This window comes from Macaca thibetana, chromosome 1 (genome assembly GCF_024542745.1).
Source record: "Macaca thibetana thibetana isolate TM-01 chromosome 1, ASM2454274v1, whole genome shotgun sequence".
Classification (NCBI taxonomy): Eukaryota; Metazoa; Chordata; class Mammalia; order Primates; family Cercopithecidae; genus Macaca; species Macaca thibetana.
The window spans coordinates 54,011,318-54,154,014 of NC_065578.1; the positions used below are offsets into that span (position 1 = coordinate 54,011,318).

General features: G+C 47.4%; 3 protein-coding genes across 4 annotated transcripts; 1 reads left to right on the forward strand and 2 right to left on the reverse strand.

The window, feature by feature from the left end:
• Nucleotides 1-2,456: 2,456 nt before the first annotated feature.
• On the reverse strand, nt 2,457-26,019 carry TTC22 (tetratricopeptide repeat domain 22). 2 transcript variants are annotated; one of them, XM_050803128.1, is made up of 7 exons: nt 24,883-26,019; nt 10,842-10,897; nt 10,512-10,627; nt 9,755-9,873; nt 8,782-8,943; nt 5,079-5,231; nt 2,457-4,546 (listed from the first exon to the last, which is right to left on the reverse strand). In XM_050803128.1, the coding sequence occupies exons 1-7, from the start codon at nt 25,447-25,449 to the stop codon at nt 4,010-4,012; spliced, it is 1,710 nt and encodes a 569-aa protein (XP_050659085.1). In that variant the 5' UTR covers nt 25,450-26,019; the 3' UTR covers nt 2,457-4,009. The 2 variants fall into 2 exon arrangements, with proteins under 2 accessions (XP_050659085.1, XP_050659082.1); XM_050803125.1 differs by having other exon boundaries at nt 9,755-9,900.
• A 4,523-nt stretch (nt 26,020-30,542) lies between these two features.
• Nucleotides 30,543-62,438, forward strand: LEXM (lymphocyte expansion molecule). Its single transcript, XM_050779571.1, has 10 exons — nt 30,543-30,790; nt 31,538-31,625; nt 32,064-32,228; nt 32,427-32,549; nt 36,378-36,515; nt 36,630-36,773; nt 38,421-38,582; nt 39,549-39,674; nt 41,623-41,756; nt 61,975-62,438. The coding sequence occupies exons 1-10, from the start codon at nt 30,543-30,545 to the stop codon at nt 62,045-62,047; spliced, it is 1,401 nt and encodes a 466-aa protein (XP_050635528.1). The 3' UTR covers nt 62,048-62,438.
• A 7,303-nt stretch (nt 62,439-69,741) lies between these two features.
• On the reverse strand, nt 69,742-107,727 carry DHCR24 (24-dehydrocholesterol reductase). The gene is made up of 9 exons (XM_050803158.1): nt 107,351-107,727; nt 104,064-104,219; nt 95,461-95,566; nt 94,302-94,420; nt 90,616-90,879; nt 85,105-85,248; nt 74,472-74,669; nt 73,870-74,048; nt 69,742-72,513 (listed from the first exon to the last, which is right to left on the reverse strand). Exons 1-9 carry the CDS (start codon nt 107,582-107,584, stop codon nt 72,360-72,362), a joined length of 1,554 nt encoding a protein of 517 aa, XP_050659115.1. The 5' UTR covers nt 107,585-107,727; the 3' UTR covers nt 69,742-72,359.
• Nucleotides 107,728-142,697: the final 34,970 nt, after the last annotated feature.

Sequence of the window (142,697 nt, forward strand, 5' to 3'; positions counted from 1 at the left end):
AGGGCTCAAAGCTGTACTTAAACATCACTCATCCATTGAAGCTGCAGTTCCTGGGGACTGCAAGGCCTGGCCTTAGCAGTGACTTGTTGAAGGCGGCAGCCATAGGCCAAATCCCAAGGTCTGGGAACAGCCATGCCCTCTTCTCCATTGGGCTGTGGAAAGGCCACTAACCCAGGATGAGTATGGCCAGTGTGGAGAGGGACTGGGGTTGCCAGCTAAAACCCTCAGTAGCTTCTCTTAGGCTTCCCACTGGTCCCTAGAGCCTAGCATAACTTGCTCACTGTGGCCTACACTGTGAGCTCCTGAAGGCAAGGACAGGGTCTGTTTTGTTCCCCACTGTGGCTCCAGAGCTTGGCAGTATGCTTGGCACTTGATCAGCACTTGGTAAACATCTGTTGAGTAAGCAAATGGAAAACCTGTAGTCTTTCTGAATGTGACAAAAGTGAACTTGGGAAGCAGGCACCCCTAAAAGGGCGGACAGCGCTGTACCATGAGTGATATGGTTTGGCTCTGTGTCCTCACCCAAATCTCATGTGGAATTGTAACCCCCAATGTTGGAGGTGGGGCCTGGTGGGAGGTGATTGAATCGTGGGGGAGATTTCTCATGAATGGTTTAGCACCATCCCCCTTGTGCTGTTGATATGATAGAGTTCTTACCAGATTTAGTTGTTTAAAAGTAGGTAGCATCCCCGCCCCTCTCTCTTGCTCCTGCTCTGGCCATGTAAGACGTGCCTGCTTCCCCTTCACCTTCTGCCATGATTTGAAAGTTTCCTAAGGACCCCCATGAAACTGAGCAGACGCCAGCATCATGCTTCCTGTACAGCCTGAGGAAAATGAGTCAATTAAGCCTCTTTTCTTTATAAATTACCCAGTCTCAAATGTTAGTAGCCATGCAAGAAGGCACTAATGCAATGAGTCTGGCGGTTTGGACAAGTCCCTGCTCTTTGGGCCTCAGTTTCCCAATCACAGAATTGGGGAACTGGCGTGAGGCTGGATAGGAGGTAGGAAGTAAGGTCATGTTCCTTGGCTGAGCTCCAGACTGCAAGGGTCCTTGGGCTGCAGAGCTGGCCCCAGCCTTGGTCATGTGGACCTGGTAACGGAACCACATCTTTGGGACTGACGTGCCACATCACTGCTGGGTGTTTACTCAGTTCAACATCCAAAACTAAACCTGTTTTATATGCCAAGTGCACTGTGGGCCATGGGGCCAAATGGGTTGTGGTTCCTGCTATGAAGAACCCAGAGTCGAGTGGGGGCAATGGACATGCAAAGAGAAGGAAAGAAATGCAACACGGTGGGACAAAATGCCCAAGAGGTCTCCATGCGTGAAAGGGAGTGATTAATGAGAGCTGGAAGGATGTGCGAGACTTCCTGGAGGAGGTGCCTTTGAGCTGACCATTTGGGGTAGAAATGACAGGAAAAAAGCCAGTCGAGTAAAAGGGTGGACAAAGGCACCAAGATAAGGCAGTGTGGGAGCAGTAATCAAGGGTAAAGTAACAGGTAGGGTTGGTGCTCACAGGGCATGGAAAAGGCCCAACTCCACACCGAAGATGACACAGCTCCTGCACAGGGCCGTGTTCCAGGAGGGAGCACTGAACGAGGCTGGTCTGGTTCAAATCTTGGCCCTTCACATACTTACCCGTGACCTTGTTCTGTGTCTCAATTTTCTCATCTGTAAAATGAGGATTCTAATACCTAACCTTCAGAGCTGTTGAGAGCATTAAGTGAGATTACAACATGAGATTACATTAAGTGAGATTACATGAGATTAGCACAGAGTAGGCAGTCTGGGAAATGGGGTTTCCTATCTCTCTTTGGCTTTTTGTTAATATGCAGATACTCCTGAGATAAGCTATAGTGGGCGTGTGTTAACCATTTATATAATTAGGATGAATGAAATGATCAGAAAGTTTACTGAAAAAGTTATGAAAGGACAGGGAGGCAATGGAGGGAGAAATACATACCTTTGGGGACAGGAAAGACAAGAAAGGAAACAAACAAACTGGGGACCTGGGGAAAAAGACAAACTTCATCAGCCTCTAAGTTTTGCTAGCAGACTGCCTTAAATTCAGTTTGTTTGTTTAAGGAAGGAGAAGAAAGAAATGGGATCCCATCCTAGGGACAGTCATGGTTCACAGTCTTGGGCAGAAGAGGGATGGGGGTGGTTGGGGGGCAGAAGTAGACAGGGGTGTGTGTGGTCTGCTGTGGAGTCACCTTCTGGCCTCTGCTGCCATGGTGGTGAGAGGAGAAAGAGGGTGAGAGAGAATGTCACCATTCAAAGTGGTGAGCCATGGTGAGACATGAGGTAGAATTCAGGAGCCTTAGGGTGGCCTCACTGCCAGATTTCACAGGTACCTGGAATGCCACCATTAGTGTTGAAACACTGTCCCAGTGGATATCAGAGTGACCCATGTAACAAGTGACACACAAACCTTTAACATATAAACACTGAATACTTTAGAGTTGATTAGTTTATTAGTATTTTTCCAAACCTGAAGAATGGTGAAAGTAAGTTTGTGGTAAAAAGTGTGAAAGTAAGTGTGGGGAAAACAGTAAGTATGGCTTTGGGCAAGCTGTTTCCCTTCTATGGCTCTCAGTTTTCCCATCTGCACAATGAGGGGGGTGCACTGTGCAATCTCTAAGACACTGAATTTCAGTCTGTTCTCTACCCATCAGTGGATATATGAGATGCAATGCAGGGGTGCTGGTCTGTCCCTGGTAATGAGTGAGGATATGAGCAAAGCAGTGAGTACAGCCTGGAATTTCAGCTACTCGGGGGGCCGAGGTATGAGAATCGCTTGAACTTAGGAGGCTGAGGTTTCAGTGAGCTGAGATCTGGCCACTGCACTCCAGCCTGGGCGACAGAGTGAGACTCTGTCTCAAAAAAAAAAAAAAAAAAAAAATCTATGACTATGATTCTAAGAGTGTAAAATTCCAAGATTTTCTTTAGAATTAGTAGAATAGTCAAGATTGGGGGCAGGGCAAGGCGTGGTGGCTCACACTGTAATCCCACCACTTTGGGAGGCTGAGGCAAGTGGATCCCTTGAGGTCAGGAGTTTGAGACTAGCCTGACCAACATGGTGAAACCCCGTCTCTACTAAAAATACAAAATTAGCCAGGCGTGGTGGTGCACGCCTGTAATCCCAGTTACTTGGGAGGCTGAGGCAGGAGAATCGCTTGAACCCAGGAGGCGGAGGTTGCAGTAAGCAGAGATCGTGCCATTGCACTCCAGCCTGGGCAACAAGAGCAAAACTCTGTCTCAAAAAAAAAAAAAAAAAAAAAGACTGGGGGCAGGTTGTACCTCCTAAAGGGTGGGGCCCCTAGTTCCCCCAAGAGCAGGGAAGTCAAGTGAATGTTCTGTTGATGGGCTCTATTCAGAGCGTTTGGGAGGCCTTTCAGGCCAAGTTGACCAAGGAGGAGGCCTGCTGGAAAAGTGGCAGAGAGGTAGGAATGAGCCTGGAGGACCAGGCTTAGGCTAGGGCGCTGTTCCGTAACTCACTAGCGGTGCAGTCTTGACCTCTGCTTTAGCCAGGGCTTTTCTGGCTGCAGGAGCTCAGACCCCACTCCAGTCAACTAAAGTAAAGGGGACTTTCACATAAGGATAGAGTGAAGCCCACGGGAGTCCAAAGACAGGCTCGCAGGCCTGAGGGACTGAGTCCCTGGACTAGAAAACAGACACACTGAGGTAACTGTCTTCTGTTTCTCTCAGGAGCCTCACAACCATCTTATTTTACCTGTATGTCTAGAAAATTCTGTCCCTCAATTGGCAGCTTCCCAGTGTTTTCTCACCTCTGCTCCCAGCCTCTTCTGCTCTCAGGCCCTCCAGTCTGGGTGGGCATTTCAAACCGCCCGGGTGTCGCAACATCCCCATTCACAATTCCTGACAGAGAATCGAACTGGCTCCGCTCCCAGGCCAGCCTAAGGCAGGGGGTCCGTCCAGACCTGGTCCCACCAGCTGGGCGGGGCCTGGGCGGGGTCCCCGGGAGCCTCCGGCCTGGGCACCCGCATCCTAGAAGGAGACCGCCCGGCGGTCCCGCGGCGCACTGGCGCCCTCGCCCTCGCGCTCCATAGTCTCAAAGAGCAGCCGCACCAGCGCCAGCCGTCCCTGGGCCACCAGGGCCCGGGCCAGACCCAGCACCTCGTCCGTGTGCCCGCGCCACACGCGCTGCAGTTCCTGGCGCAGGCGCGCCGCAGGGTACTTGTCCTGGGCGCGGCGTAGCCAGGCGTCCACCTCGCGGCCCAGCTCGCAGTCGCTCATCTGTGCCTGGCTCCACTGCGCCAGCAGCGCCTCGAGCAGGCAGCCGAAGCCCTCGGTGTGGCTGGAGCCCGCGTCGTCCAGCTCCACCGCGCGCTTGAAGCAGGCCGCCGCGTTGGCGTCCTCGCCCTTGATGCGCAGGCACTTGCCGCGCAGCAGCTGCAGCTCGGGCAGCGTGGCACCCAGCTCCGACTCGCCCGCCTTGGCCAGGAACACCAGCGCCTGGTTCAGCGCCGCCTCGTCCACCGCCAGCAGCTCCTGCACTGCGTCCACGCCCATGTAGTAGTAGACCTGGGGTGGGGGACACGCCCTTCACTGCAGGCCCGGCTCCATGCTCATTCCCGCCCCACGCTTGCTTAAAAAAAAATTCCATTCCTTCACTCATTCCCACCCTCTCTCCATCGACAATTATTAATCACACGTTTTATTCCTGCTCCTCTAGGAAAAGAGTACTCCGATTCCAGTTCCAGCCCCTTCACACCTAGCCATGTAACCTTGAGTGAGTCAATCTCTGGATCTCGGTTTTCTTGTATCTAAAATTATGATATTGTCACTTCTTGGTAAACATTCCCTGAACACAAAGAATAGATATCTTCAAGATCAAGAATAATGCCCACACTTCCTGAGTGCTTAGGAAGAGCCAGGCCTTGTTCTAAATGCTGTACACACATCTTATTCAATCCTCACCATGGCTGGAGGAGATGGGTACTGTTATGAGGGAGTGCAACTTTTTCCTCTGCATCCTGGCCTAGCCCTGGCCTAGCCTGGCAAGGAGTAAACAGATTCTTGCTCAGCTATTGGCTAAGCCAAGAGACTGCCTTACCTGGCCGATGTCCAGGTACGCCTTGAAGCCTGGGCACACCCTGACCACTTCCTCTAGGTCAGCCTTGGCACAGGCCAGGTGGTTCCTGTCAGGCATGCCCCCGAGACCCATCTTGGCCCGCTCCAGGTCGTGCAGGTAGGCTCTGATGTGGATCTGCCAACAGAGAGCCAGCTTAGGAAAGATGATCCAGGCAAGGGCCTCTGCCCTCCTCTCTGTTCTAAATGAACCCAGTCTTTTTTTCTAATAGCGGCCAGGGAGGTTCTGTGCTGCAGTAGAAAGACCCTGAGGCTGGGACCCAGGAGTCCTAGGTTCTAGCCTTGGACCAACTTGGGCTAGCCACACCCTCTTTCTGGTCCTTAGTTTCCCTGTCTGTGCAATGAGTGATGAAGTAAGAGTCCCTTACTCATTCAACAGATATGTATTGAGAGCCCACCATGTGCCAGTTCCTATGTTGGGTACAGGAGGTACCATGGTAACAAGATAGATGAGGTTCCCGCTCTGGCGGAACTTAACATTCCAGTAGGGGAGGCTGTCAATAGGAAACAGTACTATTTCAAGTGGCAAGTGCTATGACAAAATAAACATGACAATGGGATAGAGATGATTGGGGAGGATTATTTTAGGTAGGATGGCAGCACCAATTTTGGGAGAGTTTATGTCAACAAGCAGTTTGGGAAGAATGGCAGGTAGCCCCAACTGACAAGCATCACATTACAAATGATCTCAGACCCTTGCTTTCCTTAATTCCTCCATTTTCCTCACACTTAAGAGCATTTACAAAGTTTGGAGGTTTAGGAGTGGTGGGTTTGGGTTGGGTAGGAGGAAGTGAGGGAAAGGGGGCTATTGTTGTTGAAGGTATTAATGCTTTATAGTCATCAGAAGGGCTTTGATTATAAGACAGCATCATGGAGGCAGGGGGAGATGAATCTCTGGCTTTCGGGTCAGTTGGACTAGGGTTTGAATTTCAGTCCTTCCCTCAACCCCTAGCTATTAGCCATGTCATCTGGAGGGAGTTCCACAACTCTATGAACCTGAACCTCATTTCTATATCTGAAAAATTAGTTCATGAATATCTTCCTGGGGGAATTACCATGATGTCTGAAAGAACATATTCTAGTCAGGAGCTAGCATATGGAAGGTGCTCAGTTCATTCATTCGTTCAGCAAATATTCATTAAGAGCCTCCTCTGTGCCAGCCACTGTTCCAGGCATTGAGAATGCAGTAGACAACAAAACCACAAAAATCCCTGCCCTCAAGTAGCTTATATGTTTTGGGGGAGAGAGAAAATAAACATGATAAAGATGTAAATAGTGTGTAGGGGAGTGATTAATGCTAAGAAAACTAAACGAGGAAAGGAAAACATAAAACGTTGGCGGTGGCGAGGTGTGGTGGCTCACACCTATGATCCCAGCACTTTGGGAGGCTGTGACTGGAGGATGGCTTGAGCCCAGGAATTTGAAACCAGCTTGGGCAACATAGGCAGAACCCTGTGTCTACAACAAATAGTTTTTAAAAAATTAGCTGGGCGGGTGTGGTGGTGCACACCTGTGGTCCCAGCTACTTGGGAGGCTGAGGTGGGAGGATCACTTGATCCCAGGAGTTCAAGGCTGCAGTGAGCCATGATCACGCCACTGCACTCCAGCCTGGGTGACAGAGTGAGACCCTATCTCTAGAAGAATTTTAAAAATAAATAAATTAATATATTTATATAAATATATATAAATAATATAAATATATATATATATAATTAAATGTTGCATGGCTTTGATATTTTCAATTAGATGGCCACTAGAAGACCTGTAGGAAGTGAGGGAGGAAGCCAATCAGATACCTGGGAGAAGAGCATTCCAGGCAGAGGCCCTGGCCAGTAGGGTTGGAAGACTGAGACAGGCATGAACAGAGGGAGGTGGGGTAGAGAGCTCATGGGGCCAGGGCCATGCTTATGGGCCGCAGCATGGACTGAGGCTTTTACACAGATAATGTGAGTTCCCTCCTCCTCACCGTCTCTTCTCCACCATCCTGTGCTCCTCTGGTCATCTGAGTGACCTTTGGCACCACAGAGAGGCCAGGATCATAAGACACCAGATGGTGATGGAGGGAGGAGAGTAAAATTGGAGTTTCTGATTATTGAATGCAGTTCTTTGGGGAAGTTCCCTGCCTCCCTGGTTATATGTGGCCTCATATGTAGGATGGCACATGTCTGGCCTCTCTCACAGGATTCTTGTGAACATTAAATCAGATCACGAATATGAAAGTGCTTGATGAAATGCAGAATTTTATAGAAATATTTTATTATTTACTATTATGGTTAATATTATTATCTATAATAATAACCACATCCATGACAGTGAAGGAATTTCACTCCTGCCTCATACCTGCTGGCAAAGTAATTAAGCCACTGAGACCAAGACTGGGAGAGGATTTGCCACTAGGTCATGTGGATGGTAGTGGAGAAGATGAGGGGATGGGGGGACTCTTCGGCTTGCAGTGAAGTAAACTTGGAGCTCCGAGTCTGCTTCCTCAAGCACATGGGCTCTGTGTGGGCTCTAGGGGGTGGGTCTGGGACCAGTGCAGGAAGCTAGTGGGAGACAGCACTCAACTAAGTGTGTAACTTGCAGACCTAAATGACTATGCAGTGGACTGCCTCAAGAGACAGTGAGATAATTCAAAAATATGCCTAATATTAAATTAGTAGCAGTCAGTCTCTTATGAAATCTTACTGTGTGCTTGATGCTGAGTTTTACATACAAAATCTAATGTAATTCTCATAACAACTCTATGAGACATATTATCATCTACAGATAAAGAAACTGAGACTCAGAATCTGGGCAAGAGTATTTTGCCAAAGGTCCCATAGCACGTGGTGTTGTGCGATTTGAACCAAGGCTGTCTGTGTTCAGAGCCAGAGCTCTGATCCACTATATTAAATGACCTCTACTGGCTTTCAGAGAAGCACCTCCTATGTCCAAGGCACTGTGCTTTAGATGCTACCTCACTGCGTCTGTTGACAACATTTTAAGGAAAGTGTTCTTATTTATATCTTACAGATTTGGGAACTGAGGTTTGCAGGGGGGTGGGTAAGTGGCTTGCCACAAGTTCCACAAGGTAGAGAAGCCAGATTTCAACTCTGGTCAGTCTGATTCCACCTGTGCCAATCCAGAAGAGGCTGGGGGCTCACTGACCCGGCATTGTAGAAGGGATTCCTGCAGTGAGTGGAGGCTTATGCATTCTTTCACTCAAAAACCTTACAGGGCTGGGTGTAGTGGCTCACACCTGGAATCCCAGCACTTTGGGAGGTCAAGGTGGGAGGACTGCTTGAGCCCAGGAGTTTGAGATCAGCCTGGGCAACATATGAGACCTCATCTCTACTAAACAAAACAAAAATTAGCTGGGTGCGGTGATGTGCCCCTGTAGTCCCAGCTACTTGGGAGGCTGAGGTGGGAGGATTGCTTGAGCTTAGGAGGTCTAGGCTGCAGTGAGCCATGGTGGCACCACCATACTCCAGTTGGGTGACAGAGTGAGACCCTGTCTCAAAACAAACAAAAAGCTGTATAGAACCCAACTGTGTTTTTTGATGGCTCCTAAGCTCCCTTCCACCATGAGGACTCCCTGACCCTTGGGCCCTGGCAACAGGGTCTTGGCCTATGGCCCTTGTTCTCTGATTCCCAGTGGCGGGGTGAGGTGGTGCAGGAAGCTGACCCACCTTGGCCCTTGTGCAGTACGCCTGCCAGTTGAGCTCTGGATCTTGTAGGACATCCAGGGCCATGTTACAGGTTCCAATGGCCATATCCTGCTTTCCTAGGAAGTAGAAGATTTTGGCCAGGCGATTCAGGATGGGAGGCTGGTTCTTGGCGATCTCGATGGCCTAGGTAAGGGAGGAGTGCAAAAGCAAACCACTTGCTTGGTCGTTAGCCAGAGCTGGCTAAACGGTGCTGAACCACCGGAACCCCATTTCTGGATACATCCATATCAACACAGTGCCCTTTACCCATATCCACCCTTATCCACCTGCCAGTAAGTTGTCATATCATAGAACCCAACACCTTGGGGCACAACCCATTGGCACTCAACTCCTGAGAGCCCGGCCCATGACCACATCACCTGTCACATCCAATAAAGCCTTCTAGACCCCAGTCAGACCCCTCCTTCCCAGTGTATGCTCCCCCATCTTCCCGGGGCAGGTGAGAGGAAGGGCCAGAGGCAACCCTCATCCCCCAACCTTACAAAGTATAGGGTTTTTACCTGGGTGATAGCACTTACCCCCACTATTGTCATTGACTGCTTCCTGTTGTAAGTGACTTACCTTAGGGTCACACAGCCTATGGGCAGGACTGGCAAGGAGACCCCAGCTAAACTCGTCATTCTACTATGCCACTGGGGGTGGGGAGGTAGGGAACTCCTGGCAGAGGGAGTACTGTGAATGGAGGCCTCAAGGGAAAAAGTCTAAGGGTCTGTTTCAAGGCTGGAGAAATGGGCTGGGGCCAGATTTGGTATGGGGAGGGTCTCTTTTGTTTTGAATGAAGAGAGGATGGAGAGCAAGGTCTGGAGTAAGTGTACTTCCTGGGTGGACCACGCGGTGGGGACTGATACCCAGAGAAGCCTGGGTTCTGGGTGGAGAGGCTGGGGTGCCAGGCTCCTTCTCAGTTTAGAGGGTAGGTGTGGCTGGGGGCACGTACCTTGCCGAAGCAGTCCAGAGGGTCGGTCCCCGAGTACCCGCAGTCATGGACGCCCATGGGGGTGGTGGAGAAGGTGTCATTCCGCTCCAGCAGCATCCCGAGGTAGCACCAGGCCAGGGCTGGGGGTGAAGGGTGGGAGAGGGTCTCTAGGAAGCAGCAGGGTGGAGAGAGGGAAGGGGCCATCTCCATCTTAGGTGTTGCCCGTGAAGACAAAGCAATGGACAGTAGTGTGAGATCACTGAGGGCAACTTGCCAGGGACAGAGAGAAGCAAAGGTGGAGAGAGGGGCCGTGTGAGGGGTTAGTGAACCCGTTTTAGTGCTTATTCTGTGTTCAATGTGTCATCCGGGGGAACTCATTTCAGGTATGTAGGTCTCTTCTGACTTCAGCTCTCACCAGCTCTGGTGGTTCTAGTCCCTGTTCTTGCTCTCTGGCCCTGCAAAAAAATGACTCAACTCCTCTTCAACGGAGGCTTCAATCTTCTGACAATAAATAATTGGAAACAGGGGAAACTACCTCTCACCCTCCAGGTCACGAGCTGCAGACGGGAAGCCTGCAGTCACAGTGACTTGTAGTTGGCATGTTCACTTGGGCAAGGTATGTGGGCTCCTTGAGGTGCCCAGATGAGTGTAGGGGACAGAGAGAAGGAGGAAGAAACAGGAGCCAAGAGAGGGAGGTAGTGCCAGAGGTGGGTGCAATGCCAGCAGGCTGGTGGCGGGGGACAGAGGCTGCTGTCCCACCCATCCCCTGGGCCCCTACCTTGGTGGCGGGGGTCCTCAGACTTGAGCACTTGCCGGAGCAGAGCCAACGTGCGGTTGAAGGCGGGCAGCCTCTTCTGCTCCTCACTGCCCAGCTCCAGGAAGATACCATCTAGCCTGTGGCCAAGAAGGAGATGTGGTTGGGTGGCACCCCCTCCCAGCTGTCCTGTGTGCTGCCAGCCCTGCCCAGGCCCGTGGTGGTGGTGGTGGGGTTTGGGGAGCCCTTTCCAGCAGGATGGACCCAGCCACCTTTGCCCTTACCCTGCTGGCTGGGTACCAGGCCACACCTCTCCCTCCACCATCCCGTACCCCTGCCACCTTCTTGCCTGACCTGATGTAGAGTGTTGCCATGGTGAAATACCAGCCCCTTTTCTCCTCCATCGGGATCTAGGAAAACAGAGAACAGCCCTCGCTGCCATTACTGAGGTACTCTGGCCATTGTTCATAAACTCCCACACTTGCTGAACCCCAAGAAGCAGCAGGCACAGTGGGAAGGGCTTTGACCTTAAACACCCTTGATTACAGTCCTGGCTCTGCCCATGACTGGCTGGGTGGCCTTGGGCAAGTCACTTCACTTCTCTGACTACAGAGGCTTTGTGAGGGCCCCCAGTGAGGTGCCTATCCTAGAGCAGGTGTGGTAAGCATTTCCTCCCACACCCTCCACAGGCTCCCCAACCCCAGGGCGCATACCCCACTGCTCACCCTCTCCTCCATGCCCACCTGCCTCTCCCTTTGGTGCCATCCCTGCAGGCTTTACCTTCCTGAGAAAGCCCCTTTGGGCATGTTAAGTGAGCCCAGCTCAGCTGAAGCCCAAGACCCCCTTGAACTGTTTTGCCATTATTATTCCTGCCAACCTTGCTGTGCGACTTGGGCACCAGATAAAATATTTATGCTGTTATTTATGGGAGTAGCTGCTCCGGCTTCGGGAAGGAATTTTAATGAAAACCAATAAAACCCCCAGTGCATATCAGCAGCTCTCCCTCAGGCTCCAGCCCCTCCCTCCACATTCATCTCCCGTCCCTGATCTGGAGGCTTCACTCTGCACTCGCCACCCCCACTGTGGCCTCCTCAGCTGTGGGGGAGGGGGGTCCATCTTCTCTCTACCCCCATCCCCAGCAGCTGGGGTGAATGCATTTGTCAGCACCTATGGCATAAGGCCCTGCGTTGGGTGCTCTGGGAATGTGGCACTGAATGGGACCTGCACCCTCACCCGAACGCACTCACAACCTGGCAGCGGAAGCAGACCCAGGCTTCAATAATAGGATGCGGCTCAGTGCCTGCATGTGCCAGGATCCTGACACCCATCTTCTCCATCTCACAACAAACCTATCAAGTAGCTGTTATCCCCATTTTATAGAGGAACATATTGAAGCTCAGAGAGATAAAGTGATTTGCCTGAGGTCACACAGCTTTTGAGTGCCAGAGCTGGGATCCGGTCCCCGTTTATCAGCTTCCAAAGCCCATGCTTGCTTCCCCACACCGGGTTGCCAGTAGCTGTGGTATGAAGCCAGGTCTGATCGAGGCCATGAGACTGGTACAGAGGGAGTGCGGGGATGGGCGGGCCACTCCCAGTTGGGGGATGAGGGCTTAAGGAGGGTCTTGGGTCACATTGGCACTTCAGAGAGTGGGCTCCAGATGGAGAGCTCCCATGAGCAGAGGCCTGGAGACGTTAGGGATGGGGAGCTGATGGGTGTGCAGCACAGAGTGTGTGAATGGGGACCCGGGGGGGCCAATGCTAGCAGGTTAGGCTGTGGCTGCTCCGGGGACACCTTGGATGAATTTGGAGGGAGGAAGAAAGCGAGGGGTCCTTATGAGTCAGATCTCACCAACTGGTATGACTGCCCTTCAGGACAGGATCTGGAACCCAGGTCCCAGTCAGACCACCCAGAAGCGGTCCCACTAATTGCATTTCTCAGTCAATATTCCCTGAGTAGCTTCTCGTGTGGCTCTCGGCTGGGCAATAAAGACAGGAGACAGAGGCAGGTCCCACATTTAGGGACTCTGGGTCCTGCAGGAAAGCCAGACCCAAAGACACAATTAGAGTAGAAGGAACACGGGGGCTATGGGAGCTCGGGGAGGTATCCTATACAATCCAAGGACTTCCCCATGGTTTTCCAGAGGAGGAGGTACTAGGGCAGGGTCCTCAAGGACAAGTAGGAATCACTCAGGTGGATACAGTGAGAAAAGGCAATCTAGGAGGATGGGACATTAAGTGCAAAAGCTCAGAGAAGAGCGAGCAAGGTATGCTGGGGTCTGCCTGCAGCCCAAGGACTGGAACCCTGATAGTAAGGGGTGAAGGGAAGAGCCAGCAGGGGCATAATCAGGAGGGGCTTCTGAGTGCCAGGGTCAGGACTTGGAGCTCATCTACAGGGTACTGGGGAGCTATAGAAGGAGAGAGAGCTGGGGAGTTGGGCACAGTAGCTCATGCCTATAATCCCAGCACTTTGGGAAGCTGAGGCAGGAGGATCTCTGGAGCCCAGCAGCAGTTCAAGACCAGCCTGTGCAACATAGTGAGACCCTGTCTCCTCAAAAATCAAAATCAAAATAGCCAGGCACAGCGGTGCACATTTATAGTCACAGCTGCTCTAAAGCCTGAGATGGGAGGATTACTTGAGCCCAGGAGTTTAAGGCTGCAGTGAGCTATGATAGCACCTCTGCACTCCAGTCTGGGCAAAAAAGTGAGACCTTGTCTCAAAAAAAAAAAAAAAAAAAAAAAAAAAAAAAAAAAAAAAAAAAAAAAGAGGCTAGAGCTCAGGAATGCCAAAATCTGATTGATGTGTGCTTTTACATTTGTATCACCTTGAAAGGTAATCCTGTTACTTAGGTGGGAATAAGCAAAAAGGCAGGGACGGGACTCTGGATACCCTTATCTGCTTTACTTACACTGGACCTGGGAAGGAAGAAGGAGACTGGGATTTATGGAGCACCTAGTGTGGGCCAAATTGGCATGATGTGTCAAAACCTGACCATGCGAAGGATCAGGGGCACGTGGTGCCTCAGGCTTCCTGGCTTCTTCTGCTTCTGCTGCTTCTGCTTTTCCTTCTGCTTCTGCTGCTTCTTCTGCTTCTTCTGCTTTTCCTTCTGCTTCTGCTGCTGCTTCTGCTTCTGCTGCTGCTGCTTCTTCTCCTTCTCCTTCTCCTTCTCCTTCTCCTTCTCCTTCTTCTTCTCCTCCTCCTCCTTCTTCTTCTTCTTTTGAGATGGAGTCTTGTTCTGTCACCCAGGCTGGAGTGCAGTGACGTAATCTCGGCTCACTGCAACATCTGCCTCCTGAGTTCAAGCTATTCTGCCTCAGCCTCCCGAGTAGCTGGGATTACAGGTGCCTGCCACCACACCCGACTAGTTTTTGTATTTTTAGTAGAGATGGGGTTTCGCTATGTTGGCCAGGCTGGTCTCGAATTCCTGACCTCAAGTGATCTGCCCGCCTTGGCCTCCCAAAGTGCTGGGATTACAGGCGTGAACCACTGTGCCCGGCCCCCTGGCTGCTTCTATGTGAGTGATCCCATGACCTCTGGTCCCTCACCTGCTTTGTGGTTGGCTCAACTGAGTCATGGTGGGGAGAAAGAGAACCCACTCTCCCTTCCTTGCTCCTGGCGAGGGAGCCTAGCATCCAGCAAGAACAGGTGTAGTAGACTTGGGGGGTGGGAATGTGAAGAGCTGAGGCTTGTGTGCCTGGCAGGCCTGGTCATATGAGATGGGCGACCTTGGGGGATGAGTTACCCCTGGCAGGTTATGTCCTTATCTGCAAAGGAGGATAATCATATGGGCTTCTCAGGAGTTGTGAGGGCAGTGCCTGGCCCAGAGTAGATGTCTGTTCCCTTCCTCCTGGTCTGGGTAGAGCTGAGAGCTGAGTGGGGTTAGGGTTCTCTAGGAGGTTGCTTTGTCTGCTGTGGCATGTTTCAGTGCCTGATGAAGCAACATGGTCTTTGGCCCTGGAATCTGGAGCCATCCTGGGGCACCCTGCTGTCCTCTCCCACTATGCTCCCAGGACCTCAGGATCTCCAGTCCCCTATTGGGTCCCAGGCACCTTTCTTGCCTCCACAGGTCCCCAGTGTTGGAGACTAATGTGTTGTCCTCAGGGCTTTCCCAGCCACTCTCTTGCTTGGTATTCAAGTGGCAAGAAATTAAATTATGTGTCCAAACCACACTTAGTACATGATAGAGCTGGGGCTTAGACTCATGCCTCCATGATTCTATTCCTAAGCCTTGTCCACAACACTCAGTTATCCTGATCAATCTCCTTACTAGATATCCAAGGACACCGAGAAGAGAGAGGCGAGGTGGCTTACCTAAGGTTCCACACTAGTTAGCATCAGAGCTTACAATCCAGTGGTTTCACCACCACTCTGCACGCTGTTGAGTATTACTGATTAATTCAAGAGACTGGTTACGGTTTTCACTAAGCAAGCAATACCACCACCTGGTGGCAGTATGCCTGAATTGCAGGGGCAACTCCTAAGGGTCAACTCTCCTCCCCTTCAACTTGATGACTAAAATTGATTTTCAAAAAAGTAGCTAGTTGGGTGACATCTGTGTGACAAATCGCTAAAGTAGTCCCTCATCAGATCCGGCTTAAGAGCCGCATTTGCAGGAGGGCTTGTGGGGTTGCAGATGGGGTCAGTGGATATGGAACAGAGTTAATACAATACACAGATCTAGTCAGAAGCCTCACTGTGCCCAGGCTTTACTCCTCTATCCCTGTGGTGAAGCTGGTGTTGGATGTTCACTCTGTGCTGCAATTCTGGCTCTAAAATAGACTGTCTGTCTCCCTCTCTTTTTTTTTTTTTAGACGGAGTTTCGCTCTTGTTGCGCAGGCTAGAGGCCAATGGCGCAATCTTGGCTCACCGCAACCTCCACCTCCAGGTTTAAGCCATTCTCCTGCCTCAGCCTCCCAAGTAGCTGGGATTACAGGCATGTGCCACCATGCCCAGCTAATTTTGTATTTTTAGTAGAGACGGGGTTTCTCCATGTTGGTAAGGCCAGTCTTGAACCCCCAACCTCAGGTGATCTGCCCGCCTCGGCCTCCCAAACTGCTGGATTACAGGCTTGAGCCACTGTGTTCGGCCTTGGACTGTCTCTTTAAAAATCCTTCTGGTTGTAACTTAAGCAGTAACTGAAGCAGCCGCTGAAGCTGTTACCAGGGGCAACCTGGCAAGCCATAGTGCGTTAAATTAAATTAAGCAGGCTTGTGACTGCCCCCTCCCCTCTTGGAGAAGGGAGGGGGCATTCCACCTCTATCCTGGAGAATAAAGTTGCTGTGAAACCTCTTATGGCTGCAAGGAATTCAGTTACAGAGTTTATGACTCCCAGAGGCAAGGTGTTTGGAGGCAGCCTGGGAGGGGGCTCACAGGACTTCTGCCAAAAGAGGAGTATTTACGGTGAACCTGCCTGGGGTAGGTGGCCTCCGGTCAGGACACCCCCCCCGCCTTTCTTTCATTTGGTCCTTATCACAATCCCATGGGCTGGGGATTCCGTGGTCTATGAGAGAGGCTGGCCAGCGTGTGAGTCCAGGCTTTGTGCTGGAGGAGCTTACATTAGGCTGCTGTTCTGTGGCAGATTCATGGGAGGGAACTAGGCGAGGCCCATGCTGACCCTAAAATGAAATTTGTAGACCCTGGTACAAGCTGAAGGTGAGAGAGACAGATCTCAGGTGAGGTGTTCTCAGCACACTTCCTAGCTCTTCTGAGGCCCTCGCTATTACTTTCCTTATATTAGGGATGGGGAAACCAAAGCAGAGACCTGCCTGTTTGACCTGGTACTTCAGGCCAGGTCTCTCTGACTTCAGTGCTCTTCCCACAAGATCCAGCTGCAAGGAGCTACTGTTTGTACGGGGTTTACCATTTACAAAGGGCTTTCACACAGATTCCATGTGATCCTCAGAACAGCCTCATGGAATGTAAAGGGAGTATCATTACCCTCTTCATACAGCTGGGAAGACTGAGGCAAGATGCTATGTTCAGAGTCACATGTCCAGTGTGACAGCCTTGACTGAAACCTGGAGATGATGCTCTTTTGCTATACTAATAATAGCAACTTTTGAACACTTACTATGCACCAGGCACTTCATTTACATGTGTTACCCCATTAGGCTTTCTCAAGGGTTACCTATGGGGTAAGGATTGTTATTCTCCCAAGTTTACAGATGAGGCAACTGTGGAACAGAGTGGTTAAGGCATGCACCCAGAGTGACACAGCTAGCAGGTAGTAGGGCTGAGAACTCTGCGACTTAGCTCCAGAGTCTTTGCCTCCAACTACCTTAGACAAGTGGTTCTCAAAGTGTGGCCCTCGGTCCAGCAACATCAGCAGCATCACCTGGGAATTTGATAGAAATGCAAATTCTTGACCCACTGAATCTAAAACCCTGGGGGTGGGAGCCCAGCAATCTGTGTTTTAACAGGCCCCCTACTGCATGCTGAAGTTTGAGAACCATTGCATGAGGCTCTCACTGTGCTACCCTAAGGTGGAGCAAAAATGGGCTAGAAAATTTCTCTCTTTTTTAGTGAGTAAAAGGTCAGAAATTGTGATCCTCAGGGAAGCCTGAAGATCGAAGCTCCTGTGGGCTGGGTGAGTAAGCAACAAAGGTTAGTGACCTGGCAGAAACTGCAGGAAATGGTAGGATTAGGATAAGCCATTACCAGAGCAGGTATGTCTTAACTCGGGTCGGGTACAAGGTTCAGCGTCCCATTTACGTCAAAAGACAGCCCCGAAAGAAGGAAATGTTGGGGAGCTTGGCTATTTTAAGTTATTCCAATAGAAGATCTTTCACTACACCAACAACTGACAATATATATGGATTTGAATAGGCTATACAGAGACCTTGCTGGTTCTTAAAGAAAATATTTGCCTTGTATTTTGAACTTTGCCCCTGATGATGGGCTGTCCTCTGGATTCAGAGTCAGTTCCTGAAAGCTGACTAATTTTCTTTCTGGGGAGGAGGAATGACAAACAGGAAAGAACATTTCTCTAGTGTCACTGGGCTCCTCAGTGCATCATGGCACTGGGTTCTCACAGCAGCCTTAGAAGGTGTGATGTATCTTCCTCCTTTTACAGATCAGGAAACAGAGACTACAGAAAAAGCCACCAGCCCAGCCCCATAGCCCAGGGCAGAAGTGCCAGGATTCAAGTTCAGATCTGCCTTCCTCCAATGCCCCTGTTGTTTCCACCTCATCCTGCTGACTCCGTGAAGGCTGACACTGCAGGAATAAAAGTCACAAGGTGGCAGGCCTGTGGATATGTCCTTCCTGCACAACTGGAATGTCCTCTGTGATGACACAGAACAGCCTTTCTGCTCCTGCACACGGAGCCCCGCCCCACCTGGCCCCAGCCTGCCGCCTGTGGGCCATGTACAAGACAGGCAGGGAAGAGGGTTGCTGTTCCCCACACCCAGCTGCAGGTGGTGATGCTCTTGTGCTCCTGCCTTGTCAGGTGTGGGGAGGAAACAGAGGTTGAGATTGGAGTCCCACCCCTGCCTCTCACTCCTCTAGGGGTCCTGGAGAGCCCACTGGCATGGCTCAGCTTCTACATCTGCAAACAGGGGTGACCCCACGTGGCCTGCCTGCATCAACAGGCATGTTGGCTGGGGTGATAATGTGCACAGGTGGAGGGAATTTGGGATTTGAGTGTTATGCCATGGAAGCAAATATTTGGCCCTGTCTTGGGCTCCCTGGATAATTCCCTGTGGATTTTAAGCTTTGAGCAGCTCCCTGTTGGTCAAAGCTCCTTTCTGGTCCTAGGTCTGTCATGCAAACACAGGCCCTGTCAGTTTTGCTCTGTGCTGGATCCCAGACTTGCGGGACTGTGTTGAGCCACTTCTCTGTTTCACTATCCCTAGTGAGAGGGCAATTCCCTGTCTGGTCCAGCGTCCAAATCCAACTCTAGCACCGGCAGTAGCTGAGTGGGTCTGCAGGAGTCTCTTACCCTCTGCAGTAACAACAGTGATGCCTGAATTTTCTCAGCTCCTCCCGTGGGTCTGTGCGGTGCTGCACTCTAACATACATCATCTTTTCTCCTGCAAAAGAGGTGGTTGGGCCAGATGATGCTTAAAGCAGTTTTGGCTCTGGGCTTCTGTATCTGTGAGGAGGAGGACACCCAGTTCTTAAACTTCCCAGCCAAGTGGGGAGAGAAGCCAGTAGCAAACTTAGAGGGCATTGACATGCAAACGCGAGCACCCCAAGGCCACAGAAGGTTGAAGCCAGACCCTTAGGAAAGCTGTCCGTCTTCCTGGGCTTTGATGTCCCATAGTCCTGAGTTTAGTTCCTGCCAGCCACATGTGCCCCTGGGCAAGTCACAACACCTCTCTGAGCCTTAGTTTGCTGTCTGTAGAATGGGGTTAATAACAATGTGGATTTGCCAGCATTTCTGTGAGGATCAAATGAGATAATCGATGAAAAGCACTTGTGTGCACAGTGCCTGGGATATCATCCAGCTTCATCTACCTCTTCTTGTAGCTGAACCAAATGAAACCACTCAGAATTGTGGAGTCGCGTGTGTGTGTATGTGTGTGTGTGTGCGCGGGTGTGCGTCTGTGAACACGCATGCATGCCAGAGATCCTAGGCTTGCTGACCTCTGACACTCTCTTGGGCCTTCCTGCCAGGTCCCCACCCCGCTGGGCGCAGTGATGGATTGGAATGCCCACACCTTTGTTTGTGAGGCTGGCCGCCTCCCTCCCCAGCTGCCTCAGCTGGCTGGTGAAGTGTGGACAGCCCCGCAGGCACTGGGTCAACCTGGGCAAGTCCCTTCCCCTCCCTGAGCCTGTTATGCCTGGGGTGTGAGGGGGAATCACAGCACCTGGCAGTGTGTCTGTGAGGTTTGAATAAAATTAAAATGCGCGAAGGCAGGTAAGATCCTGAGCTCAGTGCCCGGTGCACAGACACCATTGCAGGTGTGGTTCCTGTCATCACTCAGGGCCTGCCTTGGTGTGTGTGACTGCATGTGTGTGTTAAGGCACCAGTGTTTTGGGAAAAGGAGAAGAAAATAACATAACTGAGTTGGCTTGGGACAGGGATTTTTTTTTTCTCTTAGACAGTAAGTTCAAGTTACCTTATTTTAAAAAATAGGGATTTTAAAGACAAAATCCAGATATTCGACTAAATTAAACAATGGCTGCAAACTCCCCTTGGTGTTCAGCTCTATGTCAGACATTGAGGAGGGTGGATGGGGAAGAGAGAGAAAAGCCCAAGACAGAATGCCCACACTCTAGGGGCAAGACAGAAACCGCATGGGGGTAAACCAGAGGCTGGAAGGCTCTGTTGAAAAGCAGTGGCGAAGTGCTGTGGGCCAGAGCAGGCAGGGAGAAGCCCCAGGCAGGACCTCACGTGCTTCTGCCTGGTGGTCTTCATGTTCTCTCAATCCTCACAGCAACCATGTGAGGTTCATGTTAGAACCCCATTTTACGGAGAAGGAAACTGAGGCTCAGAGGAATAAAGAATTGCCTGTAGCCAGCTAGTGATGGAGGCAGAATTCTCACCTGGTCTAACTCCAAAGCTTGTGCTCTTAATAGCTACTCAATCTAGAGATTTGCCACTGACGGTCCATCTGTGAGTGTGTGAGAGATGGCGTGTGCAGACTTCCCAGTCTCTGGACATGTGTGTATATTTACAGGGGTGATGGGAGGAGGAGGGGAGTGATCAAAGCCATCTGTCTTCTCATATTTTTTTGTAATTTAAGAAAGAGAAATGTGGCTGGGTGCAGTGGCTCACGCCTATAATCCCAGCACTTTGGGAGGCGGAGCCAGGCGGATCACCTGAGATCAGGAGTTCAAGACCAGCCTGGCCAACATGGTGAAAACCAGTCTCTACAAAAATACAAAAATTAGCTGGGCATGATGACAGGTGCCTGCAATCCCAGCTACTTGGGAGGCTGAGGCGGGAGAATTGCTTGAACCCGGGAGGTGGAGGTTGCACTGAGCTGAGATCATGCCATTGTACTCCAGACTCAGTCTGAAAGAAAGAAAGAAAGAAAGAAAGAAAGAAAGAAAGAAAGAAAGAAAGAAAGAAAGAAAGAAAGAAAGGAAGGAAGGAAGGAAGGAAGGAAGGAAGGAAGGAAGGAAGGAAGGAAGGAAGGAAGGAAGGAAGGAAGGAAGGAAGGAAGGGAAGGAAGGAAGGAAGGAAGGAAGGAAGGAAGGAAGGGGTAGGGAATGAAGAGCAAAGAAGGGAAGTCACAGAAACAAACCCCCTCCTATACAAACACTGATTATTTTTAGATTATGGGCTGAATGATTAACTTTTATAACGTTTTCTTGTATAATTTGTTCTTATTATTTTGTAGTTTAGGTTAGCAGATGAGCAGCTGTTCACAGTTCTTCAGCAGCTCTTTGTCCTTTGAGCTCCAGAGGCTCTTCCCCACCTGGGAGAGTCCCAGCCCCACAAAGATGGAAAATCTCTCACTGCAGGGGGTCCCTCCTCCTCCTCCTCCTCTTCTGGTCTGACTTTGACTTCACCTTCTACCTCATCCTTCCCAGTCTCTGGACACATGGCAACCCACCCACCTCCTCTCTCTCCATACTCCTCTGCCTTAGATTTCCAGGAGTACACCTGTGAGGGGTCTCCCCTCACCATCCTGCTAGCCATCTGCATTATACCCCACTTCTCTGAATTCTCCAGAAAGAGCAAAGACTTTGCAGTCAACCAGGGTGGCATGGATTTAACTGCCATTTACTAGCTCTGTGACCCTGGGCAAGCTTCATTCCTTGCCCCAGTTCAGCCAGCACTCAAGCCCCCATGCTTTGCAGGCCCCACCACAGGGCCTTTGCACGCACCATGCCCCTGCTGGGTGTGTCCCCACTCATTCCCGCCTGGGAACTCCTGCTGAAGGGGCGTGTTCCCTCTCTGACTCAGTCACTCCCACTCTATCCACAGGGCCCAGACTTTCCAGGTCCCTGTTGATACCAAGCTTCGGACCCCATATCCCCAGAGTGTACTTTCATTGTCAGCCCCTGGGGCCCTGTTTTGGGTTCAGAAAGTGTGACCTCTGGGTGTACAGTACTTAGAGATAATTGCCAATGACACAGGCCTGTGATGAATGCCTGTGTTCTCAGCCAGCAGTAGACATGTCTCTGATTTGTCCCTTTGGCTCCCACTCCCAGAAGAGGGGCTCAGGTAAGCATAGTTAATGAAGAAGCAAATGTTTGCTTCTCCTTTTGTTCAAGGGCCTCTTAAAGGCAGGAACTTCTTAAAAACAGAGTCTGGCACACACTAGGTATTCAATAAATGTTAAAATGCTCAATAAATACCTCTCAGACATGCACAGAATTTTCCAGTTTATGGGCATTTTTACTCCCATCATTTGTTGCATAATACCAATAAAACTGGAGCTGATCAATGTTTATGAAGCGGGAACTCAGGCAAGTGACAAGAGATGACAAGGGACTTGTCCACAGCCACACAGCAAAATAATAACAGAACTAGGTGCTCAGAACCAAACCTCTGGACTCTAAAATGATGCAACCATCATTAGTGTCATCCTGTCTGTAACTATTTCTTGAGCACCTACTCTGTGCCAGGTGCTTCAGAAGCATGTCATCTAATCCTCAGATGATAAATGGGGTCTCCAAATCCCAAACTCTCTCTGGAGGTTTGTGTAGGGGGCTGACCACAGCTGCTCTATGCAGAACTGTGGGGCAGCTGCTGGGCCACGCCCCAGGACACAGCACAGAGCTGGCAGCCACACCCCCGTGGAGCAATAGGCTCCCTCCCTGGAGTGCTGGGCATCCTGCTTAGCACTTTCTCATCTGGATGTTCACTCACTGGGGAGTCCCCACTGTAGCCGTGTTCCCAGAGAGGGAAGAGCCAGCCTCTGTTTGATAGCTACCCCGCAATCACTGCTTTCCTGCTCACCTCCTCCAGGAAGACTTCCCCCAGTGAATGGCCTCCTAAGAGCAGGAAAGTGCCTCAGAGACCATGTAGCCCCTGCTTCCTGCACCCATTTTACAGATGAAGAAACCAAAGCCCGGGGAGGAGAAGGCCCCACTGTGGGTAGTGTTGCAGCTGAGACAAGAACCTAGGCCTGCTGGCTCCTAGCCCAGGGCTCTTCAGGCCCCTCTCTGCTGCCATGACCTGCTGCCATGACCACACTCAACACATCAATGTTGGCTATGCCTTCCACTGAGGGTAGCCTGGCATTCAGGGCCACAGGCTCAGGATTGAAACAAGAGACCTGGGTTCTTGTTGACCTCATGCAATCAGTGGTCATGTCTACACTCAGCTTAAGAGCAGAGGAAGCTCTCCCAGCCAGGGAGAGGGAGGGGTCATCTGTGACCCTGCTCATCCCTGTGCAGGCTCTTTCTAGGTGCTTTACAAATATTAACTGTTAATTATGACATCAACCAAGTGAAGGATGTCCCTATTTTACAGATGACAAAGCCTATGACATATGTAACATTACTATCTCCATCTTACAGAGAAGGAAAAGGAGATTGGTGGTGCTAAGCACTGATTTGAAGTGAGTGAGCATGGGGGAGCTGGAATTTGGACCCAGACCATCTGACTCAGAGTCAACTCTCTTAACCCCTACCCTGCATGCTGTCCTTAAGTCAGGTCCATGCCCTCCAACCTGTACCTTCTGAGGTCTTGACTCTCACATCTTCTCTTACAGAAGCCATGAACATTCATGGAAAAGGCACTGAGGGGGGTGTGCAGAGCCTTTGTGAAGGGAGTTGTGCTACCCATGTGTGAAGGCTTGTTATTTACATATCACAAATCTAAAATATTATAAAACATAATTGTTAGCAGCTCAACCCTGTCTGTGCTGTGCCTTCATGGAACCCCTCTGAACTGTGGTTTCCTATTCTGTAAAAGAGAATAATGCTCTACCACATCATTTGTCTGTCATTCAGTACAGGCTGCCTCCGAGATAGCCCCAGTGATCCCCACTTCCAGGTATTCATGTCTTTGTGTAATCCTCCCCTTTGAGTGTGGGCTGAACCTGTGACTTGCTTCTAATGAGCAGAAAATAGCAAAAGTGGTGAAATGTCCATGTGGCAAGGAAAAGAGGGAAGCCATTGGCAGGAGCCAGTGAGGAACTGAATCCTGCCAACAGCATGTGAGTGAGCTTGGAAGAAGATCCCCCTAGTCAGGCAAGCCTTCAGATGAGACCACAGCCCGAGGGCACTGAGTGAAGCCATGCCTGGATTCCTGACTCACAAAAACTGGGCCATAATATATACTTAATATTTTAAGTTGCTAAATTTTGGGGGTATTTGTTATGCAGCAGTAGATAATATACCTAGTATTTGCCTATTGAGTGCTAGGCCCTATGCTGCACATATATCCATTCATTTATTAGATACATTTGTTGAGTGCCACTGTGTGCCAGGTGCTGTGCCGGTGTGTATTGGGTTTACAGTGGTAAACCAGACAGACATTGTCCTCACTCTCAGAGACCTCACGGTTGAGCTGGAGGCTGGGAAACGGACAGTGTGAGCAGTGCTATGGGAGCCCAGAGGAAGCGCTGACCCAGCCTGAGGAGTTAGTGGAGGCTTCCTAGAGGAGGGGATGTCTGAGACCAACCCGAGACTAAAGACAACCTTCTAGGCAAAGGTGGAGCCAAAGGGCACCCCAGGAAGAGGCTGAGAAAGGGACAAGGTGAGCTGTAAGGAGATCTGGCCCATGGAGGAACAAGGGGAAGTAGAGTGTGGCAAAGTGACACACAGTGGCTTGGAAGGGGGAACGTGGCAGAGGAAGGACAGACAGGTAGATCATGGAGGATGTTAAATACCCATCAAAGAGCTTAGGAATTATCTACCAGGCAGTGGGGACATGGCCCGCGAGATGGAGCACCACCACACTGGCAGCAGATGGGAAGATGAGGCAGAAGGGTCAAGCTGGAGGGCAGGACGCCAAGGATGGGTGACAGCTGCTACACTGGTGCATGCAGGAAGGTATGGAAGCTGGGCTGGCAGAGGAAGGCTGGAGAAGTGTGGAGAGACCTCAGAGATAACAGGAGGTTGAAGGGACAAGATTTGGGGACTGAATGGATGGGGATGGAAGTGAGCGGGAGAGAAGAGGTGGGAATGTGCCCAAGTTTCTGGCAGGATGCGTGATTGTGCCTTTTACTTAGGTGGATGTGCACAGGCGCAGGAACAGGCACTTGCTGGGAGGAGCAAGGTAAGAAGGATGAATTGCCCAGGTTGGGCTTGTGCTGTTTCCAAAAGAGAGGCTTGGGCAGGCAGTCCTACTAGGAAGCGGTTCCACTCCCTAGACCAGGAGAGGGCTACAGGAGTGGCTGGGGCAGGCCGGGGATGCACATTGGACAGGCATTTGGGAGACCGAAGAACCGGGGTTGAGGGAGAGTCAGGGGTACCGGAGCATCTCTGCAGACAGAAGGGACCATGGTCACAGTCCTCCCAGCGGGAGGTAGGGAGACAGGGGTCACCCACCTGCTGCCCGTAGCCCAGCGCCTTGTCGTAGAGCGCGATGCCTGCCGCCAGCCCCCGCGCACGCTCCTCTGGGCTGGCGCAGCCCACGTCGAAGCCGTGCGCGTAGCCCTGCTCCGCCAGGCAGCGAGCGGCGCGGAGCTGGGGGTCCCCGGCGGCTTCGGGCTCCTCCGCCAGGCCCATGAGGCCGGCCAGCCGCGCGGCGCACGCCTCCTCCTCTTCCTCCTGGCCCAGCCGCCCGTACACGTGTGCCAGATTGGCCCAGGCGTTGAGGTTGCCCGGGTGCTCGCGGGTCACCTCGAGGAAGCACTCGCGGGCCTCGTCCAGCTCCTCCAGGTAGAATGCGAAAGCGCCCAGGAGGTGACGCACGGCGGGGCGCTGCGGGGCGGCCGCCAGCTCGAGCTCCTGCCGCAGACCCTCCCGCTGCAGCTTCATGTCCCGGGCGCGCTGCGGGGCCGGCGAGTGCGGCTCGAAGTTCAACTGCATCTCCAGGTGAAAGTGGCCCGGCAGGTAGTCCAGGTCGTCGATGAGGGCGTCTAGGTCATCGGCCACAGCCTCCGGCTCCGCCATGGCTGCCCCCTGTGCTTCCCTGGCCTTGCCCTTGTGCCTGAGGCTGCGGAGGGCAGTGGATGGGGGCGTCCCCCGAGCGAGCGCCGTGCGGGAGGCGAAGGGCAGCCGGCAGAGGCCCCGGGCCCGGCAGCCTCTCGGTCTCAGGGCGCCTCCCGCAGGTGGGTGGGCCCGAGGAGTGCCCTGTGGGTGTTTCCGCTTTCGCTGCTCAGCTGCTTCTAGACGCTGACATTGCACAACCAGGTGTGCCAGAAAAACAAGCGCATTGTCAAATACGAGGCGTGCAAACTTCGGTGCAAAGCAAAAGGCGTGTTTTTACTCTGCTAAGCAGGGAGGAAACTGAGGCTCAGAGGAGAAAACTGAGACTCAGAGGAGGAACAGAACTTGCCCAGATCACAGAACTGGGCGTACCCAAGTAGGTAGGCCTGGAACCCCAGGTTGCTGAAGGCCGGGCTCTTCCTCCAGGGGCGCTCCTCCGCCCTGTCTGCTTGAGCTGAGTCAGGACTGGCCAGTCTAGCTGCGGCAGCCACCCTCACTCCTGCCGCTGTCGCATCCTGTCCGCAGGTCCTCAGTGCTCTTCCTCTGAATGGAACCTGCCACCTCCCTCCTCTCTTTTTTGACCATTATTTATGAGGCTTCCTACGTGGAATTTCTCTGCGCCCCCTCTGCTCCACAGTGAGCTCCTGTGCAAAGACTATGGGCTGCATGTGCTGGTTCTAATCCTGCTTCTCCAACCCTAATAAAGTATGACCTGCCACACTTTCATCACCTGTGATATGAGGATGACAATCCTTCCCCATTTATCAGGTAAGCCTGATAAATGGCCACTCTGGATAAATGTTAGCTCCCACTCCTCCAGCTTGGTTCCCATCCCATCCTGCACCCCACCTGTGGTCCCAGTTTTCTTGCTTTGGCCAGTGTTCCTCCCAGGTCTAGAGTGGTCCCCTAACCCCTAGCCTGGAGGCTGGCTGGCAGTGCTCCCTGCTGCAGGGGCCAGTTCCTCCCGCTCTTCCTTCCACCTGGGCCTGGCTCCTGCCATCCCTGTTGTTTCAACTTGATAGACAGATGAAAAATATATACAGGTGAAATATAGTTGGAGTATCTCTAAAGATATAGATGTAAATATTTACATTTCATGTAGATGAAATATCTATATATTTCAAGATGAAGCAACAGAGACCAGCATTTCAAAACAGGAAATAGAGCCAATTAGGAAACTTGAAAAAAATTTGACATTAGCAAAAAAAAAAAAAAAAAAAAAAAGTTAAATTAAAACAACATCCTGGTGCTATGTTTCACCTGTTGATTTTTAAATATAAAATTAATTTTAATAATTTTTAATTGAAAATTTTGCTATAAATTGCTGGTGATCCTGTGATGAAACTTGTTCTCTTACCCGCTTGAGAGTATCAGGGATGGATTGACAGAGGGTTTGGCTTTGAAAAAAAAATTGCAGGCCGGGCGCAGTGGCTCACGCCTGTAATCCCAGGACTTTGGGAGGTCGAGGCAGGTGGATCACCTGAGGTCGGGAGTTTGCGACCAGCCTGACTAACATGGAGAAACCCCGTCTCTACTAAAAATACAAAATTTGCCAGGCGTGGTGGCGTGTGCCTGTAATCCCAGCTACTCGGGAGGCTGAAGCAGGAGAATCGCTTGAAGCCGGGAAGTGGAGGTTGCAGTGAGTCGAGATTGTGCCACTGCACTCCAGCCTGGGCAACAAGAGCAAAAAGCATTGTCTCAAAGAAAAAAAAAATTGCAACAACGTATACTTCACAAAAAATTTATGGTGTTAACCATTTTCAAGTGTACAGTTCAGTGGCATTAAGAGTATGAATGCTCCCTTGGCCTTGTCCTTGTCCCTGAGGGCACTGTTGTACCACTGTTTCCACCTTCCATCTCCAGAACTTCTTCATCTTCCCAAATGGAAACTCCATACCCATTAAACAATAACTCCTCATTCTGTCTCCACCCAGCACCTGGTACCCACCATTCTATTTCTGTTTCAGTGAATTCAACTACTCTAGTTACCTTACATAAGTGGAATCATATAGTATTTGTTCTTTTGTGACTGGCTTATTTCCCTTAGCATAATGTCTTCAAGATTCATCCATGTAGTAGCACGTGTTAGAATTTCCTTCCTTTTAGAGGCTGAAAATATTCCATTGTATGAATATATCACATTTTGTTTATCCATGTATCTGTTGATGCACACGTGTGTTGCTTCTACCTTTTGATTGTTGTGAACAATGCTGCTATGAACATGGGCATACAAATACACGTTTGAGTTCCTGCCTTTAATTCTTCTGAGTATATGCCCAGGAAAGAAATGGCTGGATCATATGGTAATTCTATGTTTAATTCTTTGAGAAACTGCCATACTGTTTTCCATAGCAGCTGGACTATTTTACTTTCCCACCAGCGATGACCAAAGCTTCCAATTTCTCTATAGCCTCTCCAACATATGTTATTTTCTATTTTTTAAAGATAATAACCATCATAATGGGTGGGTTTGGCTTTTGATTGGACTCTGAAGAAGATAAGTAAGAATTGGGTGGGAAGGGTAGGTTGGTGGGGGGTGCATATCATCAGCAGCAAAGGTATGAAAAGGCCAGAGGCTCTCCAGGGGAGGGTGTGTCCTAGGGATAGAGTAGCCTCGTGGCTGGAGGTTTCAGACCATGGGGCAAAGATGGCTTGACTTGATTCCACTGACATACGAGGTGGCTCTGGAGTCTGGACGGGTTAGACAGTCTTGCAGCTAGGGAGCTCTCAAATGTCCTTATGAGTCCCATATTCATGGTGTGACCCTATGCCTGATGAGATGTGACCAGGGCAAGTTATTCTCCCCATCTGAGCCTTAGTTTCCTCTTGTGTACAATTAGGGTGCAATGGTGCCTATAAAAGAAAATGGGTGAGGTGCTAGACAAGGAAGCTGCTGTGATGGGAAACTTTGGGCTGACCAGAGCAGACGGCCTTGCTGCAGAGCTGACTCACTTGGCCCGTTCTGGCCTTCCTGGCAGCCAGGACTCCCAGCCCAGTGGACCTTGGCTTATAGCCTTTCGTCATTCCTCCATGGGTCCTGGAGCCATGGGGCTCAGGCCGGAAGAGAAGCAGCAATGTAGCTGCAGGCATGTCTGGACCACCCTGAGAATACCGGAGCAGACCCAGGGCTGGCTGAAGTGCACAGGACTGGAGAGTGTGCACATCCACACCTCACCGACACCTCAAAACAGCCTTTCCAGGAAGCTACAGTCATAGGTCCATGTCACAGAAGAGGAAATTGAAGTTGGCAAGGGTAACTTGCCCAAGGTCAGAACCCAGGAAGTGGCAGAGCCAGATTTAAATGTGTCTTTGAGGATTTATGTGTTATTGGGTAGCTGGACTAGATGCATGTATTCATTCCCTTGTCATTCAGCAAATATTTCCTGAACATTTACTATGTGCTAGATGCTGCACCAGGAGGAAATGAGACAAGTGTCTGTCCTCAGGCATCTGTAAAGGTCCCTAACCAAGGGCTGGGAATGACCTCCAATTGAGCGCCTGCTGTGTGCCAAGAGTATTGCCTAAATCAGGTCATTTCATCCTCACAGCAGCCTGGGAGATAGAGATGATTACTTTCATTTTATAGAATGAAACCGATAATGCTGTGACTCAGAGAAAGAAGTGACTTGCTCAAGTTCCCACAGCTGGGAAGGGCAGAGTCTGCTTAGATGACCCAGGCTCTCCGTTCTGTGCATGTTCCTGAGGCCTGCCACCTCTGACCCTCAGCTCAGTGGTGCAGTGCAGACGCTCTGCCAGCAGTGGCCATGTGCCCGCCAGGCCTGGAGCCCAAGAGTCCAGCTCTCAGCTGTGCTGGGGAGCCGCACTTCTTATTTAAATACTAGCTTGGGATGTCAGAAGGGCATTGGGTGGGGCCTGGCAGAAGACCCACTGTGCCTCTGGTTCAGCTTCACCATGGGCTGGAAGCAGGACCTCTGGTACAACCTACACCTCTCTGGCTTCAATCCTGTCACCATGGAATGGGATATGAATCTCTGCCCCACCTTTGGGCCTAAGACCCTTGGGAAGATCACAGGCCATCGTGGGAGAAATTAGACAATCTCAGAGCATGGCTGTGGAGCACTGGTTGGGGGGTAAGGCAGGAGGGAAGAGAGAACTGACTATGCCCTGGGTGGGGTCCATACCCTCAATTCCTTTCTTTACTTAGAAAGTCATCCACATGGGCCGGGCGCGGTGGCTCACGCCTGTAATTCCAGCACTTTGGGAGGCCGAGGCGGGCGGATCACGAGGTCAGGAGATCGAGACCATCCTGACGAACGCTGTGAAACCCCGTCTCTACTAAAAATACAAAAAAATTAGCCGGACGTGTGGCAGGCGCCTGTAGTCCCAGCTGCTCGGGAGGCTGAGGCAGGAGAATGGCCTGAACCTGGGAGGTGGAGTTTGCAGTGAGCCGAGATCGCACCACTGCACTCCAGCCTGGGAGACAGAGCCAGACTCTGTCTCAAAAAAACCAAACAAACAAACAAAAAGAAAGTCATCCATATGCTTCAATGTTGAGTTTGGAATTCTCCTCCTCCAGGAAGTCTTCCCTGACCTACCTACCCACGGGCTGGGTCAGAGGCCTCCCTCTCTCATGGACCTGACCATAGTATGTGGTCATTGCTTCCCCCATTATTTTCAGGGCAAGGACCACATCTGGGTCCCAGGCATTCTGCATGGTGTTTGCCCAGAGTGGGTGCCAGGGACGTCTAGGGGCCGATTGAATCCTGACTGCCCCTGCAGCCTTGCCCAGCCCTCCACCCTCTGGCTTTCCTTGCCCTTTCCCCCTTACTTCGGCTCCCCTGACTCCCGAAATGGAGAAGGAGCTGGGATGTCATTTGCCCAAGTCTGCCCTCTCTGTGGGCCTGTTTCCCATCAGCACAAGGTGAACATTAAAAGGTTCTTTCTGAGCCTAGGCAGGCTCCATGCAGGGCTCTGGGATAAAGCCAAAAATCAGAAATACTTGCTCAACAAATGGCTGTAAGACCCCACCCACTGGCATCCATAGTAAATACAAGAAGGGCCATTATATCTGCAGGGGCCAGGGAAGGACCCTGAAAATGTGCATGGACAAGGGAAAAATCAGCCCGCTACGTGCGCACGCCGGTGGGGGCGCCACGTGGGCGAGGGCGCGGCCTACGGGGCGCATCACAAGGCCCACGTTGCCGTGGCAGCAGCGGAGGCGGTCGGAGCGCAGGCCTGCCTTGAGGGAAGGCCAGGATGCCGCCGGAGCTCGTGGCTGGAACCGCGCCGGCTCCATGGCCACTAAATGGTTCACCGGGGCGCCCTTTGGGGTGCAGAGCCACAGGTGGGGCCCATTTGCGTCCTGGGCTCATGCCCATGGTCCAAGGCAGCTGCTGCCCACCCCGAAGCCACCCTTGGCCTCGGGAGAGAGGGTGTCCACCTACACACACGGCTGAGCCTGGCAGGGGCGGCAATGAGGAGGGGCTGGGCTTTCTCTCCCCCTCATACTTACTGCTCTTTCCTGCCCAGGGTTCTTTTAGCTTCTAAGTGAGTTCTTTAAAACCATTCAAGAGCACCTACTATGTGCCAGGTTTAGAGAGGTAACATGGCCTGGTCCATAGTAGGCCACTCAGCTCAGAAGTGGTAAGTGAGATTTCAGCCCAGGTGTCTGTCTTCCATTCATTCATATTCCACTCTGTCTCTTTCTCTCTCTAACCTACTATGTTCCAGGCACAGTTCTAGGATCTGGGGCTACAGCAGTGAACACAACAGCAAACCCCTGTACTCACAGAGTTTGCTCTTTTCTGTGAGGGGTGTGGGTGAATAATAAACAAAAGTATGTATATCTGTAAAACGTTGGGTATTGATAAGGACTGTGGAGAAAAATGAAGCTGGGAGGAGGAGCTGACAGGTGGGGTGGGGCCAGAGCAGCCTGGAACATTCGAAGCCACTGCAACTCCACTGCTTTTCTTTCATGAGCTTGCTCCAAAGTCACCTTCCTGGGCAGCCAACTCCCCCATGCTCCAGAACTGCCCACGCCAAGGCCGGGTGCCAGGCACGGGGCTCTCACTGGGCCACCGTCCCTCCCTAGGTTTGACATCTCTGCTGTTTATCCCAACCGGAAGAAGTTCAGCACCTTCACTGAGGCCCCATACTCCATGCGTTATTCTACCCAAGTGGTGAGTTTGCACAGCTTCCCTGACTCCTCCCACAAGGCCTGAGCGCCGCCCCTTAGAGCTGCCTACTGTGGTGGATGAGCTGAGCTGTAGAAGGGGCGTACCTTCTACCGTCTTCCGGCAGGGAGCTGGGCCCACCGTGGGGGCTTCCAGTGTTTGATAAACGAGGGACTGCACCACTTCCAGCTTGTGCACTGACTACTGCTGGGCTCTTGAAGGCGCTATTATACCTCCCTGCAGTGAGGGGCAGTGATAGAGGATGTCGTGATTGCACCTTGAGTGCCAAGCCTGTTGATGCCAGCCTTGGTGCTGAGGGTGGGAGCCACAGGGGGGATTGCCTACTCCCTTCCTCCGGGTCAGGGTGGTGGCTTGGTGAGGGCCTGCTCTGTGGGTGGACGGGGCGGGCGTGGCTGTCACAGCTCTGACCACACTCTGACTCAGTCCCACATAGGCCCGGGGACTTACAGCTCAAAGGAGACCTGCTTCAGCAAGAATAAGCTGATGAAGGAGGTGGACACAGGCTGGGCCAAGGCCCAGGAAGCCACGCAGCTGACCCAGCTACCCCACTTCCAGTACCAGGCCATCATGAAAGAGAAGCGGCTGCAGGTGAGGCCTCTGGGGCCATGCCTCTCCCTCTCTGGTGCCGGGTCTTCCTGTCCACTGCGGCTGCTCCGTGTGGCCTTCAGTGTCCTTCCAAGGCCAGATGGAGATTACCCTTTAAGGAATATCATCATGCCTTGGGCTTTTTCCTGTGTGGACTTTCCCAGGTTTAAGGCTTTCATTTTCTCTCTTCTCTTGGCATAGGAGCAAAAGCTGGGGCCCGGCTCCTACAATGTCAAAGACTTCTTAGAACAGCTGCAGGAGAAACCGTGTAGCACCCGGGGGCTGCTCAGCTCTGGGGAGGTTCGCTTCCGAGGACTCATTGGGGTAGGTGTTCTCATCTCTGGAGTCCCGAGCCTGGCATACATTGGGTGCTCAACAAATTCATTCACTTATGTATCCATCCGACCAGCCAGGAATAAGGATTAAGCACCTCCTAAGTGGCATACACTGTCCTAGGCCTTGGGGATCTAGCAGTGATAAAGACAAGGTCCCTGCTCTCATGAAGTAGATGTCCTAGCAGTAGAAACAGTAGTACAAAAAAGGAAGTGTAATACATATATAAGCAGGGCTATGAGCACAAATTAGACAGGGAAGGGACAGGCAGTGATGGGGGTGCAATTGATAGAGCATAGTCGTGCTCTGGGAGGAGTGACATTTGAGCAAACCTACAGGTCATGAGCAATGGAGACTTGCAATGTCTGGTAGAGCATTCCAGGCATTGGGAGCAGCAGAGGCTAAGGCCTAGAGTGGGAACATGCTTGTCGAATCAGACCGGCAGGCCGGAGGCCAGTGTGGCCAGAGGGCACTGGCTGAGGGAGAGAGGAGGCAAGCAAGAGGGCAGAGGGCTGGGTCATGAGGACCCTACAGCCAAGGTGGGGCCTTGGTGTTATTCCAGGTGCTGCCAGAGGGCAGTGGAGGGCTTTGACAGGAGGAGGACCTGATTTACCTTTTTAGAGGAATACCCTCGTGAGGGCCAGGATTTGGAGGAGGCGATGGTGCTGAGAGGTGGGGGTGGCAGCGCCAGGGGATGATGATCCCATCAGGAGGACACTGAGTGAGGCTGACACTCAGTAAGGGCATGAGGGAGAAGGCAGGAGTCACCCCCTACTGAGGGAGTCAGGGCTGCAGTTTGTTGGCCTCGACCTCTCTGTGCTGGACACTCTGTTATCCTTCTCCCAGCCCCTCACATGGGCCATGCTCTTTCACATGGTTTGCCCCTGCTGTTCCCTCTGCTAGGAATGCCCTTCCTCCCTTGGCAGCCTCTTCTCCTTGGGCACACCTACTCATCCCGCGACTCTCAGCTTCCAGAAGCCTCCCTCGGCCCCACTAGGTGGTGTCTCCCTTCCTAGGAGTCTCCACTGTGGTTGTGTGTTTAGCGTCCCTTCCCCACTGGACAGCAGCCCCTGAGGGCAGACCACGTCGGCCTGGTTCCTTCACTGCAGCATTCTGAGGTTCTAGCAGTGCCTGGCACACACAGGCACACAATAAGTATTTGTGGACTGAATAAGTGCATGCATCCTGAGTATCAGGTGCTCCAAAACATTCTCTCTTAATTGTTTGCAACCACTCCAGATGAGGCCCTGGAGGCTCAGAGAAGATAAGCAAATTTGCCCCAGGATGCACAGCTGCCAAGTGGGCAAGCTGGGATGCAGACATGGGAATGTCCAACCCCAGAGCCAGGCTCTTTCTCCTACACCTCGCCACTGGGAATGCTTCTATGAAGGCTGGAAATTACTCCTGACACGGTCTGGGGATGAGCAGATGCATCTTCAGGTGCAGAAGCTGTAACTGTAACTTAGGGAGAGGGAATACCTGGAGCATTTGAAAATGTCATTACCATCCAATCTAAAGTAATAATAGTGGACATGTAGCATAGCACTTACCACATACTAATTAATTTCATATTTATGACAACCCTATGATTATGTCCATTCTACAGATGAGAAAAATGGAGTACAGATTGGTTAAGTAACCTACTGCCCAAGGTCATGAAGCTATCAACTGGCAGAAGCAGGCTTTTGAATCCCAGGTGTCCAACATCTACCTTGCATTTCATCCACAGGCTTGGCCCCTATAGTTCTTGGACTTTGCTCCCTGCGTCTCTTTGGAGGCCAGGGCCTGGGTGTGGGAACTCAGCCGAGCTGATGGCAGGGGAGCTAGGGGGACAAGCATGACTCTATTTCCTTCCTGCCTTTGCTCTTTTTGAGTGGGGGACCTTCCCACCTTCCCTTATACCTATCTTTTGGGGATCCTTCTCATTTTTCAAAGTCCAGCCTGAAAAAAAAAACAAAACAAAACTTAAAAGTGATGATTCATTCATTTCCACACTCCCCCTCTTCAATTAATCATTCCTGTTTGAATCCCCAAAGCTCAGACAACATAACATTCTAGTTAAAACTATAGACTTTCCCATCAGCCCAAGTGTGATGCTGAACCTCTGAACCTGAAGGTTTTAAGGAAGAAATGGGATTATCTTGACAAAGTGCCCAGTGCTGGGCTTGCCTCTGGGCTCCAGGAGCAGGGCCATTTTCACCCTTGGTATAACCCTCATCTTCAAAGTCTCCCAGGTCCTGTGGTGCTCACTGCCCACCTACCCCAGTGCTTTCCACAGAGCCCGGCAAACAGTAGAGGCTCAGAAAGGTTATGGATTTTGGAGCTGAAACTCTCATGCTGTCTCTTTCTGGAGGTGGGACCTGACACATACAGTTTGCCTCTCTGAGACTCAGTTTCCCCATCTGTTAATTGTGGATGGTGCTGACTTGGTCTCCCCCAGTCACTGCCAGGACCAAGATGTTAAGGCTTGTGAAGCACCTAACACACCATTCCGGGATCCAGCTATCCTCGGGGGCTTTCTCCAGAGCATACATGGGAACCCGGGAAGGAGACATGTAGTCCCGTTCCTCTGGGAGCAAACAAATCTGATGCCCTCAGTGACCTGACTCCCCATGCAGAGGTCCCTGCCCTCCCCGCCCCATCCTGTTTCCCCAGGGCCAGGTTCCAGGCTCAGAGGTAGGGCACAGCCGAGCCATCGATGGAGCAGCAGTGACCCCGCGTGGCTAAAAGGTGCAGAGCAGCAGAAAGCATTCTGCCAGGTGGACTGCTCTCTTCACTCGGCCTACAAAATCACCCTTCTGACCCTGGCAGCCCAGGTCCCAGACGGTCATTCCAACCAGTTCCTAACCTCTCCTCCTGCCCCTCAAGACATTCAGCCACCCCACACTATCGTGTGTCAGTGTCCACTCTGTGCCAGACACTGTTGCCCGTGAGCCTCCACTACTGCTCATACCTTCACTTCCAAGTTCAGCCTCTTCTCCAGGGCCCTACTGGCCCGTCCATGCTATGTCTCACTGCCTCTTCCCTGCGTCCCACACTCTGATATGGTGGGCCCCTCGCTGCTCTCCAAGCACATGCCATTCCGCCCAACCTCCTTCCCTTGCTTGCAGACAGTATGTAACTTCATCGCCATTACCTGGAAGAAAGTATTCCTATCCTATGGTACCAGTATGGACCATGAGACTCAGAAGGCCCAGGGTCACTCAGCTAGGAGGCAGCAGAGCCAGGATCTGAACCCAGAATGGGAGTCCTTCCCTGTCACAGCGCTGTTCACAGCACATTGAGAAAGCCCTCATGTCACGCAGGGCACCTCTGTGTGAAGGTTGGAATTGCCGAATCCACTGAAGCAGGCAACTATCTCAGGTGGTAGTGGGAGGAAGCCTTCATTCCCAGGAGAGATGACATTTGAGCTGGCTTTGCAGAAGCAGTAGAACTGTCCAAGGCAAAGAGGGCAGGAAGGGCATTCCGGGTGGTGGTTACAGCATGAGCCAATGAGGGAAGAAGGTTGGGCAGAATGGCATGTGCTTGAGAAGCAGCAAGAAGTCCGCTATGTTGGCCAAAATGTGCAATGTAAGGAGGAAGCAGTGAGATATAACTTGGTCAGGCCAGTGGAGCCCTGGGGAAGAGGCTGAACTTGGAGGTGAAGGTGTGAGCAGTGGTGGACGCTCACGGGAAACAATGCTGTGTGTCGGAGGGCGGGTAGCAAGCGGGCACCCTGAAAATCCCATTCCCTTCTTGGGGATGGCAGTCTCAGGTGTTTGTTCCTCAGGCACAAGGAGTGGTTCTGACAGCCTCTATGCCCCCACCCCTGCCCCACAGAACTACTATCCAGGCCCTGGAAATTATGGGGAGAAGGGCAACCCATACACCAAGCTGGAGGAGAATGCCTGGAACCGGTCCCATTCCGAGGGCCTCATGTGCAGGATGAGCAACAAGCCGGACCCCCGGCCTCATCAGGTACCCCCTTGGCTGGCCAGGCCTTGCCTGCCTTCCCGTCCTGCAGGGGCACTCCCAGGGCAGAGGGGGCAGCTGAGCTCTCCTGCAGGCCTCATCACCTCTGCTGTGCTCTAGGGGAGTGGTCTGGGACCCGGCACCTACTCCTTCAAAAGTGACCTTGAGACATACGTGGCACGATCCGTCGGCACCCGCGGCCCCTATGACACTTTTTCTGGTGATCGGAGCAAGCCACTGCCTTATGGGCACTACTCCATGCAGGTGTGTACCTGGGATGGTGGAGGGTGTTAGTCCATGCCCCTGCAGGATGACAGGCCTCACTACTCAGCACCAGGAACACCAGCTTGTGCGCCAGGCTCTACATCAGGCCGTCCCTACACCCCCTCACTTCACTCTCACAGCCAGGGCCAGATCTGGCTTACCATGTTAGGCAGGGAAAACTGAGGCTGGTCACCCAGCTGGAAGGAACAGAGCTGGGATTTGAACCCAAGGACATCTGTCTGACTTCACTGCCAGCTCTCTCCTCTGCACTGGCATGAAGTGCCCAGGAAGTGAAGATGGCCCACAGTGCCAGGGGAGCTTGGTCATGAGGAACCTTGATGGCACAAGCGGGGGACGTCCTCCTATTTTGGAAACGGCAGGCATTATAGACCAAGCTGGCTGGATTAGTGCCAGTGCTATTAACAAAGCAGAGAACAGGAGGCCCAGGAGGGGAAATTGAGGTAGAATTTTATCTTGATGGCTTCCTTTCCCACCCCCGTCAAGTCCCTGTGATGTGATCTCACAGTGCTCTTGCTTTGTGCTCGTGGCCACTGGAATTAAGTTTTGTCTAATTCCCTGTTTATCTTGTCTCCATTGCGCATTCTCGCAGTGGGTATAATTAAGTCAGGTAGTAGGCGAGGTGCAGGGGAAAGCAGCCCTTGCGGAACTTACATTCTAGTGGGGAAAGAAACTCAGTCATCAATGAGTAAGAAAAAAATTCTCGAGTGTGAGCAGCCATGAGTGCTATGGCAGAGCTCAGGAGCGCTTAGGAGGGTGGAGGTTAACGTAGAAGGACCTCAGGACCAGCTGGCAGGTAGCCACTGAGCTCTCAGCCTTCGACCTGGCTGCTCCCTGGAGCCCCCCAGACCTCCCCATGACCAGCTATGGCAGGGGTCAAGGGACCCTCCTCAGGCACTGTGGCCAGTGCCCATTCTGACTGGCCAGTGCCCAGGCCACGCTGTTAGCTTTTGTTTGTTAGAATTTTTTTTTTTTAAGATCAGTTTCAGGTTCACAGCAAAATTGAGTGGAAAGTATAAGGAGTTCCCATGTACCCACTGCCCTCCCCATACCACGCACAGCCTCCCCCACGATCAACATCCCACAGCAGCCTGGTCCGTTTGCTGCAGTTGAAGAACCTACACTGATACATCATTATCGCTGCAAGTCCGTGGCATACCTTAGGATTCACTCACGTGGTGGACATCCTGTGGGTTTCGCCAAATGCGTGACACGCAGCTACCATTTTAGTATCATACAGAATAGTTTCACTGCCCCCCAAATCCTCTGTGCTCCTCCAGTCACTGTGGTTTTAAATATTTAAGACATCGTTCCTGCTTAGAATGGTGCCAGACTCAATACATGTCCAACAAATGAAAGAAAGAAGAAATGGATGAAAAGGAGCTGGGCAGTAGGGTGTGGCAGGTGCATGGTGCAAGAGACTAACACCGTCCCAACCTGCTGGTTGGGGGAAGACTATGTCCACCAGCCCAGGTCAGGGTGGCCTCGAGGCTGGCCTGACCTCCGGGATGTCTGCACAGCAGGATAGTAAGTGATGCCCCAATGCTTTTCTCTGGTTGCGGGGGAGGGTTGAGAAAGGAGCTCTGATTTTCCTGGCGTAACAGATTGCTTTTACTCTCCTTTTCTCAGAAAAAAAAGCCCAGGGAACTGATGAATTTCAAGAGCTTCGTAGAAGAACTTAACTCACGTCACAACAAGAAGCATGGGGTTTTTTCTAAACTTCCCCGCAACCCAAAAACCCCTACAGAGAGGATTTACTGGGCCAGCCTCAGCCAGTGCCCCCGCACGCTGGTGAGTTCGCTCCTGTGGCTGGCCTTCCTCTCTCGGAGGGCAGCTCTCCTTCCGGGGCTGGGCATGGGGTAGTGTGCCTTATTTCATGGGGAATAACTCAGTCTTGGGATCAGACTGACTTGGTTTCCAGTCCCGGTCTTGCACGTTGGGACATTTTAGGTGAGACCTTGTTTGGGCCTCGGTTTACACCCCTGTCCTATGAAGATGGAGAAGTGGTTGTGAGAATTAGCTGGGGCCCTGTACTCGGAGCCTACAGCATGGTGCCTGGTACCCAGGAAGCCCCCAGCCAATGCCAACCTTCCCCCTGTGCCTCCCTCCTCTGGCCTCAGAGCGTTGGAGGATGGGCAGGGGAAACTGGAGCAGGGCAGAGTACAGTCTACCCACTGGAGGGCCTGCCCACCTGCTCCATCCAAGGGAGTGGTGTGCTGGGCCCTGGTGTTAAAGCAGTTCTCTGGGAGTCTGAGCAGGCCCCCAAAGCAGGGTCTGCCCCTGCTAGGCATTTTACAGCCCGTCTGAGGTAGGAATTATCATTTGCATTTCACTAAAGGAAACTGAAGCCCAGACCTGGAAAGGGATTGGCCAAGTTCCCCCAGCAAGGGTGAGAAGGGGCTGGGATTGGAACCCAGCTCATCTGGCTCCAAGTCTGCTTGGAACTTGGAGTGGTGTGGTGTGGTGTGGTCTCCTTCCTCAGAAATAGGGTCTTCAGCTCTCCGGGCCTCACCAGACAATGAAGACCCTTGGGCACCTAAAAAGAGGCATCAGGCTGTGACGGGTGTTTGTTAGATGGGTGGCATGGGTCATGAGAGCCCTTTTGCTCAGAGGTAGCTGGGTACCTCCACCATCCTTGGCTCAAGACCCAGGCTGCTGGATGGATGGAGTCAGCTGGCCAGAGTCCTCACCTGCCCTGAGCCCAGGCTGACACTGCCAGAGCCTCTTCAGATTTCAGCCTTCCTTCCTTACTTGTAGGCCACATCTGGCCCCAGTTTCTGGCTTCCACAAGAGAAGAAATGCAAATCCGTCAACCAGCCCCCGTTCCTGTTGACCTCCAAGGGGTCAGGCGCAAAGTCCTCTCAGATGATTATGGGAAGCTGGGTGAGTGGGTCTGGGGTGAGGGATACATGGGAACTGTCTCCTGCCTCTATAGCCAACACCAAAGCCTCTTTGTGCCCAGGTAACCGATGCTTTGAGTGAGCCATATGCCTCCCCTTTCTTTTCCCCAAGGGACCTGAGGTCCACTCCCACTGTCTTATTTTCCTAAGGCATTGGTTCTCAAACTTGAACTGATAGTAGCCTCACCTACAGAACTTGTTAAAACACAGATGGCTGGGCCCCATGCCAGAGCTTCTGGTACAGTAGGCCTGGGATGGGACATGGGAATTTGCATTTCCAACAAGTTCAGGTGATGGGGATGATGCTATTGCAGGGACCACACTTTGAGAACCAATGAGCTAAGAAACATCCCACTGCAGCCATGCCATTCTAGAGAAACGCTCCTTCCATTCTCTGTGTTTTTCTTGGGCCTCAGGGGCAGCTGGTGAAGCTGGTGCATTTCCTGTCCCTCGCTGAGCAAGGCCCCCTTCTGTCCCCTTCCCTTTCCCACTCTCTTCCTCATCTCCAGAGGCAGCCATCCCCAAGTGTGCAATGTAATCTTTAGTTAGTGTTCTTGTAAACCAGCTAAATTCTTGGCCTTGGGCTTTGACCTCATTCTGTTTCTTACTCCACCCCTCTTCAGTTTGTAAATGCACCTTTTATTGGAGTCTAATAATCATAGAGAAAGGCGCTGAGTCCTAAGCGCACAGCTCCATGAATTACCACATGATGGCCGTAACTACCTCCCAGAACATTTAACAGCTCTTATTTCCAGCACCCCAAGAATCCCTGCCATTCCCACCCCCACCCCCACCCCCAATTAGATAGCCTGTTATCCTGACTGACTTCCAGTAGCACAGGTCAGCCACCTCACCTCCTTACCTTCCCACACGGTGGCAAGGTCCTCAGCGTGCCCAGACCCCAGTGACCAATTCTTGTGAGGACCGGCTGGTTGTCCCTGAATCCTTCCTTTTTCCACCTCTAGCCTGCACCCCCTGCAGGGGAGAAAGTCTTTACCTGAGAGCCCCCAAGTGAAATGTTTAGACCAGAGCCAGATGACCCTGCTGCTACCACAGAGCCAGCCACTGTGAAGTGGGAAGGGCTGATGTGAGGTCTGGGTTCTGGCGGCTCAGTTGGCCACACCCCACAGGGTGGGAGAGCCCCTCTACTTGTACCCCCGAAACCTGGGCGCCTCATGAAACAGGCTTCTCCCTTGTAGGAGGCAACTTGTGTTTAGCACGGGACTAGCTCCTGGGTTCTAACATCTCCCCAGCCCACCCCTCAGGACTGCTCCGCAGATGGCTGGGTTCTTGTCCTGCCTTTATTCTGCCCTTGCCATGTTACCTTGGGCAAGTTACATCTCCTTTCCCAACCTCTCTATTGGTGCTTCTAAGATCTGTGACCCCGATATCTGGGTGGGATGCTGTATTCCCTTCCTAGAGCTGCCACAAACTAGGTGGCTTAAAGCAACAGAAATATTCTCTGACAGTTCTAGAGGCGAAAAGTCTGAAATCAAGGCGTCTGCAGGTCTGCGCTCCCTCTGAAACCTATTGAGAAGAATCCTTCCTTGCTTCTTTGTAGCTTCTGGTGGTGGCCAGCAATCCTTGATGTTCCTTGGCTTGTAGTCATCACTCCAATCTGTATCCTGGCATGGCTGTCTTCCTGTGTGTCTCTTCTTAAAAGGACACCAGTCACATTGGATGAAGGGCCTACCTTACTGCAGTATGACTTAATCTCAACTAATTATGTCTGTAGCAACCTTATTTCCAAATAAGGTCACATTCTGAGGTACTGTGGTTGCTCGGGGTTAGGACCTCAACATATCTTTTTGGGGGACACAATTCAGTTCATAACAGATGGAGTAGGGAAGCATCCAAGAGGAGGAGAGGAAGCCGAGACGCAGTCTCCAAGCCAGGCTTGCTAATGTCCTGCCATCCTCTCCCTGTTGTAGAACCCAGTAGGTGTGGGCCGCTACCTCAACACCTGGCTGATGGAGACAAAGGACAGGCGGCAGCGATACCGGTCCCTATTCCTGGGTGGATCCAAACGCTACCTCTCAGACCTGGCCCGGGACATGCTTATGCAGTGAGTGCAGCTGGAGCTGCAGGCGAAGGGGTGAGGGTGGTGGTGGGTTCTTACTCTGGGGTGGGTTGGTAGCTCCCCATGTTTGGTTCCCATGGGAACACAGCTTCTGCCCCTAATGCCAGCCAAATAGCAGAGGCAGTGGAGGGATGTTCACGTTCAGATCCTGGCTCTGCCACTTACTGGACATGGGAGGTTGGGCATGCTGTATCACTTCGCTGAGCCTCATTTCCTTCAGCTGTCAAAAGAGCAGATATTTGAGGAGACCCAAATGAAATGATCTGCTGAAAACCCTTGGTAAGGAAAAGGTACTCAATCGACCCTAAATCCGCCACTTGGAGCCCACACAGTCCAGTCTCAGCTCTCAGTGGCTTCACCACGTAGAATCTGTTTCTTGGTGTTCATAATGGGGGTTGCTAAAACTCATTTCAGGAGGTTGCAAAGCCTAAGAAGGGAAAAGTACATTAAATACTGTGGCAAACTATACAACAGCTTGTAAATGTTAGCTGCTGCCATATTTTATTGACCTAAGAGGCCATCAATTGCAATATAATAACAATTTCAGAAATGTTACAATGTTGACAAACATGCGCGTTAGAATCCAGTTTTTTTTTTTTTTTTTTTTTTTTTTTGTTGTTTTTGTTTTGAAATTATGGTGAGGACATGAGGACTAGATTCTGAGGACCAGATTTCTCAGGAGAAATCAGCTTTTAAATGTAATTTCAAAAAATATTTTATTTTTTATCAAAGTTGTGCTGTGTCTTCCTCCTTTTCAACTTACCCCCTTGTTTTGGTGGGTTCCTGAGAAAGGGCCAAGGAAGGTAAGATTTTTGATAGAATGTATGCCTGAAAAAGTTTATTTTTCCTTTCTGCATATCTGATCAATAGTTTGGTTGGAAATAAAATTCTAGGTTGGATATAATTTTCCCTCTGAATTTTGCAGGCCTTTCGTAGCCTCCTAGCTTCAAATATGGTTGTTGAGAAGTCTTATGCCATTCTGGTTTTCCGTGCTGTGTATGTGACCTGCATTTTCCTTCCTGGAAGCTTTCAGGATCTTCTCTTTGTACTTCCTGTTCGGATGCGTCTTGGCATGGGTCTGTTTCATCCTTTGTGCTGGGTACTTAGTGGGTTCCCTCCATCTGGAGACTCAGCACCTTCTATTCTGAGAGAATCTTTTGAGTTTTGTCTTTGACGATTTCCTATCCTCTGTGTTATCTCTGCTGCTTTTCACGTATCTCTTTTAGATGAATGTTAGATGCCCTGGTTTGGCACCCTAGTTTTCTTACCTTTTTTTTCCTCTCCTTTCTTATTTTCCATCTTACCTTTTTGTTCTACTTTCTGGTAAAATTTTCTTGCCCTTATCTACCCTACTATTACTTTTAAAATTTTGGCTATCATATTTTTTCATTTCCAAGAGTTCTTTTGTTGTGGATTGCTCTTTTCTTTCTTCTTTTAATAGCACCCAGTTCTGTGTCATGTATGCGGTGTGCAGTATGTTCTTTTTTTTTCTTTTAAGATGAGGTCTCACTCTGACTCCCAGCCTGGAGCACAGTGATGCAATCTTGGCTCACTGCAACCTCTGCCTCGCAGGCTCAAGCGATTCTCCTGCCTCAGCCTCCCAAGTAGCTGGGATTACAGGCATGCACCATCACGCCCGGCTAATTTTTGTATTTTTTGTAGAGGCCAGGCTTCGTCATGTTGCCCAGGCTGGTCTGGAACTCCTGAGCTCAAGCAGTCTGCCCGTCTCAGCCTCCCAAAGTGCTGGGATTACGAGTGTGAGCCACTGTGCCTGGCTGCAGTATGTTCTTTTATCTAAGGATGTTAATTAAGTTTTCCTGAAGTTCTTTTGCCCTCCTGTGTTGTCTCCAGTTCTTTCAAGTTCCTTTTTTTCTTTTGCTTTTTTGTTCATATTGAAGAGGAAAGCACTAAATAATACTATGAGTCTGGGTGGGGCCTGTCAGTTGCTGTGAGTGATTGGCAGTGGATCTGGTCTTTCTGTTGAGACCCTCAAATGCCAGTGTCTCTAGGTATTTTCTGTGGGACTATTCAGCTTCTCTAGAAAATAATCTTCTGTACTGGGTGGGGGTAACTGTGGTTGTTGGTGATTAGAGGAAGGAGACAGGGCTGTCTCATTCAGCGTATGGACTGCCTCCTACGCCCTCTCTTCTCATTGTGGGACCTGTCTGCCTACATTCCACTGTGCACCTCCTCCTAGCCCCCTGGAATCTATCCACAAACCAAACCTCCAGTCTACTGCTGACTGGGTGAGGAGTCAGCGGGAGGTCGTGTCTAGATGGGATCTTATTCTGTTACCCAGGGGGGAGTGTAGTAGCACAATCATAGCTCACAGCAGCCTAGAACTTCTGAGCCAAAGCAATCCTCACCTTGGTCTCCCATGTAGCTGCAACTATAGGTGTGTGCCACCATGCCTGGCTACTTTTTTATTTTTATTTTTGTAGAGACAGAGTCTTACTATGTTGCCCAGGCTTGTCTTGGGCTCAGGGTATCCTACCACTGTGACCTACCAAAGTACTGAGATTATTGACATGATCCTCTATGTCTGGCCTCACCTGTTTTTTAAGATACCTGTGCGTCCCATTCCTAGATCTTTCTGAGGTTTTGTGGCAGGAGTTGGCAAGTGTCTCCCCAGTTTTCCTTACCCTTCCTTCCTTCCTTCCTTCCTTCCTTCCTTCCTTCCTTCCTTCCTTCCTTCCTTCCCTCCCTCCCTCCTTTCTTTCTTTCTTTCTTTCTTTTTCTTTCTTGCCTTCTTTCTTTCCTTTCTTTCCTCCTTCCTTCCTTCCTCTTTCTCTCCTTTCTTTCTTCTTTTCTTCCTTTCTTTCTTCCTTTTCTTTCTCCTTCTTTCCTTCCTCTCTTTCTCTTTCCTTCCTTCTTTCCTTCCTTCCCCCCCATTTCTTTCTTTCTTTCTTTCTCTTTCTTTCTGTCTTTCTTTCTCTTCCTTCCTTCTCTTCTCTTTTCTTTTCTTTCTTTTTCTTTTCTTCTTTCTTTCTTTCTTTCTCCCTCTCCCTTCCTTCCTTCCCTCCCTCCTTTCTTTCTCTCTTTCTTTCTTGCCTTCTTTCTTTCCTTTCTTTCCTCCTTCCTTCCTTCCTCTCTCTTTTCTTCTTTTCTTCCTTTTCTTTCTCCTTCTTTCCTTCCTCTCTTCTTCCTTCCTTCCTTCCTTCCCCCTCCCTCCCTCTTTTTCCTTCCTTCCTTCCTTCCTTCCTTCCTTCCTTTCTTTCTTTTTTCTTTCTTTCTTTCTTTCTTTCTTTCTTTCTTTCTTTCTTTCTTTCTTTCTTTCTTCTTTCTTTCTGTCTTTCTCTTCCTTCCTTCTCTTCTCTTTTTCTTTTCTTCTTTCTTTCTTTCTCCCTCTCCCTTCCTTCCTTCCTCCTTCCCTCCCTCCCTCCCTTCCTTCCTTCCTTCCCTCCTTCTGCCTTTCTTCCTCTTTCTTTGTCTCTCTTTCTCCCTTTCCCTTCCCTTCCCCCCCTCCCTCCCTCCCTCCCTCCCTCCCTCCCTCCTTCCTTCCTTCCTTCCTTCCTTCCTTCCTTCCTTCCTTCCTTCCTTCCTTCCTTCCTTCCTTCCTTCCCTTTTCTCCTTTCTTTCTCTCTCTTCTTTTCCTTTTTTACAGTGCAGTGGTATGAACACAGCTCACTGCAACCTTGACTTCTCAGGCTCAAGCGATTCCCCAGCCTCACTCTCCCTAGTAGCTGGAACCACAGGTGTGCACCGGCACGCCTGGCTAATTTAAAAAGTTGTTTTTTTTTTTTTTTTTTTTTTTTTTGTAGAGACAGGGTCTCACTATGTTGCTAAGGTTGGTCTCAAACTCCTGGCTTCAAGTGGTCCTCCCACCTTGGCCTCTCAAAGTGCTGGGATTACAGATGTGAGCCACCAAGCCTGGCCTATTTTTAGTTTTTAAAAGAAACTTCCATACTGTTTTCCATAATGGCTGTTATAATTTACATTCCCACCAAAAGCATGTAAGAGCTCCCTTTTCTCCACATCCTTGCCAGCATTTGTTACTTTTTGTCTTTTGATAGTAGCCATCTTAACTGGGGTGAGATGATATCCCTCAATTGGGGTTTTGATTTGCATTTCCCTGATGATTTGTGATGTCAAGTATTTTTTCATATACCTGTTGAGCATTTGTATGTTTTCTTTTGAGAAATGCCTACTCATGTCCTTTGCCTACTTTTTTTGTTTGTTTGAGATGGAGTCTCGCTCTGGCTGAAGTGCAGTGGCATGATCTTGGCTCACTGCAACCTCCACCTTCTGGGTTCAAGTGATTCTCTTGCCTCTGCCTCCTGAGTAGCTGGGATTACAGGTGTACACCATCACTCCTGGCTAATTTTTGTATCTTTAGTAGAGACGGGGTTTCACCATGTTGGTCACGCTGGTCTTGAACTCCTGACCTCAGGTGATCCGCCCGCGTTGGCCTCCCAAAGTGCTCGGATTATAGGCATGAGCCACTGCACCCACCCTGCCCACTTTTTAAACAGGATTATTATTATTATTGCTGTTGAGTTCCTTGAACATTCTGGATATAAGTTTCTTGTCTGATGAATAGTTTGCAAACATTTTCTCCTATTCTACATGTTGTCTCTTCACGCTATTGTTTCTTTTGCTGTGCAGAAGCTTTTTAGTTTAATATAGTCCCATTTGTGTATTTTTGTTTTTGTTGCTTGTGCTTTTGAAGTCTTAGTCATAAAGTTGTTGCCTAGAACAATGTCCTAAAGTTTTTCCCTTATGTTTTATTCTAGTAGTTTTACAATTTTGGGTCTGACATTTAAGTCTTTAATCAATTTTGAGTTGATTTTTGTATATAGTAAGGGGTCTAGTTTCATTCCTATGGATATTCAGTTTTTCTAACATCATTTATTGAATGGTGTCAGAATAATACCATTCTATGTAAGGTCATTTTAACAATATTAATTCTTCCAGTTCATGAACATTGGATATCTTTCCATTTGTTTGTGTTCTCTTCAATTTCTTTCATCAGTGTTTTGCAGATTCCATTATAGAGGTCTTTCACCTCCTTAGTACATTTATTTCTAGGTATATTTTTTGGCAGCTATTGTAAATGGGATTGTTTTCTTGATTTCTTTTTCAGCTAGTTACTGGTGTATAGAAATGCTACTAATTATTGTATGTTGATTTTGTATTCTGACAACTTTACTGAATTCATTTCTCAGTTCTAAGAGTTTTTTGGTGGAGTCTTTAGGTTTTTCTCTATATAAGATCATGTTGCCTGCAAGGAGGGACAATTTATAATAACTTCCTCATTTCTAATTTAGATGCCTCTTATTTCTTTCTTTTGTCTGAGCTCTGGCTAGGACTTCCAGTACTGTGTTAAATAGGAATGGTGATAGTGGGCATCCTTGTCTTGTTCCACTCTTATTTAATATAGTATTAGAAGTCTTAAATGTTTATTGATTTTATGTTGTCAAAAAATCAACTTTTCGTTTTGTTGATCCTTTGTATTTTTTTTTAAGTCTCTATTTTGTTTAGTTCTGCTCTAATCTTTATTTCTTTCCTTCAGCTAATTTTGGGTTTGATTTGTTCTTGACCTTCTAGTTCCCTGAGGTTCATTGTTGTTTATTTGAAATCTTTCTACTTTTTTTTTAATGTAAGCATTTATTGCTATAATCTTCTTCCCTCTTAGCACTGCTTTTGCTGTATGTTATGTTTCCATGGCTCACTACAGCCTCAACTTCCTGGGCTCAGGTGATTCTCCCACCTCAGTCTTCTGAGTAGCTGGAACTACAGGTGCACATCACCATGCCCAAGTAATTTTTTGTATTTTTAGTAGAGACAGGATTTCATCATGTTTCCCAGGCTGATCTTGAACTCCTGGGCTCAAGTGATCCATCCACTTCAGTCTTCCAAGGTGCTGGGATTCCAGGTATGAGACACTATGCCTGGCCTCTTTCTTAATTTATTCCTTGACCAAGTGGTCTTTCAGGAACATGTTGTTTAATTCCCATTTATTTGTACAATTTCTAAAGTTCCTCTTGTTATTGATTTCTAGTTTTATTTTATTGTGGTCTGAGGAGATACTTGGTATGATTTTGATTTTTAAAAATTTGTGTGACTTGTTTCATGGCCTAACATATGGTCTATCCTGGAGAATGTTCCGTGTGTTGATGAGAAGACTGTGTATTCTGTAGCTGTTGGATGAAATGTTCTGCAAATGTCTGTTAGGTCCATTTGGTCTATAGTGTAGATTAAGTCTCATATTTTTTGGTTGACTGTCTGTCGGATAATCTTTCCAGTGCTGAAAGTGGGGTCTTGTCTACAGCTATTATTGTATTGAGGTCTATCTCTCTCTTTAGTTCTAATATTATTTGCCTTATATATCTAAGTGCTTTGGTGTTGGTACATATATATTTACTATTGTTATATTCTTTTGATAAATTGATCACTTTATCATTATATAATGACTTTCTTTGTCTCTTTTTATTTATTTATTTTTTACTTAAGGTCTATTTTGCCTGATATAAGTACAGCTACTCCTGCACTATTTTGGTTTCCATTTTTGTGGAATATTTTTTTCCATCCCTCCACTTCCAACAATCTATGTGTGTCTTATCAGGTGAAGTGAATTTCTTGTAGGCAGCAGGTAGTTGTCTTCTAGACAGCAGCCAGTCTATATCTTTTAATTGGGAAATCTAAACCACTTACATTCAAAGTTGTTATTGATAAGCGAGAACTTACTCCTGTCATTTTGTTGTTTTCTGATTGTTTTATATATCTTTTGTTCCTTTCTTCCTCTTTTACTGTTTACTTTTACAGTTTGGTGGGTTTTTGTAGTGATAACGTTAGACTACTTTCTTTTTCTCATTTGTGTATTTGCTGTACCAGAGAGTTTCAATCTTTTGTATGTTTTCATGATTGTAGATGTTGTTCTTTCCCTTCCAGATGTGGGACTCGCTTAACCTTTTCTTGTAGGACTGGTCTAGTGGTGAATAATTCCCTGTTTTTGCTTGTGCTGCAAATATGTATTTTGCCTTCATTTTTGAATGATAGCTTTGCTGGGTATAGTGTTTGTGGTTGACAGATTTTTTTATTTGTTTCTTTTGTTTTTTTCCTTTCAGTACTTTGAATAATCATTCTGTGCTCTCCTGGCTTGTAAGAGTTCTGCTGTTTTGGATTTTTTTTTTTTTTTTTAAGACAAGGTCTCACTCTGTCACTTAGGCTGGAGTGTAGTCATGCAATCATGGCTTAGTGCAGCCTCGACCTCCCAGGCTCAAGCAATCCTCCCACCTCAGCCTCCCAAGTAGCTGGGAGCATAGGCATGTGCCACTATGCCTAGATATATATTTTTTTACTTTTTAGTTTTTGTAGAGATGGGGTCTGACTGTGTTGCCTAGGCAGGTCTTGAACTCCTGAGCTCGAGCAATCCTTCCTGCCTCGGCCTCCCAAAGTGCTGGGATTACAGGCGTGAGCCAACATGCCTGACCAGTCTTTAACTTTTGACAGTTGGACTGTAATGTATCTTGGAGAAGGCCCCTTTGATTGTATCTATTTGGGGTTCTGTGGGCTTCCTGTATCTGGATGTCTATATCTTTTGCAAGACTTGGGATGTTTTCAGCTGTTATTTCATTACATAGGTTTTCTATGTCTTTTCCAATCTTTTCCTTCTGGAACTCTCAAAATTAGAATATTTTATTCCATTGTGGTGTTCTGTTACGTATACTTTCTTTATCTTGTAAATTTTTTTCTTCTTTTTTCTGTCTGACTAGATTATTTCAAGATGCCTGTCTTCAAGTTCAAAAATTCTTTCTTCTGCTTGATGTAGTATATTGTTGAAGTTCTTGATTGTATTTTTAATTTCCTGTATTGAATTGTTCAGTTCTAGGATTTCTGTTTGGTTCCTTTTTAGTGATATCTTTTTGTTGAATCTCATTCAGATCATCAATTATTTTCCTCACTTCTTTGTATTTTTTATCTGTTTTCTCTTATATCTCATTGATTTTTAAAATATCATTATTTTGAATTATTTTTCAGGCATTTCATAGATTTCCTTTTGTTTGGGATCTGTTACTGGAGAAATATTGTATTCCTTGGAGATATGATGTTTCCTTGCTTGTTCATGTTTCTTGTGTCCCTGTGTTCATATGTGTGCATCTAGTATAACAGTCACTTTTTCCAATTTTATGACTGTCTTTCATAGGGAATTACTTTTACCTGTAGATGTATATATAGTGTTGGTTGGGTACAGTACCTTGGCTTTGATTCTGTGTGGATGCAGTAATGTAGTTTCTGTATGATTTCTTCAGCTATAATCAGCATCAGTGGTGTCTTTGGGTTTCTTAGTGGCTTAGGCTGTGGTTGTTAGGAGAGGCTATGCCAAGGCTTTGCTGGGGGTGGGGGTGCCAGGTGGGCTAGTCCTCAGTGACCAGTGGTGGCACAGTGGGCTGGGTATATCAGTCCTTGGGCCCCTATTTAACATATGTGAGTGCTGACAGAGACAGGTTTGGGTGGGCTGGTCCTCAGGCCTCCAGGTGGTGTGTTTGGGTGCTGGTGTTGGCAGTGGTGGCCTGAGCCAGTGGGTCCTTAGGCCCCTGGGTGATATGCATGGCATCGGTGGTGACAGTAGTGGCAATGGGCCACACTTCTACTCTAGCCCCTGAGTGGTTCATGTGGGTGTCAGCAGTGGCAGTGGTGGGCAAGAGGGGCCAGTCCCAGGCTCCTGGGTGGTGTGTGTGTGCCAGCAGTGGTGATGGCAGGCTGAGTAGGCAGGTCCCTGGGCCCCTGGGAGATGCATGCATGGGCAGTGGGTAGGTGCATTAGTCTACCCCAAGGTCCCTGGACAACATGCACAAGCCCTGGTTGCAGTGGCTACAGGCAGAGTGGGCCTGTCTAAGGGCTCCCTGACAATGTACATGGGCTCTGGCAGTGGCAAGTGGGGTGGGTGGATCCTTAGGCCCCAAGATGCCACATTTGGGCACCAGAGTTCAGGTAGGGTGGGCCTGTCCTCAGGCCTGGAACAGTGTGCAGGTGTGCAGCAGCTCTGCCACTGGAAGAGGTAGGGTTGCTGTTAGTGGCAGTGGTTCCAGGCAGCTAGCTGTCAGGCTCTGGGGAGCACAAACTTCAGCTTTCTTTGCCCCAGGTCAGCTTATTTAGTGCACTGCCCTGCCCATTCCCCAGGGTGTAGGATACTGCATGGGCTAGAATGCTGGGGACCTGTCCACACTGCTGGGTCCAGCTGGCATTGGAACACTGCAGCTCTCTGAGTGGACATGAGGGGATGTCAGCAGGGCCCCAGGGATTTGGAGACACAGGATCTGTAGGGCTCCAGAGCAGGATGTAGACTGGTGGGGACTGGGCTTTCAAAATGGTGCTGTGTTGCAACTGCTTGGGTATCAGGGGATAGGTGGGACCAGTGCAAACTCCCTCTTGGGAACAATGCTGTCACATGGACCCCCAGAAGTCCCCTGTATTAGTCTCAGGGCCTGCAAGGCCTGAGGGCTCTCCTGTGGGTAGGATTGCAGGAGCCTGTGGGGGGAATGTGGACCACGGGGGATCTCTTGCTCACCCTTTCTCCACACTGGGGACTTTTTCCTGGCTCTGAGCTGATCCCGGCCAGGCCAGCTGCTCCGCTTCCTTCTCCTTCCATGCCTCGGAAGTTCTATGCTGAATTCCATGTTCTCTCATTTGCTATATGCAACGTGTGGTTATCTGCTTGCTCTTTTGGTCCTTCTTTGTGGAGGAGGCAAGTGCTCGGCACCTCTAGTCAGCCATCTTGAAGCCCCCTCCTGTTGGTCTATGTTTAAAAAATTCCTTTATACTTTTAATGGGTTGCAGGAGGAAGTAGAGATAAATGCATATATTCATCTGCCTTGTTCAATGGTAAATCATATGAAATGAAACACTTTTGGGGTGCAAAAGCATTTTCTTCCCCTTTCTAGTCAAGGTAGTTAGCCTTATTTTAGGGGTGTTAAAACCAGGACCAGAGAGGGGAAAATAGGAGGACAACTTGCCTAAAGTCACACAGTTGGTGAGTGACAGAGCTGGCACTAGAATCTGGTCCTTCCCCTTCATGGGCAATGTCCTTTTATCAACACCCATGTGAGGATTTGGGGGTGCTAGGGCAAGTACCATGCCCAGACTCCTGCAGGGCCACTCCTCCCAACTGCTCTTTTGCAAAGTCCAGTCTATATGCTGTTTGCTTAGCAAAAGACTCTAAGGAAGGGAAGGGTGCCCCATCCCCACAGGACCTCCCCCTGGACATCTGTGTTCTCCCTCTGGACATCTGTCTTTCTCCTGTGTTCAGCATCCTCCTTCACCACTGTTAACACATCCAACACTCAGGCCTGTGAGAATTACAGGATTTCCAACCCTGGCTTAGAATTCCATGTCTGCCACTTAGCTGTGTGACTTGGGGCAAGTTGCTCGGAGAAGACTTCCCTCATCTGAAAAATGAGGGTAAACTAATAATCACCTTCAGAATCCATTATGAGGACTGAATGAATGACACAGGTGAATGTCCACTGCCCCTGTCGATGCTGTTTTGGAGGCATGTTGCACATGCTAGCTTCCTTTTCCCTTAGCAGCTGCTCCTGCCTTGGCAGAATTCCGTTGTGCTTATTTATATAACGAAAAAGTTCTTTGCAGAGGCTTAAAATGCACGACATCCAGAAAGAGAAACTACAGTTACTTAAATCACCCTCTGTTGCCAAAGACCCTAGCAAAAACCTCTAGTAAGATAGAGATTTTTATATAGAGACTGGGGGAGAAATAGCAGGTCCTTTGAGGCTTGGGGAGGATGAGGGCTTTGAAAGAGAAGGCCAAAAACATTGAGTAACTAGAGGTTTCTCAATGAAGTCAAGAACAAGATGGGGATGCTTGTGTCATTGGCATTATTTAACATTGTTTTGGAGGTTGTAGCAAAAGCAATAAGACAGGAAAAATAAATAAGAAATAGAAAACTTTGGTAAGGAAGAGCAACGTTATTACAATTGATAATGATATGTGTGTTTACTAAAAAATTCCAAGATAGTTAATTTTAAAACTGTAAAGCTAAGGCAAAGACAGGCAACAAGTGTATAAATGAATATTTTCCTCTTATACTGCAGCCATAACAAATGGAAAATTAATTGAGGCAAAAAAAAGATCCCATCCTTTCTTTTAAACAGGGTCTTGCTCTGCCACCCAGGGCTGCAGTGGCATGATCATGGCTCATTGTAACCTCCACCTCCCAGGCTCAATAGACCATCCTGCCTCAGCCTCCTGAGTAACTGGGACTACAGGCATGTGCCACCACACCTGGCTAATTTTTATATTTTTTGTAGAGAGACGGGGTGTCACTGTGTTGCCCAGGCTGGTCTCAAACTCCTGGGCTCAAGTGATCCTCCTGCCTTGGCCTCCCAGAGTGTTGGGATTACAGGTGAGCCACTGTACCTGGCCAATATCCCATTCTTTTCTTTCTTTCTTTTCTTCTTTTTTTTTTTTTGATTTTATTTTTGAGGGTTCTTTTTACTAAGATCCCATTCTTATTAGCAACACAAATGATAAAATACATTTGGGATAAACTTAATTTGGTATATTTAAGGCATAAATGAAGAAAAATAGAAATCTTCATTAACAGATGTTAAAGAATGCCTGAATAACTGGATGAAAAGACATGATATTGGAAAAATATTAAATCTTCCCAGTGATGTCCACATCTTAAGTCAAATCCTAAAGAGGTTGATGGGGCCAGAGGGGGAAACTGGATAAATTGATTATAAGCTTCATCTGAAAGAGTAAGATACATATAAATATATTTTAAGATAGAGGAATAATGATCCCACTTTAAAATCCATTGACATATGTGTAGATAGCATAATATGGAGGACTAAGCACCATACTGTTGGCCATGATTATGTGTGGAGGGCAGGGTTACCAGATTCTTTCATATTCTATCTTGTTGAAATGTTTGAGTTTTTCAAAATAAGCATATATTGTTTTATAATCAGAAAAAATGGTACAAATCAGGACAAGAGTGCATGAGATAAACTACACAGAATATGAGTTCCCCTTTTAGATCCATCTCCAACCAAGAGTTACCCTTTGTCTTCCAGACCTCAGTTTTCCCATCTGTAAAAACAGAAGAATTTATACCCCAGGGGACCTGGTGAGGCCTAAGTCTTATGAATGCTGCCAAACTGAAGCCAACCAGCAGGTCCCCATGGGTGTCAGACTGTTAGGCTGGGGCGTGATTCTCTCTGAGGCTCAAGTTCAGCATTGTCCATGAAGCCCTTGCTCTACTTGGGCTCCTGGCTCAGGAGAATTATGCCAGGAGGCCCAGAAGACCGATCACAGGTGTGAAGGATTTCTTTATGCACTTTTTCACTGACTGATTCATTTGAAAAACCTACCCTGTGCTTGGTTCTGTCCTGAGCGCATCTGAGCTACTGATTGTTTTCAGGTGACCGGAAATAGTCTGCCATTCCCTCACTGAAAATTTCATTTTTGCATTCATATTTTTAAGTTTTAAGAGTTATTTTTTGTTTTCTGAATGTTCCTTTGATAACAATATGCTCTGGTTTCATGAAGGCAGTGCTTTCTTATCTTTTGAAGATATTAAGACAAATATCTTCAAAAGATTAAAGATTAATATCTTCTTTTTGAAGATATTAAGACTATTTGCTTGACATTGTCCCCATTTTTTTCCAAATCTCATTTTTCTGTATGTTCATTTTGGCCTCAGTCTTCCATATCAGAGGTTTTTCCTCGAATGTCTGGCGATCCTTGGCGCTGCATCCCTGTCCAGCTGTAAATCCTTCTGAAGGCTCTGGGGTACTTATTGATTATGGACTCCACCACAGAATGATCAGGCTGGGTGTTTTCACTGGGTGAATTCCCAATGTCACTACTGTTAGAGCTTTCCTCTTGGCCTTGGCCAGAGCAAGCTTCTCTGGGGGATGTAAGCTTGGCTGTCCAAGCTCTAGAATCTAAGTCGAAGGGAAGAGGCTACAGTTCTCAATATTTAGTGATTAAACTTCTATTTAATTCCCTGTTTGTTTGTTTGTTTTGCGACAGAGTTTTGTTCTTGTTGCCCAGGATGGAGTACAATGGCGTGATCTCAGCTCACCACAACCTTCGCCTCCTGGGTTCAAGTGATTCTCCTGCCTCAGCCTCCTGAGTAGCTGGGGTTACAGGCATGTGCCACCATGTCCAGCTAATTTGGTATTTTTAGTAGAGACAGGGTTTCTCCATGTTGGTCAGGCTGGTCTCGAACTCCTGACCTCAGGTGATCTGCCTGCCTTGGCCTCCCAAAGTGCTGGGATTACAGGCGTGAGCCACCGTGCCCAGCCCAATTCCCTGTTTTAAATATGGTACTCATGATTTCAACTATGCCTGGTGCCATCCTGAACAGAGAATCTGTCTCCAGAGAATAAATCTCCAATCTTCTGCCAGGCTAAATGAAGGGCACTCATCTGGCTGCAGACAGTGGGGGAGATAAACTGATATTATACAGATTATCAAACTGATATTATACAGATCGATCCCTGTTTTCGGTTTCATCTTCATTCCCACTTCCAGAGGTACCTGGTGCTGCCAATTCCTTAGTCTTTTGGAGTCGGGGGATTCTTAGCTTTACCCTCTACTGATTTGGGGTTTAGCTTTCTTAGGTCTACTAGGTTAGTCACCATTCTTCCATCTGCTTTTCAACTTCCAAAATATTTTTTCTTCCTGCTGCTTCTTCTATTCTTTTTGTCCTTGTGGGTATATGCCTTAACATTTTTATTCCTTTACTTTGTTTTAGTGAGGTTTCAGGAGGGAGAGAGGTTAATATACCCATCCAATCCATGAAACGTTTGGTGAAATTTCTGGGTTTCAAAGGTAAAATAAAAATCTTGCTAGTATCATATCTAAAATGACACTGAACCTGCAATCTAAATAAAAGACAATCAGGCATATTTCATACTTCTCTTCTGAAACATAAATGATAGAAAACAGTTTATATAATTCTGAAGGAAAAGAATTGGGACTATATAGAGTCCTCTATGTAGCCAACCAGTCATTCATGTGCAAAGCAGAAGAGAACCAGACAGCAGTCTGGTCCAGAGTGGCTCCAGCTTCATGGGGAGGGCACTCACCCACCTCCCCAGAGCTACAGGGCAGCCTGAGAAGGATGAGGGCAGGTGGAGCCCAGGACTTCTCTCTCTCTGTCCAGAACACTTTGCCCACTCTTTCCCCCGAAACTTTCTGGAAGATGAGAGCAGAAGGGAAGGCTCTTTGAACGCAGGGAAGCTGAGGCATAGTTGGCCTTCACCATGACCCATCTTCCTGCCCTTACTCCACCTGACCTTATTTGATCACTCTCCTTTTACCTTTTGTGCATGCTGTTTTGGTGAGAGATTTGGAAGTTTGGGTAGGAAAGAGGGACTCAGGAAGTTCAGCGTGTGGAGTCCCCTCCTTCTCCCCTCAACCCCCTCTGCACGTTTACTCTGGGACACGGAAGTCAGTTGGTTGCCATTCAGACTGTGTGGCACCAGGGGAAACTGGGCTTCGCTCCAAGAGAAGGCAGTTGGGAGAGAAGGCCCTACTTTTTCATTTCTCCTTCCTTCCCTCTCTCCCTTCCCCCCTTCCTCCCCCACTTTCTTTCCTTCCTTCCTTCCTTCCTTCCTTCCTTCCTTCCTTCCTTCCTTCCTTCCTTCCTTCCTTCCTGCCTTCCTGCCTTCCTGCCTTCCTGCCTTCCTGCCTTCCTGCCTTCCTGCCTGCCTGCCTGCCTGCCTGCCTGCCTTCCCTCCTGCCTTCCCTCTGTCCCCCTCTCTCTCCTTATTCCTCTCTGTATTTCTGGTGGAGGTGGATGGGGTAGAAACTTGAGCATATTTCTGGGCTGATGGGCAGGGAAGGAGTGGGAGATTCCTTGTGAGGTGGTGGAACATGCTCTTTGCTTGGGCTGGAGGGGTGATCACCCTGAGCACAGGGAGAAACGTTGGCCTTGGATGGGGGTAGGGGGTGGGGGAGAAAAAGGGTTGATGATTTAATGAATTTAGTGGATATTTGCTAGGGGTCAGAACATAGAAGGTCTCAGGCAAACGGTACAGAGGGGAAGGATTGATTTAGCATCAGGTACATGAAGGAGGGCTCAGCCAGGTGCCATGAGCATGTGGGCATGTCTACCCTGAAAGGTGGCCTGGAGAGATGGAGGATATTCCAGGCAGCCAGTCTGGGTGTGAGGGGTAAACGAACCTGGCCTGATCAGGGATGGCTGAGCAGCGGGAGGGTGGGCTGTGGCAGGGGATACGGAAGAACAAAGCCAGGTGGATCAGGTGGGGTGGGATCAGCCGAGTCGTGATGGAGGAGTCTGGTGTCTTTGCTGACGAATACCTGCAAATCAAGCAGCCAGTAAGTGTTCTTCAAAGTGCAGCTGACGTGGGAGGAAATCTTTGGAAAATGCCACTTGGAAGATGTAATGTTGGGATGGGACTCGCCTTTGCCTTCTCATATCTGAATTAACAGTTGCTTAGGTAGGAAACCTTTAGGGGGTTATAAAATATTACAGTAGACCCCCCAAAAATGTGTCCTATATTGAGGTAGGGGACTGCGGTTCTGTTGTTTACAAGCCATATGCTATTGACAAGTCCTGTGACCTTCCTGTTGCATATTTTGTTCCCTAAATGACGTCAGCATTTATAGCCCATGTCCCCATAGGTAGCCTGGACTCCGCTCTGTGTCATCTGCTTGATGGCCTTCAGATCAGCATGGACTTTTCACCCTGACATGGCCCGTTTGAGGCTCCAACAAGTTGGTGAACATTGGGAGAAGATGCAGGTTAAAGTCTCCACTTTGGCATCTCTTAGCTGTGTGACCCTGGGCTACTAACCACAACTCTCTTTTCTTAGCTGTAGAATGGGCACAATGAAGCCTGTCTCACAGGCCAGGGTCTATGTGGAAGACTTGCCATCCAACTCTTTCCCCATAGCCCAGCACCACACAGCAGGGCACTGCTGGCACGTGGGAGGGGTGAGGTGCCTCTTCTTCATGGTGCCAGATTCTCCTGCCCAGTGGCAGGACGGTTAGCATTCCAGGTGCCTGCCCACTGGTTGGGGAGTAGTGGTCCAGAGTCTTTGGGAAGACCCCAAAACCCTCTTGCATGTTTCCATTGCCCCCAAGGGGGAAAATGCCACCCCCAATTTAGCTGATTCAATTCAGGATACATTTACTGAGCACAAAGAACGTGCAAGGAAGTCTGCTGGGATCACCCTTGAAGGGGTCTGTGTGTAATGGTTGGAAGGAGCAGAGGCCTGGGAGGCAGAACAGACTTTCTGTCCCTAATCTATGCAGATCATTTCATCTTTTTCTGGCATCGAGTATACATTTGTACTGGATACCTATGTTTAAGGCTATGGCTGTTTTTCCAAATTGCTTATAGTTGAGGATAGACTGTATGGGAGTGGGAAAGAAGAAATACTATGGGAGTTCAGAGGAGGCAAATGTTACATTGAATTTGGAGCTGTCCAAGCAGGGAGGGCTGCTTGGAAGAAGTGGCATTTGATCTGGTTCTGAAAAGCTGGATAAGAGTTGGGCTTGGAAAGGGGTAACAACCGTTAATCAAAGGTTGACTGTGTGCCAGGCACTGTACTCAGCTCTGTATAAACATCTCTCATCCGGGAGTAGTGGTTCATGCATGCAATCCCAGCACTTTGGGAGGCTGAGGCAGGCAGATCACCTGAGGAGTTCAAGACCAGCCTGGCCAACATGGTGAAAGCACGTCTTTACTAAAAATACAAAAATTAGTCGGGTGCGGTGGCAGGTGCCTGTAGTCTCAACTACTCAGGAGGCTGAGGCAGGAGAATCGCTTGAACCCAGCAGTGGAAATTGCAGTGAGCTGAGATCCCGCCACTGTACTCCAGCCTAGGCAACAGAATGAGACTCCATCTCAATTAAAAAAAATCATCTCTCATGGGCATCACAAAGCCCTGTGAGGTATGTAATAACTGCCTTTATTATATAGATGAGGATGAGGAAACTGAGTAACTTTCCCAGAGCCACAGCGAGTTACTGACTATAGCAGTTAGCTATTGCTACATAACAAACCACCCAGAAATTCAGTGGCTTAAAACAATAGCCATTTGTTATTGTTCATGAGTCTGTGGGTTGGCTGGGGGCTGGCTGGTCTGGGATAGTCTTGGATGGAACAACTAGACTCTCTTCTACACAGACTCCAGCCTTCAGCAGTGTAGCCCAGGCTTGCCTCTATGAAGGAGGCTGGGGTTTGAGAGAGGAAGTGTGCAAGGCCTTTTGCAGCCCAACCACACCATTATTTCTACCACATTCTGTTGGCCAAAGCAAGTTCATGGCTAGCCCAGATTCAAGCAGGGCGGGGGTGCGTGGGGAGTAGACTCCACCTCTTGATGGGAGAGGCTGCAATCGCATTGGAAAGGCCACCAATACAAGGAGCTATGGAGGCCTGGGCCATTTTTGCTCTCTGTCTAGTACAGTCACAAAATAGGATTGGGTCTCTGGTCCATCTGGCTCCAAGCTGTGTTGTTTCTTCAAGGGTTTTCTTCTTCCAGGGAGGAGAAAAATATTTAGGACAGAGGGAAGGGCATGAGTGAAGGAAAGGAAGCAAAAAGTTCAGGACATACCTGGGCAATACTAAATGGCCCATTTTAAATGATGTGTGGGGTGTGTAGAGGGGAATAGTGGATAATAAGGCAGGAGAGGTGGTTCGGTCAGTCCTTAGAGGGCTGGAATGCATAGCTAAGCTGCTTGGACTTTATCTTGTATGTGAGAAGCCCCATAATTTTTTTAAAGTTGAATTTATTTATTTTATTTATTTATTTACTATTTTTTTCGAGACAGAGTTTTATTTTGCTCTCTTGCTCAGGCTGGAGTGCAATGGCGTGATCTCGGCTCACTCCAACCTCTGCCTCCTGGGTTCAAGCGATTCTTTTGCCTCAGCCTCCCGAGTAGCTGGGATTACACCTCCCACCACACCCGGCTAACTTTTGTATTTGTAATAGAGACGGGGTTTCGTCATGTTGGCCAGGCTGGTCTCAAACTCTTGACCTCAGGTGATCCACCTGCCTTGGCCTCCCAAAGTGCTAGGATTACAGGCATGAGCCACCGCGCCGAGTCTAAAGTTGAACTTATTATAGTATAACTCACATGCAGTAAAATTCATTCTCTTTAGGTATACAACTCTATGAGGTTTTTTTGTTGTTTTTTGAGATAGTGTCAACACTCTGTCACCCAAGCTAGAGCGCAGTGGCATGAACATGACTTATGGCAGCCTCAACCTTCTGGGCTCAAGCAATCCTCCCACCTCAGCCTCCCAAGTACTGGGACTATAGGTGTGCACCACTGCACCCAGGTAATTTTTAAATTTTTTGTAGAGATGTGCTTTTGCCATTCTGCCCAGGCTGTTCTTGAACACCTGAGCTCAAGCAATCCACCCACCTCAGCCTCCCAGAGTGCTGGGACTACAGGCATGAGCCACCACACCCAGCCCAATTCTATGAATTTTGACAAATGCATGTAGTTGTCATACATATCACCTCAGGCAAGATGTAGAATATTCCTATCCCCCTTATGCTATCTGTAGTCAGTCTACTCCTCCTACTGCCATCCCTGGCAACTCTGTCATCCCTGGAGTTTTGCCTTTTCCAGAATGTCATATAAATGGAATCATCTGTATGTAGAATTTTGTATCTTTTTCTTTCAGTGCTCTTGAGATTCAGCCATGCTGTTGTTGTGTGTATCCATAGTTCGTTCCTTTTTAATGCTGAGTTGGATCGCACTGTATGGTTGCGACACAGTTTGTTTATCCATTCCTAAGTTGAGGGACATTTGGATTGTTTACAGTTTGGGGAATTTTACAGTTTGGGGAATTTTAAATAAAGCTGCTACAGTTACATACAGGTCTTCACGTAGACATACGTTTCTATTTTCTCTCTGGTAAATATCTAGGAGTAGGATTTCTAGGTCATTTGGTGGGTGTGTGTATAACTTTGTAAGAAGCTGTTGAACTATCTTGAAATGGCTGGTCCATTTTGCACTCCCACCAGCAATGCATGAGGGGTCTAAGGGTTCTGCATCCTTGTCAGCACTTGGTATTGTCAGGGTATTTTCTTTTCTAATTTAAGCCATTCTAATAGTATATTTCATTATGGTTTGAATTTGCATTTCTCCAGTGACAAGATATTGAGGATCTTTTCATATGCGTCCTCTGATGTCTTCTTTTGGTGAAGTGTTTTCAAATCTTTTGCACATTTTAAACAAATGGGTTGCTTGGTTTCTTATATTCAGCTTTGAGTTCCTTAGATATTCTAAGCATAAGACCTTTATCAGATATGTGTTTTGCAAATATTTTTTTCCCAGATATCCAGAAGGATTTTAATGGGAAGTAATTATTGTGTTTAATAAACATACTTATGGCATTATGGACTGTTGCGGGGATAGAGACAAGGAGGCTGCCTCAATGGTAGAGATGAGAAATGAGGCATGGGGCCGGGCCAGGGGCCGTGAACATGGGGAGGAATGGAGAGACAGGAGGCGTGGAGACCCACTGGATGGTGGGAAAGACCTTTCTTACCCTGGTGAGTCCTCCCTCCTTTGACAAATATTTGTTAAGCACAGGTAATGATCTAGGCATAGGGGAAATACCAATGAAGAAGTCCAAGTCCTGCATTCATGGAGTTCACATCTTGTTGGGGAGGACAGACAACAAACAGATATATCAAGTGTGTAACGTACGGGCTGGCGGATGCTGTTTGACACACACAGCAAGGGGTTCTTATGGAAGTGCCATCTTCCAAAGGGCTCATGGGATGGGAGGTTGAGTCCTCCGGGTTTCCACTCATGGGAAAGAACTGGAGCAGTGGAGGGAAAGTGGGACTGAGGTCAGGGCTTACATTCTGGCCCTGATGCTGGCCTTCAGGTGACCTCAGGGAAGTTCCCTTCTCTCTCTGGTCCTTGTTCTTCCTCTCAGGGTTGGGTCAGATAATCTTCCAGGCACTATGATTTTGTACCTGAAGTTCTTACAAGCCAACTTGGGTGCTTTAATGAGCTGAACTGGGTATGAATCGCTGGAATCCCATCCTTAGAATCAGGCTGTTTTGTTGAAAAGGTCTAGAGGTCATCAATTTTGGCCTCTCACCAATGTAGGATCTCCTGTGAAGCAGAACCAACAGGTACCTGTTCATCCCCTATGGGTGTCCCTCCAGGGATGAGGAGCTCACTCCCTTCCAAGGGATCACTTCCATTTTTAATTTTTTCTGTCTTTTTAAAGGGAAAGGATCACACCATTTACTAAGGGGAAGTGCCCTCCAACTGTGGATTACAATTCAGATCCTACTTCTTAAAGCCACATGTGAAGGACAGCCCGCAGTGACCGGAGAGCCCAAAGGTCTGAAGACAAATCTGGGGGTGAGAGCATGGGTGTGGGAGTGGGGTGTCTTAGAGAAAGGACACATGGGCCTGGGAGAAGGGAGAGATGTATGGGGATCACCTTTGCTGGAGCTGCATACCTGAAGGTCACAGTGTCTTCCAGGACAGCTGGGGACAGGTATCTTTTGTTGCAGGAGATCAATTATCCTGAGAACTCAACTCAGTCAGTGACATGAACATGGGGGCCAGAGAGCAGATGGACTGAAGGGATGGGACGTGGTTGACACTCGTGTGACCCTTTCTATTCTAAAGCCAGAGTGCTTGGCCCCTTGTTTATTAAAGTTCAGAAAGTGGTGGGAGAGTGTAGCATGTATTACACGGCAATTCTAGGACTCTCCAGGAACACCCCATTGCCATCTCAGGATGCTTCTGGAAGCTTAGCAGGGCCTCACTGATGAGGAAACTGCTGACTTCAGGCAATGTCCAGCCATGGGGAACATCTGAGTCAGCCCTTGTGGGTACCCTTCCCTCACTGTTTTATGTCATTGAGAATCGGGGAGCAGGTTGTCCCTAGAGGAGACTGGCATACCACAGCTTCGTCCACAAAGCTCACATGATAAAAAATACTTGAAACACTTTCTTCAGTGTGCGAGTGTCTTACAAAAAGCAGTTATTCACCAGTGTCAAAACAAATGTTTTTGAAGAAGTAAAGCCGTCTTTATTCACCTTGCCAAGGTATTGCAGATGACCAGCTTCCCACGCCCAGTAGCTGATCCTCAGAACCTGGTTGCCACACGATTGTCTACGTTTGATGCCCATTTATTGTTATGTTACTTGTGGTCCATGTTGCAAGAGGGTGCTGAAGGCATACAACCTGGAGGTTGAGTGGGAAAAAATTGCTAGCCTCCTAAGCAACCAGAGAGGTGCTAGAACCTGATGTTGCTTTTTAAAGATTTATGTGCTGGAGTGTTCAACCCAATCACCCACAGGACCACGTCTAGAAACTGAACTGGAATTCAGTGGTTATGAAACATTTATTATTTTTGGGGGCTGAGGAGCTCTTTTTTTCTTTTTTTTTGCAAACAGAAGCTTTTAGGGGAAGTCCAATATATAACAAACATGTAGCCACTTTGAATCAAGCTGGGTGAGGCCAGGAGTCCAGCCCTCGGGGCCAGCCCCTGTGCCCTCTTTCCCTGGGATTGTTAGGAACCAGGCCACACAGTAGGAGGTGAGCAGTGGGTGAGCACCGCCTCCCGTCAGATCAGCGGCGGCATTAGATTCTCACAGGAGCCGAACCCTATTGTGAACTGCACACGTGAGGGATCTAGGTTGCACGCTCCTTATGAGAATATAACTAATGCCTGATGATATGAGGTGGAACAGGTTCATCCTGAAACCATCCTCCCCCGCCACCCCGCCCTACCCTGGTCTGTGGAAAAATTGTCTTCCATGAAACCAGTTCCTGGTGCTAAAAAGGCTGGGGACCGCTGTAATAAAGGACTTATATCCAGAATATATGTGAGTTCATATGTATCTCAATAATAAGAAACAACAAAATAAAAAATGTATAAAAGATGTAACAGACACTTTACCAAGAAGATATATGTATAGCAAATAAGTACATGAAAATAAACTCAATGTCATTAGGCATTAAGGAAATGCAAATTAAAACCACAATGAGATAGTACTACCCACCTATTAGGATGGCTAAAATTGAAAAGCCTGACCATACCAAGTGTTGGTGAGGATGTGGAACTTTTGTATACTGCTGGTGGAAATGTAAAATGGTACAATTATCTTAGTTCATGTAGAAGATGTTAACATCAGGCCGGATGTGGTGGCTTGCACCTGTAATCCCAGCACTTTGGGAGGCCACGGTGGGCAAATCACCTGAGGTCAGGATTTTGAGGTCAGCCTGGCCAACATGCAAAACCCTGCCTCTACTAAAAATACAAAAACGTTAGCAGAGCGTGGTGGTGGGCGCCTATAGTCCCAGCTACCTGGGAGGCTGAGACAGGAGAATTGCTTGAACCCGGGAGGCAGAGGTTGCAGTGAGCTGAGATCGTGCCATTGCACTCCAGCCTGGGCAACAGAGCGAGACTCCATCTCAAAAAAAAAGATGTTAACATCAGGGGAAGGTGAGTGAGAGGGACTGCTGTACTACCATTGCAACGTTTCTGTAGAATAAATTGCAAATAAAAATAAAAAGCAATTAAACAAGTTAAAATATATGCAATAAAACTTTTAAAGAGACTGTTTACCTTACAAAACAAGTACATTTGTTCAAATATCTCTATCAGCTATTATATTACAGACAGTCACTGTCACTGTAGAGAAGGTCAGCAAGGCCAGGTGCGGCAGCTCATGCCTGTAATCCCAGCACTTTGGGCGGCCAAGGCGGGCAGATTACCTGAGGTCAGGAGTTCGAGACCAGCCTGGCCAATATGGTGAAATCCCGTCTCTACTAAAAATACAAAAAAAAAAAAAAAATTAGCCAGGCGTGGTAGCAGACACTTGTAATCCCAGCTACTCGGGAGGCTGAAGTAGGAGAATTGCTTAAACCTGGGAGGTGGAGGTTGCAGTGAGCAGAGATCAAGCCACTACACTCCAGCCTGGTCAATAGAGCAAGACTCTGTGTCAAAAAAACAAACAAACAAAAACAACAACAAAAAAGGTCAGTAAATTTGTGACGCTTGCCTTTTTATAAGAGAAACCTGTGTAACAACTTTATTTATTTATTTATTGAGACAGGTCTTGCTGTGTCCAGCCCAGGCTGGGGTACAGTGGCGTCATCATGGCTAACTATAGCCTCAACCTCCTGGTCGAGGAGCTCAAGCGATGCTCACATCTCTAAGCCTCTCAAGTAGCTGGGACTATAGGCTGCACCACCACACCTGGCTAATGTTTTTGTTGTTTTAGAGATAGCATCTTGCTATGTTGCCTAGCTTGGTCTGGAATTCCTGGGCTCAAGCTGTTTTCCCACCTTGGCCTCCTAAAGTGCTGGGATTATAGGCGTGAATCACCAAGCCTGGCCACAAGTTTTTTTTTTGTTTTTTTTGAGACAAAGTCTTGCTCTGTAGCCCAGGCTTGAGTGTAGTGGTGGGATCTCAGCTCACTGTAACCTCTGCCTCCCAGGTTCTAGCTATTCTCATGCCTCAACCCCGCAAGCAGCTGGGACTACAGGCATGAGCCACCATGACCGATTATGTTTGTATTTTTAGTAGAGATGGGGTTTTGACTGGTCTCGAACTCCTGGCCTCAAGTGATCTACCAGCCTTGGCCTCCCAAAGTGCTGGGATTACAGGTGTGAGCCACTGCATCTGGCCCCTGGCCACAACTTTAAATCAGGCAATTCTTTAATATTTTGCCATGAGATAAGAATGAGTTCATGTGTGTTACAAAAATAATGTGTGCTGGGGAGGGACATTCATCTATAATGGAGCAAAAGGCTCTCTGGCTGCCAGAGCCGGCTGTGCTGCCTATGGAGGGCTAGAAGTGCCAGGGACTCCATACCCCTCTGGAGCTACCCCCACTAAGGGAAGTTGGTTATAAATACCAGCTCCCTCACCCCTTGTGGGATGTACCTTTGAAACGCATGTTTTACATTGGTTTCCAGTTTTCCGAGCGCAGTTACACAGTAGTGGCCACCACTGGTAACCTGCTTGAGAATGAACCCATTATTGGCCGTCATCCCTTCCCTACTCCCCTGCTGGTGTTTACTTCACCTCCCAAATAAACTGCTTGCACTCAAATCTTTGTCTTAGGGTTGGCTTCTAGGGAAACCCAAACCAAGACGAACACATTTTTTCAGGCATTCCAATGGATCATCCTGTTACACCCAGGGCTTGGGAACCTCATTTGGTGACCACTGCTCTGCTCTGCGATAGTAACTCCATCTGTCTGTCCAGGCTCTCCTCGCACACCCCCAAGACAGCCCTTCCCAGTGCAGGGCAGCTATGATTGTAAAAGGGTCCTTTGGATGTTGAGCTGAAATCTGGCTTGTTGTGACCCTTGCCCTCCTGCCTGGGCAGGGCCATAAGAGGACATGGAGTTCTGCAGGTTGTTAACTGGGCTCTGCTGGGGCCTCCAGCAATCCCTGGGGAAGGAGGGCATGAGGGCGTGGCCACGAGGGCGTGGCCACAAGGGCTGGACTCCTGGCCCCACCCAGCTTGACTCAAAGTAGCTCCATGTTTGTTATATATATATCGGACTTTCCCTAAAAGGTTTTGTTTGGGGAAAAAAGCTCCACAGCCAAAAATGAAATGAATAAATATTTAATAACCACCAGATTCTAGTTCCATCTCTTGAAATGGTCCTGCAGGTGACTGGGTTGAACCCTCTAGCACATACAACTTAAAAAAGTAATAGCAGGTTCTAGCACCTCCCTGGTTGCTCAGGAGGATGGTGATCTCTCCCACTCCAGTGTGAGATGCTGCCAGGTTGTGGGAAGCCCTGAGCAGACCAAAAATAGCCTTTTACAAGCCATGCCCCAGACTTAACATCCAGGTTCTTACTATGCCTTCAGCACCACCTTGCAACATGGACCACAGGTAACGCAACAATGAGTGGGTGTCACACATAGGCAGTCCTGCTGCAACCAGGTTCTGAAGAACGGCTAGTAGGCATGGGCAGCTGGTCATCTGCAATGTCCTGGCAAGGTGAAGCACGGCTGGCATAGCTGCTCACTTTACAAGGAGAAACTGAGACCCACAGGAGGAATAAGTTTACATAGGTTGCATGGCGTGGTTGCTTTAGTAAACATTAATAGAATGGGACTTCATTTGCTGTGTTAGGTTCTTATCAATACCTAAGAGTGATGGTTCTGACCATTGTGAACGCTGTACCATGCTGTCTTTGGCTTTTTACCTTGATTTCACAACATCCCCCAGCACACCAGCCAGGCCAGCTCTGGGAAGCTCCCTTTGTTCAAAGTTCAGGTCCTGCCATCCTCATCGCTGTCGGCTGCTCGATGCCTGCCCTGGGCCTGAGCAAGCCCAGGTCCCACTCTGGCCCTGCCATAGTCTTTTGGCCCTGAAGGCAGTTTCACCTTCTCCAACTTGACCCTTGGAGCTCCTCCTTCTCAGAAGCAGTTTACACCTGTTCCCAGGTTCAGCTGATCCACTCCCTCTTCCTGGACCTGCTGCAGCATTAGCCAGGGAATGGGGGTTCACCAATAATGAGAATGATTAACAAGGGAGTGGGGGATGATCACAGAGATGCCTAAGGTTCAGAAGCCTGAGAGGCGAACGTACTGAGGCCAGAGCCAGGGCGCAGGAACCACCTTTCCTGCTAAGCTTGGATTTGGAGGGCTCAATATGGGAGGTCTCTGTTAAGTGGTGTGTTGGTAAATGTCTGTCTCTCAAAACAAAACAAAGCCCTCCTATGATAGTTAATTCTATGTGCCAATTTCACAGGGCTATGGGGTGCCCAGACATGTGACCAAATATTACTTTGGGTATGTCTGTGAGGGTGTTTCTGGATGAGATTAACATTGAATCAGACTGAGCAAAGCAGGCTGCCCTTCCTAAAGCAGGTGGGCCTCATCCAATCAACTGAAGACACGAGCAGAACAAAAGGACTGAATGAGAGGAAACTCCTCCTGCCTGAGTGCTTAAGCTGGGACATCAGGCTTTTCCTGCCTTCAGACCTGAACTGAAAAGTGGGCTCTTCTTGGGTCTTGAGCCTACCAGCTTTTGGACTGGAACTTACACCATTAGCTCTCCTTGTTCTCGGCTCTTTGGACTCAAACTGGAACTACATCATTGGCTTTCCTGGGTATCTAGCTTGCCTACTGTAGATCTTGGGACTTCTTAGCCTCCATAATCACATGAACCAATACTTTATAAGTCTGTTTCTCTGTCTCTGCATGTGTCTGCCTTTCTATAGTCATGTGATACATAACATTTTGGTCAATGATAGACTGCATATACAATGGTGGACCCATAAGATTATAATGCCATATTTTTACTGTACCATTTCTATATTTAGATATACAAGTACTTACCATTGTGTTATAATTGCTTATAGTATTCAGTACTGTACCATGTTGTACAGGTCTGTAGCCTAGGAGCAATAAGCTATCCCATATAGCTAGGTGTGTAGTAGGCTGTACCATTTAGGTTTGTGTAACTACACTGTGTGATATTCACACAATAATGAAATCACCTAATGATGTATTTCTTAGAACTTATCCTTGTTGTTAAGGGATGTGTGCCTTGTGTGTGTGTATCTCCTATTGGTTCTGTTTCTCTGAAGAACACTGATTGATAGAATAAGTCCTGATTTGTAGCGCTGCTAATTTCTGTGGTGTAAATGCTCCCCCTGTGGGTGATTTCAGGTTGCCAATGTCCATGGAAGTGGAAGGAGCTATGCATCATAGCCCTTGTAAGCTGGTACAAGCCATATCCAGCACACCACTGACCCCCTCCCACAAACACCTTTCTCACTCCTCCCCCAGGGGGATCAGACTTCAGGTCTGCCAGTGGGGTAACTAGAAGTTCCAAGGATACGCATGTGAGTTCTCTTCTACTTTCAGCTTCCATGAGGTCACGTAGTGAACAGATTGTTGACACCCTCCTGTAAGGAGGTTGGTAAACCAAGCCAAGGCCCCTCAGGTGGCCCTCTTGCTTCTCATAGGTCTTGATGCCAGGTTCATGGCTTGAGGCTTGTAAGGCAGCTGCTGCTAAGATTCAGATTTGGAACTGGGAACAGCAACATACAGATTGTCCAGTCTAGAGCCTAAGCTCAGCAAACCAAGGAGCTCTGGGTTGGGCTCTCAGGCACCAGCCCAGATAATGCCTTATTGATTGACTGATTGATTGACTGATTGAGACAGGGTCTTGCTCTGTGTCACCCCAGCTGGAGTGCAGTAGCATGATCATAGCTCACTTCAGCCTCAAGTTTCTGAGCTGAAGCAATCCTCCTGCCTCAGCCTCCAGAGTAGCTGGGCCTACAGATACCTGCCACCATACTTAGCTAATTTTTAGACAGGGTCTCACTATGTTGCTCAGCTTGGTCTTGAATTTCTGGCCACAAGCGCTTCTCCTGCAGTGACTCAGGAATCCAGGTTCCTTCTGACATAAGACTGTCCAACCACCTATGGCCTGGTTGTCATTTGCACTGAGTGAAGGGAAGGGGGGAGCCAGGAGACCTCATACAGGTTTTTATGACTTCTGTTTACATTCCACTGGAAAACTCTTAACACAAGGACACAACTGGTTGTAAGGAAGGCTGGGAAAGGTAGTCTAGCTATGTGTCCAAAGAACGGACGAATGCATTTTAGTGGACAGCTAGTGGGTCCACCAGTTTGTAGATGAGGACAATAGTCTCAACAGGATTAACTTGCTAAAATTAATTGGTCACAACCAAGTGACAAAGCCAGGCCTCCACCCTAACAGAGCCACCATCATCTCACTTGGACTGCAGTGGGGGCCTTCTCACTGGTCTGCTTGCCACCCTGCACAGAGAGGGATCCTTTCAACACTTACTCCAGTCACACTCTGACAGTGATAGAAATAAGCCTGTCAGTTCCTGCATGTTCTTCCAGCCCTTGACCATGGGCTCATGGATTCAGTGAGGGCAACTGAGTTGGAGAATGGCACAGCCTGCACCCGAGCCCAGCTTTGACTCCACATTTTGGTCCCCCAAGCAAGAAACGACAAACACCAGCTTCCAGGCCACTTTTATTTTAACAGAAGCAGCAGCCCCACAACCACGGGGACATGTCTTCCAGATAGTAGACACAGTGCCTGTGGCTGTAAGAGCCTGACAGGGGAGACTCATGCCTTTCTCTTTGGCCCCCATGACCAAAGAAGAAAATGAAAATCACACACCATACACTGCCACACCCATCTCCACCCCTCCCTTTCAGTAACATCCAATTCATCCTTCTGGCCAAAGAAACTGGCTACAATTCTGATTCTACAGAAAACCTTCATGCAGCCAGGAAACTCGGGGCTCTGGAGGGGAGAGGCTTACTCTGATACTTTCCACATGCACTGCCCACTGGCATCAGGTTTAACTCCACCCAAAACCATCACACGGATGGCCAGGGACAGGACTGGCTACAAAAAAAAAAGCCATGAACTCAGCTCACCATGCTAAGAAGACTGCCTCTTTCCAGGCAAGATTCTACTGGAGCAACATAACCTGAGGGTGTGATTCCAAAATACCTACCCTTCCAAGCCCCGGGTTGTGGATAAGGTCTGGATTTTGGTTATATGATTAAGGGCGACAGAGGCTGCTGGCATCTCTGGCTACAGTCCCAGGCGCTTAGGGTTGGAGGCTTCACTGGCGAAACAATGGCACTGTTTGATTAACTAGCTCGTGTTAACCATTCATCTACAGCAAGTAGAATCATCAGTTTTGCACTGAGCGAGGAAGCACATGGGTCTCCTATGAGAGCTAATGCCAAAATTCACATGCTTTGTAAAATAGAGGATGAGGTTTGTTTCTTTCTTCTGCCCCCTCCAGAGGCCAAATGGGTAGGGTGGTTCCTTTGCCTTCTGAGTGCCTGGATGCCCCCAGCCCTCACAGGACCCTGCTAAGACACTGGCAGTATGCCAAGCCTTGGGTGGGATGGGTGAACACCCCTCAGTCAAAGCGTGACTCTAAGAGGATTCTGGCACCTGGAATGACAAGACGGATGCTTCCCTGCAAGCCAGGTATGAGCCTTTCTGAAAATGAGATGAGAGCTGGTCTTGGGGTTGAAGGAAGGATCTTGAATGACAGATAATCCCCAAGTGTCCACTGGATCATTTATTTTTCCTCTGACTTTCCACACAAATGAGGCTTTCCGTGGGTTTTGCAACCACAGTGTCTAAGACAATCAGAAGGGTTCCAGGGAGGTCTTGTCTGTAGCGATGTGACAGATGAGGAAACTGCAGCTCAGAGGACAATGACTTGCCCACCTTGTACAGCTCGCTGACAGTAGAGGGGGCTGAAACCTAGGTCTCCTGACTCACAAGCCACAACCATGACTGGCTCAGCTCCCTTAATTCCAGTTTCCCTTACGTGACGCAATTCCTTCTCAGATTCGGGTTTTGAGCTGAGGCTGGGCAGTTCTTAAGATAGAGTTGCATAAACAACCAAGCTTTGTGTTATAACAAGCCAGGGAAGGACCTAGGGAGGTTCCCTTCCCTCTGGAACGGAAATGGAACTTTTCTCTGAGCTTAGGATTTGTAAGGCACTGAAATTAACTATAGCTGGGGTGGGGAGTGGTGGGAGAAAGAAAAAAAGAGGGATGAGTGGTTGGAGAAATCAAGTCGATGCTCTTTTCTTCCAGCCCCACAGTGAGAATCCTACAGAAACATGAGAGTGGACTCCATATTCCCACCTGATGCTGTCCACTCCCTAGCCCCCATGCTGCAGAGCAGCGTGGACCCACTCCCACCATGACAAAGTGGGTTTTGGGACAATATGAGGCCTGCAGGGTTGGTGAGCCAAGAAGAATGAGCCCAGGTCCCCTGGATCCAATTCGGAGCAGAGAGCCCTCTCTCCACCTAGGTGTCCCAGGCTGAGGCTGGGGCAGGATCCAACCCGGGCATGCCTTCTCCAGGAACACAGGGCTCTCCAAGTGGACTCAGTGGTGGCTGGGGAGGGTCTGCAGGCCCAGGCATTAAGGAGGAAGGGGCAGGATGGCACCAAGGATGGCAGGGAGAACTTTGGCCTCGGACCTGGCTTTGGCACGGCGTATCTTGGGCCTCCCCGCCCCGTGGCTGCCCTCCTGAGATCCCAGGGTGGGGAAGAGCTGTCCTTCTCCTGTGAGGACCTTGTCTGCCTGATAGAGGCGATGGCAGGGCAACTCCAGGGCATCCCCTTCATCATTCCGGCCATGGCTGTGCACAGGTGACCTAATGTGGAGCCTTTTCAGACTCCACTGCAGATGTGACGCTGAACGGGAAGCAACAAGAGCTACCACTTACCCAGCACCTTCAATGTGACCGGTGCTCAACTCAGATGACAACAACCTGCACGTAGCTATTACTATCCCCTTCAACTGATGAAGAGACCCGGGCTCAGAGGGGTTAAGGGACTCACCCAGAGTCACACAGCTAATGAGTTCTAAACGGGGAACTGGATCAGGCTTGTCTGACTCCAAATCCCACATTCTTTCCATTCCACTGGGCTGCTCCCGGAAGCCAGGAGGAAGGTGGTGTTGGGCTGTCAGGGTGGGATTTCTGGAGGGGTTTCTCTCTGAAAGTGTGGATCTGGGAAAGCAGCCAAGCTTGAGTGAAGGGAGGATGCCTGACCACTCACACGTGTCTGTCTCTCCAGGCGGGCTCCAGTTCAGTGCCTGGCGGCCTTGCAGATCTTGTCGTACACCTCGGGGAAGGCGTCCTGGCAACCGAGCTTCTCTCGCAGCTTGTGGTACAAGGAGCCATCAAACATCTCCCAGAACTCCTCCCGGTTCATGTAGCAGTCAGCATACAGCATCTGGAAGCTGTAGAGGCAGAGAAGTGGGTGAGGACGCCGGGAGGCGCATGGAGCACAAGGTGTGAGAGAAACCCAACTGCTCACTCTGCAGCCCAGAACGAGCTTTTGGAGGATTTCTCTTGTTTAACCCCCTTAACCTGATGAAGAAGATGGTGCAGGTATTCTTTTTTTTTTTTTTTTTTTTTTTTTTGAGACGGAGTCTCACTCTGTCGCCCAGGCTGGAGTGCAGTGGCCAGATCTCAGCTCACTGCAAGCTCCGCCTCCCGGGTTCCCGCCATTCTCCTGCCTCAGCCTCCCGAGGAGCTGGGACCACAGGCGCCGCCACCTCGCCCGGCTAATTTTTTGTGTTTTTAGTAGAGACGGGGTTTCGCCGTGTTAGCCAGGATGGTCTCGATCTCCTGACCTTGTGATCCGCCCGTCTCGGCCTCCCAAAGTGCTGGGATTACAGGCTTGAGCCACCGCGCCCGGCCTGGTGCAGGTATTCTTATCCCCCTTTTGCAGGTAGGGAATTGGGGCTTAGGGGTTAGGTAGCTTAGCAGTCGAGGCAGTCAGGAGTAGAGCTCAGACTGCTGGGCTTCTGCCCCTCTGCTTGGCCACAGGCACACCCTAATGGAGCAGTGGGGCTGTTTTCTTTTCATCTGTTATTGATTTTCAATAAACTGGACATAAAGTATACAATTGGATGAGCTCAACACATGCATGCAACCAAGGACTCCAGTCACTGCAGTCCAGATCGTGGCTACAACCAGCAGCCCCAAACTTTCCCCGGGCCCCTCAGTTATCCGTCGCCCTCTGCCATCCCCAGGCAACTACTGATGCGCTTTCTATCAGTATGGATTCGTGTGTGTTTTTGGGAATGTTATACGAAAGGAATCATATGGTATTCTTTTTTCCTGGCTTTGTCCATGTTCCACTCAATAGTTTATCCAGGCTGTTTTCTGGGCAATCCTCTGTCCTGGGCATCTCCGTGGCTTTCATAGTCAGGAATCCATCTCTCCTTAGCTTTGGCCTTTCCATCTGGAGCAGTCGCCCCTGGACACAGCTAAGCCCACACCCATCATCTGTCCCGTGGGGAGAAGTGGGGTGACTCCCAGGTTTCTGGCTGGAGCAGCTGGAAGGGTGTGACGTGTTCCCTGGAGGCGGGGGTGCAGGGAGAAGAGGGCAAGTAGTCCTGCCAGCCCACCCGCTGCCCATCTTTCACAGCTTACCTCCTGACCCAGAGGCCGCCACAGCTCCAGGGGCCCTCAGGAACCAGTTGATAGGCCTGGGGCTCCTGGTTCTCCACAGAGCTGGCCTCATTCCCCTGCAGCAGTACCCTGAGGCTGTCAGCTAGAGGGACCATACTATACTCTGCGCCACTCACCCATGGACGCTGCGGACAAACTTCTCCAACTGCCTCATGCAGGACCTGGCTTCAAAGTGTTTCACACGCGGCTCCCCATATGCTCCAATGTCGATGTAGAGCTCTGCCTCATTTCCCTTGGGGTGCACCAGGCCTGGCTGGCTGGGCAGGATGAATGGACACAGCCAGATGGGGTAGACCTGGGTAGACCAGGGAGGTGGGTATTGGTGCTTTTTCTCCAACAGGTGACAGGTTCATGGCTGGCGCGCTCATACCCACCCAAACGAAGGCTTTGCAGCATTCTCAACACCCCCTCAGGTGCTCTCGGATTCGCTCCCCACCCCCCAGCCCTGGCTGAGAACACCCTGACTCCGCCACCGTGGAGGACACAGTCAGAGCAGGTCATGGGGGTACTCGATGCCAGATCCTATGACTCCTCTCCCAGGGGACCATCACTGAGTGGGCCAAGGCCTCAGCAGGCATAGGGACAAGAACCGCATCTTAAAGTTGGGAAAACACCCAGAGGGCAGGTGTGCCCAAGGTCGGTCACACGGTTCAGGGGAGGAGACCATGGATTCCAAGGGAACACGCCTAGTGCGCCCGCCCTGCCCTCCCCCACTCACGTGGATGTCGTTTTGGAAGGTGTGCAGGGCCTGCTGCAGGCACTTCATGGGCACCAGCATGTCCTGCACCACGTGGTGCTGCTCGTACAGCTTGCGCAGGGTCTCACCCTGGGTCAGCTTCAGGAGGGAGATCTTGGGAGGCACCATCCAGCCAAAGAGGTAGCGGAAGATGGGGTTGTTGCCAAAGGGGATGATGTCCTAGAAAACAAAGATTAGGGATGGAGAGAAAAAAACCAACAAGGGTTGAATGTCTCCAAGTGCAAGGGGCCAAGGGCCAGGTCCCATTCTGTGCTTGACAGAAGCATACCTGGGTCCAATTCCCCTCTTTGGAGGGGGTGTGATGGGACCTAGGGCTTTACTAGTCCGATCTAGGTTTGCTTCTCAGCTCTGGCATTCCCCAGCAGTGATGACCCCGAGCTAGTTACTTAACTTCTTTGAGCTCAGTTTCCTTATCTGTAAAATGGGCCTTGTGAGGATAATGAGACCGTGCCTGGAGTGCAATGATGAGGTAGCTATCATTCCTGGTCTAGCTGTTGAGATCTGGCCGGCATAGAGCTGGCATTCCATAAATGTTGAAAAACGAATGCTGTTGAATGAGCATAGTGATACTCAGAGAACTTAAGCAGTCTCCCTAAGGGCACACAGCCAGAGACAGCTCTCATGGGGTGGGTGCAGTCTGGCTCAGGTTCGACAAGGAGCCTATTGGTTTGCAGCATTCCTTGCTCACAGCCTGACCACCTGCCTGGCTGCCCCAATTCAGTCTCCCTGGAAACCCTCCTGCGCAGAGGCTGTTCTTCTCTTCCATGCCTCAAACTGCCATGAGGCGGGAGCTTCCTCACTCAGCACTGCGGCCTCCTGGCGATGCCCCCGACTCCCCTCCAGCTCTGCCCACCTCCAACAGAGAAGACTTTGGCCCCTGGCTCACAATCTTCCTCCCTGCTTGAGTCCTGCCATCTTCCTGAGGGTCCCCAGTGTCCACTGTTAGCCGATTCTCACAGCTCTGTGAGCCCTTGAAGCCAAGGCCACTCCTCCATTCATTAGACAGTTCCGAGGGGCCTCTGAGGTCAGGAACCAGGTTCTATGCTGGGTACTGGGGGAGCCAAGATAACTGAGACACGGTCTCTGTCCTTAAGATGCCCACTCCCCCAGGTGTGGAAGACACAGGCCACTGGATGACAGTGTGGGAAGAATGGGGACAAACAGAGGCTGGGGCAGCACATGAAAGGGTCCACATCAGACTAGGAGACACAGCGACTCCCCAAAGCAGCCACGTGTGTAAGCACTGAAGGCTGAGTGACCCTTTCCCTCACTCCCCTGGAATCGCCAGACCATTCCCATGAAGTCAGGGACCTGCCTGCTTTCTTCTGTTAGATCCTGCCGCCTTTGCTAATGTCTGGCATGCAACGGGAGCTCAATAAATAGCATGGCTTTTATTGTTTCCTTGGTTACCTTTGGAAGACCTACACACACCCACAGCAGAAATCCCTGTAGTACAAAGGTTAAGCCTCCGTGCGCATTCCTGACCCTGTTTCCCTCCTAGAAATGATCTGATCTCACTCCCCACCCACCCTCAACTCCCCTCCCCCTCCCTAATGGCAAGCATTGGTATGAATGATTTGCCTACCCTTCGGGAGACATCTGATACACAGAGAAGCAGAAGAGCTTTAAAAAAACAGAAAACAAACAAACAAAAAAAAACAAACTCACAAATGGTGGCATCTTGGCACACCTGCTCATCACTGTATCCTGTGTATCAATACAGAGAGCACTACTGCCTTCGGTTGTGGGTGCCTAATGTGTGCTGCAGGGGTCCACAAATTTGGCCCACCCTCTGGTTGTGTGTTCCTTTACAAATTGTCCATGGCTGCCTCCAGGCTACAAGGCAGAGGAGCAGTTACTAGAGAGGCCTTATGGTCTGAAAAACCTAGACTGTATACTATCTGACCCATTGTATAAAATGCTTACTGGATCGGGTACGGTGGCTCACGCCTGTAATCCCAGCGCTTTGGGAGGCCAAGGTGGGCGGATCACTTGAGGTCAGTAGTTCGAGACTAGCCTGGCCAAGATGGCGAAACCCCATCTCTACTAAAAATACCCCCAAAAATTAGCTGGGCATGGTGGCAGGTGCCTGTAATCCCAGCTACTCAGGAGGCTGAGGCAAGGAGAATCGTTTGAACTGGAGAGGCGGAGGTTGCAATGAGCCAAGATCGCGCCACTGCACTCCAGCCTGGGTGACCCTGTGAGACTCCGTCTCAAAAAAAAAAAAAAAGAAAGGTTATTGACCCCTGCTCGATTACAGCGGATGTGTCATAATTTATTTAATCACTTCTATACTGGCAGACATTCAGATTATTTCCAGATTATGCCAACTAATATCCTTCATATATGTATCTTTGCCCTTGTATATGTGTCAGAAAGATAAATTCCCAGAAGTGGAAGATCTTGGCTTAAATGGTGTGTGCAATTTTCATGGATACCATTTCAGAGCTTGTACCATTTTATACTCTCCCAGACAATGTAGAACACTGTTTCCCTTCTCCCTTGCCAGCACGATGTGACATCAAACTTCTAGATCACTGTCATTCATTCTGATAGGGAAAAAATGAGACTCCTGGCATTCTGTTTTGCCCTTCTCTATTTCTGAGTTAGACAGTATCACTTTGACGTTTAAAAGTCATTTGTGTTTTTTTCCTAACAATAGTCAACTGTTAGCCAAATATATCAGCTGAAACCATTCCTTTTCCAGTCTTAGCCTCAGAAAGCTCAAGTTTTAAACATGTGCCCTGCCCTTCTCCTTTCCCGCTTCTGTCCACCCATTACTTATCCTATGTTGCTTAGTGACCTGTGATCCCAGGGTCCTAAGCTGCCCTCTTGCTGAGGCCAGTCTTTCTGGAGCATCTCACTGCAGACCTTGCTCTCTGGCCACCCTTGCTCACTGGCTATAGGGCCCCACGGCAAATCCAAGGGGCCCAGCCTGAGCCAGGAACCCCAGCCCCAGAGGGAGGTCCTGGGGCAGTGGCCTTCTATGAACACAAGGACACTATCTTATCCTTTCTTACTGGTGTTAACTCCCTGTGTTAGCCAACCGCTTATACTGAAACGATGATGAGGGAATGACAAGACAGAGCTGCCCAGCTTGGTTCCTTTCAGTCCTTCCTTACTCACCGTAAGTCAAAGGTAGTGTTAGTAGAATGTAACAGAGAGAAATAAAAAGAGTTTATGCAGCATTCTTAATGGAACCAAGAAATACATATATATGAGTTAAATATTCTTATATTTATAAATATATTTAAACAATGAACAGTAAAATTCATACTAATACTTTAAATTTTTATTTACTTAGAATGGCATTAAGTTGCAAATATTTATGATGAGAGAGACCATGGAGAAAGAAAAAAGCTTTATATTTTAGTACCTTTAATGGCACTTTTGGCCTGCTTTTTGCACTGGGCCCTGCAAATTATGCAGCTAGCCCTGACCCCACGTGTTGCTGATTGACCAAGCTAGGGGAAGGGAAGTGACTGCACCAGCCAGTCCTGGCACAGGTGTGACCAGAATGGACTAATCACCCAGAATGCAGCTTGTTAAGGGGCTTAGCACCCAGGCCTGGTCACACTGGTTCATTCCAGAGCCTTACTCATCAGGGAGGAACCCGGGGGAAAGGCTGCCAACGGAAGGGGGAAGAATTATCCCAGCAGAGGCAGGGAAAAGGCATGCATTTGAAATTGTTTATTCCTCCCCTCTAGAAATGTCTTGCCTTCTGCATTTCCACTGTAGAGGATGCTGCGGTGCTCCATGCAGATGCCCGCTCCAGGGAGGCACCCATTCCCCCACTTGCACGGGGTGCTGACTGCTGACACTCAGGGAGAACTGCCTTTGGCAGAAGGGAGCTGCCTCATCCAAGGTCAGCCTGCACAATGACTGGTTGATGGGGCAGCATTTGGTGGAAAGTCCTAGCCCACGGGTCTCAAGGTGACACAACTCTGGAAGGCCATCTTACCCCAGGGCTGCCTGTCAGCTGAGGCCTTCCTTGTGACTGCACCACAGCTTGACTTCTTTCTCTTCCCAGTCCAGCTTCCCTACTACCGCGCGGTGACAGATCACAAGAGGTCTGAATGTTCACTTCCTGCATGCAAATGCAGGTTGAACACACCCATTCTTCCAGATTCTTCCTTTGCCTGATGTCAGTGTGGGTCAGTGTTTATTTAACAGCACAAATGTGTAAGACAAACCTCATTTTGAATCCTAGCTCTGTGTAGCAGTTTTATTTTTATCTTATTTTTTTTTGCGGGGGGATGGAATTTCACTCTTGTTCCCCAGACTGGAGTGCAATGGCGTGATCTCAGCTCACCACCACCTCCGCTTCCCAGGTTCAAGTGATTCTCCTGCCTCAGCCTCCTGAGTAGCTGAGATTACAGGCATGTACCACCACGTCTGGCTAATTTTATATTTTTAGTAGAGATGGGTTTCTCCGTGTTGGTCGGATGGTCTCAAACTCCCCAACTCAGGTGATCTGCCCACCTCCACCTTCCAAAGTGCTGGGATTGCAAGTATGAGCCACTGCGCCTGGCCTTCTGTAGTGGTTTTAAAATATGCCCCTAGCTTCTTTGCTAGTCCTTTCTTTAAGAAGTGGAGCTCAGTGCCCCTCCCCTGAGTATGGGCTGGATTAGTGACTCTGATCTAATAAGGAGAATATGGCGGGAGTGAGAGGTGTGGCCTACGACGGGGTCGTAAAAGGCACTGCAGACTCCTCCTTGGTCTCTCTCTTGGATCACTTGCTCTGGGGGAAGCCAGCTGCTTTGTCATGAGGTCACTGGAGGAACCCATGTGGCAAGGAGCTAAGGTCTCTGGTCAACATCCATGTGAGTTGGAAGCAGATCTTCCAGCCCCAGTCAAGCCTCCAGATGACTGCTGCCCTAGCCCACAGCATGAGAGTCCCTGAGCCAGGACCACCCAGATCAGCCACTCCCAAATCCTTGACCTTCAGAAACTATGATATAATAAATGTTTGCTGCTTTAATCTCTAACTTTTGGTTTTGTTCATTATGCATGAATAGATCACTAATACACTCATTCTCTGAGTTGTGTTATTTACTTTGTCTCAAACGGTTTCTTTTTTTTTTTTTTATTTTTGAGACAGAGTCTCACTCTGTCGCCCAGGATGGAGTACACTGGCATGATCTTGGCTCACTGCAACCTCCACTTCCCGGGTTCAAGTGGTTTTCCTGCCTCAGTCTCCCTAGTAGCTGGGATTACAGGCATGCCCCAACCCACCTGGCTCATTTTTGTATTTTTAGTAGAGACAGGGTTTTGCCATATTGCTCAGGCTGGTAGTTACTTTGGATAACCTAATCCTCAGTATTCTCATCTGTGGAATGGAAATAACACTAATATCTACTCTCAGAGGGTTGTTGGGAAGATGAAGATAATGCGTGGAAAGTGTTTGGCATTAACGTCCACCACAATGAGAGTGGCTAATGTTAACCACTGCTGTTATCTTTCTGATCCTCTTTCGCTGGCTCCTCTCCTTTCTCTTAACAAAACCACACTCCACAACCTTAACATTGTTCTTGGCAGGGATCAAGAAGGACTCATAGTGGCTTCTGCTTTTGGCAAAATTGCCTACCACCTGCTGTGGGCCTTGACATTGCCCAAGATTAAGACTAATGGGTGTGGGGGAGACCCCATAGCCCCCCAGGCCATGATGAGACCCTCACCCCTACACTCCTCCACCCCTACCACTACCCAATCACATTCTGCTTAAGATACCTACCCAACATCAGAACTGACCAATCACCTTCTTCTAGGAACCCACCAGGTGTAATTCCGTCATGCCTTACGTTCTGTTGTCCTTAGTCACCATGGCCTGCCAGGTGCCTTGTTACTGTGATCTTAACCTACTACAGCAATGCAGCAACTCTTAATCTGACTTCACTTGCCACTGCCCCACCGCCCTTCCTCAAGCCCTGTTCTCATGGTCTGACCTCAGCAAAACCCTCTCCATTCTCAGTCTCTTCTCTGAACATTCCTTTCCCCTCCTTGTTCTTAATTAGAACCCTGAAGCCCTCTTTAAATGGTATCATTTTCTCCCCTAAAACCCTCCTGCCACTGGGATAGATGGAGGTGAGGTAGGGTCCCCCTGGCCCCTCATTACTGCTTCCAGATCTCTGTTCCTCCCCCGTGCCCAGAAACCAACCTCAGAAACTTGGAAACATGTGCCCAATACCTCCCCTGATAACTGTTAGGCAGGAATCTAGACCCAACATGGCAGCATCACCCGGCATGGCAGGCCCTTTGTTAGGACTCCCTGCCCTTCACTTCCTGCTAAGACTCTCAGCGCGCGAAAAAAGCCTGCGCCCGCCAAAAAACCCCCGCTCTGCGCAAGCTCCTGGACACGTCATTCCTCAGAAACGGAAACCTACAAACCCCGCCTACCTCGCCCTATAAAAGGCCCCCTGATACCCGCCCCGAGTGTGACTTCCTCGGCCCTCCTCCTAGGGGACCGGTGAACCTCGCCCGTGAGCCCAATAAAGGCTACCTCTGTTCTCATCTGCCTTGTGTCTTCTTGCTTGGCTCCCCATTACATTACAATAAGCACAGCTCCCCTCCCCTCACTAGAGTGTGGGTCACTGAATTCCCTGAATCCCAACATCCTTGGTTCCTTTCACCAGATCCTAGAAAACTGCCACTTCCCTCAACATTAACTTTTGGTGACTGAAAACCCACAGAGAAGGTCCTGACCACACCTGGTGTCTCTGCCCTTGGCCTTCTTTCTTTACATTCCAGTGATCTGATCTTCCACATGTCCTTGGCCACTGGCTCTCACAAAATACCCTGGAGGAGGGGACAGAAATTACTACCCGTGGGGATCCAGTGTGGGAGGAAGTGAGCCCACTGGCCACACGTGGCCTAGTGCCTGTTTTTGTAAATTTGGTTTTACTGGGGCCAGTCATCCCTATTCATTTATGTACTGTCCTTGGCTGTTTCCATGTGGCAGACCTGAGGAGCTATGATAGATTCTGTGGCTTGCAATGCCTAAAATATTTGTTGTTTGGCCCTTTAGGAACGTTTGCTGACCCCTAGGCCTTGTCACCCTGCCCTGCATTCACTGTCTCCATAGCTTCCACTACAAGTGTTTGTTCTCAGCCATCACCGCCTCTCTTCCTAGCTTACGCCCTCTATTCCCCTGACTTTGATGCTCCACTTCACCCAGGGCATCCTGTCCACCAGATCAGTCCCTTGTCAGTCCCTGGGGGCCTCTCACATCCTGCCTCCCCTCCATGGCTGGCTTAGATTTCATCATAACCACACCCTTGGGTTCTCACTCTTCCCTACACATCACACTCCCTGCAAAACCTCGGCCATGGTTAAATATAACTCTCTGCCTACTCTGTACCCCACCCACACAGATTCCTGAGTGAAAACCCACAACCACAGAGCTGGTCTCACTGTAAATTCATGAGTGTGAATCCCTGGTAGGCCCAGTGCTACCTGGCAATGCCACAGTGTTTTCCCAGTTAGTTCATTGCCCGCTCTCTGAGGGACAGCTGTCCCTCACATCTCTTCTCTCCTCAAACCATCAAAATCTTCTCCCCTTTCATCTCAGCCAAGATCCTTATTTCATTGAGAAAACAGAAGCAATCAGAAGAGAACTCTCACACCCTCCCACCACCCTATGGTCCTCCTTCCCTCCTGACAATGGGATGAACTTTCCATGTGCCCATCAAAAGGCAACCTCTCCACCTGAGCTCAGGAGCCACTCCACCCCCCTGCTCAAGGCTTCGCCCTTTCAATATACCCTCTTCTGCACTGTCATTTTCCCCTCCACTGGATCACTGTCATGACTGCCACCTCTCCCATCTTAAAGCAATCACACAAAGTACCTTCACCTGGCCCCACACCGGCCTCCTGCCATCACCCTGTTTCTCTGCCTCCCTTGACAGTGAGCCTCTCTCTCACAGTTTGTTTTCACTGTCTCCACTGCCTTGTTTCCAGTTCTCTCTGGAACCCACTGGTCAAGGTTTCACCCCTATTGCTTAAAGTCAATGATGACATTCCCATGGCCAAATCCAGTCTCTCCTTCAGCAGCAGGTGGCATAGTTGCTGGCCTTCCTTCTGAAACAGTCTTCCCTTGGCTTCTGGGATGCCACATCCTCCTGGCTTTGTTCCCCTGCCCTGGTTGACAGCACTTTCTCTTGCCCTTGGCTCGTTCCTCCTCCCCTAACCTGCTGGGTGTCCCAGGGTCTTCTCTATCCACCCTCACTCATCTCCCTCCATGGCTTTAGAAAACATTTCTCTGTGGCTAAGAAATGTGCAGATGGGGCTCCAACCTCCACTGAACTCCTGAAGTCCCAACACACATCACTGGCTCCTGCTGTCGTCCCACCTGGACATCTGAATGGCTTCTGATTCCCCTTTCCAGTCCCCTCCCCCATGTTTCAAATGGCAGTCAACCTTGGCCCTGAACCTTGGAATCACATCCATGGTCAAGCTCTCTGGAAATCCTGTTTGTTGGTTCAACTTGCACTGCACCTCCCAGATTTGACACTTCTTCCCCTGCTGCTGCCCAGACAACAGTATCTTCTTTCTTCTACTCTTCCACTCTTGTCCACTCCTGCCCCCATCCACTCATCCAGCTGTCACAGTTATTCTTTTAAAACAAAAATCAGGCCATGTCACTTTCCTGTTCAAAGCCCTCACTGGCTTCCTATTATACTTAGAATAAAATATAGAGTCCTTCCTAACCTACAAGGAGCCATATGATCTAGCCTCTGGTGGCTGTTTGACCTCATTCCTCACCATAGCTCAGCGTGGGCATGCTGGCTCCTCAGCCTTCTTGCTGTTTTTCAAACACAAGCAGCCTTGCTGGGACACCTGGATAGCTATATGCAAAAGAATGGAGCTGGACTCCTACCCCACTCAACAACCTAAATATTAGAGCTGCAACTATAAAGGTCTTTGACGAAAACACAGGGGCTTCGACTTGGCAATAAATTCTTATATACGGCACTAAAAACACAAAAGGGAAAATAGATAAATTGGAATTCATCTAAATTAAAAACTTCTGTACATCAAAGGACATTACCAAGACAACGAAAAGAAACCTACAGAATTGGAGAAAATGTTTGCAGATCATATATCTGATGAGGGCCTACTATCCCGAATATATAAAGAACTCTTACATCTAAAGAACTCTTACATCTCAACAACAAAGACAAATGACCAAATTTTAAAAGGCGGCAAAGGATTCACATAGACTTTTCACCAAAGAAGATATACAAAACAGCTAACATGCATATAAAAAGATGCTCAACATCATTAGTTTAGAAAATGCAAGTCAATACCACAAATCCACCAGAATGGCTATAATAATACTACTAATAATTTAAAAACCAGAAAATAACAAGTGTGGGTGAGACTGTTAAAAAAAATAAGAGCACTCATACATTGCTGGTGGGAATGAAAAATGGCACAGCCTCAGTGGAAAAAAGTTTGGTTGTTGCTCAGAAAGTTAGACACAGAATTAGCATATGACCCAGCAATTCCACTCCTAGTTCTAAATCCCAAAGAACTGAAAACAGGTATTCAAACAAAGACATGCACATGAAGGTTTGTAGCAGCACTGTTCACAGTAGCCAAAAGGTTGAAACAACCCACATGTCCATCAACAGATGAGTCACAAAACAAAATGTGGTTTCTCATAATGAACTACTATCCCACCATAAAAAGAAATGAAATATTGATACATGAAAACATTATGCTATGTAAAAGAAGCCAGTCACAAAAGGCACACACTGTATCATTCCATACATGTGAAATATCCAGAATAAGTAAATCTGTAGAGACAGAAGATGAATTGGTGGTTGCCACAGGCTGGGGAAAGGGGAGAGAATAGGGAGTGGCTGCTTAATAGGTATAGGGTTTCCTTTTCGGAGATGAAAATGTTTGGAACTACACAGAGGTAGTGGTTGCACAACACTGAATGTACTAAATTACCCTGAACTGTCCATTTTCTAATGGCTAATTTTCTGTTAGCCCAGCTCAAGCCCTGGGCTCTGGCTGTCCCTCTGCCTGTGAACAGAGTTCCAGAGTTCTCCCCGGAGTTGTTCCTGGCCTGCCCTCCCTATGTTCAGGTCCCTGCTCACAAAGTCGTCTCCTGAGGGGCTCTTCCTGACCTTCCGCCACTTAAAGTGTCATTACTCCTCATCCACCCACCCATCTACACATGCAATAGCAAATTCTCACTCACCTTTCACAGCCAGGCTCGGCTGTTACCTCAAGCCCTAGGCAGAACTAGCCACTTCCTACTCATGTTCCTGCGGCCCTTTACAGTGCAGGGATCTGTCTGCTCACTGTGGCTAGAGCTCAAAGGCAGAACAGGTTTGTGTTCCCCAAAGTACTGGCCGAGGGACCTACTCCCCAGCACCAAGCAGACGCTTGCTTAAGAGCCTGCTGCTTGAACTGAAGATAGTCGGTTCCTTCAGAAGGAAACAACTGTGAGAAGGTGTTGCAGTTCCTTAGGACAAAGCCACTCTTTACCCTGAAGGGAGAGAGCATGGCTACAGTGTTAACTGTCCGGGCTCCCTGCCCAGCTGGCCCGGAGGAGCCAGGGCTACAGAAACCCAAGCCTCACCTGTAGCTCCCAGAAGATGCTGCGCGTGTGGCGGTGGTAGTAGTGCCTCAAGGGAATGTACTCCAGGCCCTCTCGGTTTGTCTTCAGATAGTTCTCCACGTGCTTAAAGAACCACGGCTTGTAGTAATTGCCAATGCTATTCAGCTGAAATGACAGAGGGCACTGTGATCAGGCTGCAGACAAGCGCCCAGCGCCATCGGGGCGTAACAGCAACACCCGGCTTCTGTTCAGCACTCCTGGCCTTTTCAAAGCTCTTTCATGTCTATTACTGCCTTTGAGACTCTTGAAAGCTGGTGAGGTTAGGCACAGCGGGTATCCTCTAGCAGAGAGAGCAGGAGCTCAAAGAGGTTAAGTGGTATGTGCCCAGGGCCAAACAGTGAGTCCCAGACAGTCTAGAGAACTCAGCGACCCCAGCCTAGCCTGGTGCAAGTGTTTAACAGAGTTAAACATTTAACTGCCCTGATGCAATGCTCCATGCAGGGGAATTCCCTCCCTCCCTCCCTCCCTTCCCATCCTCCCCCCCTTCCCACCCTCCCCGAGGCCAGGGAAGCACCAACTCTAGGCATGGGTCAGCCCCTCAGCGCAACCCAGGGCTCACGGCACTAACTGGTCATGGCACTTTCCCTGCTGTCCCTGGACCAAGCTCCATAGTTCTCTGGGCACAGCAGCCATCATCGTCTGGAGGATGCTCACATGAATAAGGCTCACACCTCTCTGGCCCTGGGGGCTCCCACACCCAAATCTTCTGTTGAGCTAGTGTCTCCTTCAGCCCTAAATGGTCACGACTCAATGTGCTGTGTGCCTTGGGATGGCTGAGCTTCTCCTGGCCTCAGCTTTCTCATCCATAAATGAATTCTGGCAGAGATGCTCTCAGGAGGAGGCAGGGGGGATCCTGGAAAAGCACAAGCTTCAGGGTGGGCAGCTGGGGACACACCCAGTTCCCCAGCAGCTGTGTGGCCTCAGGCAGGTCACCTCTGAGCCTGTTTCTTCACATGTAACATGACAATAAAAACACATATTTGTGCGAGTTCTTTGCCTATTAGACATTACATACACATGACTTTATAAAAATGGAACCATCTTATATGCATTATTTGCCAATTTGCTTTTTCCACTTACAACACACTTGGCAGAGCCTGGGCAGGTTACTTAGCATCTCTGCAAGACTAAAAAAGATGATGTAGAAAGTGTGAAGCACGGTGCCTCGCCCACAGGTGGCTGGAGTATCAGTCCCCAGCCATCCCCTTGCTGACCTGCTCTACCCTAGAGCCAGGAAACACTTTGCCCTGGATCTCTGGCCTCCAGCACTTGCAGCTTATCTGTGTGCCACCCGCTTGTGCAGGCCCACCCTGCTGGTAAGGCCACCCTGCTGGTGAGGTCACTCTGCAGGGAGGAAACTGGGGCTAAAAAGCCTCATTGCCCAAATTAGTTTTGGTGTGGACGGTATGGGGCAGGGCAAAAAACACTCACGCTGGCCTCTGCATGCTAATGTGAACAGGGGAACCCAACAGGAAACAGAGCAACCTGATCTAACCCCAGGGGAGGCGTGGCATATACCTGGCAGTGGCACCAGCTGCATAATGAAAGTGAGACTTAGGGCCACCTGGATACAGGTGCTCCTGGTGCTCACTGATGCATCAGGAGCCATGCAGAGAAGCCTAGGATATGGGAAAGAACCCAGATAGTCTGTCTCTTCCAGGCACACACCAGCTGAGGAGGCCAAGTGGCTGCACAAGCTCCAGTCCACCCCAGCCCTTGACTGCAAGCCACTTCCTATCTCTGGGCCTCCCCTGTGAAATGGGGGCAGGCTGCTTCTCACAGGATTGCAGCAAGCTTTACACTGGGCAGTGTCTGCAGAGGGCCCATCACAGGGCCTGGCACACAGGGACAATTCCTGAATGCTTAGAAACAGAAATGTTTGGAAGCAATGCTCCTAAAATGAAATGCCCAGACGTCTAATGGCATCCACCGCTCTGCCCAGCCCTGTTCCCATCGGGTATCAGGGTCTTGCCCACTGGGGCACTTGGCAAATATCCTTCTGCTGCTGATTCTGGGAGGGCCTTTGGGTAAGGCTCTTTGTACCTCACAGTCTTCTTCTTGGGAAATAAGGGAATCATATCAGGCCTCTAAATATTTTAAAAGCTGTGCAAACCCTCTGCCAAATCATAATCTTAGGTGGCATCTAATACCTCAAATGGATGACAGCAGAGCCACTTTGGGTACAGTGGGGGTGGTGACTCCCCTTGGTCCCATCCCTCAGCTTTCCTACCCCTGAGAGCCTCAAGGGAACACCTCAGAGCAGTCGGAAAGCTCTGGTCTAGATGTCCTTGCTAGGTGACTTGGTGCTAGGTGACACACACTGTTTGGGCTTTGGCCTCAGTCAGGCAGATCCAGGGGCCCGGGAGGGCCAGAGCACTTCAGCTCAATGTCCGGTATTGCCACCGCTGTTCCAGGACCTCCAGCACTTACCGGAGTATCCCACAGGAAGCAATGTTTGCGTAGTGCTAAAGTCTGCAGGCTGATATGTCAGGGAACCAACATGGAACCAGGAGTCAGAGGCTGGAATTTAAATCTGTTCTGTGCTAGCTGTGTGTCCTCAGAGAAGTCTCTTTCCCTTTCTGGGCCTCATTTCCTTATTTGTAGAGAGGATTGTACCAGATGATTTTACAGCCCTTCACAATTTTAAAATGTTTTAAGTATGTATATAGGTATAGGTTAAGAGTCTTAAGGGATGCCTATCCTTTGATCTGCGATTTTATGTTAAGATATTACTCAAACTACAGACAAAAGATGTTCATTGCTCCATTAATTAAAATGACAAAAAAATTGGAAGCAACTTAAATTTCCAACTATGGGCAGCAATAGGGCATTCGTTTCCTCAATGCAATGTTCTGTAGATGGACATTAACAATGACAGTTACGAAGGCAATGTAACAACATGGGGAAATGCTTATCACAACAAACAAGAAAAAGACCAGGTGCAGTGGCTCACGCCTGTAATCCCAGCACTTTTGGAGGCCAAGGCAGGTGGATCACCTGCCTTAAACTCAGAAGTTTAAGACCAACCTGGGCAACATGGCGGAACCCCGTCTCTACTAAAAATACCAAAATTAGCCGGGTACAGTGGCATGCACCTGTAGCCTCAGCTACTTGGGAGGCTAAGACAGAACTGCTTGAGCCTGGGAGGTGGAGGTTGTAGTGAGCCGAGATCGCACCATTGCAGTCCAGTCTGGGTAACAGAGCGAGACCTTGTCTCAAAACAAAACAAAAACCAAGAAACAAGAAAAGACAAATGTGAACAAGTGATCAAAGCTGAAGACAAACAAACTGCAAAATGCTGCAAAGAGAGGCTCACTCTCATAAGTGATCCAAGAACTGCAAAATAAAACGAGATACTATTTTTAACCCTATCAGATTGGCAAAAATGAAAGAGAGATCCTATTTAGTGTTGGCAAGAATGTAGGGAAAAAGGTGTTCTCACACACCATTGCTGCAAGTAGGCATAAATACAGCTCTTCTCGAGGGCTGTTTGGTCATATCTATTAATATTTAATGTGCTCAAACCTTTGTGTAACAAATTCCATTTCTCTGACTCAATCCTACACAAATATTTGTACAGAAGGACAGGATAAATGTAAGAGAGTCTTAAATCTTAAATGCAATCTTATTTGCTTATAGCAAAACAGTTTATGCAACATAAATGTCAGTAAGGGCTAAATTAGGCCAATTATTTACATGCAAAAGTGGGATATTACACAATGAAATGAAGACATGCACACATACACATACACACACACACACACAGAGAAATAGGTCTTGGCTAGGTGTGGTGGCTCACACCTGTAATCCCAGTACTTTGGGAGGCTGAGGTGGGAAGACTGTTTGAGGCCAGGAGTTCAAGACTAGCCTTGGTGACACAGCAAGACCCCATCCCTACAAAAAACTTTTAAAAATTAAAAAATTAACCAGGCCGGGCACAGTGGCTCGCACCTGTAATCCCAGCACTTGGCTTGGGAGGCCAAGGCAGGGAGATCACCTGAGGTCAAGAGTTTGAGACCAGCCTGGCCAACACAGTGAACTCCATTTCTACTAAAAATACAAAAATTAAGCAGGTGTGGTGGTGCAAGCCTGTAATCCCAGTGACTCAGGAGGCTGAGGCACGAGAATCATGTGAACCTAGGAGGCAGACGTTGCAGTGAGCTGAGATCACATGCTGTACTCCAGCCTGGGCGACAGAGCGAGACTCCATCTCAAAAAAAAAAAAAAAAAATTAACTGGACATGGTGGCACACACCTGTAGTCCTAGCTACTTAGGAGGCTAAAGCGGGAGGATTGCTTGAGCCCTGGAGTTCAAGGCTACAGTGAGCTGTGATCGTACCACTGTACTCCAGCCCAGGCTACAGAGACCCTGTCTCAAAAAAAAATAAAATAAATAAAATAAAATAAATAAACAAATAAATAAATAGGTCTCAAAGAATGCACATAAAACTGTTATACATAAGTGGTTACATGCTGGTGTAAAGAGATGCACTTTAACTTTTTCTTTATATATTTCAGCATTGTTATATGATTTTAAAACTTTAAAAAAATCCACACACAGAAAGAGGAAATAAATACAGTTGTCTCTCAGTATCCATGGGGTATTTGTTCCAGGATCCCCCAAAATCCATGAATGCTCAAGTCCCTTATATAAAATGATTTAATATTTGCATATAACCCTACGCACATGCTCCTGTATACTTTAAATCATCTCTAGATTTCTTATAATACCTAATACAATGTAAATGCTATGTAACCGTTAAGGAATAATGACAAGAAAAAAAAAGTCTGTCCATGTTCAGTTCAGATGAAACCACTCATTGGGAACGCTTTCAATCTGCAGTTGGTTGAATCCACTGATGTGGAACCCAAAGACACAGGGGCCAACTGTACACCAAACACATTAGCAACACTGGCTTTGGGTCATGTTTACAGATAGAGTCTTTTCTTTTCTTTTCTTTTTACTTGTTTGTCCTTCCAAGTCTCTTACAATAAGCACAAATCCTTTCTAAATGGAGAAAAAACTGCTAATAAAAATCACATGGTATACGTGGAAGGAATGTCAACCTAGATTCCAAGGCATCAAATCAATTACTCGAATCTTGTGGAAGTTTACATTACCTCTTTTAAGTGTTGGGATTACAGGTGTGAGCCACCGTGCCCAGCCTACAATACCTCTTAAAGACGCAGTTTCCTCATCTATAAAATGGGGTTTGCTATAAGGACCAAAGATTACATCCACTAAGAGACAAGCACATCCCAGGCAGGTGGTAAGGGCAGAGTAGATGAAAGCTTCCATCACTGTCTAAGACATCTATGACAATAGATCCTGTTACCTGTACCCCAGATGGGTTGACCCAGGCAGCAGCCTTGAAGAGGTGGCTGCCAGGGTCAGGATGGGGGAACAGGCTCAGTCCCACCACACTCATGCCTCCCTAGTCTTGGTCTGCAGCAACTGACACCCTGGCTTACCTTGCTGGGCTCTACTTCATCTGTCATGACCCCTGTCATAATGACGGCCTCATCCAGGGAGTAGAGCAGCCCTTCCACGAAGTGGTTCTCCTGCCGCTGGGACTCGTGGGTGAACTTGGCACAGATAGCCTCCAAGCCCTGCACTGGCTCGAACCGCAGCTTGACGTACTTCTTGGCAGGGATGATGCGGATCTCGGCGGCCACCAGGAAACCCAGCGTCCCACAGGACCAGGGTACGGCATAGAACAGGTCTGAGTTTTCAGACTATGAGACAGAATTGATGTGTTGAGAGCTGGAACCTTGGGCCCCACATTATGGCATGCAGTCAGTGGGGGGAGCAAAGCCTGGGAGAGTCCCTATTCTCTCACTATCTTGTGTAAACCCAAACAATGAGCTTCACAAACTGTGCTTGCTGGGCTTTAGTTTTCTCTCTGCAGCTTCGACATGACATGGAGCCTAATACTGCCCTCTGTCTCAGGGACCCTCACTGAGAAAGCATCCTCCTCCTCCCATCTAGGCACAGCCCCTGACCCACAGGCTATTCAGGAAAAAGCTGGGACTGGCACTGCTGCCCAATGACCCACAATGGCAGGGGCATTGCCCAAGGGCAGAGGTCCAAGGCCAGGCCTTGACACCCTTAGTGGGTGTCAGGCAATGTAGCTGGGGAACGTTAAAATGCCTCCCTTCTGAACCATAACTACAATTTACAAGGCCTTTCCCAGTCCATTGGCTTGTGGGATCCACCCCTGACAGAGTCCAGGGAGAGTGCTGGCACCCCCTTAAGGAAACTGAGTCTCTGAGAGCTGCCATGACTCACCGAAGTCTTCCCAGAAAAGTCCGCTGCAGCAATGCCAGGGCTCAGGCAAGACCACCTAACTCCCCAGCCAGCGTTTTTCCTACAACACCTCATCTGCTTCCATAAATCAATGTCCAACCTCATCATTTTATTGTTTTGACATATGTCTTGGACACAGACAACTGACATTTCCGTGGCCATTCTAACTGGGATTCTTTAGTTCTAATAAATCTCTTTTGCAAAAGTCCAGCCGTGTCTTGCCTTTACTAAGAGGACAGCCCTGTGCAGTCTCCACGAAACCTGAATGCTCTTGGTGGCCGGCACAGGGAATGCGGCAGGGCAGGAGAGCTGGAGCAAGGAGGTTCTGCAGCAGGCTGGCAGAAGCCTCGGGAGCAGCAGCACTAGGCTCCCCGATTCCCCCTTGGGCCCGCAGCTAATCACATTCCCCTGGCCATGGCAGTGACAATGACATACTTGCTGCATGCTCAGCTCTATGCAAGGAGCTTCCCATACAGGACCTACTTATTCCTCTCGACCACGTATTTGTCAGTGAGGAACCTGGGTCTCAGAGAAGGGAAGGAATTCACAAATGTCTGTCTCCTTTCTCTGCCGATAATAAATAGGTCAAAAGACAGGGCTCCCGCAAGCATTCAGGAAAGTAGAATGAATTGATGTGAATCTTGCTAGGGGTATCTCTCACCCAAGACCCGTGCTGCCAAGCTGGGAGTCTTTCCCTGGGCCCTCTTCTGTGAAGTGAAGGAGTCTGGTGGCTCCCTGAAATACCTACTTCAACAGGACCGACTGTCCCTCCCATTCCAGGGGCCCCTCACACCTGCCAGGACAGATCCAAGGTTATTTAAAGTGTCAATCCTATCTCCCCCCTTAGGTAAAACACTTTAAATGTTTGAATCCCAGTTTGGGTGGTAGAACTGTCTTTTATTTTTCTAAAACAACTCTCTGATCACTTTTAGTTACCTGATCACATGCCGCATAAAGATGTTTCAGTCAACAATGGGCCGCAGATACATAAGATTATAATGGAGCTGAAAAAGTCCTGTTGCCTAGTGGTATCACGGCTATCGCAGCTGTCCTAATGTCATACTCATGTGTTTATGGTAACACTGGTGTAAGCAAACCTACTGTACTGCCAGTTGTATAAAAGTATAGCACATATAATTATATACACTACATAATAGTTGATAATGATAAATGACTCTGTCATTGGTTTATGTATTCACTACACTATATTTTTAATTGTTATTTAGAGTGTACTCTTTCTGCTTATTAAAAAAAAGTTAACTGTAAACAGCATCAGGCAGGTCCTTCAGGAGGTATTCCAGAAGAAGGCATTGTAGTCAGAAGAGATGACAGCTCCATGTGTGTTATTGCCCCTGAACAATTTCCAGTGGGATGAGATGCGGAAGTGGAAGCGTTATTGATAATCTAAACTCTGTGTAGGCCTAAACTAACATGTGTTTATGTCTTGACTTTTTTTCTTTGAGACAGGGTCTCGCTCTGCCACCCAGGCCAGAGCGCAGTGGCGTAATCACGGCTCACTGCAATCTCTGCCTCCCAGGCTCAAGTGATCTTCCTGCCTCAGCCTCCAGAGTAGCTGGAAATACAGGAACACACCACCATGCCCAGCTAATTTTTGTATTATTTGTAGAGACAGGGTTTTGCCATGTTGCCCAGGCTGGTCTCAAACTCCTAAGCTCAAGCAGTCCACCTGCCTTGGCCTCCCAAAGTGCCAGTATTACAGGAGTGAACCACTGCACCCAGCCTTGTGTCTAAGTTTTTAACAAAAAAAGCTTAACAAGTTAAAAAAAAAGTTTAAATAGAAAAAAGCTTATAGAATAAATATACAAAGAAAGAAACTATTTTTGTACACCTGTACAATGTGTTTGCATTTTAAGCTAAGTGTTACTACAAGAGTGTAAAGTTTTTAAAAAAGTTTATAAAGTAAAAACGTTATAGTAAGCTAACAGTAATTTATTATTGAAGAAAGCAAATTTCAAAAAATACATTTAGGGTAGTCTAAGTGTACAGTTTATAAAGTCTAAAGTGGTGTACAGTAATGTCCCAGGCCTTCACATTCACTCACCACTCACTCACTGACTCACCCAGAGCAACTTCCAGTCCTGCAAGCTCCACGCATGGTAAGTACACTATATAGGTGTACCATTCATCTTTTACACGGTATTTTTACTGTACCTTTTCTAAGTGTAGGTGTGTTCAGACACATAAATACCATTGTATTACAGCTGCCTACAGTATTGAGCGCAGTACCACGCTGTGGAGGTCTGTAGCCAAGGAGCAGCAGGCTATCCCACGTAGCCTAGGTGTGAAGTAGGCTATCCCACCTAGGTTTATGTAAGTACACTCTTATGTTTGCACAATCACAAAATTGCCTATAACTTGTTTCTCATAACATATCCCTACTGTTATGTGACACATGACTATACCTCACAGTGTTAAGACACACCGCTTTGATGTCAAGGCCTGACTTCCTCCAGAAAGGCAGGATGGCATAATGAATGGCTAAGGGGAGGGACCTGGGAGCCTGATTACTGGGGTCTGAGTCCCAGCTGTGTGACTATAGCAAATGTATTAATCTCTCTGAGCTTTAGTTTCCTATCTATAAAATAGGGATAATAATGGTACCTCCCTCATTAGGTTGTTGAAGGATTACACGCATGCCTTAATATATACATAAAGCATTTATAACATTGCCCAAGCTCATATAAGGGGTATACAAATTTTTGTTATGGATACAGACCCAGACTGAACAGGTATTTGAAATGAAGCACACCTAGAAGAGCCACCTCCCTGACCTCAGGATCCTTAATGCCCAGAGCAGGCTGGCATGGACGTCTCCCATCGCTGAACTCACCGGAGTGCATCGCACAAAGCTGCCATCAGCCAGGACCAGCTCATAGGCAGTGCAGATGTGTTGGAACAGGCCGTACTTGTGGGACGATGACTCGATACCTGTGCCCATGATCAAGCCCCCTGCAGAGACATCACACAAAGTGTCAGTAGGGAGAGCTGCGGGCACAGGTTTGGGGGTGGGTTGGAGCTGGGGGACCTCCTAGCTTGAGAGAGGCATGGTAGGCTAGAAGAAATGGGGCTGTTGACTTAGGGGAGATTTCCCACCTGTCAATCTAGAGAGCAGGAGAGGGAAGGAGGAGCTTAGATAGGAGCATGAGGGCATCCTTAGAGGAAGGGGTTGGCGAGCAGACCTTGTCAAGGGTACTCAAACCTCACCTCTGGCCAGACTCAACCTAGAAATCTTCTGCATTCATCTTGAGACAGATTTTAATGAAAAGGGAGGTTGAAGGCCGGGCGCGGTGGCTCACGCCTGTAATCCCAGCACTTTGGGAGGCCGAGGCGGGTGGATTACAAGGTCAGGAGATTGAGACCACGGTGAAACCCCGTCTCTACTAAAAATACAAAAAAAAATTGGCCGGGCGCGGTGGCGGGCGCCTGTAGTCCCAGCTACTCAGGAGGCTGAGGCAGGAGAATGGCGTGAACCCGGGAGGCGGAGCTTGCAGTGAGCCGAGATCGCGCCACTGCACTCCAGCCTGGGCGACAGAGTGAGACTCCGTCTCAAAAAAAAAAAAAAAAAAAAAAAGAAAAGGGAGGTTGAAGGGGTAACAGGAAGCCCTGTCCCATGGGAATAGTTAAAAGAACTGAAGGTGTTTTCCCTAAAGAAGAAGACACTTTGGGGGCTATGAATCCTATGGGAGGAGAAGAGAGACTAGATTTTTTCTGTGTGTTCCATGGGGTGGAATTGGAGCAACGGGAACAAGTCACAGGGAAGCAGATTCAAACCAGAAATTAAAAGTGCCTTCTGATAAACTGAGCTGCTCAGAAATGGAACAGCAGGCAGTGAACACCCTGTCATTGGAGCAGGCAAGTAAGAGACAGAATGACTTCTGTCACAGATGGAATAGCAGCGATTCCAGGACTAGATGGAGGGTGGCCAAGGCCCATCAGCTCCGGTCCTAGGACCGTGTGTCTCTTCTTGCCCGTTAATATAGGGTCCTCACCCACTGTGAGGTCATCAAGCTCAGGCAACACGGGGAGAGTCCAGCCAATGGAAGTCAGCAGGGCAGTCACCTGGCCCATGGTCACCAAGGGCTCCACACGGACAATCTGTTGACACAAGGAAAGAAACCCTGGGTCAAAAGGAGGCTGCCAGGCCCAAGGGGAGCTCCTACACACAGAAGGTGTCATCTCAAACCTCTCAAACCTTCGCAAATACTCACTGCAGGGATTCCTATACAGTCTTTACAGGCTCTTTCTAGAACATTGTCTTTAATTACAGGGAATGTGATTTCTGGCTCTCGGTTAGCTAGTGTTTAACCTTGCTCTTCAAGTATCTTTATACTAAATATTTGATTTATCCTTTTCTAAATTGCAGGAGAAATACTCATTCACTTAGAAGATACAGCAAAAGTGAAAAAGAAAACAAAAATCACCCATCCTGGCCGGGCGTGGTGGCTCATATCTGTAATCCCAGCCCTTTGGGAGGCCAAGGCGGGTGGATCATCTGAGGTCAGGAGTTTGAGACCAGCCTGGCCCACTTGGTGAAACCGTTTCTATTAAAAATACAAAAATTAGGCGTGGTAGCGGGTGCCTGTAGTCCCAGCTACTTGGGAGGCTGATGCAGGAGAATCGCTTGAACCCTGGAGGTGGAGGTTGCAGTGAGCCGAGATCTTGCCACTGCACTGCAGCCTGGGTGACAGAGGGAGACTCCGTCTCAAAAAAAAAAAAAAAAAAAATCACCCATCCTAGTTCTTCAGAGTTACTAATATTAATAACAGAGTGTATTTACTTTTTTTTTTCCCCACACATACTATATTGGTACTGTGAACCCCAAATATCAGAGACAGGTCTCAGTTAATTTAGAAAGTTTATTTTGCCAAGGTTGAGGATGTGCGCCCATGACACAGCCTCCGTAAGTCCTGACAACATGTCTCCAAGGAGGCTGGGGCACAGTTTGATCTTATACATTTTAGGGAGACAGGAGACACCAATCAATATATGTAAGAAGTATATTGGTTCTGTCCAGGAAGGCGGGGACAACTTGAAGCAGGGAGAGGGCTTGCGGTCACACGTAGGTAGCAGACAAATGGCCGCATTCTTTTCAGTTTCGGATAAGCCTTTCCAATGGAGCTAATCAGAATGTGCATCTTATCTCAGTGAGCAGAGGGAAGACTTTGAATAGAATGCAAAGCAGGTTTGTCCTGAGCAGTTCCCAGCTTGACTTTTCCCTTATTTTAGTAATTTGGGGGCGCCAAGATTTTCCTTTCACACTATTTTGTATGTTTTAACACAACACACACAAACAAAAAGCATATCTCATTTTCTGTCTTGCCTTTTTAAAATGTAACACTATACTATGTCCATCATCTGTTATCATTACACATTCTTGGAACACGTGATTTTTTAATGTATACATCCTCTGGACTTCTACTTCTAGCCGAAGTGGAACAACAGGAACCAGATTTACCCTGCTGCCTGAAAAAAAAACCTGACAAAATATATGAAATAAGAGTTTTCAATGTAGTGGACATAAACAATGAAAGTGAGTGATCCCTCAGACAGAGGAAACAAACAAGGCGAGCTCTGAGGCGGGAGGATTGCTTGAGGCCAGGGGTACGAGACCAGCCAGGACAACACTGCGAGACCTAACAATAAAAAATAAAAAATAAAAAATTATTTTAAAAAACGGTGAGCTCTAGGGATGGCCCATCTAACTGCCTGGAGTTAGGCAGTGCAGGGAGAGAAACCCAGGTGGAGCCCAGTGGACTTTCTAAGAGTTAAAAAGATGGAGGTGAGGCTGGGCATGGTGGCTCATGCCTGTAATCCCAGCACTTCGGGAGACCGAGGTGGGTGGATCACCTGAGGTCAGGAGTTCAAGACCAGCCGGACAACATGGCAAAAACCTGCCTCTGCTAAAAATACAAAAAATTAGTTGGGCATGGTGGCAGGCATCTGTAATCCCAGCTACTCAGGAGGCTGAGGCAAGAAAATCACTTGAACCCACGGAGGTTGCAGTGAGCCAAGACTGCACCACTGCACTCCAACCTGGATGACAGAGCGAGACTCTGTCTCAAAAAAAAAAAAAAAAAGATGGAGATGAGAGTTTCAGAAGACCAAGGTGAATAGAGCGTGCAGGATACAGTACCAGAGAGGAGAGAGTTGCACAGAGAAAAAACTGAAGAAATGGAAAAGGCATCCTTGGGAATTCAACTGAGTACTAATCGGTAAATACACGTGAGGCTGTTACCTGAGGCTGAAGCCAGGTAAAAAACTGCCAGAAAAGACAACAGGTAATAGACTAGGTGTGGTGGCTCATGCCTATAATCCCAGCACTTTGGAAGGCCAAGGCGGATGGATCGCCTGAGGTTAGTCAGGAGTTTGAGACCAGCCTGGCCAACATGATGAAACCCCACCTCTACTAAAAAAAATACAAAAAATGCCGGGCGCGGTGGCTCAAGCCTGTAATCCCAGCACTTTGGGAGGCCGAGACGGGCGGATCACAAGGTCAGGAGATCGAGACCATCCTGGCTAACACGGCGAAACCCCGTCTCTACTAAAAACACAAAAAATTAGCCGGGCGAGGTGGCGGCGCCTGTGGTCCCAGCTACTCGGGAGGCTGAGGCAGGAGAATGGCGGGAACCCGGGAGGCGGAGCTTGCAGTGAGCTGAGATCTGGCCACTGCACTCCAGCCTGGGCGACAGAGCGAGACTCCGTCTCAAAAAAAAAAAAAAAAAAAAAAAAAATACAAAAAATTAGTTGGGCATGGTGGTGGGCGCCTGTAATCCCAGTTACTCAGGAAGCTGAGGCAGGAGAATCACTTGAACCTGGGAGGCGGAGGTTGCAGTGAGCCGAGATTGCACCACTGCACTCTAGCCTAGGCACCAAGAGTGAAACTCCGTCTCAAAAAAAAAAAAACAAAAAAAAGATAACAGGTAATAGTACCAGGGGATCAGACAGGGCAGGAGATAGTGTCTGTTCCCACAAGCCAGACTGGTAACCTGATGATTCACAGGGCACTGTGTAGAGTACTCAAAATAATCTTGCCTCATAATTAACTCGAGATTAAATACTGCCCTGGCCCCATCTAAAAAATCAAGACCCAGTGGGATCAAACTATTTCCAAGTAACATAGCTGCCTCCTAGAGCAAAACTCAAAATTTATCGGAATATAAAAACACCCAGCTCCCCAAAAGGTAAAATGTCGAGTATCACAATGTCAGAATCCAACAGAATTTTACCAGGCATACAAAGAGGGAGGAAAATTCAACCCACAATGAGAAAAATCAATCAAGACAACAGACCCAGAACTGACACAGATATTAGAACTAGCGAACAGGAACATCAAAACATTTGTAATAACTATATTCTCTATATTCAAAAATTTAAGTAGAGACATTAAGAATATATTAAAAAGATCCAGCCAGGTGCAGTGCCTCACACCTGTAATCCCAGCACTTTGGGAGGCCAAGGCAGGCAGATCACCTGAGGTCAGGAGTTCGAAATCAGCCTGGCGAATACGGCGAAACCCCGTCTGTACTAAAAATACAAAAAAATTAGCCAGGCACGGTGGTGCGCACTTGTAATCCCAGCTACTCTGGAGGCTGTGACAGGAGAATCACTGGAACCCAGGAGGTGGAGGTTGCAGTGAGCCGAAATCACGCCACTGTACCCAGTCCAACCTGGAGGACAGAGCAAGACTCCGTCTCAAAAAAAAAAAAAAAAAATCCAAATCAAACTTCTGGAAATGAAAACCACAGTGTCTGAAATGAAAGATACAATGGATGGCACTAACAGGAAATTAGAAATCGCAGAAGAAAAGATTAGTTAACTTAAATACACAGCAACAGAAATCATCCAAAATGAAAGAGAGGAAAAATTTTTTAAATGAACAGTGCCTCAGTGACCTGAGCTGTAGAAGAACTTGAAATGGCCTAATATATAGGCCTAGCAGTCTCTAAACTAGATGAGAAAAAGGAGGAGACAGAAAAATAGATGAAGAAATAATGGTCCCCAAATTTCCTGATTTGATGAAAAATCATGACAAATTCCAAACAAGAATCACGAAAAAAACTATACCAAAGCACGATAGTAAAATTGCTCAAAACTAGTGATAAAAAATCAACATACTTCTAAATAATCCATGGGTCAAAGCAGACATCAAAAGCGAAATCAGAAAGTATTTTGAACTGAAATAAAAAGAAAAGAAAACATAGAAATTTGTGAGCTGCCTCTAAAACAGTGCTTAGGGGAAAATTTATAGCACTAAACATTTATATTAGAATAAAAAAGGTCTAAGTCAATGACTTAAACTTTAAACTTAAAAAACTAGAAAAAGAGTAAAATTAAACCCAGTGTAAGAAAAGAAAGGAAATAATAAAGACCAAAGCAGAAATCAATGAAATTGAAAATGAAACACACACACACAAAGGGAAAAATCAATGATATCAAAGCTAGTTTTTGAGAAGATCAATAAAATTCAATAGCCTTTAGCCAGACTGTTCAGGAAGAAAAGAGAACAGAAACAAAATACCAATACCAAGAATGAAAGACTTGACATATTGCTACAGATGTCTACAGGAAGTATTGCGAACAACTTTATGTCAATAAATTATACAACTTAGTGAAATGGACAAATACCTTTGAGACATAAACTACCAAAGCTAACCCAAGAAGAAATAAATAAACTGAAGAGCCCAATATCTATTAAAGAAATTGAATTTGTGCTTAAAAACTTGCTCACAAAGAAACCTCCAGGTCCAGAGAGCTTCACTTTAAGGTTTCTATAAAACTTCTAGAAGAAAATATCGAAGAAAGACTTTCTGACATTGGATAGGCAAAGATTTCCAAATAAGACATCAAAAACACAAAGTAGGCCAGGCACGGTAGCTCACACCTGTAATCCCAGCACTTTGGGAAGACAAGGTAGGTGGATCATTTGAGGCCAGGAGTTCGAAACCAGCCTGACCAATGTGGTGAGACCCCCCCTCTATTAAAAATACAAAAATTAGCCAGGTGTGGTGGTGCGCATCTGTAATCCCAGCTACTTGGGAGGCTGAGGCACAATAATTGCTTTAAGCCAGGAGGTGGAGGTTGCCAAGAGCTAAGATAGTACCACTGCACTCCAGCTGGGGCCACAGAGCAAAACTCTGTCTCAAAAAAAAATATAAACAAACAAACAAACAAACAAAACCCCCACAATGCATAAAAGAAGAAATTAACAAATTGGGAAAAATTAAAACTTCTGATTTGGCCAGGCGTGGTGGATCACACCTGTAATCCTAGCACTTTGGGAGGTCAAGGCAGGCATATCACCTGAGGTCAGGAGTTCGAGACCAGCCTGGCCAACATGGTGAAACCCTGTCTCTACTACTAAAACTACAAAAAATTAGCTGGGCGTGGTGGCACATGCCTGTAATCCCAGCTACCCAGGAGGCTGAGGCAGGAGAATTACTGGAACCTGGAAGCCGGAGGCTGCAGTGAACCGAGATCGTGCCACTGCACTCCAGCCAGGGCGATGGAGCGAAACTCTGTCTCAAAAAGAAAAAATAAATATAGGCCGGGCGCGGTGGCTCAAGCCTGTAATCCCAGTACTTTGGGAGGCCGAGGCGGGTGGATCACGAAGTCAGGAGATCGGGACCATCCTGGCTAACATGGTGAAACCCCGTCTCCACTAAAAATACAAAAAACTAGCCGGGCGTGGTGGCGGGCGCCTGTAGTCCCAGCTACTCGGAGGCTGAGGCAGTAGAATGGCGTAAACCCGGGAGGCGGAGCTTGCAGTGAGCCGAGATCGGGCCACTGCACTCCAGCCTGGGTGACACAGCGAGACTCCGTCTCAAAAAAAAAAAAAAAAAAAAAAAAGCCGGGCGCGGTGGCTCAAGCCTGTAATCCCAGCACTTTGGGAGGCCGAGACGGGCGGATCACGAGGTCAGGAGATCGAGACCATCCTGGCTAACACAATGAAACCCCGTCTCCACTAAAAATACAAAAAAATTAGCCGGGCGTGGTGGCGGCGCCTGTAGTCCCAGCTACTCGGGAGGCTGAGGCAGGAGAATGGCGGGAACCCGGGAGGCGGAGCTTGCAGTGAGCCGAGATCGCACCACTGCACTCCAGCCTGGGCGACAGAGCGAGACTCCGCCTCAAAAAAAAAAAAAAAATAAATAAATAAATAAATAAATAAAGCTTCTGGGTTTTAAAAAGATAAGCCGTAGACTGCAAGAAAATACCTGCAAATCATGAATCTAATAAAGAGTGTTGTTTCAGGGTCTAATATCCAGCATCGATAAGGAACTTAAACTTACAAGAACAAAACATCCCCATTAAAAAGTGAACAAAGGACATGAACAGACACTTTTCAAAAGACAAGCATGTGGCCAAGAAGCATATGAAAAAAACCTCAACATTACTGATAATTAAAGAAATGCAAATCAAAACCATAATGAAATACCATCTCACACAGTCAGAATAGCTATTATTAAAAAGTCAAAAAATAACAGACGCTGGAGAAGTTGCAGAGAAAAAGCAACATTTATACACTGTTGGTGGGCGTGTAAATTAGTTCAACCATGTGGAAGACAGTGTGGTGATTCCTTAAAGACCAAAAAACCGAAGTAGCATTCAACCCAGCAATCTCATTACTGAGTATATACCCAAAGGAATATAAACCATTCTATCATAAAGACACATGCATATGTATGTTTACTGCAGCACAATTCACAATAGCAAAGACATGGAATCAACTTAAATGCCCATCAGTGGTAGACTGGATAAAGAAAATGTGGTACGTATACCATGGAATACTATGCAGCCATGCTCCTTTGCAAGAACATGGATGGAGCTGGAAGCCATTATCCTTAGCAAACTAACGCAGGAACAGGAAACCAAATACCGCATGTTCTCACTTATAAGTGGGAGCTAAATGATGAGAACACATGGACACATACAGGGGAACAACAGACACTGAGGCCTATCAGAGGGTGGAGGGAGGGAGAAGGGAGAGGATCAGGAAAAATAACTAATAGGTACTAGGCTTAGTACCTGGGTGATGAAATAATCTGTACAACAAACCCCAGGACACACGTTTACCTATATAACAAAGCTGCACAGGTACCACTGAACTTAAAAGTTAAAAAAAAAAAAAAAAAGTTTCCTGAATATATAAGAAAACAACCTGATTTTTTAAAAATTGGCAACAGCTTTGATCAGGCCTCACTGAAGAAGATACACAAATAGCAAACACACACATGAAAAGATCATTAGTCACTAGGGAAATGTGCAATGAAAATCTACTACACATCTATCAGAATGGTTAAAATTAAGACTAACCATACCAAGTTTATTACAGTGTGGAACAAGAACGACACTCACACTGCTGGTGGAAATGTAAAATGCTACAATCACTTTGGAAAAAAAATTTGGCAGTTCCTTAAAAAGTTAAATGTACACCCACCACATGATTTAGCCATTCCACTCCTAGATATTTGCCCAAGAGAAAGGAAAGCATATGCCCATACAAAGACTGTTCACAAATGTTCCAATTTAGTTGTAATTGCCCCAAACTGGAGCCAACCAACATGTCCATCAGTAGGTGAATGGATAAACCAACTACGATACGTCCACACAATATGTGTGGGAATATGACTCAGCAGTGAAAGAGAATGTACTATTGACACACGCTTCAACATGGATGAATCTCCAAATAAAGATATTCAGTGAAAGAAGCTAGACAAACAAAAAGCACCATATGATTCCATTTATATAAACTCTAGAATCAAACTAATTTATAGTGGCAGAAAGGTCATTGTTTGCCTAAGGCTGTGGGGGGCGGGTCGGGGAAGAGGTAGGGCTAGGGGCTAGAGGAAGGGATTACCAAGGAGCATGAGGAAATTTTGGGGTGTGATGGGTATGTCTGTTGTCTTGATTGTGGTAATAGTGTCACCACACTTTAAATCCATCAATAAAGCTGTTAAAAAAATGGCATAGAGAGATTAAGTAACTTGGCCAAGGTCTCACAATAATAACAAAATGCCATCAAGTAGACATACCATATTTAATGACTCCCCTATTATTGGATATTGTGTTGCTGTCAATTAGAAATAATACTGTGATATAATTGCTCTGTGTTGGGTATCTTTAATTATATTGAAGTCTATTTCCTTTTTTCCTTAAGCCAGGTTTCGAGAAGTAAAATTACTAGATGGGCCAAAGAGTATGTACATTTCAAAGGCTATTAACCAAGAGGGTCTCCAGGAAGCTTGTAACTAGACCCACGCCTCTCAGTCACTTCTGTAGCCCATTTTTTACTACCACACTTCCTTATCAGGAAGGGGTAAGTAGATTCCTTTTTGCCTCTCATTTTTGCTCATGAATTCCCCAGTCCTGACTTCCTGTGGAAACACAAAGGGTTCCCCGGAGCTATTATGACCCATCACTCCCCTGGTGGCTGTGAGGCTTAAGGACAGCAATGGCAGGGAGTATCTTCTATGACTGTGGGCATTGGTCCTGTCCACTCTGGGATGCCCTTGGCTACAATCATTTCCCTATGAGTCATTTGCACCAGGGGCAGAGCCCCACCTGCTCCCAGAGCCCGGAAAAGTGCTACTCTCACCTGTTTCTTGGTGTCCACTTCCAGAATGTCCATCAGGTTGATCATGATGTTTTTGTGCGTCTTCTTGTACTTCCCGACACGTAGTGAGACAGTGAGCCAGCCAGGGCGCCCCGTGCACATGAAGGTCTTGCTGCCCTGCTCCTTCCATTCCCGCACCTGCAACCACAGGACAGAGGGTGAGCTGGCCCCACCGGGGATCCCCCGAGCAGCCTGCAGCCCTGCTTTCATCGAGAGGGAGCTGGGAATGATGCCTCCATCAGGCACTGGAGAAACAGAACGATGAAAAGACCAGCTGGCCCTACCCTCTGGCCCCTCCCTGGCCAGCAGGGCTAACAGAAAAGCCAACATATTGCTACAGCATAAGGCAGAATGATGAAAGAGCTAGAATAGAGGATCAAAGTGTTCTGAAAACATTAACTCTAGCTGGGAAGTTCAGAAAAGGTTTTGTAATGGTAATAATAGCAAGTATAAAAATGATGACCATTTACTGGGTATTCCCAACACACTAGGCATCTCCTTGCACACTGTCTTGTGTAATTCCTACAACAGTCCCAGGAAGTTAGGATGACATCCTTTTTTTGAGGATGAGGAAACTCAAAAGCAAAAGAACTTGTCCAAAGTCACACAATTGGTAAATGGCAGAGCTGAGATTCATAGCCAGGACTGTTTGACTTCAGGACAGGAAGGATAGATGGGGCTGTGGTAACAGTTCACAGGGTAATAGCTAACATGTATGGAGGCTTATCACATGCCAAGGCCTGTTTAAACATTTGTATATGTTAACTCATGCATCACTTTGAGGGGGAGAGGAGGAGCAGGGAAGGACCACCAAGCCAATGGAAGGAAGAGGTTTTACAAAACCTCTAAGGTAAGTGACCAGAGCACAAAACACAGAACAAATGGCCCATGGATGACAAGCCCACCAGAAACGCAGGATGAAGTATTTCTTTTCTGCCAAGATAGACAAGTGCAGGTAGGTGGATATTTGTCGTTTTGACCTGTGACCATCCATTTCCTCTTCATCCACTTCAAAAATCCCCATCTTCCTTTGGTCCAAGTGAGATTGATTCTACTCCCCTGCCCCAGGAGGTGGGTATGTGACTGAGGTCTGATTCTATCCTTCTGGCCAAAGAGACAGGTTAAGGGATGGGTCTATGACCCAAGTCAAGCCAATGAGACCAGTTCCAGGACAGCCACTCTCTCTTTACTGGGGTTGCTAAGCTGGTTGGATATGAGCCAGAAACTGTTGGGGCCTCTGCAAGGAGAGAGGCTCCAGAGAATGAAGTCAACCTAGAAAAGCAGGGCCAACAGATGGCAGAGGGATGGACAGATGGAGATGGGGGACAGAGGATCCTGGATCCAGCCATGCCTGATCCAGTTGTACTCCCAGACTTTTCAGGACCTGAGCCAATAAAATCCCTTTTTGCTCAAGTCAGTTTGAATTGAGTTTCTTTCACTTGCAACCAAAAGTCTGGTCAAATACTGGTCAGGTCTCCTGGAGAAGGCTGCATTGGAGCTGGCCAGGCAAACAGCTCAACATGGGGAAGGACTATCCTTTGATCAGAGGCCAGGGAGCCAGTAGGTGGCAGGTATTAAGGAAGAGATTCCTGTGATTTGGGGGAAAAGGGATGATAGGTGGGATTCCATGACCAACCAGGTTTTGTCCCTGCCTGAATCTGCAGCCATGGAGTTTGATACAAGCCCAGAGATGGGAGGGAGTGATTAGGGGTGCTGCATTTAAGCTGGAGGCCAAAGAGAGAGCCCAGAAAAAAGGGCAACTGGGTCAGACAGCTATTACAAGCCAGGTGTGAGGCAACTAAACCAGACCTACAAGGGGGAAGGGAAAGCCTGGGAAAGAAGAAATGTCAGAGTTCAGGCTCTGAAATCAAGCTAACCCAGGTTCCAGCCCCATTTACTGAGTACTCTTCCTGAGCACATGGCTCACACTCTGAAACTCAATTTTCCCTGTTTGCAAAATAGGCACAAGATCTACCAGGGTTGCTGTGAGGATGGCAATGGCACATGGCAGGTCTGGGGTAGAGGCTAGTCCAGCTGGGCCCCTGTCTTTCTGCTCACAGTGAATCTTGTGGCTTAGCTGAGATTAATAAGCACTCGCTAGGCTGTATTGAGCCAGGTCCTACGGGCCACAGGCGAGTCACATAAGTCCCTGATTTCTAGGAGCTCACAGTCTGACAGGGGAGACAAGCAGGTAAATGGAGAATTTGAACTCGAGAAAACAGTTAGGAAGCAGGGTGCAGGTGGGGAGGGAGGACAGGCAGAGGCTCTGGAGCCATGACTGTGACCAGCAAAATCCAGAGCTACAGGGCAAAGTACTTCCAGACACTGGGTTCTCCCACCAGGCCCCAGGTCTTATGCCTCATGGGAACGTCTCTCCGCATCCATCTTCACGCTCTTGCCTACAGCACCCAGCGCGGAGCAAGCAGAATATGGAGGCTGCTACACCTACGGAAGGGTGTCAGCAGGAAACAGAAGCTCTGCAACCTGATGCCAGCAAGAGAGGAGCATAAGGAGAAGCAGAGGGAGTCAAGAAACTGCCCAGGTCCCTGGATGCAGAAGAGGCTCCACTATGAGCCACAGCAGGTCACAGGCTCCGTGGGTGCCTGAGGAACTGAGAGATGGACCGACTGCCTTTGTCAAGGAGTGAGACTTCCGTCACCAGAGGCTGTGCGGCTCTTCCCTCCCACTTCTTGGCTGGGTTCTACCTTCTTGCTTTAGTCTTCTATCCTAAACCCAATCAAAAGCGTCTTGCTGCTACAAAATAAAGTCCAAACTCGGCCTTGGCATCAAGGCCTCTCTCCAGCCTAGCACCAAACGGACTTTCCGACGTTCTCCCGCTTGCGCCCTGCACTTTTAGGCTTCCCAGCCTTTGCTCACACCAGTCCCTCCACCTACACACCTTCCCCCAATCATTTCCCATACTTCCCAATCTCTAGACCCAGCTCCACCTCCCGGAAGCCCTTCCTTCTCTGAAATGTTTGGGCCAGGTGAGAGTTACCTGAGTGCTGCGCACCTCCCCCTCTTTCCCTTCTTCATCTCCCTCCAGGTACCCGCATATGCCCTGCATACAGTGGGCACTTTGCCTGTTCTGCTCCCCCGACCCCATCACATTTTTGTTTCGTTCCAACCCCTCTCCAACGCCAGCTCCCCACCCCCCCGGGAAGTCCAGGCCGCCCCCGCACCGCAGCTCCTGTCACCACCTCGTGTCCCGCTATCCCCGCGCACGCCGCCCCCAGCCCTGAGTCCCGGCCGCACCCGGCGCCGCTCACCTGCTTCTGGATGTCCCGCACGCGCTGCTCGTGCAGGCGCGGCGCGCTGCTGAGCTTGAACACCACCCAGGCGCGCACGTAGTAGTAGATATCGAAGATGAGCGACAGCGGCAGGAGGAAGAGGCACACGAACACCCAGCGCTGGTGGATGAGCACGAACTCCAGCCCCTTCACGCGCACCCACAGCAGGAATAGCAGCGCGCACACGGCCAGCGACACGGCGGGCTCCATCATGCGGCGCCGCGCGGGGAGGGCTGCGGGCTCGCGCCTCCTGTCACTGCCTTCAGCTCCGCGCCTGGCTCGCTCTGCGCCCGCCGCCTGCCGCCAGGGGAGCCCGGGATCGCCCGCCGCCTCGCGATTGGCTCGGGTCGCCGAGGTCCGGTGGGCCGAGACCCGGGCGGCGACCAATGGCGAGCCGCGCCGGGGATCGGACCAGGAACCCGCAGCTTTCATTGGCTGCAGGAGTCGGGCAGCTCCACCCTTTTCTCCCCGCCGCCGCGCGAGGCGGGGGTGGCAGGGACTGGGTGCCGGTGGGGTCCGCAGCGGATACCGGGGGCGGGCGTCTGGCGCTCAGGGCCTCCGGCCCTCGGGGCTGCAGGGCCGCCTCCTCCAAACGCGCCTTAAGCGGTTTTGCAGTGGCTTTCCGCCCGAGGGCTGGGAGGCGCCCCGGCCCTGAGTCAGTCACCCTTTGGCCGGGCAGGCGGTTCCCGGGCTCGGAGGATGGAAACTTGGCGATAACCTCAGCAGGTCGTCGTGCCACTCGGTGTGCGCAAGGCCTCCAGAGGCATCTTTTCATTTTTAGGGGTCGCTTTCAACGAATTCATTTGAGCTACACAGCAGTCCTGGGCGGTGGGGAGTGGTGAGCTCCATTGTATACACTTGGAAGCAGCCCAGAAAGGTGAAGACCTGTTCGTGAACTCCAGAGGCCATTGGAAGCGTGGAAGGCTATGGCTGGCACTCTTCCTCCTTTTCCTGTTGACTGAGGCAGATGGGAGGCCCGGAGGAGAAAGAATGAAGGAAGGCATTTCAGCCCGAGTAAACTCTCCAGACCCTCTCTGTGCCAGGCAGTGTTGCAAGCTTCGGGTAGGGTGGTGAGCAAAGCAGATGGCCCTGCCCTCACTCAGCAACCAGTGTAGGGGAGCTGCCACAGTTACCAGCAAAAGCTGAAATCCAGCGCCGTTTGCATTTCATATGGAATTTTAGGAAGTTTTCGAGACGTTTTAGTTTAGAAGCTAAACATGACATACCAAGCTCTTCTCTGTCTGGCCTTACATACCTATCCAGTTCCCTCTCCATTCATCTCTGCCCTGACATGCACTCTTAGAAGGCCCCCTGGGCCTCAGCATTCCTCATTTTTGCCCTGCTGGTCAAGCTAGTACCTCTGAATGCCCTTTCCCATCCCCTTCTCGGAGTTCACGTCACACATTCCGAAGCCAGCTCAGGGCCACCTCTAAAACATTTATAGCACTCCCCTCCCCAACCAGGTGCTCATTAAATAGTGTGCATCCCTGTCACCGTTCTTTCATATTATTTTATAATTGTCTCTTTGTGTATCTCTCACCCCCACAGACTGAGCCTTAGGGCAAACAATGGCTTGTTCACTTTTGTCCTTCCAGCTTCCAGCACAGTGCTTTGTGCACAGTAAACACTCCAGCGTCTGTTGACCAATGAATGAATGAAGATCGTAGGCTCAAATATTCAAGTTATCAAAGTGCAAAGAATGAGAGGTTGTTTGCACTGGACTTCAAAAATAAATAGCCTGAACCTGTACTGTCTTACACAACAGCTATGAGCTACTGGTATATGGCTAGTCCAAGCTGAAATGCCCTTTAAGAGTAAAACACACACTGGATTTCAAAGATTTAGTACACAGAAAAAATGCAAAATAGTTCATTAGTAATTTTTATGTTAATGACGTGTTGAAATAACATTTTGATATACTGGGTTAAGTAAAATGTAGTATTAGAATTAATTTCACCTGTTTTATTCACTTTTTTAAGGTGTCTACTAGAAAATGTAAAATTACAGATTTGTCTTGTATTACATCTCTAGAAGCTCCAACCAACAGGGGGACCCTGAAGTATGAAGAGGAAAGCCGATGTGAAAAATGCCTCTCCCTGGTTCTGTCTGACTCTGTTAGAGAGGGCTTTGCTTTAGAAACTTAACTGTTCTGATTATTTTGGGGGCATGAGGTAATCTGGAAAGTAAAGTTCAACCTAAAAATTAACTGAAGTGTTGAGTGTTGTGTAGGAGAAACAGTGGAAATTACTGGTTAATCAGAATAGTTTTATACTTGGGTAGAGAAGGATGGAGTCCCAGAAAGTAGATAAGACTGATCTTTAGGAAACAATTCCCAAAAAAGGAAACGAATAAAGTACTCAGGTTGGGTGTAGTGGTTCATGCCTGTAATCTCAGCACTTTGAGAGGCCAAGAGGGGCAGACTGCTTGAGCCCAGGAGTTCAAGGCCAGCCTGGGCAACATAGCAAGACCCTGTCTCTCCAAAAAAAAAAAAAAAAAAAAAAAAAGAAGAAGAAGAAAGAAAAAGAAGAAGAAGAAAAAAAAAAAGGCTAGGCATGGTGGCATGCACTTGTAGTCTCAGCTACTCAGGAGGTTGAGGTGGGGGGATCACTTGAGCCTGGGAGGTCAAGGCTGCAGTGAGCCATGATCACGCCACTACATACCAGTGTTAGCAACAGGCTATCTCAACAACAACAGTAAAAAAGTGAACAAGCACTCAGAACAATTGTTTGTTCAGTGTGCATGCTTCTCATTCTCTCTTCCTGCTTACCCTCCTCATATTTCTGATTCTTCTTTTCTCGAATCTCCACAAACTCTAATCCTTTGGGTTGCTTTTATCCAGGTAAGGAAAACAGTCACTTGAGTTGAGCCAATTAATTAATTTTTTAAGTTACCATATAGTAAAACTGCTTAATACATAAGCAATAACTGTACAATAACTGCTTTGTACAGCTGATGAATGTTAGCGTGATGAGGAGTACTACCACAACGAGGATACAGTATAGTTCCACCATCCAAAAAGCTCCCTCTGCTGCCCCTTTGTAGTGATACTCTCCCCCACCTCCTAGCCCCTGGCAATCATTGTCATTGTCCTGTTCTGTCACTAAAGTTTTGTTTTTTTCCAGAAGGTCATATGAATGGAATCATATGATATATAACCTTGGACCCACTAATTTTTGCTGGAGTCAAAGCAGCTCTCTTTGTCAGGAAATCTACTCATATTATACATCACTTACAGAGTCGATGGAGCATGCAAACAGTCAGAATGCTTAGGAATAGGATGTTCTGGGCAACAACTTTTCAGGTTAACTAGGTAAACCCCTTTTATAGTTTGACCACGTAGCAATCTTTCTACGTTGTGAGTCTCTACTTCGTTCTTGATAAATAGAGCCTAAAGAACACAGGTTTTGTTTTTTTTTTCTTCAATTAAAGAGCACGATAAACACCAGAGTCCTAACAAATTGCATTTTCTTATATTTGTACAGGGCAGCTACTGAGATCATTTGATCTTTACAACCAGTCTGAGGAGTGGCAATGCAAGGAATTATTAGTATGTGTTATTTTTAATAAATGGGGACATTTAGACTCAGGTTAAGTGACTTACCTGATCAATGTCTTATTCTGGTGAATAGAGAATTCTGATGCAGTTGGTCTGCAAACCACACTTCACACAATAATCAAGGGAGCAGATTCAAATGATGGAAAGATCCAGAAAATAGGAGCCATTCATGTGGTTCTGTTCCATAGATATGAAGTAGAAGTTTTAGAATAGGGTTTGTTGAAGTGTGGTTTGCAGACCAACTGTATCAGAATGCTTGCTAAAATGCAGTCCTAGACTCTACCATATCCCACTGAAGCTAAATCTCCAGAGGTGGGGCCAGAAATCTACTTTGTAAGAAGGCTTCTACGTTATACTTATTCAGGCTAAAATTTAGGAGATTGGACTGAGTACTAATCCTGGAACTTCTTTAAGAATATTACCTTTGGGCCGAGCGCGGTGGCTCAAGCCTGTAATCCCAGCACTTTGGGAGGCTGAGACGGATGGGTCACGAGGTCAGGAGATTGAGACCATCCTGGCTAACACGGTGAAACCCCGTCTCTACTAAAAAATATAAAAAACTAGCCGGGCGAGGTGGCGGGCGCATGTAGTCCCAGCTGCTCCGGAGGCTGAGGCAGGAGAATGGCGTGAACCCAGGAGGCGGAGCTTGCAGTGAGCTGAGATCCGGCCACTGCACTCCAGCCTGGGTGACAGAGCGAGACTCCGTCTCAAAAAAAAAAAAAAAAAAAAAAAAAAGAATATTACCTTTGTTTGACTGGGCACGGTGGCTCACGCCTGTAATCCTAGCACTTTGGGAGGCCGAGGAGGGCGGATCACGAGGTCAGGAAATCGAGACCATCCTGGCTAACACGGTGAAACCTCATCTCTTCTAAAAATACAAAAACTTAGCTGGGCGTGGTGGCAGATGCCTGTAGTCTCAGCTACTCAGGAGACTGAGGCAGGAGAATGGTGTAAACCCGGGAGGTGGAGCTTGCAGTGAGCTGAGATCGTGCCACTGCACTCCAGTCTGGGCGACAGAGCAAGACTCCGTCTCAAAAAAAAAAAAATATATTACCTTTGTTTTAAAATAAAGCCCTAACAGGCCAAGGTTGATGGCTCATGCCTGTAATCCCAGCACTTTGGGAGGCCCAGCGGAGGCAGGTCACTTGAGGTCAGGAGTTCGGGACCAGCCTGGCCAACATGGTGAAACCCCATCTCTACTGCAAATACAAAAATTAGCATGGCATGGTGGTGCACATCTATACACCTATAATCCCAGCTACTTGGGAGACTGAAGGAGGAGAATCACTTGAACCTGGGAGGTTGAGGCTGCAGTGAGCTATGAACAGCACAGCTATACTCCAGCCTGGGTGATAGATCCTGTCCAAAACAAAAAAGAAGTCCAAATGCAGGTTGACCAAGAGTTGGTTAATTCATTGGTCCAGTGACAATTCGAAAGACCCAGTTCTTTTTATCTTTTGCCTACTCTGTCTTCTCAGGTTAACTCCCTTGATGATGGCAGAGCAGCCATGTTGCAGGTGCTACATCAGATACAGTAACATCTAGCAAAATAAGGGGTACCAATTTCAGATGGAAATTAACCATTTCTGCAGCACATTCATTCAACGATTTTAAATGTGTGGGAATTGTGCAAAATGCTGGGGACACAGTAGCGAATTAGACACAATTCTTGTCCTGACAGATCATGTGTGGATCTAGGTAATCAACAGATAATTATAAATCAACATAAGTACTATGATAAGTGTACTATGGAAGCACCTGATGATATCTATCTATCAATCTATAGATAGGTAGATAGATAAAGTTATATGCAGCCCCGAAGGTCTTCTGAGAGGAAGTGATGACTAAGCAGAGATACTGTAGGATAAATGGAAGTTAGCCAGGTGAAGTATTGGGTCTAAGGAATAAGCATTCCAGAACAGGGATGCCATGTGCAAAAAGCTCAGAAGCAAGTGAGTAGATGTGATATTTGGGGGAATTGAAAGTTTATCCTGTACAGTACAAACAATAGAGAACTACTGGAAGAGTTTTGAAGAGAGAGTACCACCATCATCACAATATTTAGGACAATTGCTCTGACTGCAGGGAGACAAATCAGTGGTGAGCAGGAGTGAGGCCAGGTAGGATGCCGACAAAAATCCAGGTGAGAAGTGATGAGGTTACAAAGTTAAGGTGGTATCAGTAGAAATGGAAAGTAGATGAATAGTTAGAGACAGATTGAAGGAGAAGGTAGGAAAAAAGAAGAGGAGTCAAAAAGAAGAGGAGTCAAAGATGAGTTCTGGGCATTTAGATTGGATGACAAGGATGTTTACCAGCATGGCAGAGAATGTAGGTTTAGAATCAGTCTTGGGGTTAGAGTGGGAGGTAAGAGGAATTAGAGGTCATCTGGTATGGTGAAAAGAAATGATAACTGAACATCTTCAGGGTGTGCATAGCAAAGCCACAGAGTACGTCTCCTGTATCCTTTCCCTTTGGGTTGCTGATGTCTTCTTCCCAAGATGTCAATGAATCAATCTGACAAATTAGCCCTTACTAAAGCATGGCTATCTTTGAAGCAATAATATTTTCTTGAAAGGAGATTAATAACAGCTATAACATTGTGTTTTATGTAAAAATCATTATATTGCTTCTGTAAACATGGCATATGCTTTTCTAAACAATTCAAACTGTATAGGGAAATACAGGGAAGAAACTAAAAATTGACTCATTCCATCATGCAGATGACTGAAGTTCACATTTTCATGACATTCCTTTTAGACATATCTCTAGACCCATATACACATATGTATAGTATTTAATAAAATAAGAGCAACTCTATAGGAGCTTTACAATTTGTTTTTAAAAAATTTAACAATATACTATAGACATATGGTTTCTTTATATTCCACTGTGTGTATTCAGGTGTATGTGTATAGGTGTGTGCACACCCATATGTGTGTAGCTTAATTTACTCAAAGAGTCTATATTGAAAGACATTAAAGTGTTTTTAAAGTTTCGTTATGATGAGCAAAGTTTCAGTGAATTTTCCTTATTATTCACATTTTCAAACTGTCAACCTAAATAACAACGAGAGACTCTCTAAAAGAAATATATTTGGGAATAAAACATTGTGATGGGAATACATGTGCCATAGTAAGCTATGTGCATTTTCAGGGAGGTAAAGGAAGACAAAGATTTTTAAAGGAAAAAATGAGGAGGATTACACAATTGTTTTGAAATAATTATCCTTGGCTGCAAAGATAAGTAACAAGGGTTATGCCTCACCGAGGGTACACAGGAAGTTGCTGGGCAGATGTCCTTGTAGAATCATTTTTTGTGTAAGCTTGTGATGGCCTTTAGTCCAAGGTTGTGGTTTTCGTAGTCTTTTTTTGTTATCTGGCATACATGATAACCCTCTTTTCATGGCCTTCCCAGCTCTATTTATTAGGGTTTTCTTGACATTAGTGAATCCATTTTGATGCTGACAACTGTTACAAAACTTAGAAAATTTTCTTAAAATAAATTTATATTTTAAAACCTAGGCCAGGCATGATGGCTCACACCTATAATCCCAGCACTTTGGGAGGCTGAGGTAGGAGGATAGCTTGAGCTCATGAGTTTTGAGACCAGCCTGGGCAATATAGCGAGACCCCATCTCTACAAAAAAACAAACAGCACAACCTATTGCAAAATCACTCTCTAAAAATGCTATCCACAGGATATAAAAATAACAATGTCTCCACCTGTTACAATTTTTTTTTTTTTTTTTTTTTTTTTTTTTTTTTGCGATGGAGTCTCGCTCTGTTGCCCACACTGGAGTACAGTGGCACAATCTCAGCTCACTGCAAACTCCACCTCCCGGGTTTACACCATTCTCCTGCCTCAGCCTCCTGAGTAGCTGAGACTACAGGTGCCTGCCACCATGCCCGGCTAATTTTTTTGTATTTTTAGAAGAGATAAGGTTTCACCGTGTTAGCCAGCATGGTCTCGATCTCCTGACCTCGTGATCCGCCCACCTCGGCCTCCCAAAGTGCTGGGATTACAGGCATGAGCCACCGCGCCCGGTCCCCAATGTCTCCACCTTTATATCACCATGATAAATCGACAGATAATTATAAATCGATTATAAAACAATGATCTCTTTGTTGTTTAAATGGTAGGAATTTCAGATACTTAGTTGGTGGCTCCACCTGGCCTTTCAGTATCTCCCATATCACACATAAAAGGAATTTGCTTAAGACCAGCCCACCATGGAGGAAATTCATTCATCAGTCTCCTTTTCCAGACTGCCAAAATGTTTAGTTCTCAGGACTTTCTAGATAAGAAAAACAAGTGAATGTCCCAGACTGACCAGTCATAGTGATCCAAAGGCAGTCAGCAGAAATCAGTGTCATTACCATTTCTATCCTTGGTGCTGTGGCAGCCTAGAGTATTTTCACCCTTTATGATCATTCTCAAGAGCAGTTCTTGCTGTTCCTTTGTGACTACAACCTTCTTTGTGGTCAGGTCAGTGACAAACTTTCTGACCAATGTTCTTGAGTCAACACTCGTTCATTTAAGAAAGCAATCAATAAATCATTGAGTGTCTATTAAACATCTTCAGAGTAGTCATAAAGTTCCTACGTATTAGCTTGTATCCCCTGTTATTTATTAGTTTTAATTTTTTTCTGGGTGGAACTTTATGATATCAGGGGCTTATTTCATACCTTCCAGCTGTCATCATGGATGGAAAGGTGCAGAACATGGCAACTTTTACAACTGGGATGGAGAATGGAGGACAGCATGCTTAGGGACCTGAGGCTATGCTTTACTATAAGCCAGGCATGCTGCCAGATGCTGGACATAAAACAGAAAATGAGATGTTTTTTTTTTTTGAGACAGAGTCTCACTCTGTCGCCAGGCTGGATCTCTGCCTCCCAGTTTCAAGCCATTCTCCTACCTCAGCCTCCTGAGTAGCTGGGATTACAAATGCATGCCACCACATCCAGCTAATTTTTGTATTTTTTTTTTTTAGTAAAGAGTAGGTTTCACCATGTTGGCCAGGATGATCTTAATCTCCTGACCTCGTGATCTGCCCACCTCGGCCTCCCAAAGTGCTGGGATTACAGGCATGAGCCACTGCGCCTGGCCGAAATGAGATGGTCTATGCCAGACCCTCATGGAGCAGGGCTTGTCAACCTCAACATTATTGACATTTTTGGTTAGATATTTATTTGCTGTGGGGATGTCTTAGGTATTGCAGATTGTTTAGTAGTAGCTAGATGCCACTAGCACCCTCCACCAAGTTGTGACAACCAGAAATGCCTCCAGACATTGCCACATGTCCCTGAGGAGGTAAACTCTTCCCTGGTTGAGAACCACTGGTGTAAGGGGAAGACAGACAGAACGAGAAGTCACAAGTGAAATTCTTCTCAAGTTACACAATAGAGAAACATAGACTGGTGAAGCAAGGACTTCATGAAGTCCAGGGCCTGACTGCTCAGAATGTGATCCTTGGACAGGCACTGCAGTCTGGATGACAGAGCGAGACTCCATCTCAAAAAAAAAAAAAAAAAAAGTGAAGGCGCGGTGGCTCACGCCTGTAATCCCAGCACTTTGGGAGGCTGAGGCAGGTGAATCACAAGGTCAGGAAATCGAGACCGTCCTAGCTAACATGGTGAAACCCCGTCTCTACTAAAAAGTACAAAAAATTAACCCGGCGTGGTGGTGGGTGCCTGTAGTCCCAGCTACTTGGGAGGCTGAGGCAGGAGAATGGCATGAACCTGGGAGGTGGAGCTTGCAGTGAGCCGAGATCACACCACTGCACTCCAGGCTGGGAGACAGAGAGAGACTCCATCTCAAAAAAAAAAAAAAAAAAAAAGTGAATTAAATCACAAATATCACAAAATCTAGAAAAATAATGTTATATTTTAATTAACCTGCCAGATACACTTCTCTAATACTTTTCCCTCCTACATTTTGGGGCTACATTCTCTTTTATCATTTCTTCATGTGACGACAATTTTTTGGCATTTTATACAGACAGAATAAAATGATAATCCAGACCTTCTTCCAACATGGTTGATTAAAATTTATTTTTTTATTATTTATGTTTGGAACAGTTTTAGGATATAAATAGCTATTGTTAATACTATGATACAATTTGATTGTTGTAAAATTTGGTAAAGACTCTGTTAAGTTTTTTTTTTTTGAGGTGGAGTCTCACTTTGTTACCCAGGCTGGAGTGCAGTGGCGAGATCTCGGCTCACTGCAACCTCTGCCTCCCGGGTTCAAGTGATTCTCCTGCCTCAGCCTCCTGAGTAGATGGGATTACAGGTGCCTGCCACCATGCCTGGCTAATTTCTGTATTTTTAGTAGAGATGGAGTTTCACTTGTTGGCCAGGCTGGTCTCAAACTCCTGACCTCAGGTGATCTGCCTGCCTTGGCCTCCGATGTGTTGGGATTACAGGCGTGAGCCACCGCACCCAGCTATTAAGTTTCTTTCAATTATGAGCTGTAAGGTTTCAAAGCATTTCAAATTTTCTCATGTGGTGAACAATTTCTGCTTTCTGAATTGAGTATACTCATTAACCAGGGCTTCAGGAGATGATCTATCAAGTGAGTAGGTCTGAAGCTGAAATATCATTAATTTCATCTAAATACTTTTCTGTGTATGCAGTTTCAATGACAGACAATAAACTGAGCTGGGTCTTAAATGACAGACTCAGTCCTTGCCAAAAGGACAGTCATGGACCAATGAGGGGGAAGATATGAAAACAGCTAGCTATAAAGCAGGCAGTAGGAAGCACTAATAAACTTTACGACAAATACAACCTTCACTAAAAATACTGGGCATATCACATACATGTTCATAACGGTTTAAGATAGGCAATAATCCTTTCCATAAATGTTCATCAAGTGACTATTATGTGCCTAGCACTGCTAGGCATGGACTGAGAGGAAAGAGGAGTATATACAGCAGGTCCTCTGTCCCATGGATCTTAATTTAGTAGGTAAGATGTGTATGCAGAAAAAGCAATGCCAATCGCAGTAGTGGTAACAGCTCATATTTATTGAGCATGTGTTATTTGTCAGGCACTGTGATGATTAATTTTAGTGTCAACTTGACTGGGTTAGGGAATACCCAGACTGTCGATAAAGCAGAAGAGAGCTGGCATTTGAATCAGTAGACTGAGCAAGGAAGATCCTCAGTGTCGGTGGGCACCATCCAATTGGTTGAAGTCCCAGATAGAACAAAAAGGCAGAGGAAAGATGATTTTGCTCTCTCTTCTGGAGCTAGGATACCTATATTCTCTTACTCTAGGTCCTCAGAAATTCAGGTTCTTCGGCTTTCAGATTGAGAAACTTGCTGTGGCCGCCTGAGGTCCTTGAGCCTTTGGTTTTGGCCTAAGAGTTACACTATCAGCTCCCCTGGTTCTCAGGTCTTCAGACTTGAACTTGGAATAAGCGAAGCCACTGGCTCCCCTGGTTCTCCATCTTATAGACAGCATACCATGGGACTTCTCAGCCTCCATAATTGCATGAGCCAATTCCCATAATACATCTCCTTTTATCTATCTATCTATCTATCTATCTATCTATCTATCTATCTATCTATCTATCTATCTATCCATCCATCGATCTGTATCTATCTATCTATCTATCTATCCATCCATCGATCTGTATCTGTCTGTCTGTCTATCTATCTATCTATCTATCATCTATCTCTGTCTGTCATCTGTCTATCTATCCATCCATTCATCCATCTATCTATCTGTCATCTATCTCTGTCTGTCATCTGTCTATCTATCCATCCATTCATCCATCTATCTATCCTATTGGTTCTGTTTCTCTAGTGAACCCTAACTAATACAGGCACAGTTCTAAATGCTTTACATTTAAATATAATACAATAATGTGATTAAATACAACAGTAAAAGTAGAATGTGCTAAATATTATACCTCACAAGTGGTCCAATACTGATTAAGTACTTAAAAGGAGGGAAAATCTTCTGACTCAATAATAATAGGTATTGAGTACCTGTTGTGCACCAGGCTTGACACACCCATCATCTCAATATAATCCTTAACACATCTCCACCAAGTGGACATGCCCTCCGTATATCAGTGTTCAGAGAAGTTAGGGAGCTGGTCCAAGGAGAGTAAGTGGTGGAACCAGGTGCTGGACACTGGACTTCTTAGGAAAGATGTCACAAATCAGGCACTGATGGCCAGAATGGGTCTCAGTTTTGTTCAACTTAAATATAGGATACAAGCATGTAGTCCAACAGACCAAAGAAGAGTAAAAGTATTTTAACAAAAATAGCAGCCTCCTGCTCCTCTCTTCCATACCCCAGCCCTGCTTTTTCCTCTTGCATCTGGTTCCATTTGGCAGGACAGCTCCCTGAGAGCAATGACTGTCCCCTAATCTCTGTGTGCCCAGTGCCCAACCCAGGCCAGTGTCCTGAAGTCAACTGGTCCTTAGTTTGATCCTTTTATTTTTATTTTTTTAAAGACAGGATCTTGCACTATTGCCCAAGCTGAAGTGCAGTGGCATGGTCATAGCTTACTTGCAGCCTCAAACTCCTGGGCTCAAGTGATCCTCTCACCTCAGCCTATAGAGTAGCTAGGACTACAGGTGTGCACTACCACACCCGGCTAATTTATTTATTTTTTGTACAGATGGGGTCAGGCTATGTTGCCCCAGTCTGCTCTCAAACTTCTGTCCTTAAGCAATCTTCCCACCTTGGCCTCCCAAAGTGCTGGGATTATAGGCATGAGCCACTGCCCTCGGTACGCAGCTTGATTCTTGAGTAAGAATCATTTCAGTTTCTTCTCACAAAGTCAGAACATTAAAAAAAAAATTAGTGAGTAAGCATAATATACAAAAATATTGGCCGGGCGCGGTGGCTCAAGCCTGTAAACCCAGCACTTTGGGAGGCCGAGACGGGTGGATCACTAGGTCAGGAGATCGAGACCATCCTGGCTAACACGGTGAAACCCCATCTCTACTAAAAAATACAAAAAACTAGCCGGGCGAGGTGGCGGGTGCCTGTAGTCCCAGCTACTCAGGAGGCTGAGACAGGAGAATGGCCCGAACCCGGGAGGCGGAGCTTGCAGTGAGCTGAGATCCGGCCACTACACTCCAGCCTGGGTGACAGAGCGAGACTCCGTCTCAAAAAAAAAAAAAAAAAAAAAAAAAAAAAAAATATACAAAAATATTTCCACTTAGTGGTCAGACTAACAGTAGCTTACTGTTGAAAACACCAACAAAACCAGGTGAAAGTTAGCCATACCCATTTCATTCAGATAGTCCCAGCTGGTGTCCTGGCTCTTCTCTCCATTATCCTTGAGCAAGTTATTCAGCCACTCCAGATAAGTTCTGGCATGTGTTAATTCTCCATGAATATCTGTCATTACCATTTCCTAACAGAAAGGAGCAAATGTCTTTGATCATTTACTAAGCCTATGCCCACATTTTTTGGCAGGGATAAACTATCCAAAAGTCACAGACTATTGACTTAAATGAATGTATGGAATGAAAGCACTGATTTAATACGCTCGGTGGCATGACATTCTCAGGGCATGGGTGAGGAGGAAGCTGACGCAGGAGCAGAGATGCTAATGGGGGTGAGAGCAAACTGCAGAGGCAGCAGGATGGCTGTGCACACAACAGAAAAGCAGCGTGGGGGTTTAATGAGGGACGCACAGTCCTCTTTCTTAAGTAGCCTCCTGGAGGGCATGACCATGAGTTTGACAGCTCTTTATAGCAGTAGGTGCAGATAATGATCACTTGAAGTATCAATAAAAGTGTCAATCAAAAAAATATGTTCAGAGAAGCACCCAGCCAGGCCAAAAAAAAAAAAAAAAAAAAAAAAAAAAAGGTGTATAATGTTTTTTAAAAAGACACCTGAGAACCCGTTTGACTTTGGGAGAACTGTTTTAGAGAAACCCACTCAGTCCAAACTCTTACACACTAAGAAGCAGTGCTTTCTAGATTTTAGGAGTTCATGGCCCAAAAAAGAATTTAAAAAAATTAAGGCCCACCACAGGGCTGCCAACTTGTTATTGTGGCACGTAAAGACACTAAGAAACAACCAACGAAAGAATCACCACCTACTCTTGTCATATTTTCATAGAAGATAGGACATTAATGTCAGAAACAATAGGAAGATCCCAATCTTAGCATAAAGGATAGTCCTTCAAATGGAATACATTTAGCATTATGAAAAGCTTGCTACATTTCATATTTTTTCTGACTTTCCTGTAATCTCTGGAAGCATTGTCACGAACCAACCAAATGGACCCTGCATTTAGAAACTACTATCCTCTAATGCTGGTTTTCAAAGAATGGGCTGTGGGCCAGCAGTGTCAGCATAACATGGGAACCTGCCAGAGATACAAATTATCAGGCCCCATACCGGGCTGAAGCAAAAGTTCTGGAAGTGGGCCCAGCAACCTGTGTTCTGACAAGTTTTCCAGGTAGTTCTGGCATGCCCAAGTTTAAGAATTAACTGTTGTGAAAGGAAAATATCTTGGGGCCCCAAGGTCACTAAGCTTGAAGGAAAACTCAAACTGGAAATGGCTCAGGACAAACCTGCCTCCCATTCTATTCCAAGTTCTCTCTCTGTTCGCTGAGATAAATGCATATCTGATTGCCTCCTTTGGAAAGGCTAATCAGAAACTCAAAAGAATGTAACTATTTATCTCTCCCCTATCAGTGACCCGGAAGCTCCCTTCCACTTTCCCTTAGAGTCTTCCTGCCTTTGCTTCAAGTTGTCCCGCCTTTCCAGACCCAACCAATGTACTTCTTACATATATTGACTGATGTCTCATGTCTCTCTAAAATGTTTAAAACCAAGCTGTGCCCCAACCACCTTGGGCACATGTCATCAGGACTTCCTGAGGCTGTACAATGGATGTGTTTCCTCAACATTGACAAAATAAACTTTCTAAATTAACTGAGACCCAGCCGGGTGTGGGGGCTCATGCCTGTAATTCCAGAACTTTGGGAGGCCAAGGCAGGCAGATCATCTGAGGTCAGGAGTTCGAGACCAGCCTGGCGAACATGGAGAAATGCCATCTCTACTAAAAATGCAAAAATTAGCCGAGCACAGTGGCACGTGCCTATAATCACAGCTACTCCAGCCTGGGCGACAGAGCAAGACTCTGTCAAAAAAAAAAAAAAAAAAAAAAAAAAAAAGGAAAAAAAAGAAAAAAAAAGAAACATGTTTCTATGTGAGTTACCTCAGGTGGTTAGAAACTGCCAGACTAATCTCCTTAGTCCCAGTTCTGCCCTCTTGAGCCACAGTCTCCCCCACTTGACAACGCTGTATACATTTGAAGATGACTATTCCATTTCCCTTCTCTGTGCTCTTAACGCAGCCAGTAGTCTTAATTGGCCCTCACTTTCACTCGCGTCTGTGTGAAGAGACCACCAAACAGGCTTTGTGTGAGCAACAAGGCTGTTTATTTCACCTGGGTGCAGGCCGGCTGAGTCCAAAAAGAGTCAGTGAAGGGGGGTGGGGTGAGGCCGTTTTATAGGATTTGGGTAGGTAAAGGCAAATTACAGTCAAAGGGGGGTTGTTCTCTGGTGGGCAGGAGTGGGGGTCACAAGGTGCTCACTGGGGGAGCTTTTTAAGCCAGGATGAGCCAGAAGAAGGAATTTCACAAGGTAATGTCATCAGTTAAGGCAAGGACTGGCCATTTTCACTTCTTTTGAGGTGGAATGTCATCAGGCCATTTTTCACTTCTTTTGTGATTCTTCAGTTACTTCAAGTCATCTTCATACCCTGCAGGTCACAGGGGATGCGATGGCTTAGCTTGGGCTCAGAGGCCTGACAATCCTGCCTTCTTATATTAATAAGAAAAATAACATAAAATAGTATTGAAGTGTTGGGACAGAGAAAAAAAATTGTTTTTGTGGGGCGTGGCATGGAGAGATAATGGGCGATGTTTCTCAGGGCTGCTTTGAGTGGGATTAGGGGTGGCGTGGGAACCTAGAGTGGGAGAGGTCAAGTTGAAGGAGGATTTTGTGGTAAGGGGTGATATTGCAGGGTTGTTAGAAGGAGCATTTGTCTCACAGAATGATTGGTGATGGCCTGGATACGGTTTTGAATGAATTGAGAAACTAAACAGAAGATACAAGGTCCAAATAAAAGAAGGAGAAAAATAGGTATTACAGGACTTAGAATTGGGAGGACCCAGGACATCCAATTAGAGAGTGCCCAAGGGGGTTCAGCGTAATTACTTGCTTGGTTGGCAAGTTTTTGGGCTCTATCCTTGAGTTTTTTTATGTTGTCATACACCAGGTCATATTGATTTAGGTAAAAACAACACTCTTCATTTAAAAATATACAGAGTCCTCCTTTTTCAGCAGTGAGTAAGTCAAGGCCTCGGTGGTTTTGGAGGACAACTGCAGCTAAAGAGTCAACTTGGGCCTGGAGGACTGTCAAACTTTGTGATGTGTCTGTGATGCTAGCAGAGAAGTCATTAGAGAGGCTACAGAAGGCCGTGACAGAGGTTGAAATGCCAGCTATTGCAGTACCAAGAGGAACAGTGGAGGCAGAAAGTCCTAAACCGGCAAGCAAGGGAATTAGTGGAATAACTCTTTTTTGTCATGTCAGTGTTATGAGGGGAACACGGAGCTCTTCGGTCCCATTTGCAAATTGAATTTTGGGAGTAAGGAAAACTAGTGTGCATGTGCCCGTCCAATTAGCAGGTAGACACATGTAGGTAGAGGATCCACAGAGGAAGAAGAGACCTTGTGCGAGGCAAAACCAGAGATGCAAAGTAAAAAGGTGAGAAGGAGTGCTGAAAGGGGTGTCATGTACCCAGACTCCTAGGGATCCAGCTAGGGCGGCAGCCATCAGAGGTTGTAATGGGGACCAATGGGTTAACTGCGTAGAGGGGGAGGTTCGATTTTCATGGTGTATGAGAAAACATTGAGTGTCTAGGAGCAACCTTTCACTGTTATTTTCGGGGCTGGGTATAAGTAAACAAGAAGAGGGCCTGGGAGGAGAGTCTGATGAGCAAAGGGAAGGTAGCCAAGGATGGAGTGAAATACAGGGTAGGTGTCTTCCTAAGCAATAATTACTGCTAATATTTTTAAGTTTGCCAGTATTGATAGAGAGCTTATCTGTAATACGGAGCTGGAAGATTCCAGTTGTTTCAGTGATGTGTGTAGTTGGGCTTTGGAGATGAAGAGTAAAGGAACATCGAGAAGGTGAAAGGTTACCCAGGGGAATTCCAGTGGGTCTTTGCCGAGAGATACATAAAGGAGCAGCCACAGGAATAGTAGTTTGTGTTGTGAGAGGTCCAAATATGGGGGGCGTAGAGTTGATATAAGGAGAAAGGTTTTTTAAGTAAGTGCAGAGGAGGGTGGCAGCTTGCTGATGTGAAATGTCTGGGGAGGTCTTGCTGGATCTGTCTAGAAAGTAAATGAGTTCTTCAGGAGAGTAAAAGTGAGGGCTGCTAAAGGAAGTTTGGAGGCGTAGGGAGATAGGAGATGTTGCCCAGTCTGTATGTAAGGCGAGGATAGCTGTGTAGGCACTGGAAGAAAGGGAAATGCAAAACCAGTCATTGTTCACTAAGGAGGGATTAGAAACAGCTAGGAGAGAAAGGGTAACATTGATAGTGTGGTGGAGATAGCTGGGGAGAGGCAGAGGGTGGCATAAGAATGGGAATGAGAATAAGAGTGAGTATAAAAGTAAAGAATAGAACTTCCTCAGGGCGGAAGTGTTGGAGGGTGCCCTGCCAGCAAAGATCATCTATCCACTCTAAGAGGGAGTTAAGAGTGCAGGTTTGGGGATAGCACCAGGAGATATCAGCTGTGATGACTTGGAGAAACAGTGTAAACCGGCAGTGTAAACAAGAGTAGGGCATTTATAAGTAGCTGAGAACGGAGAATAGGAGTATGGCTAGACAGAAGATAGTAGGGATGACTAGTTTTGGGGCTCAGTCCAAGTAGTGGGGGTGACTGCATAAAGCCCTGTTGCAAAAAGTAGGGTAAGGACGAACAGACCTAATAGAATGAAAGGATGTATTAGACTTATAAGGGTTATTACTGTTCTTCAGAAATGCGAGTGAGTTTAACGGAAGTAGGGGAGAATACTTGTGACTTCCAGGAGGAAGAGGAGAAATTAGACTGGCTGTCTGACGGACACAGCTTTATTCTGCAACGGTGAACCCAGTGGGGAGGATCCTGCAGGCGGATGGCAGTTGGGGTACTATTGATGACTAAGTAGGGTCTGATCCATCGAGGTTGTAGAGTTTGAGGTGTCAGATTCTTAACAGGAACTGATCGTCCAGCTAGGATATCTTCGTATGGCTGAGAATCTGGAGTAGGCAAGAGAAGATTAGCAGCCTGGCGAATTTCCTGTCTAGCCTGCTGGAGGACTGGAAGATAGTGGCCTAGAGGGCTAGTGTCTGGGATGAGGTTGGGGCTGAGCAAGAAAGTGCATTCATATAAAAGTTCAAATGGACTGTACCCTGTAGCCTCTTGAGGACAGGCTCTAATTCTGAGAAGGGCAAGAGGTAAAAGTACTGTCCAGTCCTTTTTTAAGTTGGAGGCTGAGACTGGTGAGCTTTAAAAGACCATTAGTCTGTTCTACCTTTCTTGAAGATTGAGGACGGTAAGGTATAAGAAGGTTCCACTGAATACCAAGAGCCTGAGAAACTGCTTGGGTGATTTGACTAGTAAAGGCCGGCTCATTATCAGACTATACAGAGGTGGGAAGGCCAAACTGAGGAATTATGTCTGACAGAAGGGAAGAAATGACTGTGGTGGCCTTCTTAGACCCTGTGGGAAAGGCCTCTACTCATCCAGTGAAAGCGTCTACCCAGACCAAGAGGTATTTTAGTTTTCTGACTCGGGGCATGTGAGTAAAGTCAATTTGCCAGTTCTGGGCAGGGGCAAAACCAGGTATCCAAAGTCAAAAGTATCTAACTATGCCTAGGAAGAAAATGAGTTGTTGTTTTGTAGAAGGTGTTGGGGTTTGAGAGATCAGTTGGACACGATCGGCAGGGAGACCACATGTGTTTTTATGAAGAATTATGCCGAGGTAGGTAACGGATGGAGTAATTTGATCTCCCGTCCTCCTGTCAGCCTGGTCTGGATGTCTTTTTATTATTAATCAGCAACTGCCACTTATTGCATGTTAGTTACCACGTGCCACACCACCTAGGAATGTTCCATATGTTCTTCCTTTAAGTCTTCACAACAGCTCTGGTGTTACTGGGGGGTCCTTGCTCCCAGAACTCCCAAGATGGTGGTGGGCCGCTTCCAAAACAGCGGTGGGCCGCTTCCAAGATGGTGGCAAGCCTCGTGTTCTCCGACCTGGGGTTCTTGGCCTCACGGATTCCAAGGAATGGAATCTTGGGCCATGCGGTGAGTGTCATAGCTCTATTAGAAGCCATGGGTCACGGAAGAGAACCATGGAACCCAGTGACTAGTGTTCAGCTCGATTAGGACAAACCCGGGCACTTAGCCGTGCAGGAACAATGGCAAGCCTTTAGCCTGAATGGGAGCAGCAATGGGCGCCTCACTGGATCAGGAGCACAGCGGACACCCTGCCTGATCCGGAGGGATGGCAGTCAGCGGCGGGCCCGCAATGGTGGCAAACAGCAGTGGCCGACAGTGAGTGAAAACTCAGCTGGAGCTGTAACAAACATGGACCAGTAGAGTGCAGTTGCAAGATTTAATAGAATGAAAACAGAGCTCCCACACAAAGGGAGGGGACCCAAAGAGGATATCTGTTGCCGGCTCGAATGCCTGGGTTTATACCCCGATCATTGTCCCTCTTGCTGTGCTCTCAGGCAATAGATAATTGGCTATTTCTTTACCTCCTGTTTTTGCCTAATTAGCATTTTAGTGAGCTCTCCTTACTATCTGATTGGTTGGGTGTGAGCTAAGTTGCAAGCTGCCTGTTTAAAAGTGGATGCGGTCACCTTCCCAGCTAGGCTTAGAGATTCTTAGTCGGCCTAGGATATCCAGCTAGTCCTGTCTCTCACTGGGAAGTAGGTCTGCTCTCTCCATTTTACAGAAAGAAAATCAGCTCAGGGAGGCCAGGTAACAAACATACCCAGTATCACTTGGCTTGTGAGTAACTGAGCCAGGATCCCACACTCAGGTCTGTGGCACTCTGGAGCTCATGCTATTTCCATTATCTCAGAATGCTCTGAAATTTCCATATAAATATTGTTAATTTGGAGAAGGCTGAGCCACGAAGAGGTGGCCATGAGGGCTGAGGAGGTAGCGTGGTGAGTATGATGGACTTCGGAGTCAAACAAATCTGGGTTGAGCTCTGTCTATGCAATTACTAATTATATGACCTTGTGTGTATTTCTACTCTTTCTAAGCCTCAATTTCCTCATCTGTACAATAGATATAATAATAGCATCCACTTAATAAGGCTGCTATTAGTAGAAAATAAATTAGTGCTTATAAAGCACTTAGCAAAGTGCCCAGTACAAGCAAGTACTCGATACATATCTCTGTTTTTACTACTAAGCATATGTGCTCAGCAATTATAAAATTGTAATATAGATGAGTTGCATCTAGACACATGTACATTATAGCAATGTACATCATTGTCACCTTTCCAATCCCACTGCACATCATCTATCTCTGGTCCTGGACTACGTCAGCAACCTCTTAATAGATTCCTGGCCTCAAATTCCTCTCCCTTTGGTAAGCCAGCCTACATATGCTGACAGGCTGATCTCCCTAACATCTAGTTCTGATTATGCATTACAATGCATCATCCCCCTGCTGAAATACTGTCTTCAAAGTAAGTCCAAGTTTCTCTTCTTGGCGTTCAGGGGCTTGTATATGATATAGCCCCAAATTCCTGCTCCCACCTTGTCCCCACTATTGTCCCACCTTGCTTGTCCCACCTGCTCCCACCTTGACCCACCTAGTCCCCTCTATGTGGGCTCTGGTTCCAGTTGAACTGAATTGTGGGCTTTTATTTATGGACACAGTTCCTCCTGCATTTTCTCCATCCAAAAATGGCCACCTGTCTCCACACACCTGCCCTCAAATTGGCTTGCTGTCAAATATTTTCAGTGACCCAATACTACTTCTCTCGTGAAACGTTTCCTGCCATCCCCAAAGAGATGTGAGCAACTTATTCCTTTGAATACATTTTGCCTTTATTTTTAAAATTATAATGGTGTTATGAAAAGAGCTTAGGTTTTGCCACCAGATAGACCTGGGTTCAAGTTCTGAGTCTTCCTTTTATTAGGTATCATGTCCCTGAGGTTAAATTCCTTCTCTGTAAGTTGGGGATAATAAAGTCCTTTTCCTGTGGCGTCTGTGAATACTAAATGAGACTAAGCACAGAAGGCCCCCTGCTGGAGACTTCAGTGTCTGTCTCTCTCCTCTTCCCTGCGTGGGTAACATGTTTTATGTTCCCTATTTGTTGAGAGTAGGGACTTCACCTTAATCACCTTTGTATTTCTTTCTTTCTTTTTGAGACAGGGTCTTACTCTGTCACCTAGGCTGGAGAGCAGTGGCACAATCTCGGTTCACTGCAACCTCTGCCCTCTGGGTTCAAGCGATTCTCCTGCCTCAGCCTCCAGAGTAGCTGGGATTACAGGTGCCCGCCACCATGCCCGCCTAATTTTTGTATTTTCAGTAGAGATGGGGCTTCACCATGTTGGCCAGGCTGGTCTCGAACTCCTGACCTCAGGTGATCCGCCCACTTCAGCCTCCCAAAGTGCTGGGATTACAGACGTGAGGCACTGCGCCCGGCCTACCTTTGTATTTCTCACAGTGCTTAGAATAGTACTTTCTACCCAGATGCTCAGTAAATACATTTTGGATTGAACTAACTACCACTTACTAGCTAAGTGTGCTCCGTTTGCTTAACCTCTTTCAGCATTCCTTTTCTTGTCCTTAGAGTTAGTGACATTAAATATAAGTCTTTATGTTTTTTCCAGCTGTGTCATTTTTTCATTCATGTGTTAGGTGGTCTCCTAGGTGCTAGGGATGCAATGGTGAGTAAGTCAGGTATCCTATAACTAGAACTCTGTTCCATAGTAATGAAAACTCAGCCTAGCACTGGTCCCAGAGTGTGGACTAGCAGGGCTAGTAGAGGCAGATGTTGGCATTAGTGAGAATGTGTGTAGCAGCTTGAAAGGGTCAGAGCCTCTAGGAATAAAGCATTCTTTCATTGTAGGTAGAAAACCAATTGTTTCCCTTGGCTTAGTGTGTCACATTGTACAGTCTGTTCTTAGAACCTGTATTGAGATAGAATTTATATATCATAAAATTCGCCTGTTCAAAGTGTACAATTCAATACTTCTTTAGTATATTTACAGAGTTGTGCAACCATCACCATATCTAATTTTAGGACAGTTTCATCCCCCACATAAACCAGCATGTTTATTTTTTTTTAACTTTTAAGTTCAGGGGTACAGGTGCAGGTGTGTTACATAGGTAAACTTGTGTCATAGGGTTTGTTGTACAGGTTATTTCATCACCCAGATATCAAGCTTAGTACTCATTAGTCGTTTTTCCTGATCCTCTTCCTCCTCTCACCCTCCAACAGGCCCCAGTGTGTGTTGTTCCCCTCTATGTGTCCATGTGTTCTCACTATTTAGATTATTTAGTTCCCACTTGAAAGTGAAAACATGTGGTACTTGGTTTTCTGTTTCTGTGTTACTTTGGTAAGAATAGTGGTCTCCAGCTCCATCCATGTCCCTGCAAAGGACATGATCGTGTTTTTTTATATGGCTGCATAGTATTCCATGGTGTATATGGACCACATTTTCTTATCCAGTCTATCACTGATGGGCATTTAGATTGATTCCATGTCTTTGCTATTGTGAATAGCAGCACATTTATATTTGTGAAACAGGCTGAGTTAATACCTTTGCCCAAATCAAGTCCTAGCTTTCTTCACCAGCACAGTAATGTTGCTCAGCTGGTTATGAAGATGATAGGTTGAACAATCATAGTATGATTCTCAAGTAAGTGGGCTGGAAACTTTTTTTTTTTTTTTTTTTTTTTTTTTGAGACGGAGTCTCACACTGTTGCCCAGGCTGGAGTGCAGTGGCGCGATCTCGGCTCACTGCAAGCTCCGCCTCCCGGGTTCCCGCCATTCTCCTGCCCCAGCCTCCTGAGTAGCTGGGACTATAGGCGCCCACCACCGCGCCTGGCTAATTTTTTGTATTTTCAGTAGAGACGGGGTTTCACTGTGGTCTCGATCTCCTGACCTTGTGATCCGCCCGCCTCGGCCTCCCAAAGTGCTGGGATTACAGGCTTGAGCCACCGCGCCCGGCCAATGGGCTGGAAACTTAACATCAACCCAAGATCCTCTGGGCAGACTCCCCAGCCAAATTAAAGGCAGACACCCCAGCTAACTTAATCTTCGTTACATGCAGCAACAATCCTATCAGCCTTTTGCCCAACCAGCTTCAGTGCTCTCTTCCAAGGACAAATTCCTTCTGCTGGCAGTCACAGGCTAACCTAATTGAGGCCCCGCCTCTCCTCTCATTATTCCTCACATGTGCTCTTACATCCCCTCCCCCACAAACTCCACTCACACCAGTTCTCTCTCTGTCCTGTCTTTAAGTGTGCTCTTGCAACAAGGAAACCCTCTCCTGATCCTGCCTCCCTCCCTCTCCATCCCACCCATTGTTGCAAAAGCATACCTTGGCCTAAGTCAGGTCCTACCTTTTCTCACCAGCACAGTAATATTGCTCAACTAGTTTGTGAAGACGACAGGGTTGAGAAATCATAATGTGGAAATACACCTTAATTTGATCTTTAGTATTCATTTGGTAAATTGGCCTGAACATGTGATAACCCTGGATGTCCCCTGGGAAGACTCTGCTAAAGGCAAACACCTCAGCTAAGTCAGTCTTCTCCAGGTGCCCCAAGGATCCTATCAGCTCCTTGTCCAGTCATCATCTCATACCTTCTCTTAAAGACAAGTTCTTGGCTGGGCACAATGGCTCATGCCTGTAATCCCAGCACTTTGGGAGGCCGAGGTAGGAGGATCATTTGAGGTCAGGAGTTCGAGACCAGCCTGGCCAACATGGTGAAACCCTGTCTCTACTAAAAATACAAAAATTAGCTGGGCGTGGTGGCACATGTCTGTAGTCCTAGTTACTAGGGAAGCTGAGGCAGGAGAATTGCTTGAACCTGGGAGGCAGAGGTTTCAGTGAGCCAAGATCCCACCACACTGTGACCAGCCTGGACAACAGAGTGAGACTCCATCTGAAACAAACAAATATATAAAAAAACAAGTTCCTTGGCTGAGGGGTGGCCATACTGGCTGCTCCCACTTCCTTGCTCCTTGCCCACAGCAGCCTTGCTTCAGTTGCTGTGACTCTCTGCTAATCACTGGCTTCTAGGCCACCAATGATTTTAGAATTGCTAGACCCAGGCCAGGTATGGTGGCTCAAGCCTGTAATCCTAGCACTTTGGGAGGCCGAGGCAGGCGGATCATGAGGTTGGGAGATCGAGACCATCCTGGCTAACACGGTGAAACCCCACCTCTATTAAAAATACAAAAAATTAGCCGGGCGTGGTGGCGGGTGCCTATGGTCCCAGCTACTAGGGAGTCTGAGGCAGGAGAATGGCATGAACCCGGAAGGCAGAGCCTGCAGCGAGCCGAGATTGCATCGCTGCACTCCAGCCTGGGTGATAGAGCGAGACTCTGTCTCAAAAAAAAAAAAAAAAAAAAATTGCTAGATCCAGTGGGCTCTTGTCAGTCCTCCCACCTGCTCTCTCAGTCCCCTGTCTCCTCCTGAAACCCTGTCCTCCCATGCTCTGTGAACAGCAGCCTCCTTCCATCAGTCTGACCCCTTGGCCCCATGCCAGGCTCTGCCCCTACCCCAGCCCCAGCCTTGGTGAGGCTCAGGGTCCCCTCCTTGCCCATTGCTCTCCGAAAACTTGCCATCCCCCACTCCTGGTCTGACCTCACTCATCACCTACGTGCAGAAGCTCCCAAACCTGTCTAGGCAGCAAGTCTAGCAGACAGAAATGTAGTTTTCAAGCAAGACGCCTTGGCACTGATCTTCTCAGTTCCGTGAAGAGTCTCAAGAGTCAGCTCTGTTTGGGTTACAGCTCTCTCAGTCCCACGTTTTACAAACGTCCCTTCAGAGTCCAGTCTCTTTGGTTTGTCTGTTTACATCCTGTGAATTCTTTGAGACCCAGCTTCTGTTCTGCTGTCAGGAGGCCTGCCCTGATGTCCTGACCCACACTGATTCTACAGTAGAGTCTACAGAATGATCCTGAGTCCCTGCTGGTGCTGGGAGTGTCTGCCCTTCATTTCATCCTTACCACAATCCTGTGAGTTTCATGGAATTCCCCGCATCTCCCTTTTTTTTTCAGGTGAGGAAATTAAAGTTGAGAGACACTAAGCAACTGACCCAGGCTTCCACAGCAGAATGAGGATTCAGGTCGAGCCTGTCTGTTAACCCCATCCCTTTCCATCACATTTTTATGTCTACCTAGCGTGGGCCTGGCTAGCAGGGGCTCTTGAAGTAGAGCTTCTCAAATGCAACTGCACCTGTGCATCTTGCTAAGATGTGGATGCTGATGCAGGACGTCTGGGTGGGGGCTGAGACTCTGCATTTCGAACAAGTCCCCAAGTCATTCCAATGCTGCTGGCCTGCAAAGTACAATGTGAGAAGCAGGAGTTCAGGACCGCCCCCTATCCCCCGCCCCCATCATTTTGCAGCAGAAGAAATTGAGGTTGTTGAAGTCAAGTGACTTACTTCAAGCCACATGGCATGTTAGTGGAAGAGGCAGGATACAGACATGGGAACGCTAATTTCCAGTCCAGAGCCTTGCCTTTACCATGTGTGCCAGTTCCTAGGCTATTGTCTCTTTGCTTCAACCCCACCCTTCTACACTTAGCTTTGGATGTTGGGGTTGTGCTATGGACTGAATGTTTGTGTCCCTCCCCAAATCCATATGTTGAAGCCTAATCCTCAGTGGGATGGAATTAGGAGGTGGGGAGATAATTAGGTCATGAGGGTGAAACCCCCATGAGTGGGATTAGTGCCTTTATAAGAGACAAGAGAGAACTTGCATGCTCGTGTTCTGCAATCCACTGCATGAGGATACAACAAGAAGACGGCTGTCTGTAAAGAAGAGTGTCCTCATCAGACACTAGATCAGCTGGCACCTTGATCTTGGATTTCTCAGCCTCCATAACTGTGAAAAATAAATGTTATTTGAGACACCCATTCTATGCCATTTTGTTTTAGTAGCCCAAAGAGACTAAGACAGGCTGGGATTGTGCAAACCATATTTTCCTGCTTTGCCCACTGGCCCCATGTTAGGATCTGTGCATGTGCTCAAGATGAGAGAGAGAGAAAGGGGGAGAGAGAGAGAGAGAGAGAGAAGCACTCAGCTACCTGCTAGACAGGGGAGGAGGAATGTCTAGTTTCCTCTTCCTGGGTGCATCACCCAGCAACACTGCCATTGCAGTAGCATTGCCTTTCTGTAACAGCAACTGGATCCAGTTTGCAGTTTTCCCAGTCCTTGCAGAACCATCCTCATCACCATCAGCCTCAAAGGCACCAGGATCAGCCAACCAGGACGCCTTCAGCAGGGGTTGGGTTCCAGACCCACAAGAATCTCCTTTAGCACTTACTTTTAATAATTCCAACCTCTTCCCTTCGTCCCCCAAACCCAGGAATGGAGGCAGTTTCTTGCACTTGCCACCTCCATGATATTTAAGTGTTTAATTCTTGACTTTTCTGCTACTGAGTCAGCAATTTAAACCTAGCTTACATTTCTCTATACTCTCTGTTAAAACAACTGGACCTTGACTAACATACTCTATGATCTGTTAATTTAAAAATAAACAAAATATCCCCCCAGACTCTGAATTATTGGAAGGCAGCCACTGGGTCATTGTGATGAGTCCAGCCTCTGTCAGAGTGAGAGCCTGATGTATAGTAGCAAACACACACACACACACACACACACACACACACACCAGAATAGGTGAAGCTATTACATGCTTTTCCCTTAATGCTAGGTCCATAGAAAGGCCTTATTATTAACTATTTGCTAGTTGAATTGAAAATAATTTGTTACCTTTCTAGAGGTGGTGAGGAATGAAAAAGCATCCAGGTTTTAGGATAAACAGGACTTCTTCTAACTGTAGTTCTCCCGCTTGTTAGGCAAATTGCTTGCTCTTCCTTTCCATATCCTCCTCTGGAAGGTGGAGTTAATACTTTCCTTCTGGTCATTATTAGAACTAGAAGTAATGGCTGTGAAAGGCTGACTCCTGTGGTTGGAGCCTCCTTTGGAGAGCTGCCAGGGCACAACGTGTTAAAAGGAGATTAAGTCAATCTTTGAAACAGAACAAGAAGAACAAGAAGCACATGGTGAATTAGGAAGGTTGAGTTGTCTGTGAAGACGAGATAAGTGGAAGATAATTTTCTGATGAAGTAACAATAGGGAGGAAGTTGAGGCCTAAAGGCTTCTCAGAGAAAATTTGGGGTTTATCAGGAATTTTTGGATTTATGAAGAGCCTGGGGTCCGCAGAGGGGCTATTCAGTTCATAAACATGAGGACCTTCTAGATGCCAGGCCCTGTGCTGGGCACTAGGGAGGCAGAGATGAATGGGATAGGGTTGTTGGTCTTGGAGGCACCCAGGACATTCAATTAATTCATTCAACCCGCATTCGCCGAGGACTACAGCAGGTCAGGCGCTGGGGCTACACAGATAAATTAGAGTGGGCTCTGACCTCAAGAATTCAGAATATAGTAAGAGGCAAGTGAGAACAAAACAATGGCAGGCACCTATAGCTTGGAGGATGCCCTGCAATTTTTTTTTTTTTTGAGACAGGGTCTTTCTCTGTCACCCAGGCTAGAATGCAGTGGCGCCATCTCGGCTCACTGTAGCTTCAACATCCTGGGCTCAAGTGATCCTCTCACCTCAGCCTCCCCAAAATGCTAGGATTACAGAGGTGAGCGACCGTGCCTGGCTGATGCCTTGCTATATAAACTGCGGCCTGCTGGCTCTCCCTCGCCAACCCAGCCTGCTAACTCACGGTTCCATTCATATCCCTAAAACTCAGCTGTACCCTGAAAAACAGCTTAGCAGTTGAGAACTCTGGTTCAGGGGACAGAAATATCCTAGTTCCTCACTTGTTACTCATATGGCCCTTGAGCAAGTCTGAGCCAGATTCCACCTCTAAACTTAGATATTATGTAACCTCATAAGGTTGCAGTGAGGATTAAACAAGATAATGTGTGCAAAGTGCCCAGCACAGTGACTGGCACAGGATTAAGTGCTCAATCAATGCTAGTTATTGCTAACTACCTTTCATTAAAGGCTGCTTACAGGGTAGGTGCTTTGCATACTTTATCTCATTTAATATTCAGATAATCCTGCAAGGTAAGAATTATGAGTCTTTTTGAGTGTTAATGAATGTCCCACATCTCGTTTCTGTGGAGGAGTAAGTTTCTGTCTCACTCCCCAGGGAAGTGACTTATCACATGGAGAGGTTTTAGAGAAGGTGAGCGTGGGGCCCTCTCTTTTTGTAGAAAAGCCCGTCCTTGGCATGTAGAGCTTTTCAACTTTAGTACCCAGATCCTCCCATCACCCAGCACTGTTTCTCTCTACTCTGTTCCAACTCGTACATGACATAGCTGCTGGGAAACCTTCAATGGCCCCACTGCCTACAGAATAAGGCTCCAACTCCTTATCCTGGCATTGAAGACCCTCCAGGTGTGGCCTACCCTACCTTTCCAGTCCTAAATATTCACTCCACCACATGCCCCATGAGCTCAGCTATGGGTGACAGCAGTACTACCTGGGCTAAATAATTTAAGGATTTTTGTTGAGCTACAAAGCTTTTTGCAGTATCTTAAGCTATCTGACCAATAGTGGTGAATAGGTTTTGAATAATATCTCTGTTGATATAAACTCTAGCACTTGGAATTGGTATTCTCAGGATGTTTTCACCTATATTATCATCATAACTTATTAACATTGACCTTTTAGCTCTGTAATGAAGAGAAAAAGAGGGTCCTTCTGTATGTTTGTATAGGGATAAGCGGGTTAGAAAATGTTCCAACAAACGTAAACCTTTTATTTGTAATCTGTTGAGGCGTTGATGTGTCCATCTTCATGTAGGTGATTCAGACCACATGTCACACACACACACATCCTGGGACACAGGTGGTACCCCTGAGGGTGTGCTCACTAATAGATTCATTCATGGGGAATACTGACAACACCAAATTGAACCATGGGTTCCTTTCTTTGCAAGCTTTTCAGAATTTGTTTATATAATAACCTATATGTAGGTATTGTTGGCATAGTAAGGACTTATCTTTAACTTTGTTCATGTCATCTAGAGTGTATTTGTTTACCCAGTAGCACATGGATTGAGAAGGTCTTGTGATATAGAATGGATTTCTACCGTTAAAAACAAGGGACAAATTAAAACAAAGGGCAGTAGTATTTGGGTTATACAGTAGTAAGACCTGGAAAGTTAATTCAGCAAGATGTCAGTCTAAATAAGTGGTGACTCTAACTTTAGGACATCTGAGAAGTCAGTGACAGGTGTTACTAATGGCCTATGTTGGTCATGAATGAAGCTAGGAATCATATAACAAATCCAGCAATCTGATAGGTTTTCTACAGTGTGATACTTAGGGATAACTTAACCAAAGTGTTATCATGCCATCCTTTGCACTGAGACAGAGGGACAACTATAAGGCAAAATTAGCTAATTTAAGGAAGTTAGTTAAGTAAACAAGGCAAATGTCCTACTTTACATAGGATGGTAACAATTATCTATCTTCCTAAGACAACAATAATCACAGCTACTATAATGTAAGTATAAGCATTCATTTAGGTACAGGACTGGTCTCCTGTCTTGGGAAACCTGACCATCTCTGATGTTGTCGTCTTTTTGTCCAGGCATTGGCTTAAACTGAAGATCACCTTCTGGTGTAACAGTCCATTCAGGAGGTTTTGCCCTCCTTAGATAAGAGATAAAGAGATTCCAGGAGTCTATGCCTTTTAATTTAGCTGCACAAGGATTAGAAAGGAGTGCTTGGTAGGATCCATTCCACCATGGTTGGAGAGTCCTTTAAAAGATGTTTCCAGTGATAAAATCTTCAGATTGAAGTCTGTGGTTCTTGAGATTTTCATCTCTTGGGAGCTCAATGTGAAATACTTTACCAAATATTTTTAGTTAATTGTTTCATAAGATCATTTTAATAAGTGAATATATCTTGTTTTGTTAAGGAGGTACAATTTCCAGGAGAGAATTTCATAAGTCTGTCTGTTATAATTTCAAATGGAGATAACTGGTGTTTACTGAAAGGAGTCAATTTTAGGTTTAGTAAAACTAATGGAAGAGCTTTTGGCCAATGTGTTAGTATGTTCTGCATTGCTATAAAGGAGTACCTGAGACTGGTCAATTTATAAAGAAAAGAGATTTGGCTCACAGTTCTACAGGCTGTACAAGAAGTACAGTCCTAGCATTCACTTCTGGTGAAGCCTCAGGAAGCTTACAGTCATGGCAGGAGGTGAAGGGGGGGCAGGTATATACCACATGGCAAGAGAGGAAGCAAGAGAGAGGGAGGAGGTGCCAGGCTCATTTAAACAACCAGCTCCAGCTTGGTGTGGTGGCTCACACCTATAATCCCAGCACTTTGGGAGGCCGAGGAGGGTGGATCGCTTGAGGCCAGGAGTTCGAGACCAGCCTGGCCAACATGGTGAAACCCTGTCTCTACTAAAAATACAAAAATAAGCTAGGCATGGTGGTATACACCTCTAGTCCCAGCTACTCAGGAGGCTGAGGCATGAGAATCACTTGAACCCAGGAGGTGGAGGTTGGGTTCCAGCCTGGGTGACAGAGTGAGACTCTGTCTCAAAAAACAAACAAACAAATAAACCACCAGCTCTCATGTGAACTCATTACCATGAGGAAAGCACCAAGGGATCCGCCCCCATGACCCAAACACCTCCCACCAGGCCCCACCTCCAACACTGGGAATCACATTCCAACATGAGATTTGGAGGGAACAAATATCAAAACCATATCAGCCAAAGAATTTTAAAAGCCTTGATTAATTTTGTTAACTGGGTTTTTATTATTTCATTTGTGTGTTCCACTAATGCAGATAGCTGGGGTGATAAGCACAATGGAAATGTTGAAGAATAGGCCAAATTCTACATACTGATTGAATTATCTGTCCGGTGAAGTGAGTGTCTCTGTTGCTATGAAGTCTCAGAGGAAACTCCCAGCTTGGAATAATCATTTTAAAGAGAATTTTACTTGCTGCTAAAGCCGTTGCTATTTTGCATGGAAATAACTCTCTCAATGAGAAAACATGCAGATCATTACCAGGACATATCTGTAGCCCTGTGAAGGTGGCTGCTGGATAAAATCCAGTTGCTATGTTTCAAAGGGAGCCTTGGGTACAGGAAACTGTCTTTGGGAGCCGTGTAATGGTTTTCCCTGACTATACCTTGTGCAAATATGACAAGAGTTATATGCCTTATGAGCTACAGTCAGAGAAGGCTTTCAATAATATTGTTTTCCCTAAGCAACCATTCTGTCAGGACTCTAGCGAGTTAGATCATATATATACATGAAAAATAATTGTAATTTGGCCAGGCGTGGTGGCTCACATCTGTAATCCCAGCACTTTGGGAGGCCGAGGCATACGGATCACCTGAGGTCAGGAGTTTGAGAACAGCCTGGCCAATATGGTGAAACCTCATCTCTGCTAAAAATACAAAAATTAGCCAGGAGTGGTAGCAGGTGCCTGTAATCCCAGCTACTCAGGAGGCTGAGACAGGAGAATCGCTTGAACCCACGAGGCTGAGGTTGCAGTGAGCCGAGATCGTGCCACTGTACTCCAGCCTGGACAACAAAGGGCAAAATTCCTTCTAAAAAAAAAAAATCATAATTCAGCTGGAAGTATGGGCAAGTCATTTGGCTCACACCATACCTCATGTTTTGGGGAGTATATTTCCAGTTTTGTTTCACAGCCTTTTTGTTTTGATTTTGGGGTTCCGACGAGCTTGTGTTTTGTCAAATTCAAGTGTGTCCTTAAAAGTTAATATAGGTTTTGTTTGTTTGTTTGTTTGAACATGTTTGGAGCAGTTCTCTTTGTTACTTCATCAGCTAGCTGATTTCCTCTGCTTTCTGGAGTATCTGACTTGGAATTACCTGGAATTTTACTAATGGCCAGTGACTGTGGTAATAATACGGCTTCTAATAGTTGTGAAATAAGATGTCCATTTTTAATGGATTGGAGAGGTTAAGATCCCTTTTTGTTTCTATAACATTTCAAAATCATGGGCTACTCTAAAAGCATACCTACTGTCTGTATACGTATTAGTGGATATTTCTTTTGCCAACTGGCAGGCTCTAATTAATGCTATTAATTCTGCTTATTGAGCCGAGGTGGCTTCCAGAAGATAGCCATTTCTTCAGACGCTATAGTGTAATGTGCTCAGGGGATGCCAGTTCCATCCTTCAAGTAAGGTCTATCTGTAAACTAAACAACATCAGCATTTATAAGTGGGAGTGTCTTGTAGGTCTGACCTGAGAGAAAGAAATTGATCAGTTGTGGTTAGGCAGTCATGTGGCATTTCATCTGAAAATGAAGGCAAAAGAATTGCAGGTTTTAAATCGTTACACCTAGAGTTGGTGATATGAGAGGCTGACAGAAGCAGGACCTCATGTGAAGCCAGTCGGCTAACCAAGTAATGCTGAGTATGATATGAATTCAGCAATGCTTCAACAAAATGAGGGACAAAGATAGTAAAGGGTGTTTCCATTACAGTTTCTTCAGTTGTCTTAATTAACACAGCAGTGGCTGTTATGGCTCTCATACAAGGTGGTAATCCTCTTGCTACAGGGTCTAATTGTTGGCTATAATATTCTAAGGGTCTATTTTGATCTCTCTTTTTGAGTTAGGACCCCGAAAACATTTCCATCACTTTTATGTACAGATAAGGAAAATGGAAGGTTATAAGGGATGGCCCAAGGCTGGGGCATTAACAAGATCTTTTTTTTTTTTTTTTTTTTTTTTTTTTGAGATGGAGTCTCACTCTGTTGCCCAGGCTGGAGTATAGTCATGTGATCTCGGATCACTGCAACCTCCGCCTCCCAGGTTCAAGAGATTCTCCTGCCACAGCCTCCAGAGTAGCTAGGATTACAGGCATGTACCACCATGCCTGGCTAATTTTTTGTAGTTTTAGTAGAAATGAGGTTTTGCCATGTTGACCAGGCTGGTCTCATACTCCTGACCTCAAGTGATCTGCCTGCCTCAGCCTCTCAAAGTGCTGGGATTGCAAGTGTGAACCACCACACCCAGCCAACAAGATCACTTTTGATCATTTATAACATTAGCTGATTTTCTTCTGTCCAGTCTAGAGGGTCTGGTATATCCTGTTTTAAGACTGCATATAAGGGCTGGGCTTTTGAAGAAAAGTTTGGAATCTAATTTCTACAATATCCTTTCAGTCTCCAAAACCCTCTTAACAGTTTCTTGGTTCTTGATGGAAGAAAAGCTAAAATTCCTTTAAATCTATCTGGAATAATAGAAAATCCTTCCTTGGATATTAGGTAGCCTCGGTACTTCATTTGTTTTTGGCAAAATTGAAGCTTTTCTCTGCACAGCAAAAGAAACTACCATCAGAGTGAACAGGCAACCTACAGAATAGGAGAAAATTTTTGCAGTCTACTCATCTGACAAAGGGCTAATATCCAGAATCTACAAAGAACTCAAACAAATTTACAAGATAAAAAGAACCCCATCAAAAAGTGGGCAAAGGATATGAACAGACACTTCTCAGAAGAAGACATTAATGCAGCCAACAGATACATGAAAAAAATGTTCATCATCATTGGTCATCAGAGAAATGCAAATCAAAACCACAATAAGATACCATCTCACACCAGTTAGAATGGCGATCATTTAAAAGTCAGGAAACAACAGGTGCTGGAGAGGATGTGGAGAAACAGGAACACTTTTACACTGTTGGTGGGACTGTAAACTAGTCCAACCATTGTGGAAGACAGTGTGGCAATTCCTCAAGGATCTAGAACTAGAAATACCATTTGACCCAGCCATCCCATTACTGGGTATATACCCAAAGGATTATAAATCATGCTGCTATAAAGACACATGCACACGTATGTTTATTGCAGCACTATTCACAATAGCAAAGACTTGGAACCAACCCAAATGTCCACCAATGATAGACTGGATTAAGAAAATGTGGCACATAAACACCATGGAATACTATGAAGTCATAAAAAAGGATGAGTTCATGTCCTTTGTAGGGACATGGATGAAGCTGGAAACCATCATTCTCAGCAAACTATCACAAGTACAAAAAACCAAACACCGCATGTTCTCACTTATAGGTGGGAATTGAACAATGAGAACACTAGGACACAGGAAGGGGAACATCACACACCAGGGCCTGTTGTGGGGTGGGGGGAGGGGAGATATACCTAATGTAAATGACAAGTTATTTACATGACGAGTTAATGGGTGCAGCACACCCACATGGCACATGTATACATATGTAACAAACCTGCATGTTGTGCACATGTACCCTAGAACTTAGCATAATAAAAAATAAATAAATAAAATAAAATAAAATAAAAATTGAAGCTTTCCTTTAGGAATTGTATTAGTCATCTTCATGCTGCTGCTAAGCACATTCCTGAGATTGGGCAATTTACAAAAGAAAGAAGTTTAAGGGATTTAGAGTTTCACTTAACTGGGGAGGTCTCACAATCATGGTGGAAGGCAAGAAGGAGCAAGTCACGTCTTACATGGATGGCAGCAGGCAAAAAGAGAGAGCTGGCGCAGGGAAACTCTTGTTTTTAAAACCATCAGATCTCATGAGACTTATTCACTATCACGAGAACAGCATGGGAAAGACCTATCCTCATGATTCAGTTATCTCCCACTGGGTCTCTGCCACAACATGTGGGAATTATGGGAGCTACAAGATGAAATTTGGGTGGGGACACAGAGCCAAACCCTGTCAGAAACCTTATGACCCTTTAGGGCAAATTGTTCTAACAGGTATATTCCATTTGCTGTGGAAGCTTGTTTGCTCTCTGAGCAAAGAAATAAATTATCTATGTATTATATTAAGACAGACTTCTCTTCTGGGCGTGGTGGCTCATGCCTGTAATCCCAGCACTTTGGGAGGCCAAGGTGGGTGGATCACTTGGCCAGGAGTTCGAGACCAGACTGGCCTTTAGTAGAGATGGGGTTTCTTCTCTACTAAAGAAACCCCATCTCTACTCAAAATACAAAAATTAGTTGGGCATGGTGGCCCATGCCTGTAATCCCAGCTACTTGGAAGGTTGAGGCATGAGAATCATTTGAACCTGGGGGCAGAGGTTGTAGTGAGCCGAGATCACACCACTGCCCTCCAGCTTGGGCTATAGAGTGAGACTCTGTCTCAAAAAAAAAAAAAAAAAAAAAAAAAAAAAAAAAAAAAAAAAGACAGACTTCTCTATGAAGTCAACATCTGAGAGGTCTGTTTTTAATATTTGTGAAAAGTAAGTCGGGCTTTCAGTGTATCCTTGGGGCATGACTGTCCAAGTATATTGTTTGTTTTCCCAAGTGAAGGCAAAGAGAAATGAACTGCCTTTATCTACAAGAATGCTAAAGAATGCACTGCATAAGTCTGTGACTGTAAAAAAAAAATCCTGCATTTGATGGAATAGTTGTGAGAAATGTATGAGGATTAGGCACTACTGCATTCTGTGGAATTACTGTGTTGTTTACTGTTCTTAAATCCTGTACAAACCTTTCTTCTCTACCACTTGGTT

Bases quoted from the DNA above. Each gene is read 5' to 3' on its own strand.
- LEXM (XM_050779571.1), top strand. From the start codon at position 30,543: ATGTGCATGGACAAGGGAAAAATCAGCCCGCTACGTGCGCACGCCGGT. The intron at 31,626-32,063 runs GTGAGTTTGCAC...ACTCTGACTCAG, and splicing joins TGCGTTATTCTACCCAAGTG to TCCCACATAGGCCCGGGGAC. The intron at 36,774-38,420 runs GTGTGTACCTGG...TCCTTTTCTCAG, and splicing joins ATGGGCACTACTCCATGCAG to AAAAAAAAGCCCAGGGAACT.
- TTC22 (XM_050803125.1), bottom strand. From the start codon at position 25,449: ATGGCGGAGCCGGAGGCTGTGGCCGATGACCTAGACGCCCTCATCGAC. The intron at 10,628-10,841 runs GTCAGGCAAGAA...TCTTGGCCACAG, and splicing joins ATGGCAACACTCTACATCAG to GCTAGATGGTATCTTCCTGG. The intron at 5,232-8,781 runs GTGGGTCAGCTT...CTCTGTTGGCAG, and splicing joins CGTACTGCACAAGGGCCAAG to ATCCACATCAGAGCCTACCT.
- DHCR24 (XM_050803158.1), bottom strand. From the start codon at position 107,584: ATGATGGAGCCCGCCGTGTCGCTGGCCGTGTGCGCGCTGCTATTCCTG. The intron at 90,880-94,301 runs GTGAGTTCAGCG...TCTGTCTCATAG, and splicing joins GCTTTGTGCGATGCACTCCG to TCTGAAAACTCAGACCTGTT. The intron at 74,049-74,471 runs GTGAGTGGGGGA...TGGTCTACCCAG, and splicing joins CCTTCCAAAACGACATCCAC to GTCTACCCCATCTGGCTGTG.